Source organism: Aquarana catesbeiana, linkage group LG05, assembly GCF_042186555.1.
Source record: "Aquarana catesbeiana isolate 2022-GZ linkage group LG05, ASM4218655v1, whole genome shotgun sequence".
In the NCBI taxonomy this organism is placed as follows: Eukaryota; Metazoa; Chordata; class Amphibia; order Anura; family Ranidae; genus Aquarana; species Aquarana catesbeiana.
The window spans coordinates 17,015,108-17,159,286 of record NC_133328.1 but is presented as its reverse complement, the minus strand read 5'-3'; the positions used below and the strand labels follow the sequence as shown (position 1 = coordinate 17,159,286).

The window sequence follows — 144,179 nt, the reverse complement described above, 5'->3', positions numbered from 1 at the left end:
GAGTTTTCATTTCCCCAGAAAAGTTGGAGAAATTCAGGAGATTTCAGCAAAAAAAAAAAAAAAAATGGGGCAAACGTTAATTAATAGGGTTTGCATACCTTTTAATATAAATGTTTTTTATTAAAATTCTTCAAGTTCTTGTTCATATATAAGAGGTAAATAAAAATAATAATAAAGGAGAAATGAGGAAAAACACTCCTAGCCAATAGCCATATAAATCCTAATTGCCTCTGCTGATGGTGGGATGAGTTTACAGCCACCAGACCAACCATCTATCATTCCATTCACACACACCAGACACATTATATGGTAATGGTATTCACAATTTTGCAGGGCTGCGAGTTATTGACTTGTTTACTGACAAGTCTCCGGGACACGAGCAGGTGTGAGCGCAGACATGAAGCCTGTTACATCTGCAGACATCCTTATAGGACAACTTGGCAGAGATACTGCGTATACCTTCCTGCATAAATCATCGATAGCGGACAGCAGTGGCGGGACAAGGTCATCTAGAGCCCAGGGAAAACATACCAAGATATACCAAGAAAACATACCCCCCCCCCCAAGATGCACGAGCATTATGTGTCAGCAAAATTTCCCCCGCCCCTCTCCTAGTAGGGACAGGGCTGCCACCTAACCCTACCAACTTCTAAGACTTCTGTGTCTCTTGAGTCTTGACTATTGGGACATTTAGTTGCCAAAAAGAGAATTACAATGGGACACCTATATGTCCTACCCTACACGTCTATCCTACACCTCTGTGTCCTACCCTACACTTCTGACTTCTGTGTCTCCTGATTATGTGAACATCTAGTGGCCACAAAGAGCATTACAGTGGGACACCTCTGTGTCCTACCCTACATGTCTATCCTACACCTGTGTCTTAAATTCAAATGAACAAACTACACATACACTCTGGACGGTGGTCTCAGGAGGCCTGTAATGCACACAGTGCTCTGGATGGTTGGGAGGCTTGTAAATGCTGCACAGTGCTCCGGACAGTGGTCTGAGGAGGCCTGTAAATGCTGCACAGTGATCTGGATGGTGGTCTGAGAAGGCCTGTAATGCACACAGTGCACTGGATGGTGGTCTGAGGAGGCCTGTAATGCACACAGTGCTCCGGACAGTCGGTAAGCTTGTAAATGCTGCACAGTGCTCTATACAGTGGTCTGAGGAGGCCTGTAAATGTTGCACAGTGCTCTGGACAGTGGTCTGAGGAGGCCTGTAAATGTTGCACAGTGCTCTGAGGAGGCCTGTAAATGTTGCACAGTACTTTGGACGGTTTGAGGAGGTCTGTAATGCACAGTGCTTTGGATGGTGGTCTGAGGAGGCCTGTAATGCACAGTATTCAGGAGGGTCTGAAGAGGCCTGTAATGCACAGTGTTCAGGACGGTCTGAGAAGGCCTGTAATGCACAGTGCTCTGAATGGCGGTCTGAGGAGGCCTGTAATGCACACAGTGCTCTGGACAGTCGGTAGGCTTGTAAATGCTGCACAGTGCTCTGTTCAGTGGTCTGAGGAGGGCTGTAAATGTTTCACAGTGCTCTGGACAGTGGTCTGAGGAGGCCTGTAAATGTTGCACAGTGCTCTGGATGGTCTGAGGAGGCCTGTAATGCACACAGTGCTTTGGATGGTGGTCTGAGGAGGCCTGTAATGCACAGTGCTCAGGACAGTCTGAGGAGGCCTGTAATGCACACAGTTCTCTGGACGATGCTATGGCGTGCACAGGGCTAAGCACGCCACACCACTATCTACGCTACGGTTGCTACCTTTCTTGCTGGGAGGGGAAACACTCACAAACCAGAAATTCATGTGGGTAAACGTCCCTCCCTCACATTTTTGTTCCGTTTGCGTTCGTCGACAAAAATTGGAATTTATTTTCATCATAGTTTTTTTCAACTGACGAAAATTTGTAGTAATTTCCGTTTAGTTATCGCCACTGTAAACATGGCGCTGACGAAAATTATGACGAAAATATTTTCGTCAATGAAATTAACACTGCCCTACACTTCTACCCTACACCTCTGTGTCCTACCCTACATTTCTGACTCCTTACTATGGGGGCATCTAGTGCCCAAAAAGAGAATTACAATGGGACACCTCCGTGTCCTACTACACTTCCACCCTACATCTCTGTGTCCTACCCTACACTTCTGACTCCTGACTGGGGTGGCATCTAGTGACCAAAAAGAGAATTACAATGGGACACCTCTGTGTCCTACCCTACCCTTCTACCTTACACCTCTGTGTCCTACCCTACACTTCTGACTCCTGACTAGGGAGGCATTTAGTGACCAAAAAGAGAATTACAATGGGACACCTCTGATTCCTACCCTAAACTTCTACCCTACATCTCTGTGTCCTACCCTACACTTCTGACTCCTGACTAGGGTGGCACCTAGTGGCCAAAAAGGGAATTACAATCGGATACCTTTGTGTCCCACCCTGCACTTCCAGGCTACCTGGAAGTCCTACCTTATGCATCTGGTTCCTGACTATGAGGGCATCTAGTGGCAAAAGAGAATTACAGTGGGAAACCTCTGTGTCCCACCCTACACTTCCACCCTACACCTCTGTGTCCTACCCTACACTTCTACCCTACACCTCTGTGCCCCACCCTACACTTCTACCCTACACCACTGTGTCCTACCCTACACTTCCACCCTACACCTCTGTGTCCTACCCTACACTTCTACCCTACACCTCTGTGCCCTACCCTACACTTCTACCCTACACCTCTGTGCCCTACCCTACACCTCTGTGTCCTACCCTACACTTCTACCCTACACCTCTGTGTCCCACCCTACACTTCTACCCTACACCTCTGTGCCCTACCCTACACTTCTACCCTACACCTCTGTGTCCCACCCTACACTTCTACCCTACACCTCTGTGTCCTACCCTACACTTCTACCCTACACCTCTGTGTCCTACCCTACACCTCTGTGTCCTACCCTACACTTCTACCCTACACCTCTGTGTCCTACCCTACACTTCTACCCTACACCTCTGTGTCCCACCCTACACTTCTACCCTACACCTCTGTGTCCTACCCTACACTTCTACCCTACACCTCTGTGCCCTACCCTACATTTCTACCCTACACCTCTGTGTCCTACCCTACACTTCTACCCACCTCTGTGTCTCACCCTACACTTCTACCCTACACCTCTGTGTCCCACCCTACACTTCTACCCTACACCTCTGTGTCCTACCCTACACTTCTACCCTACACCTCTGTGCCCTACCCTACATTTCTACCCTACACCTCTGTGTCCTACCCTACACTTCTACCCTACACCTCTGTGCCCTACCCTACATTTCTACCCTACACCTCTGTGTCCTACCCTACACTTCTACCCACCTCTGTGTCTCACCCTACACTTCTACCCTACACCTCTGTGCCCTACCCTACACTTCTGACTCCTGACTATGAGGGCATCTATTGACCAAAGAGAGAATTACAGTGGGACACCTTTGTGTCTTACACTTCACTTCTATATTTTCACTATTGAGGGTTCATGTAACAATTACTTTAGCTTCTGCTGCATTTTACAACACATGCACGTTTTCACTTAATCCTGAAATCTAGCAAACCAGCATATGGTCCACTATTGAAATATGCATTGTATTCTAAGGCTTTAATCCCAACTCAGTCTGCGGGGACTGTTAAATATACATCAAGGGTCCCTATAGCTCCATTCTAACCATACATCGAATCTTTTTTTGAAAGGATGGTTGGTAATGAAGTTAGCTTGGGAAAGAAGACGTCTGTTGAGAGCCAGAAGACATCCAACCAATAACGGAAACCGTTAACTCTCAAGTTAATAGAGAACTGCGTGGATTTAATACCTGTATTTGGCAATTCTCAGAATTCTATGCAAATGAGTGAAAGGGTTGAAAATCCCATTCAGGAATAAAGATTCCTCATTAACCTGGAAATAGTGAATAATTGGTTGCAAGCTGAAGCAAATGAGCGTGAACGTTATCAGGAGAGGTCTCCAGCTGTCTGCCGAGGCAAAGTCATCTCTGTTTCATATAAGAAAAACGTTCTTAAAGGGGAACTCCAGAGTACTATAGCTGTAACTTGAAAGCACTTTTTTATTGTTGCTGTCTCATTTTGCACCCTTCTTGCTGTTCTATATTTTAGTTAAAGTAGTATTAAACCTTCAGCGTATTTTGGTTTAGCAGATAAAATAGCAGATAAAATAAACATTCCCCTGTATACTATTCGTAAAAGCCCAGCATTTGCCATTCACAACTTTCAATGCTGCTGGCACCTACTTTCCTAGTGCTGCAGCCCTGAAATTCTAGTCTTCACAGGAAAGGGTTAACAGTGGACAGTGCGGTCTCCAGTCAGTCTGTTAGCTTGAAGGAGGGAGGAGCAGGGGGGTGCCTTGTCATCCCTTCCAGTGATGGCGAACCTTGGCTCCCCAGATGTTTTGGAACTACATTTCCCATGATGCTCGCCTACACTGCAGAGTGCATGAGCATCACGGGAAATGTAGTTCCAAAACATCTGGGGAGCCAAGGTTCGTCATCACTGTCCTAGGCTATGAGGCTTTGACTATGACTCATTCAGGGCTTTTTTTCTCAGAAAATAGGTGCAGGTTATCCCCCCTTCCAAGTCACCCCCTGTCCCCGCCCCCTATCCACCTTTGAGAGCATTCCTTGGTTCCACCCCCTATTAACCTTCCAGTACCGCCCCTTTTAGAGAATACAAAACCAAGTATCATTTTTTGCTGCTAAGTAATTTGTATGGAATGTGTTAATTATAACAAGAAAAGCAGTAAAATAGATACCTCCAGCACTTACAGACCCCACAACCGACTATAGATCCCCCAGCAACAATAGAGTCCCCCACCAAAACATTAGATCCACTTCAGCAACAATAGACCCCCCCCTTCAGCAAAAATATATCTCCTAGCAGCAAACATCAATAGAACCTTCAGCAGCCAGAAACAATAGACCCATCACTCAACAGTGGATCCCCCCCAGCAACAATAGACCCCTCCCTCAACAGTAGATCCCCCCCAGCAACAATAGACCCCTCCCTCAATAGTAGAACCCCCCCCCCCAGCAACAATAGACCCCTCCCTCAACAGTAGATCCCCCCAGCAACAATATACCTCTCCCTCAATAGTAGATCCCCCCCCACCAACAATAGAGCCCTCCCTAAACAGTATATCCCCCAAGCAACAATAGATCCCCCACCAGCCCTCCCAATTGTAGACCCCTTCCAGCGACAATAGATCCCCAGCAGCTAGCATCAATAGATCCTCCAGCATATCCCAGCACCCCTTGCCATTACATACATGCAGTGCTAGAGGTGCCAGAATTGCGTTCCCCCTGCGTTCCTGCTAAACAAAAGCACCAGCCCGGGTCAGACGGGTATATCCTATGCAGACGCATGGGAGTAAGGTAGACTCTATGCAGGATTTTAAACTGAATTAGCCTATCCCTGGTGGACACCAATTGTGAAAAAGAGCATTTCCAACATCTCCTCCCAATCTTCCTTGCCTAACTCGGGGAAGTCAACGAGCCACTTAGTCCTGAGGTCCTCAGGTCCTAAAATATATATTTTTGAAAGCATTCTTACTTTACAGCATTTCTTCACACCTGCCTAAAACTTTTGCACAGTATTGCATGTCTTTGGTGGAGAACCCATTAATAGGGTAGTAGCACGCCCCCCCGTAACACGAGTCTCATCCTCATCAATAAATCACGAACCCTGATGAAGGATACACCCCCTGACCCCCGACGCTTATTGGATAGTCTTTTTTTGGAAGGGACCTGTTTTAATTAAACGTACTATTGGACTCGTACTTTGGGTTGGCGCTCCATTCTTGTCCCGGATGTCTATGGGCACCTTTAGATGTACTGATGGCTGTCATAAAGCTTTTGAGAATTTTGTTTTTTTTATATCAGGTAGCGAGTGAATTTCAATAGGAATTGATTTAAAAGGATCCGTCAGCTCTTTACTCTGCGAAATACCGTCTATCAAATCTTCGCTTTTGATCGTGAATGTCACTTTCACCCTTTCCCGTCTGACTTTTCTCTTTTTTTTTTTTTTTCTTTCTTGTGCCTTAAAATTCAATGAAATGATAATGCTGCTGTAAGCAAATCTGGTTCCCTGTCGGGCCGCCACGATGACATATTGTCAGTAATGATTATGAATTGGCAGCGACGGCGCTGGCGTTCCAAGATTCAGTGATAAAAAATAAAGCAGGAGCGGTCCATTTTTTAGGATGAATAATTCATCGGATTAAACAGCCTCAGCTACTTTACTTAAATGTTTCATTAATAAATCAAAGAGGAGCTTCGATCCGGCCTTCTGGCAGCCCTGAATAAACTTGTATTTCTTCAGTGCTCAGCGGTATTTATAGATATGATGAAGAGGGAGCGGGACAAAACGGAAAGATCCATGGCTGAATTTACTGCAGGAAATGCCGGAGATGGGAAGAGGGCGCAATCCCCGTGTGTATGAATGTCTGCTGTACCGGCTCCATATAAATCTACCAATGGTGACTTTCAACTGGAGACTTGTAAATCTGACAACTTTGTTTCAATATATTTTTGCAGGAATTGAAGAGACCCCGTCACCAGATCAGTTATTTTAACAGCGTCCATGCCATAATATTATAGTTGCATTTCATGTATTTTTGGCATGTGGTCTGTAAAAGCCTTCCTTGTGTAGACATCCAAAAGCCCTGAGACTGCTGCTGAGTGCCGCCATCTTGGATACGATATCAGCAGCCCCACAACTGTCTCTCAAGTGGCACTCTATGGCATTTTTTCTCAACCATTTTACTTCAGAGGAACCCTTAAAATAATTTTTCAGGTCTAAGGGAACCCCTGTTAAAAACAATTAATTGGGAGTCTATGGGAAAATGCCCTATACATTGGTGATATTTGTGTAGCACCCTCTAGTGTGCTACTAATGGTAGTACAGGCAAATTATAGTCTGGCTCTGGGCTAAACCTGAGCCATTGAATCTGGGTCAGGGTTCATTAGAGTTCAGGGCTGGATGACTCGTCCAGGCAGCTTTCTGGTACCTCCCCCTGGATGTGAAAGTTCAGAGAAACTTCTAGAGGTTAGTGGGTGGAGGCTAGGAAGGCTGTCCTGCATGTTTAAGGGAGCTTGGCCAATCCACAGGCTTTGTGCACTGGTCCAAATCATTTGGTGGAGGGGGATTATGGTGTGGGGGTTGTTTTTCAGAGGTTGGGCTTGGCCCCTTAGTTCCAGAGAAGGGAACTCTTAAGGTGTCAGCATACCAAGACATTTTGGACAATTTCATGCTCCCAACTGTGTGAGAACAGTTTGGGGATGGCCCCTTCCTGTTCCAACATGACTGCGCACCAGTGCACAAAGCAAGGACCATAAAGACATGGATGAGCGAGTTTGGGGTGGAGGAACTTGACTGGCCTGCACCTGATAGAAGACCTTTGGGATGAATTAAAGCAAAGACTGCGAGCCAGCCCTTCCCGTCCAACATCAGTGCCTGACCTCACAAATGCGCTTCTGGAAGAATGGTCAAACATTCTCATAGACACACTCCTAAACCTTGTGGACGGCCTTCCCAGAAGAGTTGAAGCTGTTATAGCTGCAAAGGGTGGGCCAACTCAATATTGAACCCTATGGCCTAAGACTGGGATGCCATTAAAGTTCATGTGCGTGGAAAGGCAGGCATCCCAAAACTTTTGATAATATAGTGTGATTTTTAAAGTAACCTTCCCTGTAACCCTAATACTAATCATTCCTGTAACCCCCACACTTACCCTTTATATAACCCCCCCCTAATCTCAACACTATCCCTCCCTGCAATCCCAATACTTTCCCTCCCTGTAAACCAGGGGTAGGCAACCTGCGGTCCTCCAGCTGTTGTGGAACTACATTTCCCATGAGGCATTGCAAGGCTGGCAGTTACAATTACTCCCAGAGGCACGATGGGACTTGTAGTTCTCCAACAGCTGGAGGTCCCCAGGTTACCTACCCCTGCTGTAAACCTAATATTAACCATTCTCGTACCCTCCACGTAGTCCTCCTTGAAACTAACCCTCCCTGTAATCCTTACACTTATCCACCTCGTAACTCTAACCCTTCCTGTCACCCTGACACAAACCTACCAACTAAAACTAACACTAATGCCGCATACACACGAGCGGACTTTTCGACTGGAGTGGTTCGACGACCTATCCGACGGACTTTCCCAACGAACGGACTTGCCTACACACGATCACACCAAAGTCTGACGGATTCGTACGTGATGACGTACGACCGGACTAAAATAAGGAAGTTGATAGCCAGTAGCCAAAAGCTGTTCTAGCGTGGGTTTTTGTCCGTCGGACTAGTATACAGACGAGCGGACTTTTCGACCGGACTCAAGTCCGTCAGAAAGATTTGAAACATGTTACAAATCTAAAGTCCATCAGATTTTCCACCGAAAAAGTCAGCTGCAGGTCTGATGAAGCCCACACACAATTGTCTGCCGGACTCGGTCCGTCGGACCAGTCCGGTCGAAAAGTCCGCTCGTGTGTACGCGGCATAACCCTCCTTCTAACCCCCGCACTAATCTTTCATATACCCTTCCTCTTGGACTCTGTCAATGCCATACTATACAGTGGAAAAAGGACTAATGAGTGTTTCATTTTCCTTTCCACGCTTTAAATACAAATAGAGAAGAATGAAAACTTAAGTTGCTGTTCTGAATGAGCCATTAGGAGAGATGAGCCGTAATTAGGTAGGACAAGGTCCAAGCACAGCAAGCGATGTTACATATTCATCAGCAGGTACTGCAGCTGCTTCCACCGGTGGAGGGACAACCAGACGCAGCGGCAGATGTCTGGGAGTGATCAGCTGTTTGGCACGTGGACATAAATTAGTGTGAATATTTAAACACCATCAGACTGCTGGTTGGAAGCTAAACAGTGGGGACCTTGGGTGGAGAGTGTCAACAAGTTTTGCTTTTGACTGCTGGTGATTGCTGGGTTGCATTTTTAGGTTCTTTTTGGGGCTTTTCCTTTTAGCTTTTTAACACCTTTTTCTGTCGCTTTTTAAAGCTTTTTTTTTTTTGTTCTTTGCTTCCTTCAGCCTTCTAATTAAGGGGAGTGGTTAATTGGTCACAGGTGCTTGAGGCCTATATAACCTTCTGTCAGTTGCGGCCAGTGCATTGTGGGCGCACGGGCAGCGCCGCCCCCCATCCCTGCTGCCCCCTCCCTATCCATGCGCCCGGCCCCTTTCAGGATGCCGGACGCATGGACTCCTATGGCGGGGGCAGGAGGGGGTGTATTTTTTTGAAGCACCTGATTATAGCTAGAGGCTCTAATAGGCTCAAAAAAAGGGTGGGCTAAGGGGGGCAGAGAGTTTGCAAGTGGGGTGTCCCACAATCTATCCGCGGGGTGGGGTGTGAGCGGGGTGTTTCGCGATCTATCCGCGGGGGAGGGAGGGGGGGTGGTAGCAGGGTGTCCCACAATCTATCCCCAAGGAGGGGGAGTGAGCGGGGTGTCCCGTGAGGGGCACTGTCAGCATTTGATGGGCACACTGGCAGCGTTTGGCGCAGTGGCAGCGTTTGGGCACACTGGCAGCGTTTGGGCACAGTGGCAGCGTTTGATGGGCACAACGGCAGCATTTGGTGGCACAGTGGCAGCGTTTGAGGGCACAGTGGCAGCATTTGATGATTTTATTTCCAAAAATTTTTGCACCCCCCCCCCCCCCCCCAAAAATTTGAGCACCAGCCGCCTTCTGTAGAACTCATTGTGAGCCTGCTCATCTTTGAGCTTGCGGGAACTTAGACAAAGTAGAACTGGACTAAGTGGTGAGATAAAAAACCAGAGTTGAAAACAAGAGGTTGTAACAGGGGTCAAGTACCTGTGTAGGGTGAGTGTGTACCTGTGTATTGTAAGTACATGAGTGTTGCGACGTGGGCTGTATTGAGTATTAGTGTCAGGTAGTATCTGTGTATTGTGAGTACCTGAGTGTTGTCTGAGTAGTGTGTGTGGATCGTTAGTACTTGTGTTTTGTGTGTGTACGTGGGTCTGGGAGTGTACGTTGGTCGGCGGGTGCACGTTGGCCGGCGGGTGCACGTTGGTCAGCGAATACCTGTGTATTGTCTTGTTAAGTATTAGTGTCAAGAAGCTAGTTGTTAGGTAATTTGGACAGGGTATAATCCCAATCCTCATTAAATTAGTAAGTACGATGCCCGGTGGCTGTGGAAATGCGACTCGGTGTACATCTTGCGGCATGTATGCGTTCCTTGATCATCCGATCAAGGGCGAATACTGCTGTGCAAAATGTAAGCGCATTTTTTCCCTGGAAATCCAGGTTCTGAATCTGGGGAAGCAACTGTCAGCACTGAGAAGTCCCTCCATACTAAAGGAGATTCAGGAACGTACACGGCAGGTGCCGGCAGGGGCCAGCACAGAGGCGGGTGGAGACAAAGAGGTGCAGGCGCTAGGAAAGAGTAGATGGGTGACAGTCAGGAAGGGTAGAGGGGGAAGTGCCGGGGGGGCCGATCCAGGACTGGAGCATCCCAATAAGTACGCTCCATTGAATGACATTGGTGAAACCAGTCAGGGACCAGCACTGCTGGAGATGAGGGACTCTCCTAGCTGCCAGGGGAAGAACTCCTCCAGTGAGAGTGGGGGGGGGGGCAGCGAAGGGAAAGGAAAGACAGATTCTGGTGGTAGGGGACTCAAATCTTAGAAGGACAAAGAGGGCAATCTGTAACAAAGACCTGAAGCGCCGAACAGTATGTTGTCTACTGGATTCGGCACATCACGGATCTTGTGGACAGATTACTGGGAGGGGCTGGGGAAGACCCGGCTGTCATGGTGCACGTTGGCACCAATGACAAAGTCAGAGGCAGATGGAGTGTCCTAAAGAACGATTTTAGGGACTTGGGAGCTAAATTGAGGAAAAGGACCTCCAAGGTAGTATTCTCAGGAAAACTACCGGTACATCGAGCAACACCAGAAAGGCAGAGGGAGATTAGGGAAGTAAACAAGTGGCTGAGAGCTGGTGTAGTAAGGAGGGGTTTGGGTTTCTGGAGGACTGGGCTGACTTCTCAGTCGATCACCAGTACTATAGAAGGGACGGACTGCACCTAAATGAGGAGGGTGCAGATCAGCTGAGGGTAAAGATGGCCAAAAAGTTAGAGGGTTTAAAGGGGTTTTTAAACTAGGCGACGGGGGGGAGGGCCCAGAGGTAGAGATAGTCAGCGCAGAACATATTCCAGAGGATAGTATTGGGGGCATTAGCGGTAGGTTGACTAAAGCACATAAACCCAAGGTAAGTATAGTAACAAGTCCTAGTTGCAGTCTCGGAACTCCCAATAAGAGGATAGTATGCGACCGATCTAAACGATGTGGCATGTTCACCAATGCCAGGAGCCTGGCGGACAAGATGGTTGAACTAGAGATACTGTTGTAAAAGGAAGATTTGGATTTTGTGGGAATTTCAGAGACCTGGTTCAACAGCTCTCATGATTGGCTGGCAAACATTCAAGGGTATACTCTTTATCGCAAGGATAGAGAGAGTAAAAAAGGGGGAGGGGTATGCCTATATATCAAGAATAATGTACAAGTGAATGTGAGAGATGACTTCACTAAGGGAGCTAGAGAGGAGGTGGAATCCTTATGGGTAGAGCTCCAAAGGGATGAAGCTAAGGGGAAAATAATACTTTGAGTATGCTATAGGCCCCCTAACCTGAGGGAGGAAGGGGAGACGGATCTCCTATCACAAGTTGGATTAGCAGCAAGGATGGGAAGTGTTATCATAATGGGGGATTTTAATTATCCAGACATAGACTGGGCGGAGAAAACGCATTTGTCAAAGGCTCGCCAGTTCCTAAATGTCTTGCAGGACAATTTCATGGTTCAGATGGTAGACGCACCAACTAGAAATAAAGCGTTACTGGATCTACTGATTATCAACAATACAGACCTGATCACGGATGTGGAAATACGGGGCAATTTAGGAAACAGCAATCACAGGTCAATTGGCTTCAGTATAAATCACACAAATAGGAAACATAAGGGGAATACAAAGACACTGAATTTCAAAAGAGCCAAATTCCCTAAACTACAAACCCTGTTAGAAGGCATAAATTGGGATTAAATCTTAGGAACAAAGAGCAAGGAGGACAGATGGGTTTGCTTTAAGAGCATATTAAATAAGGGCATTAGCCAATGCATCCCATTGGGTAATAAATTTAAAAGAGTGAACAAAAGTCCTGGATGGCTTAACTCCAATGTAAAAATGCACATAAAAGTAAAGGAGAAGGCCTTCAAAAAATACAAGGTTGAGGGATCATCATCAGCATTCAGACTTTATAAAGAATGCAACAAGAAATGTAAGGGTGCAATAAGGACGGCTAAGATAGAACATGAAAGACACATAGCGGAGGAGAGCAAATAAGATCTCAAAAAATTCTTTAAGTATGTAAACAGTAAAAAAGGGAGGACAGACCATATTGGCCCCATAAAGAATGAGGACATCTGGTTACAAAGGATGGGGGGATGGCGAAGGTATTGAATTTATTCTTCTCCTCAGTCTTCACGAGGGAATCGGGGGGCTTCAGTAACCAAAACTGCAATGTTTATCCTTATGACAGTTCTAAGTAATTTTCAAGCAAACAAAAGTAGATTTTTACATGTAGGAGAGAAGTGTCAGAACTGGCATGGATTAGAAAAGGCTAAATAGACTCTGCCTACCCAAGATGGCCACCAGAGTCACATAGGCTGTCAGCATCCAACCAGATTGTTGCCCCAGTGACCCAAGAAACCATAGAGCAGTGGTCTCCAAACGGTAGCCCGAGGGCCAGACGCGGCCCTTTGCTTGCCTTTATCTGGCCCTTGGGGCACTATTCCTCCCACTGACCCCATCAATAAGGCACAAATTCTCCCACTGACATCAACGATGGGGCATATTTCCTTTCATTGACACCAACGATGGGACACTATTCCTCCCACTGATACCGAAAATGGGGACTGTTCCTCCCACTGAGACCAATGATGGGGCAGAATTCCATCTATTGACACCAACAATGGGGCGCTATTCTTACTACTTGTTGTAATATGTTGGTAGATTTATGTGAGATTTTATATTTATATATATATATAGTGTACACATACAGTACAAGATTGACCAGGCCAGATTTCAGTTGATAATGATTGAGTTGTTCGAGCCAACTCAATTACACATATCAAAGGGGACTTGTTGATCAAAGGGGAAGTGGCCAAACAAAATTTACTCCACATATCAAAGGGGACAGATAGTGACTCTGGGCTATGTTCTGTTTACGGCTAGGGGTCATTGTCTGTCACTCTGAAAGACAGAAGCAGATCAAAGGCCTAATTTAAACGGCCAATCAAATTGCTCAGCCATTCAGTGTATAGGTAATATAACCTGGCGTTCAGTCTATTCACTGTGTGATTATGAAGGCACAGGTCTAGGAAACATGGGACTCTGAAGGCTAGTATATTTACTAGCGTTGTCATATTTACTCTGTTGGATTTTATCATCTGCAGCAAGACTTTGTCCTACGTTGGAAGTCAATAAAGTGCATCTCTCTGGAAGAATTGGGTTGCTGCGGAAGATTACTTAATTCATTATCTACCCACTATAATATATCACTACATGCCGGGCTTCTCCACTATCTTCTGCTCTTTTGGCGCTCTTTTGCTAGCGGTGGCCCACTCTTCTTCCGGGCCACCACTAGCAAAAGAGCGGCAGAAGATAGCGGAGGAGCCCGGCAGAAGAACCGGAGAGCGGGAGAAGAGGCCGAACACCGGGAGAAGAACAGAACATAGGGAGAAGAGGCCAGAGAAGAACTGGACATCGGGAGAAGAGGCCGGATAGAGCGGCGAAGTTGGAAGAAGACCCCTGAAGTCGGAAGAAGACCCCGGAGCTGACTAATAAATTACTTTAAAAACCTACGTAGTGTGTTTTTTTATTGACACTTATTTCCCTAGGTGAATGGGTAGGGGTATGATGTACCCCATACACATTCACATAGGGTGGGGGGCCGGGATCTGGGGGACCCCTTATTAAAGGGGGCTCCCGGATTCCGATAAGCCCCCCGCCCGCAGACCCCGACAACCAACGGCCAGGGTTGTCGGGAAGAGGCCCTTGTCCTCATCAACATGGGGACAAGGTGCTTTGGGGGGGGCTGCAGGGCGCCCCCCCTCCCCCAAAGCACCCACCCCCCATGTTGAGGGCATGTGGCGCTCGCTCGTCCCCACCCCTTTTTCTGACCGGCTGGGCTGCGTGCTCGGATAAGGGTCTGGTATTGATTTTGGGGGGACCCCCACGCCTTTTTTTCGGCGTAGGGGTTCCCCTTAAAATCCATACCAGACCTAAGGGCCCGGTATGCCCTTGGAGGGGAACCCATGCCGGTTTTTTATTTAAAATTTGGCGTGGAGTTCCCCCTCAAGATTCATACCAAACACAGTGCCTGGCATTGGCGGGGATCCAAGTTGGATCCCCGCACCAGGGTGAACCAGGCTTGCAAGGTGTCAATCTCACCGATAAAAGCGGCGAGATTGACACAATATCAGACAACAATACAGAAGTTGACCAAAAGGTGGTGGTAAAGAGCTGAAAAACCCAGTGATTTGGTGAAAGTTGGCTGAAAAAGTCCTGCTGTCTGTATGCAATACAAACTTATGGCCAACGCCCTTTGTACAAAAATCCACAGGAAAGTTTGTACAAAGTCCTATCGTGTGTATGGGGCTAAAGAGTAACAGCACTGAAAGCTGAAAATTGGCCCGGGCAAGAAGGGGATGAAAGTGCCTGGTAGGCAATTGGTTAAAGGGTAAGTTCACCTTTTTCCAAAAAAATGGAAAGGTGAACTAGCTCCAAATACTGATCATCCCTCTGGACCCCGCTGTACATAGTGATGCCCTATGCTGCTGGTGTAGCAGAAAAAGGAAAGAAAATTTAAAACGAAAGTCTACTAGTGTATACCCACTTCTCTTGGACTTCTCTTGTTTCATTGTTCCAAGTTTTCCAAGGACTACAGAGCACCTCCCAATGCTATGGAGAAGAGGAGAGGGGGGTGGTGTTCTGTAGTCCCATGCTAGGGTGACGACCAATATGGTGCAGTGGTGAAATGCAATGAAGGGTTTGACTGGGCAACACTGCCCTCTTGTGGATAGTACAAACATGAAAAAGACTTAAAAATTCTTCCAAGCGTATAACCCGTGTTAGCAGGGAAATTGAAGGTTGCTTCCTCTTTTGGAAGGCGTTTTTTCCCATATCATTCGATGCTATAAATACAGTAAATTGCTGTTTGCATAGTGCAGATAGTTACTATATATATACTATATATATGGCTGGTGGAGACACAGTTATTGACTCCTTTATTTATTTATCAATTAGAACAGATAAGATTGCAGTTTCTATGTCCCGGGGGGGGGGGGGGGTGTGTAAAAAGTCACACAGGACGTCCAACTCTGAGCTGCGTTTATCAGCCAGGGAGAAAATCCGGCCAATCGTTTTACCTGCTGAGTATATCAAAGTGATACTAACGGGGTCTAGGTATAAAAGTTTGCTGAACGAACGTGACACACATTCATACAGCTCCAATGAAAACTGAAAAATTGCCAAATTCTGTATTATAAAACCATCTCCTATGATCGTTAGCACTTTCTAGTGGCCAAAAGTGTCTCACGTTATCCCGTCACCCCTGGTGAAGTCCCGCCCCCTGGGACGAAACGCGTGCGGAAGGAACCACGCGACTAGCGTGACGTCACCTGCGTCTATCGTTGATCCTCGTGGATCCGTTTATCTTTTTGCCTTGTCACCTAGCACCAAGGTTGCCCACCTCCCACAGCATTTTTTTTTTTTACTGAAAAAACATGGGAAATTTACTGGCGGAGCACATTTTTTACTGACAACCTGAGAAATTACACAACTCCTATTGAAAACTAACACAGTGAATATTTGACCAGTAAAAAGATGATATGGAAACACTGACAATACCTAGAACTAGAAGTCATTTGCTTGATTTACACTTAAAAAGTCAACACAGCATGAAATTGTAAAAAAAAAAAAATCACGGATTTTTACAAATTGTCAGTAAATTTACTGGTGGTTGGCAACCCTGCCTAGCACTGGGATCAGTGCTATACTTGTAAGTGCAACTTTTTTTACTTAATAAATGAGTTTTTACAAACGGTGAGCACTATGTTCTGCCGTTTTCATTCCATGTACCTTGAACTGGAGCTTACATGCTGAGCGCAAGTGATCCATTCATTACCAGTGTATACTCCTCTTCAGTGCTCATTATATCCAGTGATCCAGCCGTTACTACCCTTGTGAGGGAAACGCTTGTGTGACCGATCTGATTTGTCAGGGGTCCATACATTGAGGTGAGCTGCTAGGATTACCACCGGTGGAGGTTGTCACATGATCACTATATGTCTCATCAATAGAAGCACTGATTGGACGCTCTTTGGTGCTTGTGCACTCTGTCATTTATCCTATTATGTACTTTATGGCCTGGGAGGCCTGTCTGATCTGTAATGCACAGTGCTGCTCTCTCACTCTCAGGTCTCTGGCAGTCGTCTCGCCACGGATCACTTGCTTGCTGGGAGTGGATTGCGGAAGCAGGTGGAGCTCCGTGAAAAAACGGAAGTTAGTACATGAGGGTAAACGTCCCTGCCTCACATTTTCGGCCCGTTTACGTTCAACGGATCTGATTTTGGTCATAGTTTTCGTCAGTGGAGGAAAATCTGCTGTACTTTTCGTTTCGTTTTCATCACTCTAAAAATGCCCGCTGACGAAATCTCTAAATAAAACGTTTTTCGTGGACGAAATGAACACTGGTACACAGTGGTGGAGATCTATTTATGGAACTGTTAAACAACATGCGCTATATTTGTCATTTACTATATGTGTCAATTTTGATGTATTTTGCTTGAGATCTTTATTTGCATTGGATCAGAGATGATTGCGCTGCACTTATATTTTGCAAAGAGCGTTTGCCGTCGCAATTTTGTCACGCAACAATTATGGCAAAAACGCTTGCCGTTTGGGGTGCCTTTAGAGTGGTTGTATACCCCTTTAGCACATTTTTACCTACAGGTAAGCTTATAATAGTAATTTTTTCATCTTTCCATCTATTAAATCTTCTGCCCTTGTTGTTGTTTTAACTTTGGATAGTAAAACATTCAGCTGCCCACAGTTTAAATGGATGCAGCCAGACTCAGTGGAGGGAGATTTCTGCAGCATATTTGGCGAGTACAGAAATCACAGTATATATAAAATAATATGCAAAGTGGTTGGAGAGAAGCTTCAGAACGGCAAAGATGTTTTTATTCCAAATTATGTGAGCAGACTGCAGTTCCTCTTAAGGCCCCTTTCACACTACCGCCATAGCACCCAACTGTCCCTGATTTGGAGGGACTGTCCCTGATTTGGAGCAATGTCCCTCTGTCCCTCTTTCCTCCTCATTTGTCCCTCATTTTGGTCTGATATATATAGATGTATATAAAATGCACTTTTTATCTTTCAAAAAGTGTTTCCAAGAGCTAAACTTTTCATCCAAATTCTATATATTGCTGCATTTGTAAATGTAAAAGCCAATATAAAGGAATAGTAAAAAAAAAAGCCCTTGTGGATTTAATCTTTTTTTTTGGTTAATTCTCCTTTAAGGGGGTGTGGCAGGGGGGCGTGTCCTATGCCTACATACATTTGCTAGTAGGTGTCCCTCATTCCCATCTCAAAATGTTGGGAGGTATGCTACCGCGACTTCAAAGTTGTGCGATTTTGCCGCAATTTTTACCGCGATTTCGACGTGATTTCAGGGAATGCCTGTGTAACTCGCATCAAAGTGGGACCAAAGTAGTACAGGGACCACTTTGTAGTCGGTGCGACTTGAAGTCGCACAGATATGAACGGTACTCATTGGAAATCATGGGACTTGCCATGCGACTTTGCAGTCCCAAGTCGCAGGACAAGTTGCACAAGTGTGAAAGGGGCTTTAAGCTGACCTGTCATAAATGATCAATAAATTAAATAAATTTTAAACGCACACAGAACTTGCTGAGTAATCAGCTGTAGAAATTCTATTATTACGCCTTTTCTATTTGGCTGTATAGCAGATATTTGCATGGAGAACAAAGCTCTGGATGCTGCTGCGTACCTGGGCCGTGCCAGATTATTACTCCACATGGCCATTTACAGAACGGTAACTTTGTAACATCCATATCCCGACACCGCCAGGAAAATGTTATTTTTATCCGGGTAATAAATTCCTGCGCGGTGACAGGTCCCCTTTAAGTACGCAGAGTGAGCCTCCATCACACCTCTGCAGAGGATCGTCCTCAATAACGCAATTTTCTAGCAGAAATTGGAAATGATCTGGCAGATATTCGCTCATTCCGATAAGTGCGGCGGCTCTATTTATTCCTCCAATTTGCATGTAAATTTGTTGCTGGGAAAAAGTATCCGCAAAAATAGCAAAAAAAAAAAAAAAAAAGAAGAAAATTGTTTGGGTGAGCGCTGAGATTTCACCCCATCTGTGTCATATTTACCGAGCGATAGATGAAAATGTATTCGCTCGCTTTCAGCGGAGGTGACAGCTAATCTAGTACCCCGGCGAGACGCGAAAGAGCCTCCGACTGGGCGATGCTGCCCTCTTGTGGCTGCTGCAACATAGACTTCAAGTGTATTTCCACTTTTGAAGCCAAGTTGGGATGACCTCTATTTTATATTTGTTACATGTTCTTCCCATTAAAGCCTCATGCACACTGGGCGTTTTTTCTGCTGCTCCTGGGGGGGGCGTCTGGTGTTTTTTTTTCCTTTTTTTTTTTCTGCCTCTAAACATGCCAGATGCCTCCTTACAACATTCCTGGCCATTAACCTTTTATGAAATGTCCACCCAGAAATAGGATCGCTGCACTTTACTGATGGAAGTTGAAAGATGTGACTTTGATCACATGGACATACATTCCAGGGTCACCTAACATGTCAATCACATATACGTTTGCCCACTGACAAAGAAATGATCAGTCTATAATTTTAATGGTCGGCTTATTTTAACAGTGAGAGACAGAATAACAACAGAAATATCCAGAAAATGCATTTCAAAAAAGTTATAAATTGATTTGAATTTTAATGAGTGAAATAAGTATTTGACGCCTTCGCAAAACATGACTTAGTACTTGGTGGCAAAACCCTTGTTGGCAATCACAGAGGTCAGACGTTTCTTGCAGTTGGCCACCAGGTTTGCTCACATCTTTGCAGATCCTCTCCAAATGATTAAGGTTTCGAGGACTGACGTTTGGTGACTTGAACCTTCAGCTCCCTCCACATATTTTCTATGGGATTAAGGTCTGGAGACTGGCTAGGTCGCTCCAGGACCTTAATGTGCTTCTTCTTGAGCCACTCCTTTCTTGCTTTGGCCGTGTTTCTTGGGTCATTGTCATGCTGGAATACCCAGCCACGACTCATTTTCAATGCCCTGGCTAAGGGAAGAAGGTTCTCACCCAAGATTTGGCCGGACATGGCCCCAAAGCATCCTCCCCATGTTGAGGGTATGTGGCCTGGTACGGTTCAGGAGGGGGGGGGGCGATCTCTCACCCCCCCCCCTTTTTTCTGCGGCCTGCCAGGTTGCGTGTTCAGATAAGTGTCTGGTATGGATTTGGGGGGGACCCCTACGCTTTTTTTTTTTTTTTTTTTTATTCTGTCTCGGAGTTCCCATTAAAATCCATACCAGACCTGAAGGGCCTGGTATGGATTTTGGGCGAGACCCCGACGCAATTTTTTTTTAAATTTTGGCACAGGGTTCCCCTTAATATCCATACCAGACCCAAATGGCGTGGTAATGGACTGGGGGGGGGTAGCCATGCTGTTTTTTCAATGATTTTTATCTATATTGCTGGGATCTGACAATACATTACATCCGCAAGCAGTTTTAAATGACATTTTTTCCTTTAGAAATGTCATTTTGCTGTTGTATTGTTCTAAACACCGGAACGATGCGCTATTTTACAGGCATACTAAGGACACCCCCCAGGCACAATATTTAAAGGAATATTTCATTTTTATTGTTTCACTTTAGCCCGGGTTCACACTATACCCGGCTGCGGATCGCACAGGAGCGCTGTGCGTCCCTGTTCCCCGTTTCAGGGACGAATCAGGGCCGATTCTATGCCTGAATTCGGCCCTGAAACGGAGCCAAAGACGCACAGCGTTTTTGTGCAGTGCGCTCCGCAGCCGCCCCGGAGATATGTGAACCGGCTCCATAGGGAGCCAGTCACATTCTCCTACTATGCGAATTAGATGTGGGGAAACGCACATCTAATTCGCATAGGTGTGAACCCGGGCTCAAGCATTATTAAAATCACTGCATGCGAAAACAATGGCCGTTTTTGTAAAAACGTTTTTTTTGCATTGATCCATGTCCCCTGGGGCAGGACCCGGGTCCACAAACAATTTTTATGACAATAACTTGCATATAAGCCTTTAAAATGAGGCTCTTTACTGAGATCGGTGTAGCTGTGTGTCAGACTGGCACACCACAACAGCGATCGCCACGATGCGCGCGAGAGCGGTCGTTCTGGAGGGCCGTCATACGACGTCCACCCAGAACAAGAGCCGCACCGCCCAGCCGTCATTTGACAGCAGGCAGGCGGGTAGTGGTTAACTACAGTAGCTACTCCTGACAAGGAATTTGGTGAGGAGCTTCCTGACTAAACCCCAGGGCGCTACATTGGCTTTTGAAATTTACAAAGGCAGCAATTTAGAAATCAGGTGAAAGGTTTTAGCACCGGAAAACACTTTTTGAAAGATAAAATGTGCATTTTATATACAACTATATGGATCAGACCAAAATGAGGGACAAATGAGGAGGAATGAGGGACAGAGGGACATTGCTCCAAATCAGGGACAGTCCCTCGAAATTAGGGACAGTTGGGAGTTATGCTACTGTACAGCGGCAGTCAGGATTGCGTATGCTGCAGTGCTCACGTGCTGACAAGGAACATGCTGACAGCAAGAGGGAGGATAGTGATGATCTCATGAGTGTGCTGCTGCTCCTTCATTCTCCCATCACTGGCTGCAGGTGGGGAGGTGAACAGACTTTATTGCTTAGCTGCAGTATTGTAAAGTCAGGTCACTAGGCTGGCAGGGCTGTGTAAATATCAGGACTGGATGGACAGAAATACAAATCCCGTGGCAGTTCCCACACATGTATTTAGCTGTTTGTCTTGGAGTTCAGTTTTAAACACAGGATGCACCCTACTGGCTTAGCTGCTCTACTTTTATCCTCCTAGTCCACAAGTGTCAAACACAAGGCCCGTGGGCCCAGTGGCGTCTCCAGCTTTCATATTTAGGGGGGGCACATGGGGGGACATGGACAAAAGTAGGGGGGCAACTATAAAATGCATATATGTGTGTATATATAGATAGATAGATAGATAGATAGATAGATAGATAGATAGATAGATAGATAGATATCTATATATATATCTATATCGATATCTATATATAGATATATAGATATATATATATATATAGATATATAGATATATATATAGATATATAAATATATACTGGGGCCCTTTACTACGACCCCACAACGGCCCTTTCACATGTTCTGCAGTGAGCTCCCTTCCTGCTGTATTGGGGCCCCCCAGGGTGGCAGAAAACAAGAGATATATGTCACCAGCATACCAAGAAAATATAAGGGTCCAAAGCAGTGGGAGAACTGTCAGGGTTGCAGAGGTTGTCTTTCCTCCGGGCCCTGGTGTTCTGCCACTGTGTGGTTCCCCAGCCTCCTCTTGCTGTCCTGCCCCTGCTATTGACTGCTCTGGTCTGGCATCTCTTGGAATTTACAGGCTGGTTCTCCTGTCCTAAGGATAGGAGAAATCAGTCTGTTTTTTCAGTAACTGAGAGTCCTGGTGGAGTCCTTCCTGCAACTCGCTCTTCTCCCTGCCAATGAGGATGCAGGGGAAGGAGCAGATTGGGCGGCCATGGTTGTGTGAGCGCTCGCATTATGCAGTGTCAGCAAGCAGAGGGAGGGGGGAGGAATCACCCGCAGGAGCTGACTGGGGACTCTCTACCTATTAGACATTGATTTTTTGTAAAAAAAAAATCAATGTGTGGGGGGGGGCACATGGTGGGGCACAGCATAATGTTGGGGGGGTCAGGGCCCCCTCTGGCCCCCCCTTAGGGACGCCATTGCGTGGGCCAAATCCCGCCTTGTTATGTGTCCCCTGGCCGCCCCCTACAGCTCCCGCCCACTCTTCCTGCCATCACTTGTAAACATAGAAAATCTGTGTTTAGAGTGACAGCTATGGTCTCGGCGAGTCCCGATCCCTGCAGACACTGACGGCGTCGCTCACAGTGGGGCACAGAGAGGGGCGGGGCCAGACCTGACACAAGGATCTCCCTGTTACTGGAGCTGAATGCCGAATACACAGGTAATAGAGCTCAATGCGCAGGGAGACAACTGCCTAGTAGATATGCGAAGGAAACTTAGGGAAGGGGGATTGGGGGAATGTGGACTGTGGAAATATGGGGACAAATCTTTGCAGAGGTGGGGGGATGGGGGGAAAGTGGTGGGTGCAGAATTCATGCAATGCATGAATCTATCTATTGGTGCTAGAGGGGTTGGCAGGAGAGTGGGGGCGGCGCCCATGCGCCCTTTAGACCCCTTTCACACTGGAGTGTTTTGCAGGCGCTATAGCGTTAAAAATACCGCCCTAAAACAGCTGCTCCATTCACTTCAGTGTGAAAGCCCGAGGGCTTTCACACTGGAGCGGTGCGCTGGCAGGGCGTCAGAAAAAGTCCTGCCAGCAGCTTCTTTGGAGAAGTGAAGGAGCGGTGAACTCACCGATCCTCCACTGCTGCTCTCCACTGAAATCAATGGGGCAGCGCTGTGATACCGCCAGGAAAACGCCGCTCCGGAGGTGTTTTGCGGGCGAATTTAACTCTTTTTGGCTGCTAGCAGGGCAGTTTTTAGCGGGGCGAATAGCGCCGCTAAAACGACAGTAAAGCGGCGCTAAAAATAGAGCCGCTTTACCGCTGACGCCGGTGGCGGCACAGTGTGAAAGGGGTCTTATGGACGCAGCGCCATAAACAACACTGTGTACAATGCACCGATTATCATCCCGAATAAGAAGGGAAGGAGCGGTAAAGAAGGTGGGAGAGGGAACATAGACAAAAACAATAAACAGCACTATATATGCAGTTAAAAAATTGTATTGCATAAAGAATCCGGGGGTCTATAGCTTGTAGGTCTCATCCCCATAGGCATTATGTTAAATTATAAACCTGGGGGCAATAAATGATTGTGCCTATACTGTATTAGAAGCATAATGTATCCAAGTGGCCCATATACTATAGAACTTGTCATAGCTGTCCTTGCACTTTGTCACCCACTCCTCCGCCGCCATAATAGTATTGACCAGACGGACCCAGTCAGATCGTTCAGGAAGGTGAGTCGACTTCCAGTTGTATGGGAATCAGGCGCCGGGCAGAGTTTAAAAGGTGTGGCAGAACCGATTTATGGTAGGTGCTAAGAGGAGTGGATGGCACGTGAAGTAGAAACTCCAAGGGGGAGCCATGCATTTCAATATCTTACAAAAGAGACTGTGGGACTTTAAATGAGGTCCATGACCATCGGGTCAAGGTATCTCCATCCCTGCTTCAAATGAGAAACTGAATAAAGGGTTGGGTGGTTCTGTAAGTATGGGTGGTTGTTTGACTACTTCCCCTCAACTTAACTCATGTGTTTATCTGTACACTTAGTCTGACCCAATACTTATTATCTTCTAGGCTTTGGCCACAATTGCTCCTGATGAGTGGTTACTAACCACGAAACGCGTCGAGCTACGCATGCTATATCCATGCATCCTTTACTCACAGTTACATCTAGATACGGGCAACAATTTGCCTATCCAAGGCCAGACCAGATACCTACGTTTTATTTTTTATTTTGATATTTCATGTCTTTTAAGTCACTTACAATTAACCATCATGGTATATTGTGGTATATATGGTATATATATATATGTATTGATTTTATATGTTTAGATGAAATGCATCATAAGACTCATAGTGTTGTGTGTCTTGTTTATATTTATTTACATGGAATAAATTGGATACGAATAATGATTTATTTTATTGTACATGCTTCATTTAAAGTCCCAACCCTTTATTCAGTTCAGTCCTGCATTTCAATATCTAAGATAACTTTTATCTGGGTTCTGACATCTTGCCAGAAGGGACTAAGCTTCGGGCACTCCCACCATATATGAAGTTAGGGTACCTCGAAGCCCACAGCCCCTCCAACAGTCATCAGAAGCTGTCGGATACATTTTGGCCAAAACTGGCCGGAACTCTGTACCATCGGGTCAATAGCTTAAAGCTATTTTCTTGCATCTTTGTGCCCACAGAACTCTTGTGGGTAAGATGATATAAATGATCCAATTGAGTTTCTGTAAATGTATGCCGCTCTCTCCCATTCTCGCACATGCACTGGCTTACTCCAGGATTCCGCAGACTGCAACATCTCATAGAGCACAGAAATAGAGTGGGGGGCAGGGTCTGTAGACATGCACAGCTTTTCGATCCGGGTCAGGGAGGAAGGGGGCCGGATGGTATGAGGCAAACTTTGTACAAAGTGATGTCATTGTCTGTAGCACCACTCATCCATCGGGAATCGGCCGAATCGAGAACGGAGCCAGTCCAACGAGACTAGGCCTTGCTCATGTATAAACCTTCCACACCCTGTCTCTTCATCCCTTGCCCACATGCGGAGGTAGGAGAGGTGTTCCCCCCCGGAATGAACCAGGGGAAGCCCCCCAGGGGTGCAAGTGGGGACACAGGCGGAGACAGCAGTCCCTGCGCATTTAACCACTTCCATACCGGACCAATACTGGCACTCCTCTCCTACATGTAAAAATCATCTTTTTTTTGCTAGAAAATTACCCAGAACCCCCAAACATTATGAAGTAACACAGTAAAGTTAGCCCAATTTTTTTGTATAATGTGAAAGAAGATGTTACGCTGAGTAAATAGATACCCAACATGTCACGCTTTAAAATTGCACACATTCATGGAATGACGCCAAACTTTGGTAATTAACCACTTCCCGCCCGGCCGTCAATCTGCTATAGTTGGTTCAGTTATCCTGACTGGGCGTCATATGACGTCAAGCAGGATAACAGCTGCCGCGCTTGGAGCTGCACCGATCTTGGTAAAGAGACTCTGGCGGAGGCTCTTTACCACGTGATCAGCCGTATCCAATCACGGCTGATCACGATGTCAATAGGAAAAGCCGTTGATCAGCTTTTCCTCACTCGCGTCTGACAGATGCGAGTAGAGGAGAGCTGATCGGCGGCTCTCCTGACAGGGGGGGTCTGCACTGATTGTTTATCAGTGCAGCCCCCCCTCGGATGCCCACACTAGACCACCAGGGAAACCGCCAGGACCACCAGGGAAGGGGGCAACATGTGGATGGCCAGGTATGTACCCCATGGCCATCCACATGTGCAAATTATGCTCAATCTGTGCCAGTCAGTGCTCACAAATGGGCACTGACTGGCACCATTATATAACAGTGATGCCCATCAATGCCACCCATCAGTGTCATCAGTGCCACCAATCAGTCTCATCAGTGCCACCCATCAGTGTCCATCGGTGCCACCTGTCAGTGCCCAACAGTGTCTATCCGTGCCACCTATCAGTGCCACCCATAAGTACCCATCAGTGCCACCCATAAGTACCCATCAATGCCACCTACAAGTGCCCATCAGTGCCGCCTATGAGTGCCCATGAGTGCCACCTATGAGTGCCCATCAGTGCTGCATACCAGTGCCACCTATCAGTGCCCATCAGTGCCGCCTATCAGTGCCCATCATCAATGCCTGTCAGTGCCACCTCATCAGTGCCACCTCATTGGTGCCACCTCATCGGTGCCCATCAGTGTCGCCTTATCAGTGCCCGTCAGTGCAGCCATATCAGTGCCCATCATTGAAGAAGAAAACGTACTTTTTTACAAAAAAATTTAACAGAAACAAAGAAAAACTTGTTTTTTTTCAAAATTTTCGGTCTTTTTTTATTTGTTGCGCAAAAAATAAAAACCGCAGAGGTGATCAAATACCACCAAAAGAAATCTCTATTTGTGGGAACAAAATAATAAAATATTTGTTGGGTACTGTGTTGTATAACCGCGAAATTGTCATTCAAATTGCGACAGCGCTGAAAGCTGAAAATTGGCCTATTGGCCTGGGCAGGAAGGTGTCTAAGTGACTGGTATTGAAGTGGTTAAAAATCTCCATAGGTGAAGCTTTAAAATTTTTTACAGGTTACATGTTTAGAGTTACAGAGCAGGTCTAGTGCTAGAATTGTTGCTCGCGCTCTAACGCACGCGGCGACACCTCACATGTGTGGTGTGAACTGCGTTTACATATGTGGGTGGGACTACCGTGTGCATTCACTTCTGAGCGGGAGCTACCGGGGACAGGAGCGTTTTAAATTTTTTATTTTTTTTTATTTTACTTTTTTTTTTACTTTCTTTTACATTTTTTTAATCACGTTTATTCCTATTACAAGGAATGTAAACATCCCTTGTAATAGGAATAGATCGTGACAGGCCCTCTTTATGGAGAGATGCGGGGTCAATAAGACCCCCACATCTCTCCTCCAGGCTGGAATGCATAAAATCTGAAAAAAAATTCCACGATCTCAAGCTTACCAGCCGCGATTGCGGCTTTGTCTACATCTGCGGCCCGAATGTGGGATGTCCCCTCCTGCCGCCTATAAGAACGATCAAGGGGTGGAACTGCCGCTATGATCATCCTTCTGGAATCGCCGGCTGAAAACAAGGATATCTGAATGATGCCTGTAGCTGCAGGCATCATTTAGATATCCCCACTGAAAGTCAAGGACGTCATATAATGTCCTTGGGCTGGAAGTGGTTAATGTGTCCCATAACCTTAACACGTGGAGACAAGGGACACAAGGTCTGAAAGGCCTTGGCACTCCCGGGGGAGCCATGGAGCATGGGACAATTTACAGCCAGCTAAAAGTTTCTCAAGGGGAACCCAGTATTTAGTGGTGGTGTGATGTTGCCAGCCTGATAATGCAGAGCAAATCGCCTCATAGCACTTCCGTATGGAAGGAACCCCCAGCTCCTCTAGCCTCCTAGGACGTTGTAGAGTGCGGAGGGCTAAACGGGGTCTTCGACCCTGCCATATAAATTTCAAGAACAGACTGTTGAAAGCTGAGAAAAAAGACCTGGGTAGTGATATAGGCACCATCTGAAGAAAGAAGAGGACTCTTGGCAGTACATTCATCTTCAGGATACTAACTCGGCCCATCCATGAGAAGGTGTTACGATCCCAGCGCAGTAGGTCAGCTTTAATCGTAGAGGGCAAAGGGGCATAGTTACAGGTATATAGCTGTGTGAATATGGCTGGAAGGTAAGTGCCCAAATATTTTAAGGAGGAACTACACCATGTGAAAGAAAAGGAAGCTTGCAGTTGGGAGTGCATCACAGGGAGAATAGCAAGGGGGAGAACCTCCAACTTGCTATAGTTGATTTTAAAATTGGAGAGGGAGTGGAATCTCCGTAATTCCGCCATGATATTGGGAAGGAAAATCAATGGGTCCACCACATAAAATAGTACGTCGTTGGCGTTGTGTTTGGCGGAATTGTAACGGAAGTCCTTTGTGGTGGGGTGGAGCACTCTCCAGCAGTCAACTAGATGATGGGCATGTAGGGATTTACGAAAATGTTTAAGAAATGCAAAAGAAGTGTGGAACGGCCAGAGGAAGTATCCATCTGCGGGTCAGGACAGACATTGAAGTCCCCGCCATGCCAATGACTGGCTAGAGGACACTATACATGTTTCCCCACTCACCTTGGAGAGCCTCTCTCAACGACCAATGCGAGAGGGCCACCTGAGACGCAGACCCTGTTTTGTACCTTGACTCACCACAGTTGGTCATTTTTAAAACAGCTTGCTTCAAACCAGGCACAAGCACTTTATGACACACATATAATTAAGCACCCCCTTATCATTATACATCCCCCACAAGCTCAAGTTTGGTTTATCAAAGCACTTGAGGGGAGCAGCTTATTTACATATATTTTTTTACTAAGCACATTGGTATCTAGCGCGGAGTCCTTTCTCTTTATTTGACACAATTTTCACTTACTTGCTGAAGTTGCTCCTTAGTCTGAAGAAAATGACGGCAAATAACAACATGATCGTAAAAAAAAAAAAAATATTTTAATTATAAAATTCCCTCAACTTTATCTGACAGCATGCAATGCCACCAAACACAAAAAAACCTTTCATAAAAAGCTTTCAGACATCTGCGTTGTTTCTTTGAGTATAAAAAGGAAATAACATGCCAGGCTGAAAATTAAATGTGAAAACTGAGCGCAGACATTACGATCCTGCTTTGTTCCCATGGAAAACTATTAAGTGCAGAGTAAACAAAATTATAAGAAGGAAAACATTGAGAATCTAAGTCAACATGTAAACAAGATCTAATGTGATGTTTTTTGGCTTCATTTCAAAAAAAGTTATCACAAACTTTATATGGTCAAAAGTTGGTGGACACCTGACCATCACACCTATATAAGCTAAATGGACATCCCATTCTGAAACAATAGATATTAATATGGGGGCCCCCTCATCTCCACCACTCTTTTGGGAGAGATTTCCACAAGGTTTTGTAGTGACCATGAAGGTTCTCCTGGTTCTTCAGGTCATGGTATATATATATATATATATATATATATATATATATATATATATATATATATATATATATATATATATATATATAGTAGTTGGTCACAGTCAACCAGACTTGTTTGGTAAGGCTGAAGATGTTTTAAAGATTCTACAAGCCATTTCTTCAAATGTAAACAAGCTCCAATTGTCCGGATGCAATTATTTTGGTGACATGAAATTGTGGCTTTATTTCAAATACATTTTACACAAACTCCATATAGCCAAAAGTTGGTGGACTCCTGACCATCACACCTATATAAGTTTATTGGACATCCTATTTTTAAATGATAGACATTAATATGCTCTAATTGCCCAGATGTATTTTTACATTTTTACACCTATAGTATATAAGCTTATTGGACATCCCGTTCTAAAACAGTGGGCATTAATATAGGGTCCCCATCATTCCCACCACTGTTTGGGGAAGGATTATCACAAGATTTTTGGAGTGTCTATGAAGGTTCTCACATATCCAAGTCATGGTATATCTAGTAGTAGTTGGTTACATTCAACTGGACTGGTTTGGTAGTGTTGATGATGCATTAAAGCTTCTCCAAGCCATTTCTTCAATTCCAATGACTTTCAGAAAGATACCCCAACATTTATATCCAAAGAGGTAGAACAGACACCTTCATCCAATCAACATGGAATGCATAGATGTTGGTTGTTCAAGAACAGGATGAGAGGTGTAAAGGTGAAAAGTGAAATGTACATTTTGGACAGAAAGGACAACTTGCGCAAAATAGGCCATCTACGTCAAACTAAAACCATCCATGAACAGAGGGGGGGGGGGCCTCAACACCATCTGTCCCCCACCTTTAATGCTGGTTGAACATCTCTACACCGGTGATTAGTTCACACCTTCACTCATGTAAATCAAAGGATTAACATCTATGCAGAGTTCCTGACAACTGGTTCACAAGAGGCCTGAAAGAGGCCATCTATGCCATACTGGAACAATCATCCCCGAATGGGGATGGGGCCTTCAACACGATCTGTCTTTCACATATAATATCATTTTAACATCCCGACCCCAGCAATGTGACAGTTCACACCTTCAGCCATGTAAGTCAAAGAATTGGCACCTACGCAGACTTCCTGACACATTATGTAACTAGAACAGGGCAGTTCCACAACTTTCACATCTCCCATCCTATTCATGGACAATCAACATCTACACATTCCATGGTGACTGGATGAAAGTATCTGGGCTATCTGTGTGGTTATAAATGTTGGGGTATCTTCCTGACCCTGAAGAAGTGGTTTGGAGGAGCTGTGAAAAAGTCCAGTTGACTATGACCAACTACTACCCTGTTTCCCCGAAAATAAGACCTAGCGTGAGTGTCAGTGATGGCTGCAATATAAGCCCTACCCCCTAAATTATCCCTAGTTAAAGTCCTTGTAGGTCTTATTTTCATGGTAGGGCTTATTTTCGGGGAAACAGGGTAGGGCTTATTTGGGGGGTAGGGCTTGTATTGCAGCCATCACTGACACTCACGCTAGGTCTTATTTTCGGGGAAACAGGGTAATAGGTAAGATTTTGGAGTCTGTGTCTGTGGAAATTCGTACCCATTCAGCCTCAAGAACATTTGTGAGCTCAGGTACTGATGCTGGATGAGAACACCTTTCTCACAGTTCAATAAGATTGAGATCGGGTCTCTGTGCACACCACTCAAGTTCCTGTACACCAGGGGTCTCCAAACTTTCTAAACAAAGGGCCGGTTTTCTGTCCTTCAGACTTTAGGGGGGCCAGAGTAGCCAGTGAAAGTAGAAAATCCTCCGGCGTCACTGGGACTAAAACAATTACATAGTGCCTGTAGTCAGTAGAAGGGGGACTAGTGCCCCATCATTGGTATTAGTGGGAGGAATAGTGCCTAACTGTTTATATCAGTGGGAGTAATTATGCCCCATTGCTGGTGTCAGTGGGAGGAATAGTATTCCATCATTGGTGTCAGTGGAAGTAAAAATGCACTTTTGTTGGGGTCAGTAAGAGGAATGGTTCCCCACTGATGGTGTCAGTAGGAGGAATAGTGTTGCATCAATGGTATCAATGGGATAAATAGTACCCCATCATTGGTGTCAGCGGTAGGAATATTGTCCCATCATTGGTGTAAGATGGAGCAATAGTCCCCCATCATTGGTATCAGTGGGAGGAATAGTGCCCACTTATTGGTGTCCGTGGGAGGAATAGTGTCCCAAGGGCCAGATATAGGCAACCAAAAGGCCTCATTCAGCCCACGGACTGCAGTTTGGAGACCACTGGTCTACACTAAATGATGTCTTGATGTCATACACATTGTAGACCACCATCTAGCGAGGTGCATTGGTCAGTTGTCCACAACCTTTTGGCCATATCGTATACCTCTGCCATAAGCGTAATGGTCTAGGTGCACAGTTGGCACAGCAGACTCTCCCAAAATGGTGGCGGGAGCCCATGACTTCAGACATTTACAACTTGTAGATGCCATAGGTGCGAGTGTGATTTATCTATATTTCCTACAGCAGTACATTTCAAATCAATTTTCAAACATACAGAGCAGGAACAGATACGTTTGTCTTCCTTGGAGCCCATGCTGCCCCTCAGAGCCCTTGGGCACAGGGGGCATAAAGATCAATTTGCTTGTTTCCTAAACGAGGAGTAAAGTCGTGTTTTCTGGAATTTGGAACTGGATCAGCTTCATTTTGTTGAAGATTATTTTCCCACACAGATCTTTCGCGGGTTGACACGTCAGCACCAAACTGCTGATATATTGATACTTTGTTTTGCCAGGAAGTTGCCGCTGGGAATTTAATATTGGCGCCAGGACCGCGCTCTGATTCTGGTTGCAATACTCTGCAGGCTTGAATATAAAAAATTTAATAAATGCACTTTTTTATTATTTAATTGTTGGCGCATTTATTACATTTTTTAGGTGGACTATACTTTGAAGGCCTCGCATCCATGGGCCTCCGGCTAATACTTACACCATTGAGTTAGTTTATTGTTACGTCAATCCACAGGAAGGTTTTCTTTTCTCTTGTATTCTTACTTATGTATAAAAATGAAAATCTGTACATCAATGGCTCCTCCTAAACTCCGCCATCGCTGTGCCTGTCCAGAGGTTTCCGCTGAACAATTTGCTGTGCCAAAAGGAACGCCACGAAAGCGTGGAAGAGAATTTGCCAGACGTTGCGCAGTCCATATAAATATGCGTTACACAGGCAGATTACCAGAACAAGTCCCAAGGCTTTCTCTGTCCGTGCCGGAGAGCAGAAGAGGTACAGGTAACACTGCAAAAGAGAAAAAGATTGAAATTAGGTTTTACACTTGACGTGAGGGCGGCCATTTTTATTAGCCAAACAAACAGGGAAATTCTGGGAGTTGGGTATATCTTGTAGGCATGAGGAACAAACGTATATGTAGATTTATGCTAAGAATATCGGATGCTGATTAAAGAAAACTGATGGTTCCATTTTAGGTAAAGAACAGAGGACTTCATTGATTGCTTGGACTTTACAGCTCTCCAGGACCAGGCAAGGAAATCTTCATCCTCAGGACAGCAACGAGGGGATCTTTTTTTTACTCCCATCACCAAAGCCAAGCCTGGAGGAGTGTTTATTTCCACTGATGCCGGGACATTTTCTACTCTAACTGACCACAATCCAGACCCCCTAAAATCTGAAGGACAGTAAACTGACCCTTTCTGTAGACAGTCTGGAGACCCCTGCGCTAGACCAACTAATCCCAACCAGGTTTGCCCCAGAAGATACTAGGGGGGTTCCATGAGATGTGGCCAGACCATTGGTCTCTCTATCTGGCACTTGGAGCACTATTCTCCCTAATGACTAAAAGTACTATTCCTCCCACTGACCCCAACGATGAGGCACTATTCCTCCCACTGACACCAATGATGGGGCACTATTCCTGGTAATGAGCCCAACAATGGGGCACTATTCTTCCCACTGACACCAACAATGAGGCACTATTCCTACCACCAATACCAATGATGGGGCACTATTCCCCCCACTGACACCAATGATGGGGCACTATTTCTCCCATTGATACCAATGATGGGGCACTATTCTTCCCACCGACACCAATAATGAGGCGCTATTCCTACCACCAGTACCAACGATGGGGCACTATTGCCCCCACACTGAAATCAATGATGGGGCACTATTTCTCCCACTGATACCAATATTGGGGCACTATTCTTCCCATGGATACCAACAATGGGACCCCTATTCCTCCCATTGATACCAATGATGGGATACTATTCTTTCCACTAATGCCAATAATGAGGCACTATTTCTTCCTTTGATACCAATGATGGGGCACTATTTCTCCTAATGACACCAAGGATGGGGCACTATTCTTTCTACTAATGCCAATGATGGGGCACTATTCCTCCCATGGATAGCAATGATGGGGCACAATTCTTCCCACTGACACCGATGAAGGGGCACTTTTCCTTCCACTGATGCCAATGATGGGGCACTATTCCTCCCATTGATACCAATGATGGGACGCTATTGCTCCAATTGATACCAATGATGGGGCACTATTCTTCCCATTTATACAAGATGGGCAGACAAGGTGCCGTTCTGCCAGGTATATGGGAACTGGCAGAAACCCAGTAACATTTCCATGCATGCGCACAAATGAAGCAGATACCCATAGCTCCCAACTGTCCCTGATTTGGAGCAATGTCCCCTTGTCCCTCATTTTGGTCTGACCTATATAAATGTATATAAAATGGACTTTTTATCTTTCAATAAGTGTTTTCTAGAGCTAAACCTTTCATCTGATTTCTAAATGGCTGCATTTGTAAATTCCAAAAGCCAGTATAAAGGAATAGTAGTGTTAAAAAAGCACTTGTGGGTTTAACCAATCTTGTTTTTTTTTTGTACAATTCTCCTTTAAGGGGGCGTGGCAAGGGGTGTGTCCTATGCCTGCATACTTTTGCTGGTAGGTGTCCCTCATTCCCATCTCAAAAAGTTGGGAGGTATGAGATACCACGTGTGTGCATATGTGCAGGATTCCCCAACTCTACCAGCTTCCAAATACCTGGAAGACAACTGAGGCACATATGTGCACACACTGGATATTTAAAGATGGATGCACAGGTATTTTCCAACCTTTATGAAATCTGCAGATTTAATTAAAAATATTTCCCGGTGATCCTGTCTCCTGAGCTGTCACCCTATCACATACGCCCCCTGGTGGAGACTACAGGCAGCTTGACACACATTGCACAGGCATGGTCCAATGTCATCATCAGACAGCCGGTCCAGAGCAATGATGTGTAGTGACAGGAAGTGGCTGAAAGAGGCTGGAGGAGACCAGCAACACTGAAATTGGAAGACGGTATTTTAAGATAGAAATGGCAACTGTGAACAGAGCAAACTAAATGTCTCCCGGTTGAGGTTTACAAGCTAATTAAAGAAGTTTGACTCTCAGATGGCGTGGAGGGGTGGGGAGGGGGTGGGGGATACGTCACCATCTGATATTCTCCGGCACAGATTAATGAAATCTTGTTATACCAAAACTGCAAGTCAGCAATAACGGCATCCTCACAGAGCGCTAAACCAACACTAATCCTCTCTGACATACATCAGATTTATGGCAATTAGCCGGTGGGGCTGTCAGATCTTTACATTAAAGGCATGTGTAGTCCGTGAGAAGATTCCAGAATAATAGAATGATTTGCTGCGGCTTGCTATTTTATTAGGAAGAGTTGTAAGAAGACAAGAACTTTGAACATAGTATTGAATTAGACTTTTATAGCAATGAATGATTTATAGCTCTAACATATTCTGTAGTGCTGTACAGTACACCAGAGGAGCTTGCACTCCAATGTTCCCCTCCCCACAGTCACACACTATTATTATTATATATTTATAGTATAGAGCTCTGACATACACCACAGAGTTGTACAGAGAACAGTGAGCCAGTGACATTATTCTTTATACCACGGGAGCTTACACTCTTATGTCCCATCACAGTCACACACTATTATTATACATTCATATAGTGCTGACATATACCGCAGTGCTGTACAGAGAACACTGAGCCAGTCACATCAGTCTCTGCATCAGAGGAGCTTACACTCGAATGTCCTTAATGGCCTTGAGGGATTGCCCAGGCCCTGTTATGAGGGAGGGTCTGCGTTTGATTATTCTGGATAGAATCCCTTTAAAGCAGGGGTCTCAAACTGGCGGCCCCAAAGCTGTTGCAAAACTACAAGTCCCCATGAGGCATTGCAAGGCTGACAGTTACAAGCATGACTCCCACAGGCGGAGGCATGATGGGATTTGTAGTTTCGCAACAGATGGAGGGCCACCAGTTTGAGACCCCTGCTTTAAAGTTTCAGGATTTGGCCTGGCGCTCGTTCCATGGCAGACTCTATGTGAAGGCCAACCTGAAGCACCTGAAGCATCACTCTGCGGAGAACCGTGGTTGTCCAACAGTGGGGTGGAGGAAACGATGGACCATTTCTTGCTTCAGTGCCCCTTCAAAATAGAAGTCTATAAGTGGGTGGGTGGGGCTCTGGGTATCCTTTTCCTTTCCTGCTTCAGTTATGCAGAGTGGTCATACAGAGCCTTTCAAACTCACTGGGATTTTGATTTTGAGATACTTTTTCTAGTTAGCTTAGTAGTCTGTTACTTTATGTGGAGTGCACGATCTCAGGTTTCCACTCGGAAAAAAGTCCTTCCTGTCGAGATGGTGGTGCACAACATTCTGAGTGAGGTTGGGAAGACTCGGGGTCTTGAGAAGGACAGGTGGCGGCCGGGGGCCTGGACAAAGGAGTGGAGGAATGTCAGGTCCCCGTAGCTGCTGTCTGTCAGTCTCTGGGTGTGCAGCTTCTCCTTCTGTCCTTTCACGCCCCCTAGATTTTTATAGGATGAGATTTTTGGAAAAAAGGCTGCATGCATGGGTTAAATGTGTAATCGTTCCTTAGCCTGAGGGGGTGTTTAGGTGGAGGTTAGGGCTTTGCTGTGGTGTATAATAATAATAATAATAATAATAATACCATATGTCTTGGTTTGTATATTTAGTTTTGTTTATGTTTTTTTCTTGCAAAAAAAGCTATTTTGTTTTCTCTGCTGAAGTAAGCTATTTTTGTTTGTTTGTTTATATATAATTTCATTTATTCTGTATATATATGTAAATATGTTTTATTATGTTATATGTTTGTAACATTTTTAATAAACAAAAATTTACACTCTAATGTCCCCTCCACAGGTCACACTCTATTATTATTATTATTATACATTTATATAGTTCTGACATATACTGTAGTGCTGTACAGAGAACACTGAGCCGGTCACATCAGTCTCTGTACCAGAGGAGCTTACACTTTAATGTTCTTAATGGCCTTGAGGGATTGCCCAGGCCCTGTTATGAGGGAGGGTCTGCGTTTGATTAATCTGGATAGAATCTCTTTAAAGTTTCGGGATTTGGCCTGGAGCTCGTTCCGTGGCAGACTCTATGTGAAGGGCAACCTGAAGCATCGCACTGCGGAGAACCGTGGAGTGTGGTAGGGTGGAGGAAACAATGGACCATTTCTTGCTTCAGCGCCCCTTTAATATAGAAGTCTATAAGCGGGTGGGTGGGGCTCTGGGTATCCCTTTCCTTTCCCGCTTGAGTTATGCAGAGTGGTCATACGGAGCCTTTCAAACTCACAGGGATTTTGATTTCGAGACACTTTTTCTAGTTAGCTTAGTAGTCCGGTACTTTACGTGGAATGCACGGTGTCATGTTTCCACTTGGGAAAAAGTCCTTCTTGTCAAGGTGGTGGTGCACAACATTCTGGGTGAGGTTGGGAAGAATCGGGGTCTTGAGAAGGACAGGTGATGGCCGGGGGCCTGGACAAAGGCGTGGAGGAATGTCAGGTGTCTGTCAGTCTCTGGGTGTGCGGCTTCTCTTTCTGTCCTGTCACGCCCCCTAGATTTTGTTATGATCAGATTTTTTTGGAGAAAAAGGCTACAATTTATGGGTTAAATGTGTAATTGTTTCTTAGTCCGAGGGTTGAAGTTGGGTTGGTTTTGCATAATTTAGTAGCTTACGGATAATAAAACTGTGTTCCTTTGTATGTATTTCTATTTATGCTATTTTTTTTTGGGGGGGGGGGGGGAGAGACATCTTCTTTTCTGTTATTTGCTGATGTAAACTTGTTTGTTTATTTATATAGATATTCATTTTTAGTTATTTTTTGTATATATGTAGATATGTTTTTATTATGTTTGTAAGATTTTTTTTAAACAAAAATATACACTCTAACGTCCCCCCACAGTCACACACTGTTATTATACATTTATATAGCTCTAACATATACCGCAGTGCTGTACATAGAACACTGAGCCAATCACATTAATCCCTGCACCAGAAAAGCTTACACTCTATTGTCCCCCCACAGTCACACACTGTTATTATACATTTATATAGCTCTGACATATATCACAGTGCTGTACAGAGAACACTAAGCCAATCGCATTAATCTCTGCACCAGAAGAGCTTACACTCTAATGTCCCTCCACAGTCACACACTATTATTATTATACATTCATATACCGCAGTGCTGTACAGAAATTACCGAGCCAGTCACATCAGTCTTTGTACCAGGGGAGCTTGCACTCTAATGTCTACACCACAGTCACATACTATTATTATTATACATTCCAATAGTGCTGACATATTCTGGAGTGCTGTACAGAGATCTCTGAGCTGGTCAAGTATTTTCTCAAGAAGCTTACACTCTAATGTCCTCATTACACTACTTATATTCTCTTCACAGGAAGCATCCTACAAGTGTGGGGATGTAACTGGAAAAAAATAAATCTCAGCCACAAAATGCTCCACACCTGAACTTACCTGCGATATGCTTGCAGAGAAGGCTGTCAGAAAAGCCACAACTCTTCCTGTATTTTCATATCCGTCCTAAAAAAAAAATCAATAAAAAAAAGGTTTGAAACGGGATCTTGCGATGTTCTCTCCACCCAAAACCAGTACTTCAGTGTTTAGTGGATGCTGAAGAGTTTAGCCACCCAACAGTCTTTTCCATCTCTCGAGGACTCTGGATGAACTCTCTGATTTCTTGGGTCTGTACACCGGCTGTGCTCGTTATGAGGGGTTCCCACCATCCCTGTGCTGAGTGCCCAGGTCTGTACACCTGCTGTGCCCATTATGAGGGGTTCCCACCATCCCTGTGCTAAGTTCCCAGGTCTGTACACCTGCTGTGCCCATAATGAGTGGTTCCCACCATCCCTGTGCTAAGTTCCCAGGTCTGTACACCTGCTGTGCCCATAATGAGGGGTTCCCACCATCCCTGTACTGAGTTCCTGGGTCTGTACACCTGTAATGCCCATTATGAGGGGTTCCCACCATCCCTGTGCTGAGTTCCCGGGTCTGTACACCTGCTGTGCCCATTATGAGGGGTTCTCACCATCCCTGTGCTGAGTTCCTGGGTCTGTACACCTGCTGTGCCCATTATGAGGGGTTCCCACCATCCCTGTGCTGAGTTCCCAGGTCTGTAGATCTGCCGTGGCCATTATGAGGGGTTCCCGCCATCCCTGTTCTGAGTTCCCAGGTCTGTACACCTACTGTACCCATTATGAGGAGTTCCCATAATCTGTGTGTTGAGTTGTGTTGAGGTTCTGGGTCTGTACACTTGTTGTGCCCATTATGAGGGGTTTCTGCCCACACACTGTGCGTAGGGACGGGGCTCTTGGGAGATGTAGTTCTGGGGGCTATGCTTACATCAATGGGGACTGAACTCTCAGCAGCTGCTCCTGCCATAATCTCAAAAGCCTGGTGATAATGTTGCAGAAAGTGATAAAAGCTGTTTCTCGAACAGAGTAAAAACAAATAAATAATACTGGGACATGATCTAGAGGGGATAGAGAAAGGTTTAGAAGTTAATTTGGGTCAAGTGTGGACATACATTTTGAGGTTGCTTTATAAAGAATTTGCATAGTCATTCACCCAGCAAAAGTGCATAGTCATTCTGTGGGAAAGAAAGAAAGAAAGAAAGAAAGAAAGAAAGAAAGAAAACATTCCTTGTGCTATATGAATGTTTTTCATTGACATAAAGTGTAAAATACTTTATAGAGCCACTAGATGGTGCTAAGTTCATAGATAATTCATATTCAGCCACTAGGCGCTATGTATGATACTTAGCACCATCTAGTGGCCAAATAAGGTATTTATTTTTTAAAATCAATGAAAAACATTCACACAGCAACAGGAGATAGCCCAAAACATTCTTTTTTTTTGCCCCACTTGCACAGAATGAATGTACATGCACTTTCACCATGTGAATGGTTTTGTGAATCCTTTAGAAATACACCAAATTAGGGTAATACTCATGAATAAAAGTAGCACATAAGTGCCAAACATTCCGCATTAATTGACACTCTACTATCTCCCTGTCTGTGTCTATGTGTATGGTACTTGTGATGCCTCCTAGATATTTCTTGATTTCCCCCCCCCCCTCCCATAGGAGCTGGGATATACCGAACACAAGTGTGACAAGTTATCCATTCAGCTGTAAGGTGCGCGTCTGTTCGATCACTTTCCTGCGGAAGGGGGTGGATTAGCCGAGACACGCTTTTATTCAAATCTGAATTTATTGTGATGGTGGAAATTGCTTTGATGTTTCCTGTCACTGTGTGGAAAGCTCCCTAATTGTACTTTGTTCTTCGCTGGATGAAACCGATCGCCTGAGAGCACGAAATTTGCAACACTCGAAGCACAGGCGAGGAATGGAGGCTATCCCTGCCAGAACAAAGACTTTGTTCTCTGAGAACCGTCTCCTCCAGATCAAGTTGTATAAGATATCTGGGTGAGAGACGAGCCTTGGGGTGGCCACACCATGCCACACAAAGATTAAAGAGCAACTCCAGACAAGGAAAACAATGGATCGGTACCATTATCAGGAAACCCAAAAACAATACAGCAATCTAAATCCGTGTTTGTCTCTGGTAGCTAGATCCAGCAATCTTCTCATAGGGCTTCTAGAACCCATTTATGGACATTTTTACAGAATTTTGTAGAAGTTTTGTATGAATTATATGAGCCTACAGGGGCCCATTCCATCTTCTGTTTTCTGGCTCATTATGTGTTTCACCTGCTTGTTTTCCTGTATTTCCTCTACATCTTTACTGCTGCTGCGAGTCTCCTATAATTCTGTGTTCTTTCTCCACTCCTCTCACCCGTCTCCCCTGTTTGTGCCCCCACCATGCTCCACCCCTCTTGCCTGTCTCCTCTGTTTGGGCCCCACCCTGCTTTGCCCACTCTCATCTGTCTCCCTGTCTGTGGCCCCACTCTGCTCCACCCCTCTCGCCTTTCTCTTCTGTCTGTGGCCCCACCTTGCTCCACCCCTCTCACCCGTCTTCCCTTTTTGTGCCTGCACCCTGCTCCACCCTCTCACCTGTCTTCCCTGTCTGTGGCCCCACCTTGCTCCACCCCTCTCACCTGTCTCCCCTGTTTGTGCCTGCACCCTGCTCCGCCCCTCTCACCTGTCTCCCCTGTCTGTGCCACCACCCTGCTCCACCCACTCTCATCTGTCTCCCCTGTTTGTGCCCCCATCCTGCTCCGCCACTCTTACCTGTATTTGCTGTCTGTGCTCCCACCCTGCTCTGCCCCTCTCACCTGTCTCCCCTGTTTGTGCCTGTACCCTGCTCCACTCATCTCACCTGTATTCTCTGTCGGTTCCCCCGCCCTGCTCCACCCTCTCTACTGTCTCCCCTGTCTGTGCCACCACCTTGCTCCACCCACTCTCATCTGTCTCCAATGTCTGTGCCCCCACCCTGCTCCGCCCCTCTAACCTGTCTTCCCTGTTTGTGTCTGCACCCTGCTCCACACCTCTCAACTATGTTCCCTGCCTGTGGCCCCACCCTGCTCGGCCCCTCTCACCCGTCTCCCCTGTCTGTGGCCCCACCCTGCTCCGCCCCCTCACTTGTCTTCCCTGTCTGTGGCCCCACCTTGCTGCACCCCTCTCACCAGTCTCTCCTTTTTGTGCCTGCACCCTGCTCCGCCAGTCTCACCTGTCTTCCCTGTCTGTGGCCCCACCCCTTTCACCTGACTTCTCTGTTTGTGCCTGCACCCTGCTCTGCCCCTCTGACCTGTCTTCCCTGTTTGTACCTGCACCCTGCTCCACCCTCTCACCTGTCTTCCCTGTCTGTGGCCCCACCCTGCTCCGCCCCTCTCACCTGTCTCCCCTGTCTGTGGCCCCACCCTGCCCCCCCCTCAACTGTCCCCTTGTTTGTGCCCCCACCCTGCTCCATCCTCTCACCTGTCTTCCCTGTCTGTGCCCCCACCCTGCTCCATCCTCTCACCTGTCTTCCCTGTCTGTGCCCCCACCCTGCTCCGCCCCCATATTTGTATATTTAATCTACGCATTTAGCAGTTTGCCCAGAGTTCAGCTGTAAAGTGTTTGCAGTGACTGTTAGCACCTGTCACCCTGACCCACCCCACACTGGTAACCGCCATATTTTCATCTCCTACATAAACTGTGTCCCTACCTTGCTCCACCCCTCTCACCTGTCTTCCCTGTCTGTGGCCCCACCCTGCTCCACCCCTCTCACCTGTCTTCCCTGTCTGTGGCCCCACCTTGCTCCGCCCCTCTCACATCTCCCCTGTTTGTGCCTGCACCCTGCTTCACCCTCTCACCTGTCTTTCCTGTCTGTGGCCCCACCCTGCTCAGCCCCTCTCACCTGTCTTCCCTGTCTGTGGCCCCACCCTGCTCCGTCCCTCACCTATCTCCCCTGTTTGTGCCCCCACCCTGCTACACCCCCATATTTGTATATTTAATCCATTTATTTAGCAGTTTGCCCAGAGTTCAGCTGTAAAGTGTTTGCAGTGGGTGTTAGTACCTGTCACCCTGACCCACCTCGCGCTGGTAACCATCATATTTTTATCTCATTAATCGTACATAAACTGTGGCCCCATCCTGCTCCTCCCCCTTTACTTGTCTTCCCTGTCTGTGGCCCTACCTTGCTTCACCCCTCTCACCTGTCTCCCCTGTTTGTGCCTGCACCCTTCTGCGCCCCTCTAACCTGTCTCCCCTGTCTGTGCCACTTAGGTTTGCCACATCATCCCTTTAATCCAGGACACATATTAATTACACAGGTTCTGTGGCTGATTAAGGTAATTAAACTCACTTGGTGCCTTATCTGCATTAAATCAGCCTCAGAACCTGTGTAATTCATGTGTGTCCTGGATTAAAGAGATAATATGACAACCCTAGTGACACTACCCTGCTCCGCCCCTTTCACCTGTCTTCCCTGTCTGTAGCCCCACCCTGCCCCGCCCCTTTCACCTGTCTTCTCTGTCTGTGGCCCCACCCTGCTCCGCCCTCCCTGTCTGTGGACCCACCCTGCTCCACCCCTCTCACCTGTCTTCCCTGTCTGTGGCCCCACCCTGCTCCGCCCCTCTCACCTGTCTCCCCTGTCTGTGGCCCCACCCTGCCCCCCCCTCAACTGTCCCCTTGTTTGTGCCCCCACCCTGCTCCATCCTCTCACCTGTCTTCCCTGTCTGTGCCCCCACCCTGCTCCGCCCCCATATTTGTATATTTAATCTACGCATTTAGCAGTTTGCCCAGAGTTCAGCTGTAAAGTGTTTGCAGTGACTGTTAGCACCTGTCACCCTGACCCACCCCACACTGGTAACCGCCATATTTTCATCTCCTACATAAACTGTGTCCCTACCTTGCTCCACCCCTCTCACCTGTCTTCCCTGTCTGTGGCCCCACCCTGCTCCACCCCTCTCACCTGTCTTCCCTGTCTGTGGCCCCACCCTGCTCCACCCCTCTCACCTGTCTCCCATGTTTGCGCCTACAGCCTGCTCCACCCTGTCTTCCCTGTCTGTGGCCCCACCCTGCTCCGCCCCTCTCACCTGTCTTCCGTGTCTGTGGCCCCACCTTGCTCCACCCCTCTCACGTCTCCCCTGTTTGTGCCTGCACCCTGCGCCACCCTCTCACCTGTCTTCCCTATCTGTGGCCCCACCCTGCTCAGCCCCTCTCACCTGTCTTCCCTGTCTGTGGCCCTACCTTGCTCCACCCCTCTCACATCTCCCCTGTTTGTGCCTGCACCCTGCTCCACCCTCTCACCTGTCTTCCCTGTCTGTGGCCCCACCCTGCTCAGCCCCTCTCATCTGTCTTCCCTGTCTGTGGCCCCACCCTGCTCAGTCCCTCTCATCTGTCTTCCCTGTCTGTGGCCCCACCCTGCTCAGCCCCTCTCACCTGTCTTCCCTGTCTGTGGCCCCACCCTGTTCCGTCCCTCACCTATCTCCCCTGTTTGTGCCTGCACCCTGCTCCACCCTTTCACCTGTCTTCCCTATCTGTGGCCCCACCCTGCTCAGCCCCTCTCACCTGTCTTCCCTGTCTGTGGCCCCACCTTGCTCCACCCCTCTCACATCTCCCCTGTTTGTGCCTGCACCCTGCTTCACCCTCTCACCTGTCTTTCCTGTCTGTGGCCCCACCCTGCTCAGCCCCTCTCACCTGTCTTCCCTGTCTGTGGCCCCACCCTGCTCCGTCCCTCACCTATCTCCCCTGTTTGTGCCCCCACCCTGCTACACCCCCATATTTGTATATTTAATCCATTTATTTAGCAGTTTGCCCAGAGTTCAGCTGTAAAGTGTTTGCAGTGGGTGTTAGTACCTGTCACCCTGACCCACCTCGCGCTGGTAACCATCATATTTTTATCTCATTAATCGTACATAAACTGTGGCCCCATCCTGCTCCTCCCCCTTTACTTGTCTTCCCTGTCTGTGGCCCTACCTTGCTTCACCCCTCTCACCTGTCTCCCCTGTTTGTGCCTGCACCCTTCTGCGCCCCTCTAACCTGTCTCTCCTGTCTGTGCCACTTAGGTTTGCCACATCATCCCTTTAATCCAGGACACATATTAATTACACAGGTTCTGTGGCTGATTAAGGTAATTAAACTCACTTGGTGCCTTATCTGCATTAAATCAGCCTCAGAACCTGTGTAATTCATGTGTGTCCTGGATTAAAGAGATAATATGACAACCCTAGTGACACTACCCTGCTCTGCCCCTTTCACCTGTCTTCCCTGTCTGTAGCCCCACCCTGCCCCGCCCCTTTCACCTGTCTTCTCTGTCTGTGGCCCCACCCTGCTCCGCCCTCCCTGTCTGTGGACCCACCCTGCTCCACCCCTCTCACCTGTCTTCCCTGTCTGTGGCCCCACCCTGCTCCGCCCCTCTCACCTGTCTCCCATGTTTGCGCCTGCAGCCTGCTCCGCCCCTTTCACCTGTCTTCCCTGACTGTGGCCCCACTCTGCCCCGCCCCTCTCACCTGTATTCCCTGTCTGTGGCCCCACCCTTCTCCGCCCCCTCACCTGTCTTCCCCGTCTGTGCCTCCACCCTGCTCCGATGTATTTACCAGTTTGCCCGGAGTTCAGCTGTAAAGTGTTTGCAGTGGGAGTTAGCGCCTGTCACCCTGACCCACCGTCATATTTTCATCTCGTACATAAACTGTTTACTACTTAGACTAATCCACAGACTCCTTGGGGTGACTCACTATAGGAGAGCCAACGTATCGCAAAGCACTTTCCACACATTAGCCGTAATAGGACTCATCTTCTCGCTGAGCCCTTGTTGTGCTTGTTCATTTCTCAGGAACAGAAATCTGGGGTCATTATTGGGTCTCAAGTACCTCTGCAGCTCGGCTGAAGTGTACACACTTGTGTTCCTCCGCAGAGGAGACCAGATATCAGCAGAGACCGTCAGCAATGAAATGTGTGCTAATTCCACAATTCAGCGGACATGATCAACTGGACTATAATAGTGAAGGACTATAAGAGTGGATTACCGCCAAAACTGGGAGTCGTACATCGCGTATAACGCACTTATCCTGAATTGATGAAGTTGTTGTGTATAATGATAGCAATGCATGCTCATGTTTAACCACTTTCCCTGCGGAAGACTTACCCCCCTTCATGACCAGGCCATTGTTTGTGATACATCACTGCGCAACTTTAACAATGGCGCGATCATGCAACGCTGTACATAAATTAAATGTATGTCCTTTTTTTGGCAGAAATAGACCTTTCTTTTGGTGGTATTTGATCACCCCTGCGTTTTTTATTTTTTGTGCGCTATAAACGAAAAAAGACTAACAATTTTGAAAAGGAAATATATACACTCATATACACAAAAGTGAGTACACCCCTCACATTTTTGTAAATATTTTCTACTATCTTTTCATGTGACAACACTGAAGAAATGACACTTTGCTACAATGTGTACAGCTTGTATAACAGTGTAAATTTGCTGTCCCCTCAAAATAACTCAACACACAGCCATTAATGTCTAAACCGCTGGCAACAAAAGTGAGTACACCCCTAAGTGAAAATGTCCAAATTGGGCCCAATTAGCCATTTTCCCTCCCCGGTGTCATGTGACTCGTTAGTCTTACAAGGTCTCAGGTGTGAATGGGGAGCAGGTGTGTTAAATTTGGTGTTATCGCTCTCACTCTCTCATACTGGTCACTGGAAGTTCAATATGGCACCTCATGGCAAAGAACTCTCTGAGGATCAGAAAAAAAGGATTGTTGCTCTACATGAAGATGGCCTAGGCCATGAGTGCTCAACCTGTGACTCTACAGCTGTTGCGGAACTACAAGTCCCATCATGCTTCTGCCTTTGGGAGCCATGCTTATAACTATCAGCAATTTGCAATGTCTCATGGGACTTGTAGTCCTGCAACAGCTGGAGGGCCAGAGATTTGAACACCTGTGGCCTAGGCTATAAGAAGATTGCCAAGACCCTGAAACTGAGCTGCAGCACGGTGGCCAAGACCATACAGCGGTTTAAAAGGACAGGTTCCACTCAGAACAGGCCTCGCCATGGTCGACCGAAGAAGTTGAGTGCACGTGCTCAGCGTCATATCCAGAGGTTGTCTTTGGGAAATAGACATATTAGTGCTGCCAGCATTAGTGCTGCAGAGGTTGAAGGGGTGGGGGGTCAGCCTGTCAGTGCTCAGACCATACGCCGCACATTGCATCAAATTGGTCTGCATGGCTGTCGTCCCAGAAGGAAGCCTCTTCTAAAGAAGATGCACAAGAAAGTCTGCAAACAGTTTGCTGAAGACAAGCAGACTAAGGACATGGATTACTGGAACCATGTCCTGTGGTCCGATGAGACCAAGATAACCGTATTTGGTTCAGATGGTGACAAGCGTGTGTGGCGGCAACCAGGTGAGGAGTACAAAGACAAGTGTGTCTTGCCTACAGTCAAGCATGGTGGTGGGAGTGTCATGGTCTGGGGCTGCATGAGTACTGCTGGCACTGGGGAGCTACAGATCATTGAGGGAGCCATAAATGCCAACATGTACTATGACATACTGAAGCAGAGCATGATCCCCTCCCTTCAGAGACTGGGCCACAGGGCAGTATTCCAACATAACGACCCCAAACACACCTCCAAGATGACCACTGCCTTGCTAAAGAAGCTGAGGGTAAAGGTGATGGACTGGCTAAGCATATCTCCAGACCTAAACCCTATTGATCATCTGTGGGACATCCTCAAACGGAAGGTGGAGGAGCGCAAGGTCTCTAATATCCACCAGCTCTGTGATGTCGTCATGGAGGAGTGGAAGAGGACTACAGTGGTAACCTGTGAAGCTCTGGTGAACTCCATGCCCAAGAGGGTTAAGGCAGTGCTGGAAAATAATGGTGGCCACACAAAATATTGACACTTTGGGCCCAATTTGGACATTTTCACTTAGGGGTGTACTGACTTTTGTTGCCAGTGGTTTAGACATTAATGGCTGTGTGTTGATTTATTTTGAGGGGACAGCAAATTTACACTGTTATACAAGCTGTACACTCACTACTTTACATTGTAGCAAAGTGTCATTTCTTCAGTGTTGTCACATGAACAGATAGAATAAAATATTAACAAAAATGTGAGGGGTGTACTCACTTTTGTGAGATACTGTATATACACCATAGTTTGTAGACGCTATAACTTTTGCGCAAACCAATATACGCTTTTTGGGATTTTTTTTTTTACCAAAAATATGTAGCAGAATACATATTGGCCTAAACTTATGAAATTTGATTTTTTTTTTTATAACAGAAAGTAAAAAATATAGTTTGTTTTTTAAAATATTCATTCTTATTTTCCGTTTATAGTGCAAAAAATAAAAAATCCCAGTGTTAATCAAATTCCACCAAAACAAAAGCTCTATTTATGGGAAAACAATGATATCAATTTTATTTGGGTACAGTATTATACGACCGTGCAATTGTCAGTTAAAGTAACGCAGTGCTGAAAAAGCAAAAAATTGGCCTGGTCATGAGGGGGGGGGGGGGGGGGTAAATATTCCAGAGGGCAAGTGGTTAAGAAAAATACTGCAAAATTAAAAAACAAATCCAGTTTTCATTTTTTTTTTTCTTTTTTAAGTAGGCGGTATCTCCTCTAAGATGTTTCCTGGTAAGGTCCCTTTCATACTTGTGCGACTTGTCCTGCAACTTGCGATGGCAAAGTCACATGACAAGTCTTACCCCATGAGTATCGTTCATTTCTGTACGACTTCAAGTCGCAGCGACTTCAAAGTAGTCCTTGCACTATTTTGGTCCGACTTTGATGCGACTTGAGGTCCAATAGACCTCAAGATTGCACAGGCATTGCTTCAAGTCGCATCGAAGTTGCGTCAAAGTCTTGCGACTTTCAGGTCGTATAAGTGTAAAAGGGGTAAAGGTAGAGGTAAGGTAAAAAAAAATAGTGGTTGTGCCATGTTTTTCCTGAAGACTCCCCCTACTGCCCCCTTAAGCTGGGATGAGGTTATATACATGCCACAGTAAAAAATTACCACCCCGTCGTGTTTTTCACCCATTCAAGCGAATGGGACCGTGCCGCAACCAACCACCTATTATATAAAGTAGAGAACTAAATCCACTAATAAGCCACTAATAATAAACTACTTCTAATCTATAATTGAAAACAAATTCCTAATGCTGTGGGACAGCTGAGGAGTAACTTATTGGAATGCTTTCTCTTCACCTTCCAGCTGCTGCACAATGACAGTTGGTGATGGAGCTTTTGTATGAACAAAACAGTACATGGCTACATCAGTACGGTCCTGACTTAGGCAGGTTTTTTTTCCCCTTTAGCACAGAAGAGATCTTACCTGGAAGGAATGCTCAGCCAGATGAACTCCGCGGATCAGACTTAGTGCAGCGCACATGATGCTCAACATCATCGACAGGATACCCAGAGGGCTCACCGGGGACATTCGGCAGTTCAGGCCTGTGGATAGTATGGAACAAGTGTCATGGATGACATAGAAGAGTGACGGCAGAAAAAAGTGATTTTTTTTTTTTTTTTTACAAGACATGGTCAGAGACTGCAGACATGATACAGGAGATGGTCAGAGACTGCAGACATGATACAAGGGATGGTCAGAGACTGCAGACATGATACAGGAGATGGTCAGAGACTGCAGACATGATACAAGAGATGGTCAGAGACTGCAGATATGATACAAGAGATGGTCAGTGACTAAAGACATGATACAAGAGATGGTCAGAGACGGCAGACATGATACAGGAGATGGTCAAAGACTGCAGACATGGTACAGGAGATGGTCAGAGACTGCAGACATGATACAAGAGATGGTCAGAGACTGCAGACATGATACAGGAGATGGTCAGAGACTGCAGACATGATACAGGAGATGGTCAGAGACTGCAGACATGATACAGGAGAAGAAGTGACACCTCCACCAGTCTCTGTGGATGATGAACCAGAATTCGAAGTGGAAGCCATCCTGGACTGCCACAAGAGAGGTAGGCAAAACCAATTTCTTATTAAGTGGAAAGGGTATTCAGTAGAAGAAAACTCATGGGAGCCAGCAAGTAACTTACATGCCCCTAGACTTTTGCAGGAGTTCCGCAACAGACACCCTGAGAGGTGGGCCCATTTGGGCACCCGGAGGCTGCCCCTTGGAGGGGGGCACTGTCAGGGAAATGGCCACAGAACTGGCAATCTTGCCAACACCCAACATGGCCGCATCAGGCGCACTCCCGTGCGTATTGGCGTATGCAGATGAGCGACAATGCTAACGGGCGTACGCAGATGCACAATGGCGCCTCCTGGCCTATATAAACCTGCTGCTGAGACCTGTGCATTGCTGGATTATCATCAGCTCCTCTGTGTTCCTGTGCTTCTGTGTATCCCGATCTTTGACCTTCCGTTACTGACCCAGCTTGCTTAACCTATTATCCTGATCTCCTGGTTTGACCTCTGGCTTGTACTACTGACCCTAGACATAATACAGAAGATGGTCAGAGACTGCAGACATAATACAGAAGATGGTCAGAGACTGCAGACATGATACAGGAGATGGTCAGAGACTGGGGACATGGTACAGGAGATGGTCAGAGACTGCAGACATGATACAGGAGATGGTCAGAGACTGCAGACATGATACAGGAGATGGTCAGAGACTGCATATATGATACAGGAGATGGTCAGAGACTGCATATATGATACAGGAGATGGTCAGAGACTGCATATATGATACAGGAGATGGTCAGAGACTGCATATATGATAGAGGAGATGGTCAGAGGCTGCAGACATGATAAAGGAGATGGTCAGAGACTGCAGACATGATACAGGAGATGGTCAGAGACTACAGACATGATACAGGAGATGGTCAGAGACTGCAGACATGATACAGAAGATGGTCAGATACTGCAGACATGATACACAGACAGTCAGAAGAAACATTTTAATGAAAAATAAAGGGGCCATTAAGTAGTGGATGTCTATGGAATATTTTTAGAGGATAAGGATATCTTTTCATGTCACTTTAAGGCTTTGTCTGCTCCTTAGTCACATAATCACTTTTAAGACATTGAGCAGAGCTGTGGGAGGGGCCCAACAGGCTCCACCCTCTACAGGCTGCCTGTAGAAAACAACAGGAGGGGGCGGAGACAAGACCAGTCCCCCTGCAAAGGAAAGAGAGCAGCAGTGAGCGGTCTTTATTACAGGAAATCTCACACTGGATTACTGCACAGATCTGGAAGAAATACACAAAGCTCACCGAGACTCAATGAAGAATACACATGATGAATGGATTTAGACAATATTTGCTTATTCCAGAATTCGGCTTTAAATTAGGATAGATCCTCACTTTCTGTACTGGAGACAATTGTCACCAGGACCAACAGAGAGGATGAATTTCCTACCGGGGACACAGACAGCAACCTCTTACAGGGGTTCTAACTCCATTTACATATATTAAAAAAAAGTTTTGGCTTTACATACATTTTCCTAAATAGAATTGGACCCCCCACCTTACCTGTGCGCACTTGTGACGTTACATGTCCGTTGGCGAAGCCATTGACCTCCCCTATATCTTCTAACTTTAAATATACAGGTGGGGGGCTGGGATCCAGGCGGAGTGGGGGAGAGCTGCCGGCAGAGTTATAATTGTGCTTCACCCGTTGTATAACACTATCTGCAGGAGACACAAGGCGGGCATTGTATAGAATAGAATAGAATAGAACACACCTTACACTACACATGTGCAGAACAAAAACATTTCTTTCATTTCAATTCGTTATTTACATAAATTCATTTAGTTTAATTTGTTTTCGGAATTAGTTTCATTTATTCTAAATCTAATCAATTCGAGTTTTTCCAATCAAATCCATTCTAAATCAAATTCATTCTATTCAAAATTCAAATTTTGGAAAAATATTATATTCTTTCTATTCCATTCTATTGTTTCTTTCTATTATTTTCTATTCTATTTACATTTGAATTGATTCAATTCAAAGTTCAAATTTCAGAAAATGGCTATATTTTGTTATATTCTTTCTATTCTATTCTATTGTTTTTTTTTTCTATTTTATTCTATTCTATTCTATTCTTTTCTATTCTAGTCTTTTCTTTTCTATTAGAATTAGAGTTTATTCTATTCCAAATTCGAATTTTGGAAGATGGTTATACAGTATTCTTTCTATTCTATTTTTTTTTCTTTTCTTTTCTATTCTATTTGAATTCGAATGTATTCTATTCAAATTTTGGGAAATGGTTATATTCTTTCTATTTAATTTTATTCATTTTTTAAATCTATTCTGTTCTAATCTTTTCTATTTTCTATTCAAATTTATTCTATTTCAAATTCAAATTTCAGAAGATGATTATTTTCTATTTTATTCTATTCAATTCTTTTTTTATTCTATTCTGCTCTATTCTATTCCTTTTATTTTTTATTCTATTCAATTCTATTTTTTTTTCTATTTTATTTTTTCTATTCTATTATTTTACTTTCTATTCTATTCTATCCTTTTCTATTCAAATTAGAAATTATTATATTCCAAATTTGAATTTTAGAAGATGGTTATACAGTATTCTTTTTATTTTATTGTTTTTTTTCTATTCTATTATTTTCTATTCAACTTTCAGAAGATGGTTATTTTCTTTCTATTTTATTCTATTCTATTCTTTTTTATTCTATCCTGTTCTATTCTAGTCCCTTATTTTCTATTCGAATCTGTTCTTTAATTTTCTATTCTATTTTATTCCTTTATTTTCCATTCTTTTATTTTCTATTCTATCCCTTTATTTTCTATTCTATTTTTTCTATTCTTTTATTTTCTATTCTGTTCTCTTTTAGGCCCCTTTCACACGACAAGTCGTACCCCGTGATTTCAAAGTAGTCCCTTTACTACTTTGGTCTGACTTTGATGCGAGTTGAGGTCCATAGACCTTAAGATTACACGGGCATTCCCTGAAGTCGTGGCAAAATCGCTGCAAAATCTCGCAACTTTCAGGTCATGGCAGTGTGAAAGGAGGCTTATTCTATTATTTTCTATTTTTTTTTTCTATTCTATTATTTTCTGTTGTATTCTTTTATTTTCAAATCTATTTTATTCTCTTCAGAAATTCGGATTGGATTTCGAAAACATTTTAAATTCGATTTCGAAAGCGTTTCATCCAAAAATTTGTTTCCTTATTTTAGATTCATTTAAATTCGTTACTGTTGTGATTCGGAAAAAATCGAATACATCTGAATTTCCAAATGATGAAAAATTTTTCCGAATTTTGACTCGGAACGAAACGAACCGTGAATATCTACCTCACAGTAGATGTAAGCCCAACCACAGAAGTCCCATAGATGCTTTAACACATTCATGTCATTTCAAAAGTCATTTTGAGTCTTTTCAATAAAATAACCCCTGGTGATCCTGCCACATTCGGTTACTTCCTGTTAAAGGAGCAGGGGTGGTGACGAGAACTTTATGGAAGGAGACAATCCACCCACATCCCTATATTCATATACAATCGAAAGATTTCCTCTTAGGTGGGATTTTAAAGGGTGGAAGTCTCAAATAATGTATCAAGAGTATAAAAAAATATTTGTTTTATTATATCAAAAAATTAGTTAAAAATATGACACATATTGTATAAAAAGACAACAACGGTAACACAATGGATGCCGCAGTATACAATTGATAATGATACAGATATACAAAACAAATCAACAGAACTGCACTTAACCCACAGAACGCTGATATAGCAAACAGGAGCTAATTAACAGTGCAGGTCCGACGCGTTTCGAGGTTTTTGTATTGATTACGACCTCTTCATCAGGGGCTGGAGGTGAGATTTATATCTATCGTAGAAAGACAGTATCACATGGCATCCGATTGAGGAAGGGGAAGGGAAGAGGCTGCTCGCCACCGGGGTCCAGACCCAAGCACCAGGGCCGCCACCAACGAGACCAGGACCGTCAGCAGAGCGTGACCGGACACAAAGGGCGTCACGTCCGTCAGCTGAATAGTAAATGATCTAATAGACTATTGGGCGTATGAATACTGAAAGTATCTCTATCCAGACCTCAAAAATAGTTATCCCTCAACAGACACCATATCGGGTATATGTAGGATAAATGCAAGGTGTTACGGACTATTGATGCAAAGTAGATGGTTAATCCCTGTGCTGGCTCAGGGGGAGATGTTGTCTATGACGGCTGTTAGCTGGCAGAGACCACAGTATAGGAGGATAAGTTAGTAGAACGCCTATGTTCTGTGGCTTGGAAAATCCTTCCTGTTAAAGGATGACAATGCTCTGTCTCTGTCTCCAAATCGTAGTCCTGCTTTGTCACAATGAAGAATACAAGTCGCAGCTTCAACACCATGCACGTTTTTTTCTGCATTTTCTGAAAGCGCACCAAAAGTCCTGCATGCTGCATCTTTGGCGCACTTTCAGAAAACAAGGAAAATATATATATATTTTGGGAGGGGGGGGGTCACACCATGTTTTACTTCACCAGGTGACACCAACCCTAGTGATGCCACTGGCAGTAGCACACAGTTACATGTATTTGTGTCTGGCGCTGGCTACCCGATGACAATCCTCTGGTCGGTTGGCGCCGTTTTTTGCAGAAGAGAAGGAGGGGCCTGGCCGCCGAGCAGAGGGAGGAGGATTCTTCTAGGTTCCGGGCCACAGTGCATGGAGGCGCTACACGTGACGTCACTTCCCGCCTGGGGGGGGGGTGCCAGATATAGGATCCGCCCCTGGGTGCCAAATGCTCTAGGTACGCCCCTGCTAATGAACATCTGAGTGATTCGGAGAACGGTGAGGAATCAGCCCAGAACTTCACAGGAGAATCTTGTCAATGATCTCAAGGTAGCTGGGACCATAGTCACCAAGAAAACAATTGGTAACACACTACGCCGTGAAGGACTGAAATCTTGCAGTGCTGGCAAGGTCCCCCTGCTCAGGAAAGCACATGTACAGGCCTGTCTGAAGTTTGCTAATGAACATCTGAATGATTCAGAGGAGAACTGGGGGAAAGTGTTGTGGTCAGATGAGACCAAAATCAAGATCTTTGGCATCAACTCAACTCACCGTGTTTGGAGGAGGAGGAATGCTGCCTATGACCCCAAGAACACCATCCCCACCGTCAAACATGAAGGTGGAAACATTATGCTTTGGGGGTGTTTTTCTGCTAAGGGGACAAGACAACTTCACCACATCAAAAGGGATGATAAACGGGGCCACGTTCCATCAAATCTTGGGTGAGAACCTCCTTCCCTCAGCCAGGGCATTGAAAATGGGTCGTGGATGGGTATTCCAGCATGACAATGACCCAAAACACAGGCAACAAAGGAGTGGCTCAAGAAGAAGCACATTAAGGTCCTGAAGTGACCTAGCCAGTCTCCAGGCCTTAATCCCATAGAAAATATGTGGAGGGAGCTGAAGGTTCGAGTTACCAAACGTCAGCCTCAAAACCTTAACCGGTTCTTACGGGGGGAGGAGGGGCAGAATGGCTCCCCTGCACAAAACACAGTACAGGTACGGGGTTCCTTTAAGAGCCACTAGAGGGCACACATGAGCGCCGGCACGGGGATTTGTGTGTGGAAACACACAGAGGAGACGAGACATGTCATTTGTTCCGAGTAAGCAGGAACAGCGATATGTCTCCTCTCCTACTCAGTCCTTTCCCCATACAGTTAGAACACACTCAGGGAACACACATTTAACCCCTTATGATCGCCCCCTAGTGTTTAACACCTTCCCTGCCAGTGTCATTTACACAGTAACCAGTGCATTTTTATAGCACTAATCGGTGTAAAAATATCAATGGTCCCAAAAATATGTCAAAAGTGTCCGATCTGTCCATCGCAATACCGCTAAAAATCGCAGATCACTGCCATTACTAGTAAAAAAAAAAAAATGCCATAAATCTTTGCCATAGTTTGTAGATGCTATAACTTTTGCACAAACCAATCAACTTAAAGTGGAGTTCCACCCAAAAGTGGAACTTCCACTCATCAGATTCCTCCCCCCCTCCGGTGTCACAGTTGGCACCTTTCAGGGGGGAGGGGGGTACAGATACCTGTATATTACAGGTATCTGTACCCACTTCCGGCATAGATAGCCGGAGAATCTGCGGTTATTTATGCCACTTCCTGCTCCCTCCCCGCTGCCTGCTGGGAAACACACGGGTCCCAGAGACAGCAGGGACCATCCGTGTTGCGCTGCGCGACTCGCGCATGCGCAGTAGGGAACCGGGAAGTGAAGCCGCACGGCTTCACTTCCTGATTCCCTTACCGAAGATGGAGGCAGCAGCACCCGAGGACGGAGAGACGGTTCGGCCTCGGGTGCCAACATCGCGGGCGCCCTGGACAGGTAAGTGTCCATGTTTTAAAAGTCAGCAGCTGCAGTATTTGTAGCTGCTGACTTTTAAAAAAAAAAATTTTCGGCAGCGCTCCGCTTTAAGCTTATGATTATGTAGAAGAATATATATTGGCCTAAACTGATGAAGAAATTTGTTTTTTAAAAAAACATTTTTTTGGGGAATATTTATTATAGCAAAAAGTAAACAATATATTTTTTTTTTTTCAAAATTGTCACTCTTTTTTTGTGTATAGCGCAAAAAATAAAAACCGCAGAGGTGATGAAATACCACCAAAAGAAAGCTCTATTTGTGGGAAAAAAAGGACGAAAATTTTGTTTGGGTACAGCGTCGCACGAGCGCGCAATTGTCAGTTAAAGTGACACAGTGCCAAATTGTAAAAAGTGCTCTGGTCAGGAAGGGGGTAAAACCTTCCGGGGCTGAAGCGGTTAATGACTTGGAGAGGATCTACAAAGAGAAGTGGGACAAAGATGATGTGAGATGTGTGCAAACCTGGTGGCCAACTACAGGAAACGTCTGACCTCTGTGATTGCCAACAAGGGTTTCCCCACCAAGTACTAAGTCATGTCTTACGAAGGGGTCAAATATTTATTTCACCACTTGATTACCGGGCACTTAAACCCCCTTCCTGCCCAGGCGCCAATTTTCAGCTTTCAGCGCTGTCACTCTTTGAATGACAATTGCGCGGTCATGCTAGACTGTACCCAAATGAAATTTCTATCATTTTTTTCACACAGATAGAGCTTTCTTTTGGTGGTATTTAATTGCTGCTGTTTTTTTTATTTTTTGCTAAACAAAAAAGACCGGAAATTTTGAAAAAACCCTAAACTGTTTCATAGTTTGTTATAACATTTTGAAAACAGGTAATTTTTCTCCTTCATTGATATACGCTGATGAGGCGGCACTGATGGCCATTGATAGTCTGCACTGATGGGCACTGATAGGCAGCATTGATGGGCACTGATAGGCACTGATAAGGCGGCACTAATGGGCACTGATAAGTGGCACTGATAAGCACTGATGAGACGGCACTGATAGGTGGCACCGAGAAGTGGCACTGATGGTTGGCAATGATGGGCACCGATGGTTGGCACTGATGGGCACTGATGGTTGGCACTGATAGGCGGCACTGATGGGCACTAGTAGACACTAGTAGGTGACACTGATAGGCAGCATTGATGGGCACTGATAGGCACTGATAAGGCGGCACTAATGGGCACTGATAAGTGGCACTGATAAGACGGCACTGATAGGTGGCACCGAGAAGTGGCACTGATGGTTGGCAATGATGGGCACTGATGGTTGGTAATGATGGGCACTGATGGTTGGACTGATAGGCGGCACTGATGGGCACTAGTAGACACTAGTAGGTGACACTGATAGGCAGCACTTATCTGTGAATTAGATCTGTGGCACTGATAATGAGACACTGATGGGCATTGATTGGCAGCACTGGTCGGCATTGTTGGGTGGCACTGGGGGCACTGGTGGGTGGCACTGGTGGGTACTGATAGGTGGCACAGTGGGCACTGGCAGCTGACACTGGTGGGCACAGAAAATGCAGCCCTGGCTTTCTGTGTGAGGGACCGATGTCCCTCTGACAGAAGCCGGTGATCAGATTTTTTTTTTCCTTCACGCTGAGAGCGTGAGGGGGAAAAAAAATAACCGATTACCGAGCTTCTGTTAACATCACGTGATCAGCAGTCATTGGCTGACAGCTGATCACGTGGTAAGGGGCCGGGATCGACCCCTTACTCCAATCTGTGATCAGCTGAGTCTCATGGACCCGGTGCTCACAGAGCGCGCCACGCACGACCCGCAGGGTTGCGCAGACATCGCTTGCTCGGGAGGACGTCTATGGGCGCCCTCCCGGCAATTAGGGCCCGCGCTGTAGCCGTCTTTCAACTAGTAGTTAAAATGCGAATCAATTTATAACTTTTTTGAAATGCGTTTTTTCTGGATATTTTTGTTGCTATTCTGTCTCTCGCTGTTAAAGTAAACCGACCATTAAAATGATAGAATGATCGTTTCTTTGTCAGTAGGGCAAACGTACAAAATCAGCCGGGGATCAAATACTTTTTTCCCCCTCACTGTATGTAATGAAAACAGAAACTTTTTTGTGTATACATTTCATTGATGAGGAGGGAGGGTAGGAACCAAGGAAGGCAAAACATGAGCGGAATAAACTTCAGAGTCATATCCTATAGGAATTCCTCACCGAACTCCAGGAAGGCGTAGGGTCGGGAGGCCAGGGTGATGGCTGTGCTGTTGTAAGAGGCGGAGAACTCCCAGACCAGTTCTTCCAGGAAGCTGAATGCTGCAGCGGAGGGGTAAGTGCTGGAGCAAACCACCAAGGAGGAGATGTCACCTGATGAGAGAAAACTGCGCAGACATAGGAGGGTTACAAAATATTGCGCTGAAATTATACATGTCCACCCCAGACCTAATACTAATAGGACAACTCTTTATTAGACATGTGCACTGCCGAAAAAATTGTTTGTTTTCGTTTCATTCGTGTTTTTTTTGTTTTGTTTTTTCGTTTTTCGGGTCATTCGTTATGATCGAAATTCGTTATTTCGAATAAATTCGTAACTTTGGGAAAATTAGAATTTGTTATGTTCCATTCGTTTAGATGTGGTATTCGTAAATTAGAAAATTCGTAGATTCAAAAGTTAGAAAATTGGTAAATTCGAAAATTCAAAAATCCGAAATAACAACTAACTAATAATAACAAACTCGTTATGATCTAAATTCGTTATTTCTAATAAATTCGTAACTTCAGAACAATTTGAATTCGTTAGGTTCTATAAGTTTAGATGTGGTATTCGTAAATTAGAAAATTCGTAAACCAGAAAATTTGAAAACTCGTAAATTAGAAAATTTGTTAATTAGAAAATTAGAAAATCAGAAAATCCAAAAATCCGAAATAATAACTAACTAATAATAATAAACTCGTTATGATCGAAATTCGTTATTTTGAATAAATTCGTAACTTTGGAAAAATTAAAATTCGTTATGTTCCATTCGTTTAGATGCGATAGTTGTCAATTTGAAAATTTGAAAATTAGAATTTTTGTAAATTTTAAAATTTGGAAATTCTAAAGTTTGAAATTCTGAAGTCTGAAATAATAAACAATAACTAACTATTAAATTATAGGTATTGGAATTTCCTTTCAAATTTTGCTGTTTATGAACGATATGAATTTATCTGAAGTTACGAATTATCTGAAATAACGAATTCCGCATCTAAATGAATAGAACGTAACAAAGTAATAATAATAATAATAATAAAAGTTTTTATTATTATTATTAATTATTAATAACTTGTTAGGTTCCATTAGTTTAGTTGCGGCATTCGTTATTTCGAATAATTTGTAACTTTGGATAAATTCATATTCGTTACGTTCACTAACAGCCAAATTTGAAAGGAAGTTCCAATACCTATAATTTAATAGTAAGTAATACTTATTATTATTAGTTAGTTAGTAGTTCGGATTTTCGGATTTACGAATTTACACATTTTCGAATTTACGAAAGCCGGTAGGAAGGAGAGGGGGAGAAACCGGATTTGAGCTGCTGGAGGGAGAAACACAGTGCATCGTCCTGTAATTGTCCTCACGTCCCGCCGTACCAATCACCCTGCTGTCCAGGCTCCCCCCTGTGTGGCCGGGCCCCCCTACATGAGGACCGGTGGTACCCCCCTATCTGTGGCCCTGAGCACAGATTGCACTCGATTAGCTTCTTCCCTGGCCATACTGGCTGGGGAAAGTGACACCAGGTCATGAACAGGAAGGGGAGATGAGTGAACTGACGTTCGCTGATCTCCCTCGCCTCTCTACAGGGTGGCATCTGCCATGCTGGTCCCAGGTCTGCCGATGGGGGCACAGAGCCTGGGGAAACATGACAGGGCTACAGGGATGCGTGGAAGTTCAATACTTTTAACTTTGAAGTAGAACTAAACCCATCAAATTATTGAATATGCTACCCCAATATTTAATATTCCTGATATGTGACTGCTGTACCATGTACTTATGTTAAAAAATCTCATGTTCTCTTTGTATTTCTTCCTGTATGTGGAATCCCTGGTCTTCCTGCCAGTCCCTCTGCTTTCCTATTTCAAACTGACAATGCTAGGTATGGGAGCACATGCACCCCAGTGTGGTCAGTCTTCTGGCTGTGCTCGGAGCACAACCTGCCCACCTGTCCTCCAATTGCCAAGACTTGTGCCATGCCCCTCCCCCTGCACAGCCATTCACTGGGAAGACTGGTGTACTGCTATTTCTCCAACCCTAGCTCTATAAGTCCCTTATGCAGAGATTATGTGCTCATTAACAAAAAAAGGGAGGGGTAGTATTGTCAAAAGTATTGGGACTTTCATGCCCTGAATGTAACTCTCTTGATTACAGTACATGTGAGCCCTCAAAATCAAAATGCAAGGCAAAACATTTGTGCATACTATATATATATATATATATATATATATATATATATATATATATATATATATATATATGCACATACACACACAGTATATATATATATTACACTATATAATTAATTTTATTTAATGGCATCCCAGTCTTAGTCCGTAGGGTTCAATATTGAGTTGGCCCACTTTTTGCAGCTATAACAGCTTCAGCTCTTCTGGGAAGGCTGTCTACAAGGTTTAGGAGTGTGTCTATGGGAATGTTTGACCATTCTTCCAGAAGAGCATTTGTGAGGTCAGGCACTAAAGTTGGATGAGACAGCCTGGCTCGCAGTCTCCGCTTTAATTCAACCCAAAGGTGTTCTATCGGGTTAAGGTCAGGACTCTGTGCAGGCCAGTCAAGTTCCTCCACCCCAAACTCGCTCCTCCATGTCTTTATGGACCTTGCTTTGTGCACTGGTGCGCAGTCATGTTGGAACAGGAAGGGGCCATCCCCAAACTGTTCTCACAAAGTTGGGAGCATGAAATTGTCCAAAATATCTTGGTATGCTGACGCCTTAAGAGTTCCCTTCACTGGAACTAAGGGGCCAAACCCAACCCCTGAAAAACAACCCAACACCATAATCCCCCTTCTACCAAATGATTTGGACCAGTGCACAAAGCAAGGTCCATAAAGACATGGATGAGCGAGTTTGAGGTGGAGGAACTTGACTGGCCTGCATAGAGTCCTGACCTCAACCCGATAGAACACCTTTGGGATGAATTAGAGTGGAGACTGCGAGCCAGGCCTTCTCGTCCAACATCAGTGCCTGACCTCAAAAATGCGCTTCTGGAAGAATGGTCAAACATTCCCATAGACACACTCCTAAACCTTGTGGACGGCCTTCCCAGAAGAGTTGAAGCTGTTATAGCTGCAAAGGGCGGAGCCAACTCAATATTGAAACCCATGGACTAAGACTGGGATATCATTAAAGTTCATGTGTGTGTAAAGGCAGGAGTCACAATACTTTTGGTAATATAATGTATATTTATATATACATTATATATATATGTGTGTGTATATATTTATATATATATATATATATATATATATATATATATATATATATATATATATATATATATATATATATATCTATATCTATATCTATATCTATATCTATATATATCTATATCTATATCTATATATATATTATAGATATATATACTGTGTATATATAGTATACACAAATGTTTTACCTGGCATTTCTATTTTAAACTGAATGAGTTGTTATACAAGGTGAGGGTTCACATGTACTTTAACCAAGAGAGTTACATTCAAGGCATGAAATGAATGATAACAGTGACAGTTGCTTGTGCTTTCAACCAAACTGTCAAGCCATCAAACGACTTTTGTCATAAGTGATCACATTTGCAGATTCCTTGGCTGTAAAGAATAGGAGGGTTTAGTTCCATATGCTATACAACAGATTAACACTTGTGTATTAATGCACCACAACGGACCATGCACCTGTTTTTGAGCCATAACTCAAACACTGATTTGCCGTGTCCACACAAGACCACATGTGTGTGAACCGGCCCTCGTATGACAAGCTGTACTTACTGTATATGAAAGTTGCAGACGTTGGCGGTGCCTCTGGGTGGGCGCTGGGACAGGGTGACGGAAAGTCTCTTTACCCATCTCTTGCACTCCAGAATCTGCATGTTCGGGTGGAAATCGGTGGAGGCGGAGAGAGGGAGGCCATCTTGTAGCCTCACAAGGCAGGCGTAGAGAATCATGGGTATTCACCTTCGTCCCGATCATGAAGTCAGCATCTGAAAACAAGCAGGAGGCTTTTTATAGGAACTCCGATGGGGTCGTATTATGGCACAGGATATAAATATGATTATAATTGTCTGGGGCTCTGTGCCAACACCCAGATACATGTATGGGTCAAGGCCTTAATGTAGACCAGTGTTTTCTCAACCTTATGGAGATCAGGGCCCGATAAATTCTTCCAAAGCCTACCATGCCCCAACAGTAAAATATAAGTTTATACTCACACAATAAAAGTATGAGAATGCAAATGTACTGAAAAGCTGGAAGGCTCTGGAGGAGGCTGGATGTTACTCTGGGAAGTGGGAGGGAGGTTGGAGGTTCCAGACGGGATTAGGAGACCCTGCAGCCATGTTGGTAGCCCTGTAGGGGATTGGGTTTCTGGGGGAAACTGTGAGGGGTGGGATCACCCTAGGGGGCTGGGGGCTTTGCAGGGGCACTGTGGGAGACTGGAGGGTGCTTCAGGGGCTGGGGGGGGGGGGCTGTGGGAGGTCAGGGGGCAAAGTGGGAAACTGTTGGAAATAAGGCCACTATTGGGGTCTGGAGACGCTGCAGTAGGCTGAGAGGCACTGCAGAGGGCTGGGTGGCACTGTGGAAGGTTGGAAAATACTGTAGAGGTTGGAAGGCACTGTGGGGGCTGAGGGGCACTGCGGTCCCCTATGGATGTTTGGGGGGCACTATGGGAGGTTAAGGGATCTGCAGCTGGCTCTGCAGCAGACATTGTGGCCCTGTAGGGGATGAGTTTTCTGGAAAGGGCTGGGGGAAACTTTGGGGATGGGTCTCTGGAGCAGGCTGTGAGTCTCTCCAGGAGGCTAGGGACTTTGCAGGGGTATTACGGAAGACTGGAGGGTGCCTTAGGGGATGGGGGGGCACTGTAGGAGGTCAGTGGGCAATGTTGGACACTGCTGGAGATAGGGCCACTATTGGGGTCTGGGGACTCCAGACTAGTAGGTTGGAAGGCACTGCAGGGGGCTGGGTGGCACTGTGAGATGTTGGAGACCACTGTGGGAGGTTGGGGAGCACTGTGAGGGCTGAGGGGCACTGCGGTCCACTGTGGAAGGTTAGGGAGCACTATGAGAGGTTAGGGGAACTGCAGCTGGCTAAAGAACTAGTAGGAAGGAGGCTGCAGCTCACCACAGCCTGATGGTTGAGAACCAGAGATCTAGTCCCATCCTTTCTCGGATGATATCTCTTGGCATTGGCAATATACAGTACATTAATATAAGCTATTCAACAATATGGATGAGGGGGGTTCTGGAGTGGGTTAGGGGACTCTGCAGCAGACTTAGCGGCCTTGTAGGGGATGAGTAAGGGATGAGTTTCCTGGTAAGGGCTGGGGAAACTTTGTCAGATGGGGTCTTTGGAGGGGGCTGGGGTCTCTCCAGGAGGATGGGGGCTTTGCAGGGGCACTAAAGAAGACTGAATGGTGCTACAGGGGCTGGAAGGGGGCACTGTGGGGTTATGAAGTGGGGTTATGAAGTCTATGCAGTAGGTTGGGAGGCACTCCAGGGGGTTGGGTGCTACTGTGGAAGGTTGAAGACCACTGTGGAAGTTTGGGGGGCACTGTGGGGGGCTTAGAGGCACTTCAGTCCACTATGGAAGGTTGGGGGCACTATGGGAGTTTAGGGGATCTTCAACTGGCTAGAGGCGTGGCAGGAGGAAAGCCATAACCTGGCAGCAGGCCACCGCCCAGTGGTTGAGATGTGGCATTCGTTATTTTGGATAATTCGTAACTTTGGATAAAGAGTCCCGTCCTTTCTTTGATGATCTCTCTTGGCAATGAACATCAATATACATACTGTATATACACAAATATGGTGGTGGGGGAAAGAGGGCTCTGGAGGGTTAGGGGACTCGATCCTTGGTGGCCAGTAGTGGATGCGTTTTCTAGAGGGGGCTGGGTAAACTTTGAGAGATGGCGTTTCTGAAGGGGACTGGAGGGTCTCCTCAGAAGGTTGGGGTCTTTGCAGGTGAACTTTGGGAGTCTGGAGGGTACTGCAGGGCCTGGGGGGGGGGGGGGGGGGGGCACTATCATAAGTCAAGTGGCTATGTGAGAGACTGTTGGATATTGGGAGCCCTATGGGGGGCTTGAAGCTCTGCAGTAGGCTGGGGGGCTGGGTGGCAATGTGGGAGGTTGGAGACTGGAGAGCACTATGGAAGGTTGGAGGGCACTATGGCAGTTGGGAGGCACTGTAGGAGGTTAGGGAATCTGCAGATGGCTAGAGGCCAAGTAGAAGGGAGGCTGCGGCTTGTCACAGCTTGATGGTTAGGAACCCCTGATCTAAAGGGGAGCCCCGTCCTTTCTCATCTGATGACGTCTCTTGGGTTAGAAATGTACATCAAAATACAAGATACAACGCTATGAGCTAAGCATTGATTACCAGATCTCACTCATATTGTAAGAAAAAGCCTCTCGAAATTCCAGGGCTTTCAGGGTATGGGAGGAGAGGGTCATCCCTTCCCCCCTCTACCATGCAGAATTCAGTGCTTGAATGACCTCTCGCCGGACTGTAGTGCTACCAGATGGGGGCGTGTTTAAGCTAATGCAAATACAGACTCTCAGAAAGTCAGTGTTTGCATAGCGCCTACTATACTGCAGTTCAAATTATTTGTGATGGCAATACAGGTACACTTTAGAAATATTTTAATTTGAAATTCACTTCACCATAAAAACTTAATAAAAATCATTGAAACTGAAATTCACTTCACCTGAGGCACCCAGGCCAGAGAAGGGTCCTGAGTCTTGCCGAAAAAGGTTGTAGGTTGACGGGATCCTCACGTGACTTCAGCTCCTTTTGCACAGTTTGGGCAAGACACAGAAGAGGGGAAGGGACATTCAGATTTCTTCTATAACTAAAAAGTAAAAAAAAAATATATATATGTTACAGCCATGGCCACTGGATACCCGTAAAATGATTCTGATTGGTCAGTCCCGTTTTAAAGTGATATTAAACCCAAAACCAAAAAATTCATATGTTGCAGCTTACTAATCATTAGATGTGGTGGCTGCATTCGTTTTCTTTTTTTAAGTTTTTTTCCCCTCTGTTTTCACCTGGTGATTTGGCCAGTAACGCACCTCCTGTATTAGAGCCCCACCCACCCTGCATGGGGGAGCGCAGGGGGCACCGTTGGACAGCAGCATTGTTAGTCTGAGGAAGGGGAGAGGACTGTTAGATGAACTAGCAGATTTAAATACACTAACAAATTGAAGCCAAACTCCAGCTCACTGTTTATAAGCAGTAACAAGTAGGCATGTGCACTGACGAAAAATGTGTTCCTTTTCGTTTCTTTTTTTTTTTTTCGTTTTTCGGATCATTCGTTGTGATCGAAATTCGTAATTTCAAAAATCCCTAAATTTGAAAATTTGTAAATTCTGAAATTCAAAAATGCGAAAATCTGAAAATTCTGAAATTCGAAGATCCCAAAACTAGAAAATTCGAAAAGAAAAAAAGAAAATCCGAAAATTCTAAAGAACGAAAATCCAAAAATTCTAAATAATACCTAACTAACTACTAATAATATTAACTACCTATTAAATTATAGGTATTGTAATTTCCTTTAAAATTTGGCTGTTAGTGAACGCAATAAATACGAATTCATCCAAAGTTACGAATTATCTGAAATAACGGATGCCGCATCTAAACAAAAGGAACGTAATGAATTAATAATAATAATAATAATAATAATAATAAAACGTTTTTTTATTATTATTATTTATTATTATTGTTATTTATTATTATTAGTTTGTTATGTTCCATTTGTTTAGATGCGGCATCCGTTATTTTGGATAATTCGTAACTTTGGATGAATTCGTATTTATTGCGTTCACTAACAGCCAAATTTGAAAGGAAATTTCAATACCTATAATTTACTAGTTAGTAGTAGTTAAGTTATGATTAGTTAGTTATTATTTTAGATTTTCAAATGTTTGGGATTTCAAATTTTTCGTTCTTACTTTCGGATTTTCGTTCTTTTGAATTTTCGTTCTTATTTTCGTATTTACTAATTTTCGGATTATCGAATTTTTGAATTTCCGAAATTTTGAATGTTCGAATTTCCGAGTGGCGCAGGGTTTCTTGGGTGGGTGGTGGGGTTGTGTGGCAGTAGGTAAGGTCACTTGCTGGTTGCTGCCTGGCTTACCAGTGCCCATCAATGCTGACCACGAAACTCACCTGCCTGACACACTGACCTACCTGACATACATACACTGACCTACCTACCTGACATACATACACTGACCTACCTACCTGACATACATACACTGACCTACTTGACATACATACACTGACCTACCTGACATACATACACTGACCTACCTACCTGACATACATACACTGACCTACCTGACATACATACTCTGACCTATCTGACATACACTGACCTACCTGACATACATACACTGACCTACCTGACATACATACACTGACCTACCTGACATACATACACTGACCTACCTACCTGACATACATACACTGACCTACCTGACATACATACACTGACCTACCTACCTGACATACATACACTGACCTACCTGACATATATACACTGACCTACCTACCTGACATACATACACTGACCTACCTGACATACATACACTGACCTATCTGACATACACTGACCTACCTGACATACATACACTGACCTACCTGACATACATACACTGACCTACCTGACATACATACACTGACCTACCTACCTGACATACATACACTGACCTACCTGACATACATACACTGACCTAGCTGACATACACTGACCTACCTGACATACATACACTGACCTACCTGACATACATACACTGACCTACCTACCTGACATACATAAACTGACCTACCTGACATACATACACTGACCTACCTACCTGACATACACTCACTGATGGTAGTGACATACAGTACATACACTGACCTACCTGACCAGGAGACAGACTTCATGTGTCCTGCAGCAGTGCAGCACAGCTCAGCTAAGCCATGGTGTGTGTTGTGCCCATCATCACAGCAGGTAGCCAGAGGTGGGGGGGAGAGCCACCCGCCCGAGCACCGAGCGGGGATTTCACAGTGACGCGGCGGCCGCATTGTAATTCCCGCCTTCTGCAGCGCCTATGATGGACGTCACATGTCCTGCGGTCCCGGCACTGGACCAGTGGGACGTCCATCATAGGCGCTGCAGGCTCCAGAAGGCGGGACCTGCTATGTCACTCGGCCGCACTCGGCGGCGCTCAGGATCAGATCGGTCCCCGCTCGGGGCTAACAATAAAATGGTGCATGCCTGAGACCCGGGGCTTTTCGGGGACCCATTCAGGGCTCCAGTCCCCCCCAGCCCCTCCCCCCCGACACCACTGGTCTGTGGGCAATGTGATGGATGGTGATTGTGTTCAGTGTCACTTCATTGGACCTATATTATGGTAGAGGCCTGGAGCTGCGGCTCCGATAGCCCCTATGTTAATCCAGCCCTGCACCACTCAAGTCACAATTTTTCTGCCCCTGCTCATGTAATTGCGATTTTTGAAATAATATTTTAAAGCGACGCAGTGCCGAAACGCAAAAAGGGCTCTGGTCTTTGGGCAGCCCGCAGGGACTGGTATGGACTAGGGGGAACCCACGCTGTGTTTTTCAATGATTATTTATGTATATTGCTGGGATCTGGCAATACATTACAGCCGTGAGCAATTTCAAATGACATTTTTTACTTTAGAAATGTATTTTTGCTGCGGTACTGTTCTAAACATGGGGAAAATGCGCTACTTTACGGGCAGACTAAGGACACCCCCCAGGTACGATATTTAAAGGAATATTTCATTTTTATTGTTTCACTTTAAGCATTCTTAAAATCACTGCTCCCGAAAAAATGGTCATTTTAACCACTTAAGGACCGTGTCACGCCGATATACGTCAGCAGAATGGCACGGCTGGGCATATCAATGTATGGGTACGTCGCCTTTAAGACAAGGCATTGTGGGCACGCCGCCGCAAGCTCCGTGAGTGTGACCGCGGGTCCCGCGGACTCGATGTCCGCCGGGAGTCCCGCAATCGTCTCACGGAGAGGAAGAACGGGGAAATGCTAATGTAAACAAGCATTTCCCCAAGCATTTCTCCATTCTACCTAGTGACAGGATACTGATCACGGCTCCCTGTAATCGGAAGCAGTGATCAGTGTCGTGTCACATGTAGCCCATCCCCCCCACAGTTAGAACACATCCCTAGGACACACTTAACCCCTTCATCGCCCCCTAGTGGTTAACCCCTTCACTGCTAGTGTAATTTTTACAGTATAGCAATGTATAGCACTGATCGCTGTATAAATGACAATGGTCCCAAAATGGCGTCAAAAGTGTCCGCCATAATGTCGTAGTCACGATAAAAAACGCTGATCGCTGCCATTACTAGTTAAAAAAAATAAATAATTAATAAAAAAGCCATAAAACTATCCCCTATTTTGTAGACGCTATAACTTTTGCGTAAACCAATCAAGAGACGCTTATTGCGATTTTCTTTTTAGCAAAAATATGTAGAAGAATACATATCGGCCTAAACTGAGGAAAAAAATTTTTTTTTTTATATATTTTTTGTGGATATTTATTATAGCAAAAAGTAAAAATTATTGCTTTTTTTTCAAAATTGTCTCTTTTTGTTTATAGCGCAAAAAATAAAAACCGCAGAGGTGATCAAATACAACCAAAAGAAAGCTCTATTTGTGGGGAAAAAAGGACGTCAATTTTGTTTGGGAGTCACGTCGCACGACCGCGCAATTGTTTAAGCGACGCAGTGCCAAATCGCAAAAAGTGCTCTGGTCTTTGGGCAGCCAAATGGTCTGGGGCTGAAGTGGTTAAAAACTATTTTTGCATTGATACATGTCTCCTGGGGCAGGACCCGGGTCGGGGGGTATTTGGCTCATCCCTATCTGTCAATGTAAACAGACAGATCCCTGCTCTGACAGAGAAGTAGAGAGAGATCTGCTGTTGGTAGTGATCACGAACAACGATCTCTCTATACTCCCAATCAGTCCCCTCCCCCCACAGTTAGAAACACCTCCCTATCGAACACTTGACCCCTTGATCGCCCTCTAGTGTTAACTCCTTCCCTGCCAGTGACATTTATACAGTAATCAGTGCCTATTTTTAGCTCTAATCGCTGTATAAATTTCACTGGTCCCAAAAAGTGTCAAAAGTGTCCGATTTGTCCGCTGCAATGTCGCTGTCCCGCTAAAAATCGCTGATCCTAGTAAAAAAAAAATATTAATAATAAAAATGCCATAAATATATCCCCAATTTTGTAGACGCTATTACTTTTGCGCAAATCAATCAATATACGCTTATTGTGATTTTTTTTTTTTTTTTTTTTACCAAAAATATATAGAATACATATCTGCCTAAACTGAGGAAGAAATTTGTTTATTTTTTATTTTTTGGGGGATATTTATTATAGCAAAAAGTAAAAAATATTGAGTTTTTTTCAAAATTGCCACTTTTTATGTTTATAGCGCAAAAAATGAAAGACCGCAGAGGTGATCAAATACCACCAAAAGAAAGCTCTATTTGTGGGAAAAAAACCACATCAATTTTGTTTCGGAACAGCGACGCATGACCATGCAATTGTCAGGTAAAACGACACAGTGCCATATCGCAAAAAATGGCCTGATCATGAAGGGGGTAAATCCTTTCCGTGGGTGAAGTGGTGTTAAGGAAGGAGAGTGAGGAAAGGGACTATTAAATATGTTCACTATCCTGAATGAACACACCACACTGAATGAACACAGTGAGTGATTAGTACCAATCACTCACTGTGGAGGTGCATATATTGCCTCTGTGCTGCTATTCACTTGAATGGGCCTTGTGCGACGGGGGTATAAGTCCTGCCATGGCTGAAAAGCATAGCATCGCAGGAGCTACATTTTAGCAAAAATATCATTCGATATTTTCGGAGGAGGGGGGGCCCTGTCAGGTAGCCTGTACGGGGCCCCGTGATTTCTATCAGCAGCCCTGCCTGTAGGTATAAGTTTTAATACAGACTTTGCTACCACTTTTAATGGCACCCAAAGCGCAGTGCGATTTTGCTGCGACTGTCGTGTGACAGAGCTGTGCAGAAATCGCTGCAAAACACGCCGGTTAAAAATCACACCAAGTACTATAATGGAGCCGGAAGCTTCTTTTGGTGACAAATGCGCATAGGGCAACCCATTCAAGTGAACGGGCTGTCCTATGTGCGACACGTGTAAATTGCGCTTTTAAAAATTGCAGGCATTTTACCGATATGCGAGGTCTGAACAGGGACTGAGGGATTTTTTGTTATTATGATGAACAATCAGTGCTAATTATTCATTCAAAACAGTGAAAGATCACCCCATTTAGAGAGGAGGGTGGGGGCTCTGTGCTGGCTGTACCTCCCCCCCTTACAGGAACACCCACAATTTGGGCTTCAGAATGGGATGGAGCTACAGCCAGCATAAATCTTAGGGGTTTTATTTAATAGAACAAGTATTGCACTTACATCAAAGAAGATTAAAATCTATTTTAATAGTTAGATGACTATGTTAGTCTGGATAGGAATGTTAGGCCCTGCGAGGCCGATGATTTCAGGTGACTGTCATGTAGACATAACCCAGATGTTTGTACACTTAACTGAAAACATGTTCAATAAGAAGAAATTAAAAAAAAAAAAAAAAAAAAAGATAATTAAAATCGCATAAATTCAACAAGCTAGCTGGCTCACAATGCAGCCCGTGACATCAGCACATTGCTCCTGCCTACGCGTTTTGTCACAGATGCCGTTGTCCTGGGGCACTTACCCTCCCAACCCCCCCGGGTTATTAAATCTTTTTTTTTTTCTGCAGACATTCTTGCGTTCTTCTTTCTCAAGGGTTCTGCAAGAGTCTTTCTTTTTCAAATTTTATCTAAGCATCTCTATGAGCAAAATTGAGAGTTTCACATACGGCAATATCAATGTTACCTAAATGACTCTGCTCATCACTAATAGCCACACTGAGAAATAAAATCATTTTTTTTTAACAGGTGTTTGCATAAAGGAGAACTTTGTTCTTGTGTCTCAATTTGGAGTTCAGCCCTGTCAACAAACCACTTCTGTTTGTATTCATCTGACCAGGCAGAAATTTGCGGGAGAGAGTCCTGACCCATTCACAGCACCGCACACCCGCTATGTCTAGAGGGAGGGTATGATATATACTGGATGCATAAGGGACATTATAACAGCCAGACATGTTGTTGATAAATATTAAAGACAATATATAGCGGGTTTGTATACTATTCTTATTATTAAGGTCAGGACAAAAAAAAATATATAATTTATAATCTTTAAGTCAGGTAAATTTTAAATATTGCTTAGTAACTTTTTTTTTAATTTTTTTAGCCAGCAGGTGGAGCTCTCAGCTACTTTTCGCAAAGTTTACGGGTTCTCCCAGCACCTTTGTTTCAAAAAAGTCTATTTTCTTAATAACTGTATTCTCTATTTAAAAATGTTTCAAAACAGCAAAGGAGAGGATCACAGTGAATATCCAGTGGAAAAGAATGCAGTGGTACAATATACCCCAAAAGGAAGTAGTATATGGTCCATAGTACAATTATAAACTAACGAAAAGCTGTAATGGACATTGTCCCAGTGGCACCTTATACCATTTTGCCAGACCAATAAATCTTGGAACACCACACCCATCCAATCGTAGCTGTGCCTGACATATGTTCCTGCTCTTCTGCTAGCGTGTCACCAGCCAGCTGCTCTTGCGTATCGTGAGACACGTCCTTATTCTCCAGCCGAAGTCTTATCAGGCACTCATGCCACTCTGTGCTCTGGGGTTCCCCGTTACTGTACCAGAGCTCCTAAACAACAGCTGTAAGAGAAGCCTTCCTCTACACTTCGGGCTCCATCACCAGGTACATTACAGTTACACAGTTACACCTTAGGGCAGCATTTCTCAACCAGAGTTCCATGGAACCCTTGGTTTCCTTCAAAGGTTACCTGGGGTTCCTTGAGCTGTGGCTGATTGACTTGCATGGTGCATGGTGGCTGCATAGTTTTTGGGCCACCACCACGTAAGTGTCGTGCTCTGAGGTGCTTTAGGCCAATTTGTGTTTCTGTGTACTACTAAATGTTACAATGTATTTTGTTGCAACTGTTGTCTTAGGTTGATGCTGGGTTGGTGGATCTGAGAAGGAAGGGTTAACTTGACTGTTCAGGTTTTCCTGCTCTTGTTTAGAGGATTACAGCACCCTGCAGGTCATACCATATACATAGGCGCTAATTGTTGCCCAGAGAGAGGTCCTGGATATACTGTCAAGATGTAGCTGTTATGCCTCGTACACATGAGCGGACTTTCCAGCAGACTTGGTCCGACGGTCTTTCCGTCGGACTTTCCGGCGGACTACCTGAACGGACGGACTTGCCTACACACGACCGGACTTTCTGGCAGGCTAAGTCCGCCCGTCTTTCCGACGGACTTTCGCCGGAGTTACGGCGGACTTTCAGAATGAACGGACTTGCCCACACACGGACAAGTCCGTTCATTTTGAACGTGACTCGGGTACGACGGGACTAGAAAAGGAAGTTAATCTCGCCGCTTTTATCGGCGGGATTGACACCTTGCAGGCCCTTAGGTCTGGTATGGGTTTTAAGGGGAAACCCCTACGCCGAAAAAATGGCGTGGGGTCCCCCCTAAAATCCATACCAGACCCCAATCAGAGCATGCAGCCCGGCCGGTCAGGAAAGGGGGTGGGGACGAGCGAGCGCCCCCCCCCCTCCTGAACCGTACCAGGCCGCATGCCCTCAACATGGGGGGGTGGGTGCTTTAGGGGAGGGGGTGCGCCCTGCGGGGCCCCCCCACCCCAAAGCACCTTGTCCCCATGTTGATGAGGACAAGGGCCTCTTCCCGACAACCCTGGCCGTTGGTTGTCGGGGTCTGCGGGCAGGGGGCTTATCAGAATCCAGGAGCCCCCTTTAATAAGAGGGCCCCCAGATCCCGGCCCCCCACCCTATGTGAATGAGTATGGGGTACATGGTACCCCTACCCATTTACCTAGGAAAAAAGTGTCAATAATAAAAACACACTACACGGGTTTTTAAAATAATTTATTAGACAGCTCCGGGGGGGGTCTTCCTTCGGCTTCAGAGGTCTTCTTCCGGCTTTGGGGGTCTTCTTCCGGCTTCGGGGGTCCCTCCGGTTCCTCTTCTCCCGGCGTCCGATTGGTTCTTCTCCGCTCTCTCTGGCCTCTTCTCCCGGTGTTCCAGTTCTTCTGCCAGCTCCTCCGCTGTCTTCATGCTGCTCTTTTGCCAGCGGAGGCCCGGACTTCTGGGCTTCTTGTCTTCTTGGCTTCTTCCCTCTTCTCTTCTCCAGATGTTGACACGACGGTCTCTCTGGCTGGACTGTTCTCTGAGCGCGCCGCTGTGACTTATATAGGCGGAGAACCCGCCCCCTTATGCCGTCACAGTCCCTGGGCATGCTGGGACTGTGACGTTTTAGGGGGCGTGGTCAACAGGTGGGGCGCTCCCCTCCCCCTCCCTCAAAGCACCCACCCCCCATGTTGAGGGCATGCGGCCTGGTACGGTTCAGGGGGGGGGCGCTCGCTCGTCCCCACCCCCTTTCCTGACCGGCCGGGCTGCGTGCTCGGATCGGGGTCTGGTATGGATTTTAGGGGGGACCCCACGCCGTTTTTTCGACGAAGGGGGTTCCCCTTAAAACCCATACCAGACCTAAGGGCCTGGTATGCCCCGCGCTCGCCGCAATAGGAAAATTTGTTTTTCCTATTGCAGCGAGCGCGAGATGCAATACCCTGCCCTTGCGTCGCATCTGGTCCGTCGGACCAGCATACAGACGAGCGGACTTTCCGTCAGGAACTGAGTCCGACAGAAAGATTTAAAACATTTTGGAGAAAAAAAGTCCGCCGAAGCCTACACACAATCGGATTGTCCAGCGGACTCTGGTCCGCTGGACCAAGTATGCCGGAAAGTCCACTCGTGTGTACGCTGCATTACTCTGCCGGTTTGTCCACCTTGTGGGAACCCAGTCGGGGAAAAGATCTACATGAACTTATGCTGGACTCTTTTTGTCAGGGCTCACGTAGGCGTGCACACACATCCACAGATTCTGGCGCCCTGCAGCCTATTTAAACTGAGAGTCTGCCTGGCCTCACTGCTGCATTATCTTCAGCTCTGGTTCCTGTGTTCCTGGTTCTAGAACGTCTGCTCATCCTGTTCCTGACCCAGCTACGTCTGACACCTTTCTTGGATCACCCCTGCGTGTTATGTCTGCTGCTCTCTTATGTTACCTGACCTTGGCTAGGATTTCTGACTACGTCGCCGCTTCCTGATTTGGTGCCCCACCGCCAGCACATTACCGACTTCTGCCTGTTTCTGACTGAACCTGATCCTTACCCTGCACCTGTCTGCCTGGTTGCCGCTGAACAAAGCTTGTGACCAGACTCCAAACCACCACTGGAAGGACTGGAACGACTCCTGTTTTTCCAAGCTATAGCTCACTACTACAGCTTCCTGGCACCTGCACCCATCCACTGCCCTAGCAGTCCCTGTCTCCACTACCGGGGGTGCTTAGATGGGAATTGTGCAAGAGGCCACCCTGGTCATTTCGGGCTCCATGGTCAGGTATGTGACACTATTGTCTTGTGGACATACTGCTGCGTGGACTCTTGCTTTGCTATGGATTGCTTTTATGGACCTTGCTGCCACCTTCAGGTAGGGGTACTCAAGGGGCACTTAGAGAGCTGTGTACAGAAATGTATGCTGAAGATGTCTTGGAGAATCGTGCTGTATTACATTCAACTACTTTAGTAAACTCTCATGTCCAGTTTAACTGCCTAGTCTGAAATCCTTAAAGGAGTGCATACATGGTGTACCAAAGAACAGGGCTTTACTTGGGGGGAAAATGTTAGAGGAGATACAGTACCGAGTGTGACAAGCAGAATGCTGTCCAGATTCAGCACCATAAGCTAACATATAACCAGCTTTGGTTCTACTTGAAGCAAAATCTCCACTAGACCTTGTAATGTTTTACTGTTAAAGCTGAATTCCAGGTATGTCTAAGTTTGCATAGTCCATATATAAAACAGAGGACAGAGGGATTGGGTTCCTCTATGGGACAGTTGGGCATACCTCCCAACTTTTTGAGATGGGAATGAGGGACACCTCTCAGCAAAAGTATGCAGGCATAGGACACACCCCTTGCCACACCCCCTTAAGGAAGAATTGTACAAAAAAACAAGATTGGTTAAATCCACAAGTGCTTTTTTGTTACCACTACTATTATTCCTTTATATTGGCTTTTGGGATTTACAAATGCAGCAATTTAGAAATCAGATGAAAGATTTAGGGCTGGAAAACACTTTTTGATAGATAAAAAGTGCATTTTATATTCAACTCTATAGATCAGAACCAAAATGAGGGACAAATGAGGGGGAATGGGGGACAGAGGGACATTGCTCCAAATCAGGGACAGTCCCTCAAAATCAGGGACAGTTGGGAGCTATGGTTGGGAACTAAGCACTAAAATAAATATACTGACAGAGCACGGCACCAATATTTTATCCAGCATTGTGTATCTCCACCGCCATACCATCTGCTCCCCTACGAGGTCACAGTAATCCATTACTCACCGGGTGCTCGGGCCGCACGTTATCCACAGACTCTGGCAGGTGGCTGGATTCAGCCTGGTGCACTTTCCATGGAATGATCTCAATCCCGATATATAATCCTCTTTTCCTCCGTCACACAATCTCCTGCGGACACAGAGGATTTCACATTAGAGATCAGGGGTTCACTCATTGACTGTCAGCATCATTGTATCAAAAGCAGAGGAAGGAACAGATTTATTGGCACACATTGATACTTTATGTCGGAGTTTATTGCAACATCCAGCAGTTTCTGCAGTAAAGCCTCATTCACAGGAGCATACTGATCTGTACACCCGTCACAGTTACACACTGACACTTAGGCCCCTTTCACACTGGAGCGGTTTTCAGGCGGTATTTCGCTAAAAATACTGCCTGAAAACCGCCCCTAAACAGCCTCCGCTGTTTGTTCAGTGTGAAAGCCCGAGGGCTTTCACACTGAAGCGGTGCGCAGGCAGGGCGGTGAAAAAAGTCCTGCAAACCGCTTTTTTGGAGCGGTGAAGGAGCGGTGTATTCACCGCTCCTTCACCGCTCCTGCCCATTGAAATCTGTACAAGCGGATTTAACCCTTTTTCGGCCGCCAGCGGGGGTTAAAACCGAACCGCTAGCGGCCGAATACCGCTGCAAGAACGACGGTACAGCAGCGCTAAAAATAGCGCTGTTGTACCGCCGACGCCCCCACCGCCCCAGTGTGAAAGGGGCCTTAGGGGTCCCAGAACAATCACATACTGTCACTTGGGGTCCCAGAACAATGACACACTGACACTTGGGGGTCCCAGAACAATCACACACTAACACTTTGGGGTCCCAGAACAATGACACACTGACACTTGGAGGTCCCAGAACAATGACACACTGACACTTGGGGGTCCCAGAACAATGACACACTGACACTTGGGGGTCCCAGAACAATGACACACTGTCACTTGGGGGTCCCAGAACAATCACACACTGACACTTGGGGTCCGAGAACAATCACACACTGACACTTGGGGGTCCCAGAACAATGACACACTGACACTAAGGGGCCCCAGAACAATAACACTCTGACACTTAGGGGTCCAGAACAATGACACACTGACACTAAGGGGCTGCGGAACAATCACACTCGGGATCGAAGATCAATGGCTCCACTCATGATCACAAATCAATGTATTCAGGTAATGTGATTTGGAGTGTCATTTATGACTGTGAGCTGCAGCAGCACCTTCTGCTGAGAGATGCAGTTTACAGATCAGTTCCCCGTACTTAGAGTCAGTCCCTGATATTTAATAGGACAGGCAGGGCTCACTTTTAGATAGAGCAGCATTGTGTGTAATGGCTAGTATCTGGCCCCATGGACCTCACAGAAGCAAGGGGATGTTTCAGGCACTTTTCACTAGTCCCCAACATTTATGAGACACTCAGGTTGATTTACTAAAACTGGAGAGTACAAAATCTGGTGCAGCTCTGGATTGTAGCCAATCAGCTTCCAACTTCTGTTAAAGGCTGGGTTCACACTATCTTCGCATGCGGCTCACAGCAGGGGTCCGGTGCGTCCCCGTTCATCATTTCAGGTCTGATCTCAGCCTGGATTTTTGGCTGAATTCGGACCTAAAACATACCAAAAAGATGCACGGGGCCCCTGTGTAGATTCGCACCGGAGCCACAGCGGAGATATGTGAACTGACTCCATAGAGAGCCAGTCAAAATCTCCTGCTATTACGAATTGGATGCAATAGCAGGAGAGGGTGTGAACCCAGCCTTAAAAAAAAACCTGGAAGCTGATTGGTTTCTATGCAGAGCTGCACCAGATTTTGCACCCTCCAGATTTAGTAAATCAACCCCAGTAAACTTCCCACCAAATCCGGCAACAAATAATTAGAAAGCTGCATTCTTCTTCTTCCGGAATGTCATGTTTGGCTCGTCGTTTTCCTGCACTCCAGACAAGCCGAGTGACAGACTGGCACAACCCATACCAACCTCTATATTCCCAGACAGACGGACGGGCCCTTCCCCGTCTGAGTCATACAAACACTGCAGACGTGTCGTCTTCTATATAATGTCACTGTGAGAAAACCCGGAATGATAAGTACAAAGGAGAGAACCTCTACCACAAATACATTCACAGCTTTCATATTCGTATAGAAATGTCCCGCTATAGACTTTTATAGGGTTTTTGTTTTGCTTTTTTGCTTTTTTTTTTTTTTTTTAGTTTACACATAGCTCCCAACTATCCCTGATTTCGAGGGACTGTCCCTGATTTGGAGCAATGTCCCTCTGTCCCTCTTTCCTCCTCATTTGTCCCTCATTTTGGTCTGATCTATATAGTTGTATATAAAATGCACATTTTATCTTTCAAAAAGTGTTTTCCAGCGCTAAACCCTTCATCCAAATTCTAAATTGCTGCATTTGTATGTTTTAAAAGCCAATATAAAGGAATAGTAGTGGTAAAAAAAATCCCTTGTGTATTTAATTAACCTTTTTTTTTTTTTGGTTAATTCTCCTTTAAGGGGGTGTGGCAGGGGGCGTGTCCTACATACATTTGCTAATAGGTGTCCCTCATTCCCATCTCAAAATGTTGGGAGGTATGATTACACCACTCTTTCATCTGAACACACACATGTATAAGTGTCCAAATGGAAACATTAAAGTGGTTGTAAAGCCATTTACACCAATTTTACCTACAGATAAGCTTATAATAAGGCTTACCTGTAGGTACTGGAAATATCACCTGCACGGTTTAGTAGATATTTACCATATACGCTTGCACCGACATCATCGGCGCATGTGCACTGAAGAAAGGGCACGATCATGCCGTTTCTAAAGAGCCCGCGCCGTGTCCGGCGGCTCCCGCTTGCGTGCGCGGGAGTGATGTCACACGACTCCGGCCAGTCACAGAGCCGGAGTCCACGGCCCCGGAAGAAAGAGGGGTGAAGATGGATGTGGCCACCAGCTGGGACATCACAGGCTTTGTTTGCAGGTAAGTGCAACATAATGGGTTAGTATGCAATGCATGCTAGCCCATTATGCTTTTACTTTACAGGGGAAAAAAGAGGAAGTAAAACCCATCAGGGTTTATTTCCTCTTTAACTGCTTGCCGCCCGCCCTCAGAACGGACGCTCTTGTGCGCCCACAGGGGCGCGCTGAGCGGCGAACGCAGCCACGACATGTTCCTAGGACACGGTGCGACCCCGATCTCTGGAAAGAGCCGCATCCGCGGCTCTTTAACCATGTGATCAGCTGTGTCCAATCACAGCCGGTCACATGTAAACAAGGAAGCGCCGGTAATCGGCGCTCCTCGCCTCACACTGACAGAGTGTGTGGTGAGGAGAGCCGATCAGTGGCATCTCCATGCAGGGGGACATGTAGGAATGTAAGGGCAATGATCATCAGTGCCCTGATTACAGTATTGCAAAATAGTGTCACAAATCATTGCCCACCAATGCCAGCTATCAGTGCCCACCAGTGGCAGCAATCAGTGCCCACCACTGCCCACAAGTGCCAGCAAAAAGTGCCCATTATGATGCCAGTCAGTGCTGGCAATCAGTGCTGCCCATCAATGCCCAACTCTGCTGTCAATCAATGCCCATCAGTAATGGCCATCAGTGTCGCCCATCAGTGCCACCCATCAATGCCCATCAGTACCGCCTATCCGTGCCCACCAGTGCCGCCTATTAGTGCCCATTAGTGCCACCTAACATTGCCCATCAGTGCCACATATCAGTGCTCATCAGTGCCACCTATCAGTGCCCATAAGTGCGGCATATTAGTGCCTCCTCATCAGTGCTACCTAATCAGTGCCCATAAGTGCCACCTCATCAGTGCCCACCAGTTCAGCCTATCAGTGCCCATCAGTGCCGCCTCATCAGCGCACATCAGTGAAGGTGAAAATTACTTAGTTACAAAATTTACTGACAGAATAAAAGTAAAAAACAGTATTTTTTCAAAATTTTTGGTCTTTTTTTTTTTTTGTAAAAAATAAAAAACCCAGCAGTGTCACATTTGTGTGAAGAAAATTATAAAAAATTTGTTTGGGTACAGTGTAGCACGACTGCGCAATTGTCATTTAAAGTGCGACAGTGCTGAAAGCTGAAAAATGGCCTGGGCAAGAAGGGGGTGTAAGTGCCCAGTAGGCAAGTGGTTAAAGGTGAACTCTGGGATAAGTAAATATGGTCTAAATTTGTGCATTATATCATGTGTATTCTTCTTGAATCTTGGTGAGCTTTGTGTATTTCTTCTAGATCTGTGCAATAATCCAGTGTGAGACTTCCTGTAATAAAGACCGCTCACTGCTGCTCTCTCTCCTTGTGCAGGGTGGCTGGTCTTGTCTCCGCCCCCTCCTGTAATTTTCTACAGGCAGCCTGTAGAGGGAGGAACCTGCTGGGCCCCTCCCACATCTCTGCTCTCTCTCCTTGTGCAGGGGGACTGGTCTTGTCTTCACCCCCTCCTGTAGTTTTCTGCTGGTAGCCAGTGCCGGTGTTCTATCAATTTGTGTGCCCGTGCAAGCGCAGAACGGAAGGGCACTCCAACTGATTTCCCGATCAGCTGGCGTGATGTCACCATAGCGCATGCGCACATCGTAGGAGCCTTTTTTTCGACGGGAGTTACCATTTGACGGGTGCAATTGAATGCTATGCAAAGAGCGGAGGGAGACGGTAGTTGTCATATTGTGCCTCGCTGTTGCTGGGTGGGTTGTGGCTGTGCTACAACCCGCCCTTAGACACAGGCAAAACCCGCCGTTCAACACACCAAACCCGCCCTGCGACAAAACCGGACCTTGAGCACACTGTAAACCCGCCCCGCAACAGCGAGGCACAATATGACAACTACGGTCTCCCTCCGCTCTTTGCAAAGCATTCATCGGTGCCCGTCAAATGGTATCTCTCGTCGAAAAAACGCTCCTACGATGTGCGCTATGGTGACGTCACACCAGCTGTTCAGGAAATCAGCTGGAGTGCCCTTCCGCTCTGCGCATGCGCGAGCACTTTTCGACGAAGGGCACAGATCGACAGAACACCGGGACAAGGTCATCTAGAGCCCAGGGTGAACATGCCAAACTGCCCCCCCCCCACCCCCCAAGATTTATGAGCATTATGTGTCAGTAAAAATTCCCCCCAAAAATAAAACACTAAATACAAATCTACATGCTTACCCCATAAGCATAAATCCCCCCTCCTCCCATGACAAATCTGCCCCCCTGCTGAAATCTCTGCCCCCCTGCTGAAATCTCTGCCCCCCTGCTGAAATCCCCCTCCCAGCACAAGTCTTTGCCCCTCATCCCCCAACCTCGATACAAATGCCCCCCCCCCCACCCTAAAAAAAAATCACCCTCCTAGCACAAATCTTCTACCCCTCAAATTTCCTCTCTGAGTACACATCCTCTTGGGCTGAACTCGGACCTAAAACAGACCAAAAGACGCACGGGACCCGCTGCGGAGATATGTGAATATCCATAGGGAGCCGGTCAAAATCTCCTGCTATTGCAAATTGAATTCACCACCCCCAGCTCTTCCACCCAAATTCCCCTCCTAGAACAATTCTTACCCCTGCCACCCACCAAATTCCCCCTCCCAAAACAAATCTTCTCCCATGATACCAAAGTGCCCAGGGCAGCCACCCCCCACCCCCCCCCTGCCCAGCCCTTGTCCCAGCCCTGCAACCAGCCAATCATCAAGGCTCTAATCATGTGCTCTCAAAAAAAAAAATCCCCATTGAAATTCATGCTTCCGGCGCCCTGCATGTAGATTGGGGGCTGGGCGAATGGATTAGGGGGGCGTCGTCCCTGTGCCCCGTACGAATGGGCTACCACCGGTGTGAACCGAACCTATTGAGACTAGATTGTACACAAAGAAAACTTTTGCTGTCTGTTTCTGGAGGGGGGGGGGGGATTACTTTCCATCATATTATTAGTTGTCTAAAAGATATATTATATCAGTATTGTAATATATTGCAGCTTACCAATCATTAGATGTGGTGGCTGCATTTGTTTTCTTTTAGGCTTTTTTTCTCTCTATTTTCACCTGGTAATCCGGCCAGTATTACCCCTCTTGTATTAGAGCGCCCCTCACCCCACTCAGGATGAAGGAGCACACGAGGGACAGCAGCATTGTCAGTCTTGGGGGGAGTGTTGAATGCATTATCAGATTTAGATACACTAACAAATTGAAGCCAAACTCCAGCTCGCACTTTATAATTAGTTAAAACAATTTTTTTTTTCCTTTTGGGAGGAAGGTTTTGCATAAATAAAAGCTGATCATTGTAAGCACCCCTGTCAGTAATAAATGATTTGTCTCATTCGTGTAAACTGATACATTCTGCTGGAGAGCTTGTTCTTTTACAAAAAAAACAACGGGCATGCTGGCTGGCTCACCAGATGAAAATAGAAGAAGGAAGGCCTGATTAAGAAAACGAATGCAGCTGTCACATCTAAGAATTGGTAAGCTGCAATATAATAAATGTTTGCTTTTGTGTTTAATACTGCTTTAACAATAATAATAATAATAATAATAATTTAAAAAAATGTAATCTTAAATGTTTTAATTTTTAATTTAATTTTTAATCTTTTACATTTACTGGGATCTTTCACCTTTCAGTTTAGCAGCAGCCCTATTATATTATTACATATTCCTTATTTCCATAGCGTGGCTTCTTTCTTTCTTTTAAGAACAATAGATTATTATTAAAAAAATATATATTCTTACTTATAAATTAGTAATACAGGAATAACTAATAACAATATTAATTATAATAATAATCACCAATAATATTGGTTCTAATAAATATAAATAAATATTATAATAAATATCACCATAATAACAATAATAAAATAATAATAGCTGTTTATAAAGTTGCCATGGACAACTCCTCCGCCCGTATTTACCATATCTCTATAGTATGGTGGAAATAATCTCACTAAAATCAGTTGTAAACGGACTTCACCCACTTTACAAAGACTTCCACCCACTATATTTGCAGATAACACCGTCTATTTTTAGTAGAACTAAGACATTTTTACTAAACAGGAATATTTTTTCAACATTTTTTTTTTTCATAAATATTTTTATTCTTTTTTTCTCAAGAAAGGAAATTATAACAAAACTTACATATATTGTAGGTAGTGTATACAGATATATAAAGATACAATGCCTTCTCTGATCAGCATATGATACATTCAGTGTGTGGAAGGTGTAGAGTTATGGGCACTGATACATACAGTAAAGATCCATTGTATTTTTTGATTAGCATATGGTACATTGTTGCACTGTATGAAAGATATAGAGTTATAGGCACTGATACATAAAGATACATTGCATTCTTAGATCAGTATCTGGTACATTGTTGCAGTGTATGGAAGGTGTATAGTTATAGGCAGTATGTACTGATACATAAAGAACCATTGCATTCTCTGATCAGCAGCATATGGTACATTGTTGCGGTGTATGGAAGGTGTATAGTTATTGGCACTGATACACAAAGATACATTGCATTCTCTGATCAGATCTGGTACATTGTTGCAGTGTATGGAAGGTGTGGAGTTATAGGCAGTATATGCTGCTATATAAAGATCAATTGCATTCTCTGATCAGCAGCATCTGGTACATTGTTGCAGTGTGCGGCAGGTGTGGAGTTTTAAGCAGTATATACTGATACACAAAGATCCATTGTATTCTGTGATCAGCATATGGTACATTGTTGCACTGCATGATAGATTTAGAGTTATAGGCATTGTCACTGATGCATAAGATACATTGCATTCTCTGATCAGATCCAGTACATTGTTACAGTGCATGGAAAGTGCAATGTTATAGCCAGTATATACTGATACATAAAGATCAGTATATACTGCCTATAACTCCACACCTTCCATACACTGCAACAATGTACCAAACCTGATCAAAGCATGCAATGGATGTCCTTGTATCAATATATACTGTCCATGACTCTGCACCTTCCACACACTGCAATGATGTACCATGTGCTGTCGCTCATAGAATACAATCTCTCTCTGATCAGCATATGGTAAATTGTTGCAATGTGTGGCGTTATAGGCAGTATATACTGATATATAAGGATACATTGCATTCTCTGATCAGATCTGGTACATTGTTGCAGTGTATGGAAAGTGTGGAGTTATAGACAATATATACTGATACATAAAGATACATTGTATTCTCTGATCAGCATATGGTACATTGTTGCAGCGTGTGGAGTTATAGGCAGTATATACTGATACATAAAGATACATTGTATTCTCTGATCAGCATATGGTACATTGTTGCAATGTGTGGAGTTAAAGGCAGTATATATTGAGACATAAAGATACCTTGCATTCTCTGATCAGATCTGGTGCATTGTTGCAATGTGTGGCGTTATAGACAGTATATACTAATATATAAGGATACATTGTATCCTCTGATCAGATCTGGTGCATTGTTGCAATGTGTGGCGTTATAGACAGTATATACTAATATATAAGGATACATTGTATCCTCTGATCAGATCTGGTACATTGTTGCAGTGTATGGAAGGTGTGGAGTTATAGGCAGTATATACTGATGCATAAAGATACCTTGCATTCTCTGATCAGCATATGGTACATTGTTGCAATGTGTGGCGTTATAGGCAGTGTATACTAGTATATAAGGATACATTGCTTTCTCTGATCAGATCTGGTACATTGTTGCAGTGTATGGAAGGTGTAGAGTTCCATGCAATGTATACTAACACACAGAAACATTCATCGATGAGCATTAGATACATTGTATCGTTGTGTGACGTCACGGTGCCCCCTCCTCCCCCCCTACCTGTCAGTGCAGCACACACAGGACGCAGCAGCTTTGCACACATTTGCAGGCCAGGCCACTGCCACTCACTGAGCCTGCGCACATCCATCGCCGCTCTTAAAGTGGCAATGCTGCGTCTCCAGTTCTTAAAGGGGCGATAAACTGCTGTGTTCTGATACAGTTTTTTCCTTGTCAAAAGAAGTTTATTGAGTATACAATATTATAAAGATACATAAAGTAAGTTTACAAGGATCTATAAAGTAAGCTCATTGTTTTACAGTGGGGTTTATATAGGTAAATATCATGAAATTTCAAATATTAAACATTGGGTTCACGTAAACCTAAATTAAAGATATATATCATTTCCTTAGTTACTTTTGTAGGTATTTCTGATACAGTTTTTTAAATGCAAATTGTTAGACGGGATCATTTTGTTTTATTGGCAGGCTGGCCGGGAAGTGTGGGAAACCTTTTGTTAGTTTGTGGTGTGCGATGGTCTTACTTCAGAAGCTATTTATAGATCGGGGCAGTTGTCATTTTTGTATAGTGTGTTCTATCACAGTGAAAGAGTAAAGCTGGATCATATACACTATACAATTTTCTTTAGAGCCCTTGCACACTGGGGCGGGGGGCGGCGTCGGCGGTAAAACGCCGCTATTATTAGCGGCGTTTTACCGTCGGTATGCGGCCGCTAGCGGGGCGGCTTTACCCCCGCTAGCGGCCGAGAAAGGGTTAAATACCACCGCAAAGCGCCTCTGCAGAGGCGCTTTGCCGGCGGTATAGCCGCGCCGTCCCATTGATTTCAATGGGCAGGAGCGGTAAAGGAGCGGTATACACACCGCTCCTTCACCGCTCCGAAGATGCTGCTGGCAGGACTTTTTTTACCGTCCTGCCAGCGCATCGCTCCAGTGTGCAAGCCCTTGGGGCTTGCACACTGGAATACAAGCAGCGGCGCTTTCGGGGTGGTTTGCAGGCGCTATTATTAGCGCAATAGCGCCTGCAAACTGCCCCAGTGTGCAAGGGCTCTTAGATTTTTTCCTTTTGGATTCACCAAAACCATATAATTAGGGATGGGCAAAACAAACCCCCCCCCCGCATCAGAAGAACGCGAACGGGCAAAAAGTTCTGGCGAACATGCCAACCCATGGGACACGAACGTGAAAAATCAAAAGTGCTAATTTTAAAGGCTTATATGAAAGTTATTGCCATAAAAAGTGTTTGGGGACCCGGGTCCTGCCCCAGGGGACATGGATCAATGGGAAAAAAAATGTTTCTAAAACAATCGTTTTTTCGGGAGCAGTGATTTTAATAATGCCTAAAGTGAAACAATAAAATGAAATATTCCTTTAAATATCATGCCTGGGGGGTCCCCTTAGTCTGTGTCAGGGCTGGGCTCAGCTGTCGGCTAATTGCCAGCTCCTATCTCTCCACAGTTACCATAGGCGTGCGCACAGGGTGTGCCGGCTGTGCCCAGGCACACCCTAATCCCCCCATGCGCATTAGTGTTATCGCTCTGTGTAGCAACAGGAACATGGGAAAGATCTCCCTCTTACCGGTTCTGCCATAAGAGAAGTGTTTATCCTTTTCTCTTTCACTGTGCCAGCAGGGAGATCAATGTGCCGGGGTCATATATATGTAGATACATACACATGGATGTATGTTTGAGCTTAAGGGTGCACACCCTAATGCATTAGGGCTGCGCACACCTATGACAGTTACTCAGCTGTTGAGTGTAAATAAAAAAAGTATCACGGACAGTACTCAATTGCACTAATACAGCTACAATCACCTCAGCTGTTGATGATATCCTGCTCCTCAGTCCTGCCTACTGAAGCCGTCCAGTCCAGGGGATCTCTGCCTTCGCCTTGGTCAACATCACAGAGACTATCTCCTGCATTCCTGTTAAAGACTTGCTTTGCTGACATCCCTTCTGGCTCCAGATCCTGCTTGCTGTTTCTCTACATTGATCCCTGACTTCTGGCTTGGCTGACTATATGTTCCGGTTATTGAACTCTGGCTATGCTTTGACTACGTTTGTTCTTTTTACTTTTATTATTAAACAAATGAGATTTAACTGTACTTCTGTCTTGGTCTGATTTCATGGTTCCTGACAGTCTGCCTGTAAAGTGGCGCATCTGTGTGATTTTTAGAACAGTGCAGCAGCAATTATGACATTTCTAAAGGAAAAAATTTCATTCAAAATTGATCGCGGCTGTAATGTATTGCCAGATCCCGGCAATATAAATAAGAATCAAGGAAGAAAATGCCAGAGTTAAAAAAAAAATTGCCATGCCCCCCCCCCCCCCAAATCCATACCAGACCCTCTTTAGAGCATGCTGCCTGGAGGTCAGGATAGGGGGGGGGAGCGAGGCCCCCCTTTCCTGAACCATATCAGGCCACATGCCCTCAACATGGGTAGGGTGCTTTGGGGTCCCCCCAATGCACCTTGTCCCCATGTTGATGGGGACAAGAGCCTTTTCCTGACATCCCTGGCCATTGGTTGTTGGGGTCTGCGGGGGGGCTTATCGGAATCTGGAGGCCCCCTTTAACAAGGGGGCCCCCAGATCCCGGCTTTCACGTACCAGGAACAAGCGTTCCCGCTTGCGATTTCGGTTTCACGTGTTGCACATTCACTTCATGGGCTGCCCTATGTACATTTTTTGCCCCAAAAAGAGGAAAGAGACTGCTGTATTACCAATCACTGATCAGCAACAGGAAAAGAGAGATGAATTAAAGTAAGATTAGAGAAATGACAAGAACACTGAGATGCTTTGTGTCGTTAGCAATGCTGTTAGGGCTCATGCACATGTGCTTTGGTCTCGAAAGAGCGATTTGCATTTGGATTGCTCTTCAGAGAGCATTTGACAGGTGGCAAGGAGAAACAGCAGACTAATAAACAAATTTCCCATCACTCTGCTCTCCCCTCCTATCAGCATGTTTTTGTAAGCACATGAACTCCGCAGCATACCCGATTAGTTCCTTGTGCTGCTTCCCCCTCTCTCAGTCTGAGCTCTGCTGTGAAAGATTTGAAAAATGTGCCTACCAGGTAACATTCCAGTGCTTGCACCGCTCGCGTTTGTAAAGTATATTTACCCTAGGTTCACACCTACGTGTTTTTTGGTGCGTTTTGCAGAAACGCACTACATTCCATTTAGCATGATTTCCTCTATGGATCTAGTTCACCTCTGTGCATTTTGAGCCGATGCGTTTTTTTGGAAAGGGTCAGGGACTGCTTTGCATGTAATAGACTTCAATGGACCCATACCAAAGATTGCATTATGAGTGTAATAGACTTCGATGGACCAGCACCGAAAAAGCGAGCGTTGCGCGTTTTTGATGCGTTTTATTTTTAAATTTTGGCTAATAGGAAAGTATGACAGTTCTGCTCATGGGGTGCAACTTTGCACTCTCTGGCAATCAAAGTCGCATTAAAGTAGTGTAGGAACCTTAATGTATCCAAAGTCGCATGTCAGGCTTAGGGTTAAGGGGTTGCATTACGGATAGAGCTAGGGTTAGGTTTAAGGGTTAGGGATAGATTTAGGGTTAGGGATAGATTCAGGGTTAGAGTTAAGGGTTGGGTTTAAGGGTTAGGGATAGATTTAGGGTCAGGGATAGATTCAGGGTTAGAGTTAAGGGTTGGGTTTAAGGGTTAGGGATAGATTTAGGGTTAGGGTTAAGGGTTAGGTGTAAGGGTTAGGGATAGAGCTAGGGATAGATTTAAGGTTGGGGTTAAGGGTTAGGTTTAAGGGTTAGGGATAGATTTAGGGTTAGGGATAGATTCAGGGTTGGGTTTAAGGGTTAGGGATAGATTTAGGGTTAGGGTTAAGGGTTAGGTGTAAGGGTTAGGGACAGATTTAGGGTTAGGGATAGATTCAGGGTTGGGTTTAAGGGTTAGGGATAGATTTAGGGTTAGGGTTAAGGGTTAGGGATAGATTTAGGGTTAGGGATAGATTCAGGGTTGGGTTTAAGGGTTAGGGATAGATTTAGGGTTAGGGATAGATTCAGGGTTGGGTTTAAGGGTTAGGGATAGATTTAGGGTTAGGGTTAAGGGTTAGGTGTAAGGGTTAGGAATAGAGCTAGGGATAGATTTAAGGTTGGGGTTAAGGGTTAGGTGTAAGGGTTAGGGATAGATTTAGGGTTAGGGATAGATTCAGGATTAGGTTTAAGGGTTAGGGATAGAGCTAGGGATAGATTTAAGGTTAGAGTTAAAGGTTAGGGATAGGGTTAGGGTTAAGGGTTAGGGATAGAGTTAGGGATAGATTTAAAGCGGAGGTCCACCCTAAAATAAAAAGTTACATTACCATTCTCCAAAAAATCTATCAAAAAAATTTGAAAAAAAAAATTTTTTTTTTAACTTATCAGAAATGCATGTTGCTAGGCAGTCTTCCTAATCTGCCTCTTCCTAGTCCGCGGAGATGTTCGGTTACTTCCTCCTCTTCGGTGAGCTGCCCCTTTGTCTTCTGTGACCTGTGTGTGTCCCAGAAATCGATAGGGCCATTCACAAAGCGCTGCACGACTCGCTCATGCGCAGTAGGAAATGGGCGGTGAAGCCGCAAGGCTCCACTGCCTGTTTCCCTTAGTTAGGATGTCGGCGCTGGCATCCGATCCAATGGACGGGATTGGCCTGGGGGGGGGGGGGGGGCGACATCGCGGGCTCGCTGGACAGGTAAGTGTCCTTATTAAAAGTCAGCAAGCTACAGTGTTTGTAGTTGCTGACTTTAAAAAAAAAAAACGGCTGGAACACGGCTTTAAGGTTGGGGTTAAGTGTTAGGGATAGGGTTACGGTTAGAGTTAGGGATAGGGTTAGGTTTAAGGGCTAGATTCAGGGTTAGGGTTAAGGGATAGGGTTAGGGATAGATTTAAGGTTAGGGTTAGAGGTTAGAGATAGGGTTAGGGTTAAGGGTTAGGGATAGATTTAGGGTTAGGGATAGATTTAAAGTTGGGGTTAGGGGTTAGGGATAGGGTTAGGGTTAGAGTTAGGGATAGGGTTAGGTTTAAGGGTTAGGGATAGGGTTAGGGTTAGCGTTAGGGATAGGGTTAGGTTTAAGGGTTAGATTCAGGGTTAGGGTTAAGGGATAGGGTTAGGGATAGATTTAAGGTTAGGGTTAAAGGTTAGGGATAGGGTTAAGGATAGAGTTAGGGATAAATTTAGGGTTAGTGATAGATTTAAGGTTGGGGTTAAGGGTTAGGGTTAGGGTTAGAGTTAGGGATAGGGTTAGGTTTAAGGGTTAGGGATAGGGTTAGAGTTAGGGTTAGAGTTAGGGATAGGGCTAGGTTTAAGGGTTAGATTCAGGGTTAGAGTTAAGGGTTAGGGATAGATTTAGGGATAGTTTTAAGGTTAGGGTTAAAGGTTAGGGTTAAAGGTTAGGGATAAATTCAGGGTTAGGAATAGGGTTAGCTTTAAGGGTTAGGGATAGGGTTAGAGTTAGGGATAGGGTTAGGTTTAAGGGTTAGGGATAGGGTTAGAGTTAGGGATAGGGTTAGGTTTAAGGGTTAGGGATAGGGTTAGAGTTAGGCATAGGGTTAGATTTAAGGGTTAGATTCAGGGTTAGGGTTAAGGGTTAGGGACAGATTTAGGGTTAGGGTTAAAGGTTAGGGATAGATTCAGGGTTAGGTTTAAGGGTTAGGGATAGGGTTAGGGTTAGAGTTAGGGATAGGGTTAGGTTTAAGGGTTAGATTCAGGGTTAGGGTTAAGGGTTAGGGATAGATTCAGGGTCAGGGTTAGGGTTAAAGGTTAGGGATAGATTCAGGGTTAGGTTTAAGGGTTAGGGATAGGGTTAGGGTTAGAGTTAGGGATAGGGTTAGGTTTAAGGGTTAGATTCAGGGTTAGGGTTAAGGGTTAGGGATAGATTCAGGGTTAGAGTTAGGGATATATTTAGGATTAGTGTTAAAGCTTAGGGGTAATTCACACAGGAATCACAGCACATTCCTGGGCGAATTACATCGGTGCCTGTGCTGAACACTCATGTGATTGGATTCTGAAAATCGCACTGCGTTTTGCATACAGATTTTAGGGTTTTGTTAACATACACTACTCAATCAGTTTGCATGAACAGGTTGCAATTTTGATATGTTGTGGAATCCGTAGCGAAGTTGCTGTGAATTTGCACCTCATCTAGTGTGAACGATTACCGCTTACCCTGATCCTAACTCTAACCCTAGCTCTTAACCCCTAACATGGACTTGCACTTCGGACACATAAAGGTCCCTGATGCTACTTGAGTGCCAGAGAGTGTAAAGTCGCATTAAAGCCACCTCAGAGTCGCACTACATGAACAGAACAGTCATACTTTCCTTTTACTAAAAAAACAAAACAAAACGCAAAACGCATCAAAAACGCACATCAACTGCAACCTGCTTAGATGTGAACCTAGTCTTAATAATGTATTAATGAATTCAGAGTCCTGTCTTTTCTCTCTGTCTGGAGTTCAGCTTTTATCCTCCCCGGCACGTGTAGGATTGGGTGACACAGGCCATCTCGCTGCGGTTGTCTTTGAGACCTCAGAACATCAAATAACATCCAGCAGACGACACAGGAGATGCTGAAGAACAGACATCAAGGTTAATGGCCCCCACAGCGCCTTCCCACCGGCCGGGCGACTTACTTGTACAGACGCAGGCGGCTTTCTGCACCGCAGAACCATCCAGTCTGCAGACTCCGGTGACACCAAACACAGAAGACAGACAGGCCGCAGACATGCAGGGATTGCACTCTGAGGATGAACGAACCTGCAGCCTTATCTGGGAGGAATGGAGTTTAGAGTCCACACCTAACTCAGCACAATGCTGGTGACAACACACTCCATACTATGACATGAGCCCGGACTTTGTTATGCGATGTCACATAGAAAACGCACAAAGGTTGTTTTTTTTTATTTTATACTCACCCTGCCGTTCCCTGATAGTGCCACAAGTTACCTGACCCCATGAAATGAATGTTAAGGCCTCATACACACACAAAAAATGCTTGTGCCCCCATCACAGTGCCCCTATGGATTAGCTGCCCCATCACAGTGCCCCTATATATTAGTTGCCCCGTCACAGTGCCCCTATAGATTAGTTGCCCCATCACAGTGCCCCCATAGATTAATTGCCCCATCACAGTGCACCTATAGATTAAATGCCCCCATCACAGTGCCCCCATAGATTAATTGCCCTCATAAATGAGTTGCCCCCATCACAGTGGCCCAATAAATTTGTTGCCCTCATGACAGTGTCCCCATAGATTAAGTGCTCCATCATGGTGCCCCCATAGATTAGTTGCCCCATCACAGTGTCTCCCATAGATTAATTGCCCACATCACAGTGCCCCCATAGATTAGCTGCCCCATCACATCTTCCCATAGATTAGTTACCCCATCATAGTGTCCCCATAGATACAGCGCCGCTATAGATTAGTTGCCCCATCACAGTGCCCCCAAAGATTAGTTGCCCCCATCACAGTGCCCCTATAAATTAGTTGCCCCCATCACAGTGTCCCCATAGATTAGTTGCCCCATCACAGTACCCCTATAGATTAGTTGCCCCATCACAGTTTCCCCATAGATTAATTACCCCATCATAGTGTCCCCATAGATACAGTGCCACTATAGATTAGTTGCCCCCATCACAGTGCCCCCAAAGATTCGTTTCCCCCATCATAGTCTCCCCATAGATTAGTTGCCCCCATCACAGTGTCCCCATATATTAGTTGCCCCATCACAGTGCTCCCATAGATTAGTTGCCCCATCACCGTGCCCCCATAGATTAGTTACCCCATCACAGTGCCCCTATAGATTACTTGCCCCATCACAGTGTCCCTATAGATTAGTGACCCCCATCACAGTGTCCCTATAGATTAGTTGCCCCCATCACAGTGTCCACAAGAAAAAAAAAGTCTTGACACTTCTAAACGCATGTAACAACGTTAGGTGCATCAAGCGTTTGGGCATTAATTGATTTCATTGGCCAGAATAATCATAAAGCACGTTTAGACACATATACACGTGTCAAGCGTTTTTTCCTCCAAAACACCAATCCTCCTGCAGTGCTGGTTGCGCCCAAGGTGTGTGGGCATGTTCAGGATTAAAGCAGGCAACATATCGCCTCCTCAACGCCCTCTGAAAAGAGATCCAGTGCAGTATAACCACACGTGTGGATGAGCCCCAATACCTGCATCACATTCCAACATCTTTCCACCCAGTCTGCCTGTGTCTAGAATAATGTTACAATGCAATATTAATCTCTCCATGGGAGTTAACCCCTTCGATACCGGGTGCTTTTACCCCCTTCCTGCCCAGGCCAATTTTCAGCTTTCAGTGCTGCTTCATTTTGAATGACAATTGCTCGGTCATGCTACACTGTACCCATATGACATTTTTATCATTTTTTTGAAACGGATAGGGCTTTCTTTTGGTGACATTTAACCGCTTAACCGCCGTCATTATACTGCGGCAGGTCGGCGCGATCCCGCGAACCGTCGTAGCTATACGTTGGCTCGTGGGATCAGGATAGCAGGCGCGCGAGCGTCCGAGCGTCCACTGCACAGCGGGGATGCCGATGCTCGTGGCCGACGGTCGCGATGACCGCCGACCACGAGCAATCACGAGCACGAGAGGCAGAACAGGGACGAGTGTGTGTAAACACACAAATCCCTGTTCTGTTCTGAGAGGATTGACACATCGTGTGTTCCTATTAGCTAGGAACCACGATCCGTCACTTCCTGTAGTCAGTCCCCTCCCCCTACAGTTAGAAACACCGCCCAGGGAACACAGTTAACCCCTTCACCGCCCCCTAGTGTTAACCCCTTCCCTGCCAGTGACATTTATACAGTAATCACTGGCTATTTATAGCTCTGATCGCTGTATAAATGTCACTGGTAGCAGAAAAGTGTCAAAAGTGTCCGATGTGCCCGCCGCAATGTCACAGTTCCAATAAAAATCGCAGATCGCCACCATTACTAGTAAAAAAAAAAAAAAAAATAATAATAAAAATGCCATAAAGCTATCCCCTATTTTGTAGACGCTATAACTTTTGCGCAAACCAATCAATATACGCTTATTGCGATTTTTATTACCAAAAATATGTAGAAGAATACATATCGGCCTAAACTGAGGAAAAAATTAGCTTTTTTTTTTTTTTTTTTTTTTAAATGGGGATATTTATTATAGCAAAAAGTAGAAAATATTGTGTTTTTTTTTTTTCAAAATTGTCGCTCTTTTTTTTGTTTATAGCGCAAAAAATAAAAAATCTTCCAGGGACTGAAGTGGTTAATCACCACTGGGGGTTTTTATTTTTTGCTAATCAAATGAAAAAAGACCGAAAATTTCGAAAAAAACAAACATTTATTTTTAGTTTTTGTTATAAATTTTTGCAAATAAGTAATATTTCTCCTTCACTGATGTGCGCTGATGAGGCTGCACTGAGGGGCATTAATGAGGCTGCACTGATATGCGGCACTGATAAGGCTGCACTGATGGGCACTGAGGCAGCGGCACTGATAGGTGTCACTGATGAGGCTGCACTGATATGCGGCACTGAAAAGGCTGCACTGATGGGCACTGAGGCAGCGGCACTGATAGGTGTCACTGATGAGGCTGCACTGATGGGCACTGATGAGGTGGCACTGATATGCGACACTAATGAGCACTGATAGGCAGCACTGATGAGGCTGAACTGATGGGCACTGATAGGTGTCACTGATGAGGCTGCACTGATGGGCACTGATGAGGCTGCACTGATAAGCTGGCACTGATATGCGGCACTAATGGGTACTGGTGGGTGGCACTGATGCGAAGGCACTCATAGTCTGCACCGATGGGCACTGATAGGTGTCACTGATGAGGCTGCACTGATAGGGACTGATGAGGTGGCACTGATATGCGGCACTAATGGGCACTGATGGGTGGCACTGATGAGGCTGAACTGATGGGCACTGATGCAGCGCCACTGATAGGCTGCACCGATGGGCACTGATAGGTGTCACTGATGAGGTTGCACTGATGGGCACTGATGAGGATGCAGAAGGTTTGAGGCAACTTGTGGACTCTTCATGGTACAGCAAAGACTCACATACGTATTTATATAAAAGTATACATTTATTTAAGACAAAAAATTATCATTAAAATGGTCCTATAGAGGGAAATATACAATACACAGTATCAGATCTCTGAAGAGGAACTAGACACTTGGGCGCATGTCCACCCAGACAGGAGGACCATAGATCTTGTCCTATGTCAGTTCAACCTCGACATGTTTCGCGGTGTGACCGCTTCTTCAGGAGAATATTAGGACCAGTTTTTTTCATCTGTAACTACTTTGTGATGAGTCCTGGTCAGTCTTATGAATTACCCTGTATAATTCAATCTCTACAGGGTGTGTCATTATATCATACATTCATTATCTCGTTGTTGCCCTTTTTAAATTGGAATCTCAGCCATATGTTTTTCTTTGTGATTTTTCTTTCCCTCCTATCTGAATTTATTTACTATCTGAGATATATATATACTTTTCCAGGCCTTGTCCATAGTTTAAAATCTGATGAGCCCATCTCTGAGGAGTCTATCCAATACTCCAACGCCTCCCATATGTCTGTTTAAACATCTAACAGGTGTGTATCTCTTATGACTTATAGAGGTGTGTGTATGCTTAGACACACATTGATCTCAATCCGATTGTGCTCTATCTATACTCTATATGAGTGTGACTCAAGCGAGCACACTTAGCATCTGGACATTCAGTATATCATTCCTTTTTATCTAATTATACATATATATATATTCTTTATCCTTGACAGTCTATGTCTAATTTGCATATTATGACCTGGCTTCCACACTCGCCCGAGATATTGCTCCTTTGGGGCCTGCAGACGCCTTGTTGGTTTGAATTGGTCCAGTCTTGGTAAGCTCCTATTGTCCCACATACATGGGAACGCTTATGTCTTGGGGATTATGTGTTATATATGATCTGAATTGATAGCTGGATTTTGAACCGGCCAATTTCTATGGCAGAACCGATCGTGGCCCCGCACATGTTCTAATCCATGCTATAAATACATGTTGTGTGTTCCCTAATTTGATCATCTGTTATCTGTTTTTTGTAGAGATGTTCACACACATTATCCTCTGAAGTATACTCCTGAAGAAGCGGTCACACCGCGAAACATGTTGAGGTTGAACTGACATAGGACAAGATCTATGGTCCTCCTGTCTGGGTGGACATGCGCCCAAGTGTCTAGTTCCTCTTCAGAGATCTGATACTGTGTATTGTATATTTCCCTCTATAGGACCATTTTAATGATGATTTTTTTGGTCTTAAATAAATGTATACTTTTATATAAATACGTATGTGTGTCTTTGCTGTACCATGAAGAGTCCACAAGTTGCCTCAAACCTTCTGCCGCAATTTTCAAATAGGAATAGAAGTTTGGGAACCTGGTCCCCAAACAGGGTTCACCAGGGGCAAGAAAACAGGGGGACTATCTCAGGTACAATGTGAGAAAATACAGAATAAACTATAAAGACAATCGTAAAACATTACGAAAAATTTATTTGTACAAAATACATAAAAATAGATTAAAACAAAGGTGACTTGGTCATCAATGTTACTTTATAAATGTTACTTCAACTAGTTTCGTGGAATGACACGCTTCATCAGGAAGTACATCTGAAAATAGACACTGGGGGAGACCTATCAAATCAATGGGCTGGAGTCTGGGTGGGGTGAAGTACAGAAAAAAATGGGTGGAATAAGGAAATCATTTTTTCCTGTACTTCACCCCACCCAGACTCCAGCCCATTCATTTAATAGGTCTGCCCCAGTCGCCCACTGGGAGCGCCCTATGCCCCGGTAGCACCGTGACTTGGGTAAGCAAACAGCCATATATCTACATTACCTTCCCCCCCCCCTTTATCTAATTGTATATTTTCAACGAATGTTGTTTGTATTTTTGACGATATCGTCATTGTCAGGGAAGTCATCCGCAGAATACAGCTAATGCTTGCAAGCATACGCCTGTGCGCAGGCGCCAGCAAGGGATTCTCAGAACAACTACGGGCGCATCGGCGAATACGCGATCGCGCATGCGCGATCGCGCGTTCGCGAGTGCGCACGTTCGCGATCGCGCGTCCGCGCGTGCGCGCGTCCGCGCACGCCTGTCATCAGAACTGGCGCCAGACGGCCTATTTAAACACGGACTTAGTACTGGCTGGTTGCTGCTTGGTCTACAGCGTGTACCTGAATTCTTGCTACCTGTGTTGACTTCCGATTATCGAACCTGCCTGCGACCTGACCTCTCTCCTGCCTGCTGTTTGTACCTGATCTGCCTACCTGCTGCCGAACCTGCCTGTGACCTGACCTCTCTCCTGCCTGCTGTTTGTACCTGATCTGCCTACCTGCTGCCGAACCTGCCTGTGACCTGACCTCTCTCCTGCCTGCTGTTTGTACCTGATCTGCCTACCTGCTGCCGAACCTGCCTGTGACCTGACCTCTCTCCTGCCTGCTGTTTGTACCTGATCTGCCTACCTGTTGCCGAATCTGCCTGTGACCTGACCACGTTCCTGCCAGCCAAGTCATCTGATCTGTCTCTCTGCTGCCGAGACCTGCCAGTGATCCAGCGACTCTCCTGTCTGCTTTCAGTCAAGTCCAGCGTCCACCTGTGTGTTCCGGCAACTTCCTGCTCAGACTTCGGGACTTCCATAGGCACTCTTACCTCACCGTGCTCCAGCGCCAGCTGTTCCACTATCAGCGGCCCTTGAGCCGGAGTTGTACGGGAGGCCTTCCTCTACACGTCAGGCTCGCCATCAGGTACGTGACAGTACCAAGCAGCCATGACTGAGCCTGCAGGAGGAATCTCTCCCCTACATGAAGTCTGCCAATGTCTCACAGGCCTTACTCAAGCGGTCAAGTCCCTGCAGGAGAAATATGTGCGTCTGGTGGAGCACGTGCAAGTCCAGCTCTCTTCAGCCTTTCCCGCTGCAATGATGACATCCCCAGAACCACGAGTACCTAATCCTGACAGATTTTCTGGAGATCGGACCCAGTTCAGAGCATTCCGCAATGCCTGTCAGCTTTACTTTTCACTTCAGCCACGGACTTTTTCTGCAGAGACTACAAAGGTGGGGTTCATCATATCCCTACTTCAAGGTGAACCCCAAGCCTGGGCTCATCGTCTGTTGGAAAAGAAGGACTCCCAACTAAATACTATGCCCTCTTTTTTCCAAGCAATGTCCAAGATATACGAGGACCCTCTACTAACCACTACTGCCGAGTCCTCTCTCCATGCACTCCGACAAGGCCGCAGAGCGGTCGAGGACTATATAAGAGACTTCAGGTGCTGGAGTGCAGATACCCACTGGAATAACGCTGCTCTGCGACATCAGTTTCGCCTGGGGTTATCGGAGGACTTAAAGGACGAGTTAGCTCGTGTGGGTGCTCCAAGTACCCTGGAGGACTTAATCACATTATCTATCCAGATCGACCGTCGTCTGCGAGAGCGCAGACGGGAGAAGTCAGCAGTTCCTGTTCGGCCAACATCTGTCAGGCCGGCCTCTCCCGCATTAGGAACCGTAACACCCACACGGCTAGGCTTGATTCGCCCGTCGCTGTCCCCTGAGGAACGGACACGACGTCTTCAAGGCAACTTCTGCCTCTACTGCGGCAGAGCGGGTCACTATGTACGGACTTGTCCTGCTAAGGGACGCGGATCCTTCCCGGCTTCTCCAGCAAGTCAGGCGGTTCCTCCAGCAACTTCTGCTCAATTGGCACTTCCTGTTACCTTTCAGCTCCCAGGGAGAAGTGTGTCAGCTACTGCAATTGTGGACTCGGGGGCGTGCAGTTGCTTTATTGATCTGGCATTTGCTGTCAAACAAGGTATCCCTCTTCAATCCAAAGAGCAGGGACTTACCGTATTTCTGGCTGACGGCTCCCGTATAAAGTCCGGATTGGTGAACCAGGAGACCCCCCCACTGTTAACTACGACCTCTACTGGTCATAAGGAACTTTTGCGGCTAGATGCCATTTCTTCACCTCTGTACCCCGTCATTCTTGGTCTACCATGGCTACAGGCCCATAATCCGGCGGTGGACTGGAAATCAGGCAGTATCAAGTATCAATCATCTTACTGCCAGAAGCACTGCCTGTCCAATCCCACTGCTGCACCCACCACCCTGTTGTGTATGGACGTTGATGCTGAGCTCTGCCAAAAGGTGCCTGAGGCCTATCACGAGTTCCTTGATGTCTTCAGCAAGCGGGGAGCAGACACATTACCTCCACACAGGGCGTACGACTGCCCCATTGAGCTCCTTTCTGGGGCTGCTATTCCATTTGGTCGGATTTTCCCACTGTCTGAGAAAGAATTAGCAGCTCTAAAGGAATATATTGATGAGAGCCTCCAGAAAGGCTTCATTCGCCCTTCTACCTCACCTGCCGGGGCGGGAATATTCTTCGTGGAGAAGAAGGACCATTCACTACGGCCATGTGTAGATTACCGGGACCTGAACAAGATTACGGTGAAAAACCGTTATCCTCTTCCCTTGGTTCCTGAGCTTTTCCAAAGACTTCGTTCTGCTACTATTTTTACTAAACTTGATCTGAGGGGAGCCTACAACCTCATCCGCATACGCCAGGGGGATGAGTGGAAAACCGCCTTCCGTACTCGTTTTGGCCACTACGAGTATCTCGTCATGCCCTTCGGCTTGTGTAACGCCCCGGCCACCTTCCAACACTTCATCAATGACGTCTTCAAAGACTACCTGGACATTTTCGTTATTGTTTATTTAGATGATATCCTGGTGTTCTCTACCTCCCTTGCTGACCATCGGGAGCATGTCAAGAATGTTCTCTGCCGTCTCCGCTTACATGGACTCTATGCCAAACCCGAGAAATGTGAGTTCGAGCGGCAGAGTATCCAGTTCTTGGGCTTGATCATTTCTACCGGAGGAATTGAAATGGACCCTCAAAAAGTGTCTGCAATCCTGACCTGGCCTGCGCCCACTGATAAGAAGGGGATCCAGCGGTTCATTGGGTTTGCTAACTTTTACCGCAGATTTATCAAGAACTTTTCAGCTATCATCTCACCAATTACCCAACTTACCAAACAGGGTGCTCGTTTCCGCTGGTCTCCCGAGGCCCAGGCTGCCTTTGAAACTCTTAAAGGACTGTTTACAACTGCCCCTGTACTAAGCCACCCAGATCCGGCACTACCTTACATTCTGGAGGTAGATGCTTCCGAAAATGCAGTCGGGGGAGTTCTGTCTCAGCGCCAAGGTCCCAAGGATCTAGTCCACCCTGTAGCTTTCTTTTCCAGAAAACTTGCCCCAGCAGAAAGAAACTACGACGTGGGAGACCGGGAGCTTCTTGCCATAAAGGCCGCCCTGGAAGAGTGGAGGTATTTGTTAGAAGGAGCCGCTCATCCAATTTTGATTTATACAGACCACAAGAACCTTGAATATTTAAGGACTGCCAAAAGACTAAGACCTCGACAGGCCCGATGGGCACTTTTTTTTTCAAGGTTCTTGTTCCACATCACCTATAGACCCGGATCAAAGAACGTCAAGCCTGATGCGCTATCACGTATGTTCGAGGATCCAAAGGTCTTACCAGTACCTGACACCATCCTACCAGCAGGAAATTTTCTGTTACTACAGTCCGATCTCATGTCCCAGTTGAAGCAGGCGTCCGCAGTCTCCCCTGATCCTGTCGGGGAGACGCTACAGGCAAGAGATGGACTTCTTTGGAAAGGGAACAAGGTCTTCGTCCCAGAAGCAGTCCGTTTATCAGTTCTAGGACTCTGCCATGATCACCCTCTAGCAGGTCACTTTGGCATTCGCAAAACAATAAACTTAATGCAACGCACATTTTGGTGGCCTAATTTGGAGAAGGACTGCAAAGAATATATAGACACCTGCATTACTTGCATCCGGAGTAAGAACATCCGAAATAAGGCGTGGGGTTTGCTCAGACCTTTACCCGTGCCTGACAGGCCGTGGACCATGATCTCCATGGATTTTATAGTTGAGCTACCTCCCTCTGAAGACTGTACAGCCATTTTCGTCATAGTAGACCGGCTAACTAAGATGGCTCATTTCCTACCCCTGAAGGGTACACCCTCTGCTGCTGAGACTGCTCGAGTATTTATTAAGGAAATCGTTAGACTCCATGGGGTACCCATCGACATTGTCTCTGACCGCGGAACCCAATTTACTTCAAGGTTTTGGAGGGCACTGTGTGAAGCTTTAAGAATTAAACTTTCCATGTCATCCGCATATCATCCGCAGTCTAACGGTCAGACTGAACGGACCAATCAGACGCTGGAACAGTACATCCGCTGTTTCACTTCGTTTGTGCAGGATGATTGGGTGTCTCTCTTACCCTTGGCCGAGTTTGCATATAACAACTCCTGTCATGCAGCCACCAAGCAATCCCCATTCTTCTCTAATTATGGCTTCCATCCCACCTTTTTGCCTGACCTTGTCCCTGAATCTTCAGTACCGGCTGTCCAAAGCACTGTAGACTTCTTCAATCGCAATAACAAGCTGTTGAAGGAAACCGTAACCAAGGCTCAACAGGATAATAAAAGAGCTTTCGATAGGAAGAGGAGAGGGGAACTCATTCTGCAACCAGGAGACCGGGTTTGGTTGGCAACAACAAATCTGAGACTGGCCTGCCCGTCAAAGAAGTTGGCCCCTAAATTCCTTGGGCCATTTCCTGTGAGGAGAAGGATTAATGATGTTTCTTACGAGCTATCCCTACCAGAATCCTTCAGCATACATCCGGTATTTCATGTATCTTTGTTAAAACCCGCATTGCCTGACCCCTTTCCTAATCGAGAGTCTAGACCACCCGAACCGGTGATGGTCAGTGGAGATGAGGAGTTCGAGGTGGAAGCGATTATGGACTGTAGAAGGAGAAGGGGTCAATTACAATATCTGATCAAGTGGAGAGGTTATGGACCGGAGGAGAACTCCTGGGAACCAGAGCGGAATGTACATGCTATGGACTTAATACGTGCCTTCTTCCGCAGTCATCCCCTGAAGAGGAACCAACTGGGCATCCGGAGGCTGCCCGTAAGGGGGGGGCAATGTCAGGGAAGTCATCCGCAGAATACAGCTAATGCTTGCAAGCATACGCCTGTGCGCAGGCGCCAGCAAGGGATTCTCAGAACAACTACGGGCGCATCGGCGAATACGCGATCGCGCATGCGCGATCGCGCGTTCGCGAGTGCGCGCGTTCGCGATCGCGCGTCCGCGTGCGCGCGCGTCCGCGCACGCCTGTCATCAGAACTGGCGCCAGACGGCCTATTTAAACACGGACTTAGTACTGGCTGGTTGCTGCTTGGTCTACAGCGTGTACCTGAATTCTTGCTACCTGTGTTGACTTCCGATTATCGAACCTGCCTGCGACCTGACCTCTCTCCTGCCTGCTGTTTGTACCTGATCTGCCTACCTGCTGCCGAACCTGCCTGTGACCTGACCTCTCTCCTGCCTGCTGTTTGTACCTGATCTGCCTACCTGCTGCCGAACCTGCCTGTGACCTGACCTCTCTCCTGCCTGCTGTTTGTACCTGATCTGCCTACCTGCTGCCGAACCTGCCTGTGACCTGACCTCTCTCCTGCCTGCTGTTTGTACCTGATCTGCCTACCTGTTGCCGAATCTGCCTGTGACCTGACCACGTTCCTGCCAGCCAAGTCATCTGATCTGTCTCTCTGCTGCCGAGACCTGCCAGTGATCCAGCGACTCTCCTGTCTGCTTTCAGTCAAGTCCAGCGTCCACCTGTGTGTTCCGGCAACTTCCTGCTCAGACTTCGGGACTTCCATAGGCACTCTTACCTCACCGTGCTCCAGCGCCAGCTGTTCCACTATCAGCGGCCCTTGAGCCGGAGTTGTACGGGAGGCCTTCCTCTACACGTCAGGCTCGCCATCAGGTACGTGACAGTCATTGACCCTGTGTCTATTTTCAGATGTACTTCCTGATGAAGCGGGTCATCCCGCGAAACTAGTTGAAGTAACATTTATGAAGTAATATTGATGACCAAGTCACCTTTGTTTTAATCTATTGTCATGTATTTTGTACAAATACATTTTTCGTAATTTTTTTCACACCGGAGCGCTGCGCTGGCAGGACGTCAGGAAAAGTCCTGCCAGCAGCTTCTTTGGAACGGTGAAGGAGCGGTGTGTTTACCGCTCCTCCACCGCTGCTCCCCATTGAAATCAATGGGGCAGCGATGGGATACCGTCGGCAAAACGCCGCTATTGCGGCTCATTGCTGGCGGTTTTAACCCTTTCTCGGCCGCTAGCGGGGGTAAAAGCGCCCCGCTAGCGGCCGAAATGCGCCGCTAATCTGACGGTAAAACGCCGCTAAAAATAGCGGTGTTTTACAGCCGACGCTATGGGCGGCTCGGTGTGAAAGGGCTCTTATAGTTCATTCTGTATTTTCTCACATTGTACCGAGATAGTCCCCTTGCCCCTGGTGAACCCTGGCTGGGGACCAGGGTTCCCAAACTTCTATTCCTTCAAATTTTGGATGATGGTACAAATTATTGTTTATTTTATATCTTTCATCTTTAGAGGCCACCTATCTCTTTTCAATTTTCAAATAGATTGGATGACGGTACGTTATGTTTATGTTTTCAGTTTAGTAGCGATATTATTACTGATGAGGATGCACTGATATGCGGCACTAATCGACACTGACAAGTGGCACTGATGAGGCTGCACTGATGGGCACTAGTAGGTGGTACTGATGGGCACTGATAGGCCGCACTGACAGGTGGCATTGATGAGGCTGCACTGATGAGGCTGCACTGATGAGGTGGCACTGATATACGGCACTAATGGGCACTGATAAACAGCACTGATATGTTGCACTGATGGGGCTGTACTGATGATCGGTACCCTGATTATTTGTGTAAATGTCCCCTGTGACACTTGCCGATTACCGGCTCTCCTCTCCTCACACTGTGATAGCCCATAAGGAAAGGAATGCTGATAACCGGCAAGTTTGTTTACATGTGACCAGCTGTGTGTAAACACAGATCAGATTACAGAGTGCACCGGATGCGCGTCCCAGGGGCCCCGCAGGGGACATGGTGCTGGGAGGACCTTTATGGACGCCCTCCCAGAATGAGAGAGGCATGCTGTAGGCATCTTTCGACTATAGCGCGGGTCTGAAGTGGTTAATTTATGGCAGCACCCCGCACTTCTAAATCAACATGGCTTTCTCATACAGTCTTAGCATTAAAGGGAAAGTATATCACGTTTTCAGTGAACAAATTAATTTAAATATATTTCTCAATATCCACAAAGGATATAAATCCACTTTTGTGCGCATCAAATGCCTTTGGAGAAAAACAGACATCATCACTGTGCTGTACACAGCCTGTGCAGAGAGCGGAGCTGTGGGAGGGGCCCAGCAGGCTCCGCCCACTACAGGTTGCCCGCAGAAAACTAGAGGAGGGGGCGGAGACAAGACCAGTCACCCGGTACAAGGAGAGAGAGCAAAGCTGTGGGAGGGGCCCAGCAGGCTCCCCCCACTACAGGCTGCCTGCAGAAAATGACAGGAGGGGGCGGAGACAAGACCAGTCCCCCTGCACAAGTAGAGAGAGCAGCAGTGAGCGGTCTTTATTACAGGAAGTCTCACACTGGATTACTGCACAGATCTGGAAGAAATACTAAAAGAACACCAAGATTCAAGAAGAATACACATGATATATGGATTTAGACAATATTGGCTTATTTCAGTTATATCTTTTTATTTATTTTATTTTTTCAGTTGTAACATTTCAGTTTAGATTTACATACACTACAACCCATCATTAGAATTTCAATTTTGCAGTTATGTTCCCTATGGGACAAAGTACATGTAGTTCTTTGTCCCACGTTTCTAAGTGCTTTCTAACCCTAGGTATGAGATCCAACCTGCCCCCCCCTTTCCCCCCCACCTCCGCCAATCCAACAACAGCTAGGAAGGAGACGGCTGATTCATAGCTGCAGCTTGTCTCAGCTGTGAACACTTTTCCCTCCCTCTGCATTCCTCTTGCTGTTTCTTGTCCCTGGAAAGTGCTCACAGCCCGAGACCCGCTGCAGAAATGAATCATTTCGTCTCCTTCCTAGCTGTTGTCAGATCGCAAGGTCCAAAAAGACATGGATGAGATGAGAGCGAGTTTGGGGTGGAGGAACTTGTCCAAAATGTCTTGGTCTGCTGACGCCTTAAGAGTTCCTTTCACTGAAACTAAGGGGCCAACCCCAACCCCTGAAAAACAACCCCACACCATAATCCCCCTCCACCAAATGATTTGGACCAGTGCACAAAGCAAGGTCAATAAAGACATGGATGAGCAAGTTTGGGGTGGAGGAACTTGACTGGCCTGCACAGAGTCCTGACCTCAACCCGATAGAACACCTTTGGGATGAAGAGCGGAGACTGTGAGCCAGGCGTTCTCGTCCAACATCAGTGCCTGACCTCACAAATGCTCTTCTGGAAGCATGGTCAAACATTCCCATAGACACACTCCTAAACCTTGTGGACGGCCTTCCCAGAAGAGTTGAAGCTGTTATAGCTGCAAAGGGCGGGGCCAACTCAATATTGAACCCTCCGGACTAAGACTGGGATGTCATTAAAGTTCACGTGCGTGTAAAGGCAGGCGTCCCAATACTTTTGGTAATATAATGTATCAGAATACTGTAATTTTCTAAAAGTTTACATAAAAAATGTGTTGTGCTGTTGTACATACAGAAAAAAAACAAAAACTATTGAAAATCAAATAATTGGCCCTATTATGAGTACAGTGCCTTGAAAAAATATTCATACCCCTTGAAATTTTCCACATTTTGTCATGTTACAACCAAAAACGTAAATGTATTTTATTGGGATTTTATGTGATAGACCAACACAAAGTGGCTCATAATTGTGAAGTGGAAGGAAAATTATACATTTTTTACAAATAAATATGTGAAAAGTGTGGCGTACATTTGTATTCAGCCCCCTTTTCTCTGATACCCCTAACTAAAATCTAGTGGAACCAATTGCCTTCAAAGTCACCTAATTAGTAAATGGAGTCCACCTGTGTGTAATTTAATCTCAGTATAAATACAGCTGTTCCGTGAAGCCCTCAGAGGTTTGTTAGAGAACCTTAGTGAACAAACAGAATCATGAAGGCCAAGGAACACACCAGACAGGTCAGGGATAAAGTTGTGGAGAAGTTTAAAGCAGGGTTAGGTTATAAAAAAATCTCCCAAGCTTTGAACATCTCACAGAGCTCTGTTCAATCCATCATCCGAAAATGGAAAGAGTATGGCACAACTGCAAACCTACCAAGACATGGCCGTCCACCTAAACTGACAGGCCGGGCAAGGAGAACATTCATCAGAGAAGCAGCCAAGAGGTCCATGGTAACTCTGGAGGAGCTGCAGAGATCCACAGCTCAGGTGGGAGAATCTGTCCACAGGACAACTATTAGTCGTGTTCTCCACAAATCTGCCCTTTATGGAAGAGTGACAAGAAGAAAGACATTGGTGAAAGAAAGTCATAAGAAGTCCCCTTTGCAGTTTGCGAAAATAAGCAAGGGACACAGCAAACATGTGGAAGAAGGTACTCTGGTCAGATGAGACCAAAATTCAACTTTTTGGCCTAAAATCAAAACTCTATGTGTGGCGGAAAACTAACACTGCACATCACCCTGAACACACCATCCCCACCGTGAAACATAAAAGACCGGCATCCACCCAATTGTCACATCCACCCCAGGCAGCAGGTCACACATAGAGAAGAACGGGGAGACCTCATAGTGTCGTATTTACGATCATCATTTTATTACATTCATATACTCAAAAGATAGAAAACATCTAGACAATGACGTCACTGCTTGGCTCCGCCCTTACGCAAATCGTCCCATAGAACATCGTCCAACGGTTGGCTGGGGTGGATGTGACAATTCGGTGGAGGCCGGTACTTTTATTCCAGTGTGACGGATTCTAAGGCTTCTTCTTCCTAGAGACATTTAAAGCAACATTAGGCCTCCTTCCTTATGTGGTCTCTGGTAAGGATGTCCATGTGGTGTGGTGGTTGGAGCACATTAGTTGGAAATCTCACTTTGGGGACTGTTTGTGGATTTTTTTTACGCAGCGCTTTTACATATATTGTACATTCACATCAGCCCCTAACCCTCAAGGAGCTCTGGTAAGGATGTCCATGTGATGGTGGTTGGAGACTGGTGGGGGCTTCTCAGTTCATAGTTGGAATTATCGCTTTGGGACTGTTTTGTGGACGTAATGTCTTTTATTTGAAAACATTTTTTTTTTTTTTTTGTATGTACAACAGCATAACACATTTTTTTAGTGTAAACTTTTATATTTTATTTTATTAAATTTACATAATATTTTTATTAAATTATAGCACATACTGTACATACTTACACTGATCCAAGGTGAACAAATGGAATTATATAGAAACTGCCATACCTGGAATTTTTTTTTAACCGTCTTTATGGTCTGGTGAGCTCCAAAACGTCGATCCTGTAATAAAACAAATATAATGTTCCGAGAAAAAGAACAATTAATTTCGTTGTACACGCCTGACAAGATCCAGGATGTAGCCAGCGAAATATAGACACCTGACCTGCCCACATCCGTGTCTGGTGTATAATGTCACAGCATGCCCAGCGTGGCCCCAATGGTGGACCCCTGCCAAAACAATCCTCCTTTAATGAAATCCTTTGTTTCAGAGAACTCAGCAGCTGGCAATAGGTCAAAGAGACTCCGATCCAACGATTTAATGCAAAAACGACTCGCCTTCGGCGAGAAACCTGCAACCGTCAGCCGACCATAATAAATGAATAATAATGAATTATTATTAATATGAATAAATTAATATCATTAATAAATATTAATTAATAAAAATAAAAAGTATAAATATTAAAAATATAAATAAAATATAAAAAAATATATATACTAATAAAATATTAAGTATGTATTAATACTCAATTCATTATTAAAAAATATTAATTAATACTAATTAATCATTATAAATAATATAAAATAAAAATATCTAAAAAAAAAAGAAATATAGCTATTTATTAATATTTAATTATGAATAAATATGATTAATAATACTTTTAATTAATACTAATTAATAATTGTAAATAATATAAAATAAAAATATCTAAAAAAAAGAAATATAATTATTTATTAATCTAATAAATATAATTATTTGTTAATAATTAATTATGAATAAATATTATTAATAACACTCTTAATTAAAACTAATGAATAATTATTCATTATATAAATAAGATAAATATTATAAAATAAAAATATTAAAAAATAAACATAAATATTCATTATTATTTAATTACGTTATTATTAATAAATATTATTAATAATCTTAAATTAATACTACAAAGTGGTGTTACCAGTTCTAGGGACAGCTACTACATCCACATCCTGAAATCTACATATATAAATATACAAGGGAGAACAAGGAAGCTGGACTTTGAATGAAGTACGCGGAGGGTCAAATGTTGTGTGGAGTTATTATTACCATATCTATAATATGTGTAAAGGAGTAGGACATTTGTCTCATAATAATTCATATTCATATTCGATAAAAAAATGTATATACTATATATACATACTTAAATACCTGCATCAAGTAAAATATTGAATGACAAACTTTATTTCATACATTAATACATAATTCATAAATAATCCAAAAAAAGGATAGCACATGATACATATAGAAAAGCCAAAATTTGATAGCACATGACTGGAATATAATCAAATACATAATGCATGAACAGAATCCACAATGACGTGGTAGGATACAGTATACAATTTAAACATGACATCTGTTGTCTCAATGCGTTTCGTGACTGTGTAAACTAATTAATAATTATTAATAATTATAAATAATATAAAATAAAAATACAAAAAATAATTAGGAATTATTAATTTATATTTAATTAAATAACTATTAATAAATAATAATAATCTTAATACTAATTAATAATTATAAATCATATCATATATATATATATATATATATATATATATATATATATATATAAAATATATATATATATATATATATATATATACACACACACATACATATATATATATATATATATATATATATATATATATATATATATATATATATATACACATACATACATATATATATATATATATATATATATATATATATATATATATATATATCATATAAAATAGTAATAACACATATATAAATAAATGTAAAAGAAATAACAAAAATCATCATAAATAAAATAAATGAATAATATGTAGTAATCCATAAATAATAATTAACCCCTACCCTTAAAAAATATATAAATAAGTTATTATTATTATTATTATTAATAATAGTAAAAGAAAATAATACATAAACACCCAACCAAAAAAAATTACTATAATAATAATAATAATGTATGTATTTATTTATTTAGTGTTAGGGTTAGAGTGTTTAGCTATTAATTTTTTTTTTTTTAAGGATTAGAGCTTTAGGTTAGGGGTTAATTATGTATTTATTTATTATTACTTAGTGCTCATTTATTGAATGTATTTATTATGAATTATTTATGAACATTTGTATTTATCTTTGTATATATTTTACATTTATTGATTATTATTATTATTAGTAGTAGTAATAGTAGTAGTAGTATTAACACAATACCAACAAAATAAATAATATTTAACCATTACCCCTAACCCCAACCTTAACCCCTTACCCTAACGGAAAAAAAAAAAAAAAGAATAATAAAAGCCAATGGAAAAGCTAAAAACAAAATGGAAATGCCTAGCAACAAATGATGCAATTATTGGCTAATAAAAAAAAATGCCAAAAGTTCAAAAACAATGTATAAAAACGCACCAAAATCGTGCATAAAATCGCCAGAAAAACGCTCAAAGACGCTGCGCTCAGGTGAGAATGCGGCCTAAATGTGCTAAAAGAAGCTCATATACCACATTTTGGACATCAGCCAAGTGCGTTTTGCGTTGAGTTTTTTTTTCCGCCTTTTTCACGCATTTTGTCGCACGGAAAACCTGTAGCAAATGCGTGGCTGCCAGCCGCGTTTGGGGTGCCATTAAAAAGTAACGGCACCGCAAAACGTGTAGGGAATTTTTGGCAGGTTTGCAGAAAAACGTGCTGCATTTCTGCTACGCCCGTCCGTGAACAGGGACTAAGGATTCAAGAAAACTTCCATGGAGCCCCTTCCAGCCTTCACTGAGAGGAATCTGCTGTTCTGACTACGGGACAGGAAGTGACGGGAAATCTCCCCAATGGGGACACAAATGGCAAAAAAAAAAAAAAAAAAAGTTTTGCCTTTAGTTCTACTTAGAAATTACTAAATGACTACAAATCCCAGCATGTGGGGGGGGGGGGGGTGTACTCTGCATCCTGCCCCCCTCCACCGAGAACTATAACTCCCAGCATGCACTGCCAGCCTATAGTAACCATAAGCTCTCCAGATATTCCCCAATCTCTATCCAGCCAACCCCCCCACAGGGAACTACAAGTCCCAGCACAGCCCCAGGAGAGCAACTGCTGACTGCCAGAGTTATTATTACATCGGGCCAGACAGGCAGTGCGCGGGGCAGCCCCGGTGACGTCACGGCGACTTCCCGGCATGCAGCGCGGCTGAGGACCCCGGACAGAGACTGCGGGAGGAGGAAACGGAGACGGCGGAGAGAGGTAATCACCGAGAGACCCACCGGAGGGTCCACCGAACTCCTCCCACTGTACATCTCCCCCTACAATCCCCATAGGTAGTCCTATACACACCCCACCCATATATTACCCCATAGCCCCCCCCCCCCCATATCACCCTATACACTCCCATAGAAGGTCCTATACACACCTCTATGGACTCCATATATGGTCATGTGTACACCCCCATATATGGTCCTGTATACACCCCCCATATATCACCCTATACACTACACTCCATGTATACACCTCTATGCACACACCTATAGACTCCATATATGGTCATGTATACATTGTGTACACCTCCATATATGGTCCTGTATACACCCCTATAGACTCCATATATGGGGATGATTACACTCCATATAATACTATAGATGCCATATGTATGAATGTATTCATCGTTTCCACCTTTTATATATACTCTCCATATACTGTCTGGTATACACTCCTATATGACCCCAAACATATATATATATATATACACACATATACAGTCCAATATAACCCCTTATATTACCTTTACGCTCCCTATATGAGTAGGGTATGTATTTTTGTATGTATAATATACAGCATACATATCCTACAATATGGACCTATAAACACCCCTCAAATCGCCCCCATAGACTAGAGGTCGAACGATATGGGTTTTTCTCTGGCCGATGCCGATATTTAGAAATCGCGGTGGCCGATGGCCGATATGTGATGCCGATTTTTTTGGGCCGATATATTTGGCCGATTTTTTTTTTTTTCCTTTCTTTTTTCCCTTCATCTCATAAAATCTAACAGTTAGACCCCTTTCACACTGGGGCGTTTTCTAGGCGCTTTTGGGCTAAAAATAGCGCCTGTAAAGTGCCTGTAAAACGGCTCCCCTGCAGTCTCAGTGTGATATCCCGAGTGCTTTCACACTGAGGCGATGCGCTGGCAGGATGTTAAAAAAAAGTCCTGCAAGCGGCATCTTTGGAGCGGTGTATACCGCTCCTCCACCACTCCTGCCCATTGAAATGAATGCGCACCGCAGCCGAAGCGCCTGCAAAGCGTTTTGGCAGTGGCGCTTCAGGGGCGCATTTAACCCCTTCCTCGGCCGCTAGCTGGGTTATAAGCGCCCCGCTAGCAGCCGAATAGCGCCTCTAAAATGATGGTAAAGCGCCGCTAAAACTAGCAGCGTTTTACCATCAACGCATGCCCGCTCCAGTGTGAAAGCAACCTTAAGTAATACAGACATTTTTTTTCATTTAAACATTAAACAAAACAAACCTTCAATCAGTTCACTTGTATGTATAATTTAGAAGAAAAAAAAAAAAAAAACTATCAAATAATAAATACACAAAAACAGGTAATCAAAACTTTTGGACGAAAAAAAAATGGGCTAACTTTACTGCTTAGGTTTTTTTTTTTTAATTCATTACTGTATTTTTTTTTTTTTTTAAATTGCGTTTGAAAGACCGCTGCGCAAATACCGTGTGACATAAAATATTGCAACAATCACCATTTTATTCTCTAGGGTCTCTGCTAAAAAAATATATATAATGTTTGGGGGTTCTAAGTGATTTTCTAGCAGAAAATACAGGATTTTGACTTGTAAGCAATAAGTGTCAGAAAAGATTTAGTCTTTAAATGGTTAAACTGAAAACTTCTACACAAGGAGTTTAGTCTATTGATAAAAAGAACCTGAAAGAGATACAATGTATCTTCTTATCAGACTTGGCAGGCTGCCCAGAGGAGGAGAGAATCCTCTCCACACATAACTTCAGGAAACTTGCATTAACTTCTATTACAGAAGTCATTTGCAAGTCATGGCTGAAGTTATAATCGGCCTTTTTTATCAGCACAATTGGCCGATGCCGATTAAGTAAAAAACGCCAAATATCGGCCGATATATCGGTCGACCTCTACCATAGACTCTCTATATATAAGGTCCGGTATACACCACATATCGCCCTATACACTCCATGTTTTCCAACATACTCCATATTTAGTCCTCTATACACCCCTTAGCAACCTATACACTCCATATATGGTCATGTATTCAAAGTGTATTACCCTATACACCCTCTATACCAGGGATATGCAATAAGCGGACCTCCAGCTGTCGCAGAACTACAAGTCCCAGGAGGCATCGCAAGACTCTGACAGCCACAAGCATGACACCCAGAGGCATGATGGGACTTGTAGTGTTGCAATAGCTGGAGTTCCGCTTATTGCAGATCCCTGCTCTATATGATCCTAAATACACTCCATAGCACACCCCCCCCCCGGTACACTCTCTCTATGGTCATATTTACACCCCATGTCTGCTTATAAACTCCATACACGCGCCTCTATAAACCCCATCCATATTACTGTATACATTTCATATATAGTCATATATACACACCCCAAAAAAAGCCATGGGCATGTATACATTGTTTACACCCCATATCTTCCTTTACACTCCATATAAGGTCCTATATACTCCAGATAACCCTACTACATATATGTTCCTGTATACACCCCATATCAACCAATATACAACCCATTTTACTGTATATGTTCCATGTATGGTCTTGTATAAACTCCATATTGCCCAATACACTCCGTGTAAGGACCTGTTTACACCCCAAATGTCCCTATTAAGGATGAGCTCCGGCGTCCGAGCCCGCCAGGAAGTCAAGTCTGCGCAGCGCTAATCACAATCAGTGAGACATTTCCCGATGTGCGGCTGCAGAGATCGGGAAATGTCTCCCTACTTGTGATTAGCGCTGTGCCGTGCCGACTTTCTGGCGGGCTCGGCACGTTCAGCATGCGAACATATATATAGTGAATATTGCTTGCTGGGGTCAGGGGTGTGTGGCATGCAGGGTTCAGGGGTGCGCTGGATTCAGAGGTGCATTGCGTGCAGGGTTCAGTGGTGCACTGGTTTCAGGGGTGCGCTTGCGAGCAGGGTTCAGGGGTGAGCTGGTTTCAGGGGTGCATTGCGTGCAGGGTTCAGAGGTGAGCTGGTTTCAGGGGTGCATTGCGTGCAGGGTTCAGGGGTGAGCTGGTTTCAGGGGTGCATTGCGTGCAGGGTTCAGTGGTGCGCTGGTTTCAGGGGTGCGCTTGCGAGCAGGGTTCAGGGGTGAGCTGGTTTCAGGGGTGCATTGCGTGCAGGGTTCAGGGGTGCGCTGGTTTCAGGGGTGCATTGCGTGCAGGGTTCAGGGGTGCGCTGGGTTTAGGGGTGTGTTGCTTTCAGAGGTGTACTGCGTGCAGGATTCAGGGGTGCGCTGTGCTCAGGGTTCAGGGGTGTATTGCTTTCAGGGGTGCATTGCGTGCAGGGTTCAAGAGTGCGGTGCAGGATTCAGGGTTGCGCTGCACGCAGGTTTCAGGGGTGCATTGTGTGCAGGGTTCAGGGGTGTGTTGCTTTCAGGGGTGAGCTTGCGCGCAGGTTTCAGGGGTGTGTTGCGTGCAGGTTTCAGGGGTGTGTTGCGTGCAGGTTTCAGGGGTGTGTTGCGTGCAGGTTTCAGGAGTGCGTTGCGTGCAGTTTTCAGGGGTGCGCTGTGCACAGGGTTCAGAGGTGTGTTGCGTGCAGTTTTCAGGGGTGCGTTGCGCGCAGTTTTCAGGGGTGCGTTGAGTGCAGGTTTTAGGGGTGCGCTGTGCACAGGGTTCAGAGGTGCGCTGCGTACAGAGAGCAGAGTTCCAGGGTGTGAGAGATGTCAGCAGACATGTCCACTGTCACCCGCCGGCATCCAATCTGGTCTGTTAAAAACAGACAAATGGTGATCTGTTCCCCATCCTTCCAGCGTATCGGACGGATACGGACAGGAAGTCCATTTCCATCCGACTGCCCCGTAGAGAACAGCGGGCGGCTGTGTCCGTTCTGCATAGTGAACACAGACCTGTCATCCGTCTGCTCAGCGGGGATCAGTGGAGAGATCCACTTGGACAGATTCCGCTCAGTCTGAAGAGGTCCTCAGGCAGACAAGAGTTAAGCCTCGTACACACGATCGGATTTTCGGCAGGGAATTGTGTGATGACAGACTGTTTGCCAAAAATCCGACCGTTAGTACGCTCCATCAGACAATTGTTGGCCAACTTTCCACCAACAAATGTTGGATGGCAGGCTAGTAAATTTTTGGCACCAAAGTACAAACACGCATGCTCGGAATCAGTCCTCACCAAACACGACATTAGCAGAAGGTGCCCAAAGGGTGGCGTTCGTGTTTGTTGGCCGACAATTGTGTGCCGTTTTGTATGCGAGACAAGTTCCCGACACACCGCCCTTCGGTTGGCGAACAATCCGATCGTGTGTGCGAGGCTTAAGTCTCAAAGTTGTGGTATAAAATCTTGTTGGAAGTTGCAGAAGTCAGCAGCCGGTGTGTCCCACCTGAGCGAACCTTCCGCTGAAATAATCTCTTTTGGGTGGACTGGCCCTTTAAAGGATTTGCATGAAGTCCTCCGTTATTTGCTCTGATGCATTGCTGATTTCCCTACATTGTCCCTGCAGATCCTCGGTATGGTGAGCGGGAGGGACACAAGGCTCTCAGTGTGTTCTTTTATTTACAAATGAGGAAGTTGATGTGTCGGTGTACCTGGAGGAGGAGGAGGGGATTGGGGGAGGCAGAACCGGCTGTACTGGATGTATGAGTGTGTCAGGTGTCTTCTGTGAATCCTCATTTCTCCCCGACCTTCCGAACCGCCAGCATCCTTCCACATCGTGACATCTGCTTCTTTTCTGTCTTCTTCTCATTGATTTCAGAGTTATAGATCAGCTAAGATGGGAGAGAAAGCCCGACCCCAGTGCTACTTCGACGTGGAGATCAATCGGGATCCTGGTAAGTAGCCGTCTGTCCTTCTCTCTTTTTTTTTTTTTTTTTTTACTTAGCTGGTTCTTTGGTAGCAAGTTTTACCGATTTATGAACTATCCCTGGTTGGGAGTATGGGATGGTTTGGACTACTATTGAATACTATTTTTATATTTTACTATTTATACCATTTTTATACTTCTAAAAAATAGTTTGCATTTACCATCTTTATTTTGATTTCCTTTTTTTTTTGTTTTTGTTTTTATTGAAATTTTCATTCTAGAAATTTACTTAACGCGGAGTTCCACCCAAAAATGGAACTTCCGCTTTAAGGGAAGGTGAGCCCCTGACATGCAACATTTGGCATGTCATTTTTTTTGGGGGTGGGGTGGGGGGGTGGAGACCCTCTTTTTAGAGGGTTCCAGCTCCCAGTTCCCCCTGGCGCACCCGCGGCGCCGTAAGGGAGATCACCTCCACACCCCACACCCCCTCTCGGCAATCATCTGGGACACGTCACGTTTTTCCAGCTTTAAGAAAAAGAAAAAAAAAAACACAATTGGCAACATGGAAATGTACAATAAAGCACAATTTAAAACAAAATCGCAAAAGTATTCAAAAACGGCCGATCTTGGTGTTTCGAATGCTTTCAAGTGTAAAGGAAGGATTTGTGGTCTTGCAGACTCCAGGATCTCTCCCATAAAGAGTGCCTGTCACATGCCTATCGCTGTCACAAGGATGTTTACATTCCTTGTGACAGCAAAAAAGGTGATTCCCCCCCCCCCCGACAAAAACAAAAAAATCAAAGCAACAGTGTAAAAATAAAAAAAATGTAATTTAAAAAAAATTACATAAGAAAAAAACAACAAAATTAGCAACATGGAAATGTAAGTTAAATCTGCCCATGTAAATTTAAGATGGGTTACTGTGAAAAATATTAAAAATAATTTACAGGTGCACAATGGTGGTTGAGCAATAATAACCATAAGTATAAAAATAGAAAGAAAGGGGGAAAAAAAAGGGGGGGGGGACTTGGGCCTGTCAACAGAGCGTCTAATAAAATATATAAAAAAATATCAAAGGATTCCCCTTGGGTGGGATTTTTAGGGCGTTACCATAAATGATACAATGTAAGTAAAAAATAATTTTATTCCAAAGATCAAAAAGGTGACAAAATATATAAAGAAAAATGGGTTTTATGGTCACACAGGAGAGTTTTAGGATAATAAGGAAATCCAGGTTTTTCCATGAAAGATATCCAGGGGAGCCATACATCTTGAAAATCAGAGTATCGGTCATACAGCCGTGCCGATAATTTTTCCATAAGCTTGTTTAATTCCGTTACCCAATCTGTTATTGAAGGAAAGTGTTGAGATCTCCAATGTCTACCACCTTTTGTTAATGTAACAAAACAAAAATCGGGCATCTTTTTTTCATATTCAGAACTGTGCTGACCCCTTCTATCGAACGATCGATCGACTTTAGCACAGGTAAAACTACAGACTGTTTTTAACATGTAACCACTTCAATACCTGGCACTTTTACCCCCTTTCTGCCCAGTCCAGTTTTCAGCTTTCAGCACTGTTGCACTTTGACAATTGCGCGGTCGTGCAGCACTGTACCCAAACAAAAGTTTTAGCATTTTTTTTTTTTTTACACACAAATAGAGCTTTCTTTTGGTGGTATTTAATCACCTCTGGGTTTTTTTTATTTTTTGCTAAATAAACAAATACATTTGTGTAAAAATTAATTTTTCTTAGTTCTTTTAATTAAATTTTGCAAATAATCTTTCTTCATAAATTTAGGCTAAATTGTATTTATCACTTTTGAAAATAACCAAAATCAGTGTATATTATTTAGTATGTAGGAAAGTTATAGAGTCCACAAACCATGGGATATATATCTGAAAATCGTTCAATCCTGATGTACTGACGACCGATCTCATTTCTTGAGGCCAGGAAAGTACAAATACCCCCCCCCCAAATGACCCCTTTTTGGAAAGTAGACCGTCTGAGGTATTTAGTAAGAGGCATGGTGCGTTTTTTTAAGTGTGCTGTCCTCTTTTGGAACCCCTCATCATTATAGAGGTGAGGACCTCTGTAGGAACTTTTATCATAGAGGTGAGGACCCATGCTGCCCTGTATAGGAACCTCTCATCATTGCAGAGGTGAAGACCTGCGCTGTCCTCTACAGGAACCACTCATCATTATAGAGGTGAGGACCTGTGCTATCCTCTATTGGAACCTCCGATCACCGTAGAGGTGAAGACCTGTGCTGTCCTCTACAGGAACCCCTCATCATTATAGAGGTGAGGACCTGTGCTGTCCTCTACAGGAACCCCTCATCATTATGGAGGTGAGGACCTGTGCTATCCTCTATTGGAACCTCCGATCACCGTAGAGGTGAAGACCTGTGCTGTCCTCTATTGGAACCCCTGATTGTTATAGAGGTGAGAACCTGTGCTGTCCTCTATAGGAACCCCTCATCATTATAGAGGTGAGAACCTGTGCTGTCCTCTATAGGAACCCCTCATCATTATAGAGGTGAGGACCTGTGCTGTCCTCTGTAGGAACTTTTATCATAGAGTTGAGGACCAATGCTGTCCTGTATAGGAACCTCTGATCATTGTAGAGGTGAAGACCTGCGCTGTCCTCTACAGGAACCCCTCATTATAGAGGTGAGGACCTGTGCTACGCTCTATAGGAATCCCTGATCATTATAGAGGTGAGGACCTTCGTTGTCCTCTGTAGGAACCCTAATCATAGAGGTGAGGACCTATGTTATCCTCTGTAGGAATCTCCGATCACTGTAGAGGTGCTGTTCTCTATTGGAACTGATTGTTATAGAGGTGAGGACCTGTGCTGTCCTCTGTATGAACCCTAACCATAGAGGTGAGGACCCGTGCTATCCTTTATAGGAACAAAATATAGGTGTCTTGCGAGCCACAGATGGACTAATGCCTCTAAGGAGTAAACTATTTAAGCTGCAAGCACTGAACCACGTTTCATTGCGTGTAGATAGATAAAAAATATATAATAAATGTGCCCGCGCTAGTATAGTGTCACATATAAAATATATAAAAAATATTTTCACATATAAAACACATGTAATGTGATAAATAAAACCATACAGGTAAAATATAATGCAAAAAACTATAAATGATAAACCACCAAGTGCATATAAAGGTGCAATCGTGGTAGTAACTAATAAAAGTGCAACGTGCTAAAAATATAAATATCAAAACACTTTCCAGTGACAAATGAGTGTATATCCCAATTAATAAATACAAATCACAAAAAACGTGAATAAATAGTGTCCATAAAATGAATAAACATCATGCTTCTTCTGATGGGTGTATAAATCACAACACGTGAAAACTGCTCTCCCGTGACACCCCACATGTGCTTGCTCTCACCTTCAGTCCTGTGACACAGTAATTAAACGGTGTCAAAATAAGCATTGGGGCCACTCCTAGGCTCACTCAGGATACAATGATGCAAAGACACTCCTCCCAGGTGAAACTGCTAGGCTCACTCAGGTTACAATGGTGCAAAAACACTCCTCTCAGGTAAAACCAAGATCCAAAATCATAGAAAAAACAAACAGAGGGACTCCATAGTGCAATATAGCCAGGACATTTATTAAAGAATAAGCCCTCCAAGAGGGTACTCACATTGGATGGGTGCTAGAGTGCACCAGACTGTACAGGTAAAATAATAAGCAGCTGATTGTATGGCGTGCGGTATGGCATGTGCAATCCTCCTCCTCTGTTAACAGCTCCGTCCTACCCCTCCCCTTTTTTTTGACGCGTATTCGGCACAGGGGTTTCGTGCCTTTGTTATCCCCCAGAGGAAGGCACGAAACCCCTGTGCCGAATACGCGTCAAAAAAAAAAAAGGGGAGGGGTAGGACGGAGCTGTCAGCAGAGGAGGAGGATTGCACATGCCATACCGCACGCCATACGATCAGCTGCTTATGATGTTTATTCATTTTATGGACACTATTTATTCACGTTTTTTTGTGATTTGTATTTATTAATTGGGATATACACTCATTTGTCACTGGAAAGTGTTTTGATATTTATATTTTTAGCACGTTGCACTTTTATTAGTTACTACCACGATTGCACCTTTATATGCACTCGGTGGTTTATCATTTATAGTTATTTGCATTATATTTTACCTGTATGGTTTTATTTATCACATTACATGTGTTTTATATGTGAAAATATTTTTTATATATTTTATATGTGACACTATACTAGCGCGGGCACATTTATTATATATTTTTTATCCTTTATAGGAACCCCTCATCATTGTAGAGGTGAAGACCTGCGCTGTCCTCTATAGGAACCCCTCATCATTATAGAGCTGAGGATCCCTGCTATGCTCTATAGAAACCCCCGATCATTATAGAGGTGAGGACCTCTGCTGTCCTCTATAGAAACCATAATCATCGAGACGAGGACCCGTGCTGTCCTGTATAGGAACCTCAGATCACTGTAGAGGTGAAAACCAGCACTGTCCTTTATAGGAACCCCTCATCATTGTAGAGGTGAGGACCTGTGCTGTCCTCTATAGCAGGGGTCTCCAAACTATGGCCCTCCAGGTGTTCAGAAACTACAATTCCCATCATGTCTGTAAATGTCAGACTTTTACAATGCTTAATGGGACGTGTAGTTTCGCAACAGCTGGAGGGCCGCTATTTGAAGATCCCTGCTCTATAGGAACCCCTTATCATGATAGAGGTGAGGACCTGCGCTGTCCTCTATTGGAACCCCTCATGATTGTAGAGGTGAGGACCTGCGCTGTCCTCTATAGAAACCCCTGATTGTAATAGAGGTGAGGACCTGCTTCTATAAGAATCACCAATGATCATAGAGGTGAGGACCTCTGCTGTCCTGTATAGGAACCTCAGCCGGGAGCAGACGATAGTTCGGCAGGAGGGATTCCCATGTCAGCACTGTCTGTGTTGATGGGGGATTCTTCTGAATTTTTTTTCTGCAACCATGTTTGCCGGAAATAAATTTACACCGTCTATGGCCTGCCTTAGGGGCCCACTATTAGTAGATCTGTGTCCTGCTAAAAGGGGAATTATATTCTTTTATGTACATGTGTAAGACATCAGCTCATTATAAATAATCTTATCTAAAACCTATTTTCTGCCCTTGGTGGAAGAAGCCACATTAGATGATGGCATTTGTATGTTGCTTTCTGTTAAAGGGCTGTGCAAAGTGGAGCAGCTCCATAGTATTGGTTTTGGATTGGGATGTCCGACAATCTTATATAGGTGTCCAAGATCCTTTTGTCCATATGGTGTATCTTATTGTATAGTTCCCAGAGCTCTCTGCAGTCTTTATAGATATAAAGTGCTTCAAGTAGCCAGGGACCATGTGATCTACACTATGCCTAGGCTTAAAGTTCTAAATACAGAAGGTTTTTTTTTTATTTTTTTATCTTCATGCATTCTATGTGTGCAGCAGCCCCCCTAACACTTACCTGAGCCCATCTTGATCCAGCTATTATTGCACGAGGGTCTCGGCTCTCCCGACTCATTGTTCGTTCCCAACAGAGGCAGAATGGTGGTAAACAAGGCAGATCGCCGTTCTGTTAGTAGGGAAGACAGAGATCCTGTGTTTCTGCTAAATAGGAACACGGATTTCTGTCTTCCTACAGTTAAAGCACCTCCTCTCCCCCCCCACCAGTTAGCACTCCCTAGGAACACATTTAACCCTTTGATCTCTCCTGATGTTAACCTCTTCCCTGACAGTTTTATTAGTACAGTGACAGTGCATATTTTTTTTTAGCACTGATCACTGTATTGGTTTCACTGGTCCCCAAAAGTGGCAGTTGGTATCCGATTTGTCCACCGCAATGTCGCAGTCCCGCTATAAGTCGCTGATCGCCGCCATTAGTGGTAAAAAAAAAATAGATAAAAATTCCATAAAAATATCTCATAGTTTGTAGATGCTATAACTTTTGTGCAAACCAATCTATATACGCTTATTGCGATTTTATTATTTTTTTAAATTTTTTTTTTATTTTTTTTTTTTTTTGCTAAAAACATGTAGCAGAAAACATGTTGGCCTTAATTGATGCAGAAATGTGATATTTTTTTATTTTTTTTTATTGGATACGTTTTTTGGCAGAAATTAAAAAATATTGTTTTGTTTTTCAAAAACGCTGATCTTGGTGTTTTGAATGCTTTCATGTACAAAGGAGGAATTTGGGGGTCTTATAGACTCCAGATCTCTCCATTAGGCCCCTTTCACACTTCTGCAACCTGAAAGTCGCGCAATTTTTCCATGATTTTTTTTTTTGGCCGCGATTTAAGGCGCGACTTGAAGCAATGCCTATATAATGTTGAGGTCTGGGGACCTCCGGTCGCTTCAAAGTCGGGCCAAAGTAGATATGAACGATTGAAAATCATGGAGTACTAACTTGCCATGTGACATCGAAGGACAAGTCGCACAAGTGTGAAAGGGGCCTAAAGAGTACCTGTCACCGGGATGTTTACATTCCTTGTGACAGCAATAAAAGTGATCCCAAAAAAAAAAAAAAAAAAAATCAAAGCAACATTGTCAAAATAAAAAACTAAAATAAATTAATAGTTAAAAAAAAAAAAAATTAAAGTGCCCCTGTCCTTCCGTGCTCGCACACAAAGGCAGACGCCCGCAAGAGCTCACACGAAACTAAACTTCTTTTTTTTTTTTTTTTTTTTTTTTTTTTTTTAAGAAGCTCTGTCAATTTTTATTGCTGTCTCTGCCTCCATTAAAGAGACACTAAAGGTTTGAGTTTAAAAAAAAAAAAAAAAAAAAAAAAAAAAAATAACAAACATGTTATACTTACCTCCACTGTGCAGCTCGTTTTGCACAGAGTGGCCCCGAACCTCCTCTTCTGGGGTCCCCCGGCTGCTCTCTCGGCTCCTCCCCACATCAGATAACCCCCTAGGAGCAGCTCTCCCAGGGGGTTACCTTGCGGGTGCACTCCTGAGTCCATAGACGCCGAATGCAGGACTTGGCCTCGACGCTCGCGTCATTGGATTTGATTGACAGCAGCGGGAGCCAATGGCTGCGCTGCTATGAATCTATCCAATCAACAGCCGAGAACCCCGGGCAGAGAAACGACGCGTCCCCGTGGGACAAGTTCGAGGGGTCAGCTTTGTTAAACGGGGGGGGGACTGACAGGTGTTTTTTCACCTTAATGCATAGGAGGCATTAAGGTGAAAAAACACGAACCTTTGCAACCCCTTTAAGGAGATTCACCCTCTTTATTAGTCCTGCTTACCATTATCATTGAAAGTAAAAGAAAATCCCAAAATTTTGGGTTGTCCCCAGAAAACTAATAGAGGGGAAATCTTTCAATGGAGAGATTATTTCTGGCAACCTGGGGGGGTCCCCAGTGAATTCCCTTAATTTGCAGGCATTTTCCCTCACTTCCTGTTCGGCTATGGGACAGGAAGTGAATGGAAATCTCTGCAATGGGACAGAGATGGCGGAAAAAAAAAAAAAAAAAATCTGCAAGGGGTTGTAACCGACCCCATCCCCCCCATCCCCGGTCTATCCAAAATAAAAAAAAAAAAAAGTAAGTTTTGCCTCTAGTTCTACATTAAGTTCTGGTTCCTCTCTTTACCATGATGTGACATTCTGGTCATTACATTCTGTGTTCTCCGGAGAGGTGAATACAAGTTGAACTGATACAGAAATGTGTCTTATTACTTATTACTTATTCTTTGCAGCAGGGGGGAACTCCCCGTACCAGAGGTCTTTGTAGGGTCTCTGCCCGGCATTATATGACTGTTAGCGCCCTCTTCTGGAATGTGCTTCTCTGTGTGATCTTCATAGCCTGGGGGCAAAGCTGATCCGCCACCAGAAATGCTGAAAATAGAAATGTGGAGACATTCTGACACGTGGCGTCCTCCTCATCTCCTCCTCCTGCAGCTGCCGTATGTGGTTATTGAGCTGCTGGAGAATGTGTGTCTCTCATTAACATACTGGAGAGAGGATGGAATACCAGACAGGAGCTCCCATTAGAACAAGAGGGCCCTTGTTATAGGATCTGATCGCCATGCAGGATATGCTGAGAAGGTTGTAGCTTCCTGTCCGGAGAGGAATGATGGAGGGCAGCAAAAATTATTTTTTAACATATTCCATTTCAAAAACATTTTCATATTTTGTACATGTTGAGCTTTCAGTAAAATAATCTCCGGTGTTCCTGCCATGAAGGTCCTTGTTCAGGCACTTCCTGTTTATAGGGTGACAACGAGCTCTCTATGTGCCAGTTTTCCCCATCGTACGGGCCTCTGAGCGAGACTACAAATCCCTCAAACCACCAAGTTTAAAAAGTTGAAATTTACATTAAGACCCCATTCTTTTTTTTTTTTTTTTTTTTTTTTTATTATTTTAATCAGATTTTTTAAAAATTTAAATTGGCTTTTTTTTTTTTTTTTAATATAAATCGCATTTTTTAAAAATGTATTTATTTTGATTTAAATCAGATTTTTTTTTAATTTAAATCAGCTTTTTTTAAAATCGCGTTTTCTAAATGTATTTATTTATTTTGATTTAAATCTGATTTTTTTTTTTTAAATTTAAATCTGATTTTTTTTTTTAAATTTAAATCTGATTTTTTTATTTTTACTTCGACTTTTTTTTAATTTAAATTGCATTTTATTTATTTTATTTATTTGATTTAAATCACATTTTTTTATTTAAATTGTTTTGTTTTGTTTTTTTTATCAAATTTATTTTAATAAAATGCTTTTGGAGTAAAAATCTTTCTAAATATAATTTTTTATTTATTATGCATTATTGATTTAGTTTATTCAGCATGAAATGGAGCTTAGTTATGTAGCATGAGGCTGTATATTCTGCAATATTTACATTTTTGGTAAACTCATTCAATGAATCCAAGCTGAGAGAACATGCACTGCATTGATGCATTCACACAATTTCACAGTAACCATGAGATAAAACAAAGCTCAGGAATATTCCTTTATACCATTGTTTTGCAAATCTATGTACACTACAAACTGTATGATTGAATCAGTTCTGATATCGCTGTTTTACTCACCTGATCGCTTATTATCCTAAATAGGAAACCTTCACTTTGTTTGCAAATATTAAAGGTTCTAACAACCAACAAGAATAAGTCCTTACATTTTAAAGAGCACCTGTCATTTTAGATCCATCATGGCAGCGCCTGTTAGCGGCGTCCACTCACCTGCTGCCACCACGTCCCTCACCTTATTGTGTCACCGCCGCATCACCAGCCGTCCCATTAAAGTGAATGGAACTGTTGGTGAGCCGACAGCGGGTCAGAGGAGGAGCCGACAGCGGGTCAGAGGAGGAGCCGACAGCGGGTCAGAGGAGGAGCCGGTAGGTGCCGACAGGGGGTCAGAGGAGGAGCCGACGGGAGGTCAGAGGAGGAGCCGACGGGAGGTCAGAGGAGGAGCCGACGGGAGGTCAGAGGAGGAGCCGACGGGGGGTCAGAGGAGGAGCCGACGGGAGGTCAGAGGAGGAGCCGACAGCGGGTCAAAGGAGGAGTCGGTAGGTGCCGACAGGGGGTCAGAGGAGGAGCCGACGGGGGGTCAGAGGAGGAGCCGACGGGAGGTCAGAGGAGGAGCCGACGGGGGGGTCAGAGGAGGAGCCGACGGGGGGGTCAGAGGAGGAGCCGATGGGGGGGTCAGAGGAGGAGCCGACGGGAGGTCAGAGGAGGAGCCGACGGGAGGTCAGAGGAGGAGCCGACGGGAGGTCAGAGGAGGAGCCGACGGGGGGGTCAGAGGAGGAGCCGACGGGGGGGTCAGAGGAGGAGCCGACGGGGGGGTCAGAGGAGGAGCCGATGGGGGGGTCAGAGGAGGAGCCGACGGGGGGTCAGAGGAGGAGCCGACGGGGGGGTCAGAGGAGGAGCCGACGGGGGGGTCAGAGGAGGAGCCGACGGGGGGGTCAGAGGAGGAGCCGACGGGGGGGTCAGAGGAGGAGCCGACGGGGGGGTCAGAGGAGGAGCCGACGGGGGGTCAGAGGAGGAGCCAACAGTTGGTCAGAGGAGGAGCCGCTGCAGGACAGAGATGAAAGTTGCTCTTTAAAGATTATGATTTAAAGCGAGTTGATTTAAATCAAGACTTTTTACTAGTGATTTAAATCGACTTGATTTAAATCAAATCCACTCTGGTTCAAATTGCACCAAAGACGTTCGTTGCTTTGTACCATGCAATCCAGTGCAGGCAAAGGCACAGCGTTTGGCGTGTCGTTAAGATTGCACTAACACCCGCTGCAGATCTCAAATAAGAAGATTACTTTGACACTAGAGCAACTTTTACTCCTTGCATACTGTTCACTTTCACCTCCTTCCTGCCCAGGCCAATTTTCAGCGCTGTTGCACTTTTCATGACAATTGCGCGGTCATGCTACACTGTACCCAGATGACATTTTTAGCATTTTTTTTTTTCACACAAATAGAGCTTTCTTTTGGTGCTATTTTATTTTTTTGCTAAATAAACAATAAAAGCCAACATTATTGAAAAATGTTTTTCTTAGGCCCCTTTCACAATTCCGCTGCTTGAAATTCACGCAATTTTTGCGGGTGCGATTTTGACGCGATTTCAGGGACTGCCCGTGTAAACTTGAGGTCCTCAACTCGCATAGTCCATTTGCTCCCTTGCTCTTGGCGAACCTTGGTTGGGGACCAGGTTCCCAAACCTCTATTGCATTCATTCTTGGATGATGGTACAAATTGTTGTTCTTGGTTTTTACGGTTACTATTTTTAGAGGCCATCCATTTTTTTTTTTTCCCCAACCATCAGTCGGACCAAAGTAGTGCAGGGACTACTTTGAAGTCGGTGCGACTTTAAGTCGCACAGATATGAATGGTTATCATCGGAAATCATAGGGGTACAACTTGTTGTGCGACTTTGCACTCCCAAGTCGCACACGTGTGAAAGGGACCTTAGTTTCTGTTATAACCTTTTGTAAATTAGTCTTTTTTTTTTTTTTCCTCCTTCGCTGATGGGGCGGCACTGATCATCAGTGCAGATCTCTGCTGTGAGGACATGCCGCTGATCCGCTCTCCTGTCCTCTCGCTCGCTGCCAGCGCGAGGGAGGAAATGCCGATAAGTGCCGGTTCACACTGCTGCGCTGCGAATTTGTTCTGTTTTTTTGTCCTGTGTGAGGTGCGATTTTACCGTGAATTTACCACGATTTTAACGTGATTTTACCGCGAATTTCAGGAGTTGGTCATAGCTGCGATTGATGTTCTAGCCAATGGAATCATAATGGAAAAAGAAAAAAGGTGTTAACTTCCTGTGTATTTCCTGGTTTTTGTGGAGAGTAGTGTGGTGGAATTCGCACATATCTGAACCAACAATGCGATTCCAGAACGATTTACATTGATGTCTATGGAGGCTAAATTCGCAACGCAACGCAGTAAACTCGCACAAGACCCTTTTTTTAATCGCATCGCATTCGTAGGGGAATCGCAACGCATGTATGTGAACGACGGTCATTGAAAACAATGACTTTATGGATGACATGCGAATTTAGAATGTTTTTGACGCATCAAATTCGTCATGAACTCGCATCAGTGTGAACCGGCACTAACTGTTTACATGTGTTTAGCTGTGATTGGACACAGCTGATTACATGGGTAAAAGAACCTCATCCATCGGCTCTTTACTGGGATGGGTAATGTGTAGAGAGATGGGGGTTGGCGCTCTGCATGCCCCCAGAGTGGGAGTACGTCCTCCCCAGAAGGAGAGTAGTGCCGCCCCGCTCGTCATTTGACAAAACAGCGGGGAGGCCGAGAGGTAGGTTGTTTTTTTTTTTGTTTTTTTTTTACTAGTCTGAAAATGCACATTTTAGGCCCAAAGATTACTTAAAACCCCTTTAAAAAGATTATCTATTTTCCTGAAATCGGAGACTCTGGACAATAAAATGGTCGTAGGTGGAAATATATACTTTGTCACACAATATTAGTGCAGCTAAAATTTTATTTTCAGTAAAGAACGCTCTCAAATTAATTTTGGTGCATATATACAATACCCAATTTTTTGATTAAAATATAAAAGAATGGGTTATGTCAAGTAAATAGATACCCAACACGTCAATCCACAAAACCCCAAGTTGTCTATACGGTACTCTTTAAAAGCCTTTACAGCACCTCGATTTTAAGGCCTCATACACACTGGACGTTAAAATAACGTTATAAAAACGCCAGTAGCGTTGCAGTGAGTTTTTCAACTTTTTTTTCAACGTTTTTGCAATAGTGTTTTTTAGCATTTTTTTTTTTTTTTTGAAGAAAAAAATTATTTTTTTTTTTAATTTTTTTTTAATGGATCAAAAACGTTAAACACTGGTGAGCGATGTTTTTTGAGTGTTTATCGACATTTATCAGCGTTAGAGCATTTTTACAGCTGAAACATGTCTCTCAGAACCCACTAGTTTTGGGGTTTTTTTTTACTGCTCAAAAACGCCACTGCCCAAAACTGCTGATAACAGCCTATGTGTGCATGGACACACAGGATAACATGATGGAGAGTTTAATGACTGTAGAAAAAGACCTCTACAGCCAAAAACAGCTGCTGTAAAAACGTCAAAAAACATCCAGTGTGCATGAGGCCTTAAAGAGAAGTTTGTTTTTTTTTTTGTTTTTTTTTACTCCATTATACTTACCTAGGTGGATGCAGCATCGGTCCCACAGATCCCCGAGCGAAGAGCTGCTGACTGTCAATCATCATCTCTCCTCTCTGCTCCTCCTCGCTCACTGGAGCGCTGAGCTGTGGAGGGGAGTGGCCGTTTTAGGCTGTCAGCGCCTCATTGAGACGAGCGTCAGTTCATACTTTGTCGGGATGACGCGGTGCCTGGACTGATATCCGTGACTTCAGCAGAGAGCGGAATTCAGACCGCGCTCTGCTAAAAAAAAATGAATTGCACTCCTGGGATCAATAGGAGAAGCCCAGCCAAACGAGCTCAGGCTGGACTTCTCCTTTTTAAGGTTAAAGGGGTTGTAAAGGTTTGTGTTTTTTCACCTTCATGCATTCTATGCATGAAGGTGAAAAAACACCTGGCAGTCGCCAGCCCCCCCATTTTACTTACCAGAACCCCTTCAGTCGGCAGGGACGTGCTGTCTCTCTCTCCACGGCCTCCCGGCTCTTGATTGGATAGATTGAAAGCAGAGCAGCCATTGGCTCCCGCTGCTGTCAATCAAATCCAATGACTCTGGGGCGGGGCCGAGTCCTGCATTCGGCCTCTATGGACGCCAAATGCTGGCCTCGGGAGGTAATTCCCCCCCCCCCCCCCCCTGGGAGAGTGCTTCTCCTAGAGGGTTATCTGATGCAGGGAGGAGCCGCCAGGGGACCCCAGAAGAGGAGGATTAGGGCCACTCTGTGCAAAACGAGCTGCACAGTGGAGGTAAGTATGACATGTTTGTTATTTAAAAAAAAAAAAAAATGACTCTTACAATCACATTAACCATGCATGATGGCACTTCGGCGTGCACCACAATACTTACAACCCCTTTCATGCCGGCGGTACCCGTATATGTGTACCAGAATGTAAACGCGCTCCCGACACAGTTACTGCCAGCAAACGGGAGCTTTCCGGTCATGTGACCACAGTGAAAGCCAATCACGGCGGTCACGTGATCAGAGACCCCGGCATTAGAAACCTCTTATAGGGCTGGGAAGGGGGAGGCGTTAAGGGGTTAATATGTCTGGCATCATCATTTTCATACGCAAGCGCACCTGACACATTTTTGCCTACGTTTGAGCATGTATGTGAGAGAAAGGAGGCTTATGACTTTTTTTTAAGTTTAATTTTATTAAGCTTTAATTTTTAAAACTTCTCTTTTTAAAAAAAAAAAAAACAGAGACGTTTTAAAAATTAAAGCTTAATAAAATTAAACTAAAAAATAAAACACTTTACATAAACAGGTTCTCCTTAGGGAGGCATCGGGGATCTATTAGACCCCCTAACCTCACCTCCGCACTCTATTTGAAGCTAAATGAGCACAAATCGTGCTTGATTAGCTTCTCCAGCCACAGAAGTGATCAGAGCTCATTTCTTATTGGCTAGTCTAACTAGGGGAATTTTGGCACATAGAACTGATTTCGCTGCTGGCACTCGCCATGGATGCCTTGGGCACTCTGGAGGGTTGGGGACAGTATGTTACTACATATATGGAAGGGAGTCTCGCATGAATCACTTTCACAAGTAAGCTGATAGTTAGCTCGGTCTCGTGCGATGCTGACTTGTCAGTGCAGTCATATAAGCGTCTACATTCTCACGCGGTGCTGGCTTTACCGAACAATAGCCTGGCAATCACATCCCCACCCAGCAGTACCTCCCATTGACCCGGTCACTGGAAATCTGATTCCTGTCTTGGTGACCAGGAATTGTCCAGCCTGTATTAAAGAATATGTAAACCCAACATTTCATATTCCTGATATGTGCCTGCTGTACCATGTACTTGTATGAAAAAGTATGCTGTTCTCTTTGTATTACTTCCTTTATGTGAAATCCCTGGTGTTCCTGCCAGTCCCTCTGCTTTCTTAGTAAAAACTGACCACACTAGGCATAGGAGCACAGAGTGGTTAGTTCTCTAGCTGCCCTGGGAACTCAACCTGCTCTCCTCCAACGATCATACTTGTCCTGACACGCCCCTCCCCCCGCACAGTCATTCACTGGGAAGATCCAGCAATGTTGTAGGAATGTCTCGATTGCCCCGGAATCCCCCCCCCATATTGGCTGAGACGGCAGCGTGGTGTCATTGGCTCCCGCTGCTGTCAATCAAAGTCAGTCAGCCAATGAGAATAGAAATGGGGCGGGCCGTGGCTCCGTGTCTGAGTGGACTGTGTCTCAGCTTGGGTGCCCCCATAGAAAGCTGCTTGCTATAGGGGCACTCAACAGGAGGGAGGGGCCAGGAGCACCGAAGAGGGACCAGAGAAGAAGAGGATCCGGGTGCTCTGTGTGAATCCACTGAAACAGAGCAGGTAAGTATAACATGTTGTTTTTACCTTAAAAAAAAAAAAAATGACTTTACAATCACTAGCTTTGTGCATTTTTCTGATGAGAACATTCAGTCATTTCTGTTACTATACTTTTTTTACTATACTTTTGCATTTCTTTTTTTTTTTTCCCTCTGCAGTTGGCCGTATTGTGTTTCAGCTCTTCTCCGACGTCTGTCCTAAAACTTGCATGAACTTCCTGTGCCTGTGTACAGGTAGGTGAAGGTGGCATCTTACTATAAAGCCGCCCCCCCTAGCAATCTGTGGAAAGTGTTCTTCTCTTTCTTTTTTTTTTCCAGATGATAGAGTTAGAAATCAACATCCGTATGTATATAAAACGTAACCATAACCCTAGACTGAGCACACACCTTCATAACATCTGCTGGGAAAAAAGTTTGCCTGTTGCCAATGATGGTTGCTTTGCCTATTCTTGTGCCCGCAGGTGAAAAGAAAATTGGAAAAGTGACAGGGAAAAAATTATGGTATAAGGGCTCCACCTTCCATCGAGTGGTGAAACACTTTATGATCCAGGGTGGCGACTTCAGCGAAGGTGAGGAGAAGCGATAGAGAAGTATAATCTTTGTTCCAGAGCCCGTTTTCACTGGTGTTTTCAGCAGCAACTGGGGCCGACTGATTATATATGTCTTCAATGTGACTTCTATTCATGTATTTACAGTTTCTTAACAAGCAGTAAAGAAGCTTTAGAAGAAACTTATCCCTGGCCTCAGTAGCTGCAGGTATTATAGAGCAATTCATTCTCAAAATTCACAGCAGAAGCACTGAAGTCATTTAAGTCACTCTCTCAGGAGCTCAGCTCACTCTGCTTCCAGCAGACTCTGTGCTTGGCCCACCATGATCCTAACAGTGATTCAGCAGCTCAGATCTCCTCTTCCAGCAATAAATCCTCAGCTCCCCCTGCTCCCAGTAGTCACTCCGTACCTCAGCTCCCCTACACCCCCTCCCAGCAGTGACTCAAAAACTCATCTCCCTTCTACCAGTAGTGACACAGCAGCTCAGCTCACCTATCCCAGCAATGGCTCAACAGCTCAGTTTCCCCTGCTCCTCCCTCACAGCAGTGGCCTGGCAGCTCAGCTCATCCTTTTTCACCCTTCTTACAACATCTCAGCAGCTCAGCTCACCCTGCTTCCCCCTCCCAGTTGTAACTCAGCAGCTCCCTCCTCCCAGTTGTAACTCAGCAGCTCCCTCCTCCCAGTTGTAACTCGGCAGCTCCCTCCTCCCAATAGTAACTCAGCAACTCCCCCCTCCCAGTAGTAACTCAGCAGCTCCCTCCTCCCAGTAGTAACTCAGCAGCTCCCTCCTCCCAGTAGTAACTCAGCAGCTTCCTCCTCCCAGTCGTAACGCCTCAGGTCCCCCCTCCCAGTAGTAACTCAGCAGCTCTGCTCCCCCCTCCCAGTAGTAACTCAGCAGCTCTGCTCCCCTCTCCCAGTAGTAACTCAGCAGCTCTGCTCCCCCCCTCCCAGTAGTAACTCAGCAGCTCTGCTCCCCCCCTCCCAGTAGTAATCCAGCAGCTCTGCTCCCCCCCCTCCCAGTAGTAACTCAGCAGCTCTGCTCCCCCCTCCCAGTAGTAACTCAGCAGCTCTGCTCCCCCCTCCTAGTAGTAACTCAGCAGCTCTGCTCCCCCCTCCCAGTAGTAACTCAGAAGCTCTGCTCCCCCCTCCTAATAGTAACTCAGCAGCTCTGCTCCCCCTCCCAGTAGTAACTCAGCAGCTCTGCTCCCCCCTCCCAGTAATAACTCAGCAGCTCTGCTCCCCCCTCTCAGTAGTAACTCAGCAGCTCTGCTTCCCCCTCTCAGTAGTAACTCAGCAGCTCTGCTGCTCCTCCCATTAGTAACTCAGCAGCTCTGCTCCCCCCTCCCAGTAGTAACTCGGCAGCTCTGCTCCCCCCCTCCCAGTAGCAACTCGGCAGCTCTGCTCCCCCCCTCCCAGTAGCAACTCGGCAGCTCTGCTCCCCCCCTCCCAGTAGCAACTCGGCAGCTCTGCTCCCCCCCTCCCAGTAGCAACGCGGCAGCTCTGCTCCCCCCCTCCCAGTAGCAACTCGGCAGCTCTGCTCCCCCCCTCCCAGTAGCAACTCGGCAGCTCTGCTCCCCCCCTCCCAGTAGCAACTCGGCAGCTCTGCTCCCCCCCCTCCCAGTAGCAACTCGGCAGCTCTGCTCCCCCCCTCCCAGTAGCAACTCGGCAGCTCTGCTCCCCCCCTCCCAGTAGCAACTCGGCAGCTCTGCTCCCCCCCTCCCAGTAGCAACTCGGCAGCTCTGCTCCCCCCCTCCCAGTAGCAACTCGGCAGCTCTGCTCCCCCCCTCCCAGTAGCAACTCGGCAGCTCTGCTCCCCCCTCCAAGTAGCAACTCGGCAGCTCTGCTCCCCCCCTCCCAGTAGCAACTCGGCAGCTCTGCTCCCCCCCTCCCAGTAGCAACTCGGCAGCTCTGCTCCCCCCCTCCCAGTAGCAACTCGGCAGCTCTGCTCCCCCCCCTCCCAGTAGCAACTCGGCAGCTCTGCTCCCCCCCCTCCCAGTAGCAACTCGGCAGCTCTGCTCCCCCCCCTCCCAGTAGCAACTCGGCAGCTCTGCTCCCCCCCCTCCCAGTAGCAACTCGGCAGCTCTGCTCCCCCCCCTCCCAGTAGCAACTCGGCAGCTCTGCTCCCCCCCTCCCAGTAGCAACTCGGCAGCTCTTCTCCCCCCCTCCCAGTAGCAACTCGGCAGCTCTGCTCCCCCCCCTCCCAGTAGCAACTCGGCAGCTCTGCTCCCCCCCTCCCAGTAGCAACTCGGCAGCTCTGCTCCCCCCCTCCCAGTAGCAACTCGGCAGCTCTGCTCCCCCCCCTCCCAGTAGCAACTCGGCAGCTCTGCTCCCCCCCTCCCAGTAGCAACTCGGCAGCTCTGCTCCCCCCCTCCCAGTAGCAACTCGGCAGCTCTGCTCCCCCCCTCCCAGTAGCAACTCGGCAGCTCTGCTCCCCCCCTCCCAGTAGCAACTCGGCAGCTCTGCTCCCCCCCTCCCAGTAGCAACTCGGCAGCTCTGCTCCCCCCCTCCCAGTAGCAACTCGGCAGCTCTGCTCCCCCCCTCCCAGTAGCAACTCGGCAGCTCTGCTCCCCCCTCCCAGTAGCAACTCGGCAGCTCTGCTCCCCCCCTCCCAGTAGCAACTCGGCAGCTCTGCTCCCCCCCCTCCCAGTAGCAACTCGGCAGCTCTGCTCCCCCCCTCCCAGTAGCAACTCGGCAGCTCTGCTCCCCCCCTCCCAGTAGCAACTCGGCAGCTCTGCTCCCCCCCTCCCAGTAGCAACTCGGCAGCTCTTCTCCCCCCCTCCCAGTAGCAACTCGGCAGCTCTGCTCCCCCCCCTCCCAGTAGCAACTCGGCAGCTCTGCTCCCCCCCCTCCCAGTAGCAACTCGGCAGCTCTGCTCCCCCCCTCCCAGTAGCAACTCGGCAGCTCTGCTCCCCCCCTCCCAGTAGCAACTCGGCAGCTCTGCTCCCCCCTCCCAATAGTGGCAGATTAGCTGAGCTCACCCTGCTTCCCTCTTCCTAGCAGTCATGAAGCAGGTCAGTTCTCCATACTTCCCCCATCTGCAGTAATTCAGCATCTCTGCTTTCCCTGCTTCCCCCTTCCAGAAGTGAGTCAACTGCTCAGCTCAACCTCCTCCTCCTCCTCCTCCTAGCGGTGGCTTAGCAGCTCACCCCTCCCAAAAGTGACAGAGGTGCTTGATGGAGTGTTTCTTTAATATTGCTTAGTGCAAAGTCTAAATACATTCTTCACAGTGGAGTTCTCTCTGGGGAAGCAGATGATAAATCTGAACCCACAATTCCACAATCTTATTATATTATATTCCACACTTTATTTTTTGAACCTTTCTCTGCCGGTTTCCTGAATTGAATGAAGATTCTTGGCCATCGGCAGAATAGCTGCTGCTGTTCCTTGACACTCGCAGCCACCTATGACCACCGAAGCTGACCTCTTAGTCTGACTGTGGACACTAGAGGTCTGTCAGGCCTGCAAGTATAGGCAAACTACAGCAAGATTTGGTTGTTGTTAAGACTGTGACAGAAACCTGAAGAAGATCCGACTACTTCCAAATGTAACAGTCACCTGTATGTTAAAGAGAAAGGAATAGAAATCTGATTTTACTTTTCAAACAAAATGTATTGCATATTATCTGTGAGTCACGCCGTATACCCATAAGACTATAGTAACACAATCCGCAACAGAGTCGTGAAAAAGGGATCACCACTCCCTGAGATCTTCCGCCCCGATGGTTTAGATTGCTTTACTTTTTCTATGGTATCCACTTCAGTTTGCGGTAAATGACCATACAATTTTAGTTCTGTAGCAAGTCACAGTTACTACGATCAGTGGTTACACTCAAGGAAGGAACCCGGCATGGTTCTGGGGTTGGCTGTTGGAACTTATTGGTGGCAGGTATAGTTTGATAAAATAAGAAAAAATTGCTGCACTCAACACATCTAAAATAAAACACCTGAAGTGTTCTAGTGGTACAATAAAAGGGAAAAATACTCAAAAATAAACATAAAAAAAGAAAGTTCAGTGTGAGTCTTTTGGGGTTGATTTACTAAAGGAAAATAGACTGTGCATTGTGCAAGTGCAGTTGCTCCAGAGCTTAGTAAATGAGGAGGAGCCCTGCTAACTTCCATCATCCAATCATGCGCAGGCAAAAATGCAATTTTTTTTTCCTTGCACGTGATTGGGTGTTCTTTTCAAACTGAACCTTTTACCTCATTTAGAAAGTTCTAGAGTAACTGCACTTGCAGAGGGCAACTGCAACTTTGCAAAGTGCAAATTCCAGATGCATATTCCAGATCACATCCAACATCTAGTGCTATAAGGCCTTAGTCATAACATGGGTTATGACTAAGGCCTTATAGGCTGAAACGCGTCAACGTTTCAACGTTTTACCCAGTGCAGCCTTCACCAATAGCAGAAAAACACACTCACCAGATAAAATGCCTGTCTATTATAAAGAGCAACAAATTAGGCATATTACAGGATCCAAGTCATCAGAGGTCTGTAGTCCTCCTTAGCTCACACTATTCACCTCTATTCCATCCAAGGAACCCTCTTTAAAATATGTTGAGAAATCTGGATTGTGACCCCGTCAGACTTTCCTTCTCATGATGCAAACAGCCTCAGCGTATCCCATCCAAACCAATTACTCACCAGTGACAAAAAAGATAAAAATCCTGTGGTACAGTATTTATTGGTGAACCAACATACAGTAATGTAGAAAAAATGATCCGCACTCCGGTTGTTGCTCTTAAAATGTCTTCATTTTATTGAATAGCCACAGTGAACAAACGCGGATTAATTCAGTTGACGCGTTTCAGCCTATAAAGGCCTTAGTCATAACGTGTTATGACTAAGGCCTTATAGGCTGAAACGCGTCAACTGAGCCAGCGACTGTGGATCGAGCACCTGGGAGCTCTGCTATCTATGTGGTGTATGGGTAGTAGCACTGACTTTTCTGTTTATAGCATACAGTAATACCTTGGTTTGCGAGTAACGCACTGTTACTTGGTTTACAAGACGAGTAACATTTGCTTTTTTTTAAATTTGAACTTGATAGGTGAGCGCTGTCTTGCAAAACGAGCAGTAGAAGGCTCACAGTTTTAATGTAAAAAAAAAAAAAAAAAAAAAATTGCACTCACAATGTTAAGGAGTCTGGTGCTCATCCATGTAAAGCCGCTGTTGTAAACAGTAAGGCTTCTTTCGCACTGAAAGCCCCGGCCATAAGTGGTAAAGCGCCGCTCGTTTTAACGGCGCTTTACTGCTGTTTAAGGGGTGCTATTAACCCCAAAAAAGGGGTTAAAAACTCTCGTGTTGCGCTTCCAAAACGCTTTTCAGGTGCTTTGGAAACACTGCCCATTTATTGCAATGAGCAGGGGCATTTTAGGAGCACTGTATACAGCACTCTCAAACTGCCCCAAAGATGCTGCTTGCAGGACTTTTCCGAACGCCCTGCAAGCGCACTGCCCAGGCGGGAAAGCACCCATTGTAATGAATGGGAGGCAGTTTTCAGGCGCTTAAACTGCTTAAACAGCGGTAAAGCGCCGCTAAAACGTGCAGCGCTTTCAGTGTGAAAGCAACATTACTGTATACAACAGCGAGCCAGAAGTGCTGCCGGGGGACTCCAGAAAAGGAAGATCGGGGCCGCTCTGTGCAAAAGCCTTGCACAGAGAAGGTAAGTATAGGCATGTTTTGTTATGTATTTATTAAAAAAAAACAAAAAACAAAAAAAAAACGAGCCTTTACAATCACTTTACGCTTACCAGAAAGATATGACCTTCTAGTTAATGAAGTCCTATAGGTCATGGAACAATCCTTACTGGTAGGTGTCACCTCCAGTTATCAGGACAAGCAGCCAGCAGGATGGAAGTATTGAGCATAGAGATTTATTAATCCTCTGCTCATCGACCGTCATCCGAATATTATACCCGTGATAAAAAGAGCCAAGCGCTACTCGTAGTGTGAAATCCAAATAATGCTTTATTTAAAAATATGTAAATGGAAGTTTTGACCGGCTCTCATGCTGTGTATCTTTTATGTGAATTTTGTCCTGCCCCTCCTTTAATTTCGTATTTATTTAATGTATTTTCCTATTTAATTTCTGTTTTGTTTTTGGTTTTTGCTTGGATTTTTGTATTTGCCCTAACTCACCAGGGCGTATTTTTAGTTTTTTTCTTTTTTTTGTTATATTCTATGTTAAAATGTTCAATAAACTTAGATTGAACATAAAAATGTGTTATTGCACTCAGATAAATCCAAAAATGACAGTGCTGTACAAAGAAACCTCCGTCCAGAACAGCATGGGTGCACTTTCGGGAACGTGGTGACGCCACCATGTTCAGCTCCCCCTATGCGTTTCGTCGGATGACTTTATTGGGGGCACCAGTGTTAACTGCGACAATACGCAAATGTGAGGCCTCTTGGCAGGTGGGCCTTAATGCCGAGAGGCCGCGCATTTGCGTACCAGAATGTAAACGCAGCTGTGCAGAGAGCACTCACCCTGTGCGTTCCCAGAACCTGCGATCGGGTGCTTTCGGAATCATGTGACCACTGTGACAGCCAATCACAGCGGTCACATGATCATAAACCTCATCTGTGCAGAGAGCAAGCACCCTGCGCATTCCCAGAACTTGCGATCGGGTGCTTTCGCCCTGCCCAGACATCTAATACCCCTTAAAGGGCCAGGAGGTGCTGACACCAAGGGGTTAAAGTGGTTCTAAAGGCAAAAAGTTTTTTCATCTTAATGCATTGTATGCATTTAGATAAAAAAAACCTTCTGTGTGCAGCAGCCCCCCTAATATTTACCTGTGCCCCATCTGAATCCAGCGGTGTTGCTCTCGGCTGTCCAGGACTCTCCCTCCTGATTGGCTGAGACACACAGCAGGCACCATTGGCTCCTGCTACTGTCAATCAAAGTCAGTGAGCCACTGGTGAAATAGAGGGGGGCGGGGCCGAGCTGCAGCTCCGTGTCTGAATGTGGCTCAGCTCGGGTGTCCCCATAGCAAGCTGCTTGCTGTGGGGATGCAGGAGGGAGGAGCCAGGAGCGTCGGCGAGGGGCCCAAGAAGAGGAGGATCAGGTCTGCTCTGTGCAAAACCATTACACAGAGCAAGTAAGTATAACATGTTTGTTATTTTTAAACAAAAAAAAAAATCAAGAATTTAGTATCACTTTAAGTATCTCAGAGCGTGCTCGCTGCTTTTCATCGTGTTGCATTTTTTTTCCACAAGTGCGGGTTCACATCTGATTCTATATTAGCAGAGACTCCCTGCTGTCAGAATGCAGTGTTCCGGTGGGAATGCATTCCTCTATCCACCTTTGGCTGTGTGGATTGAGGAATCCGAAAAAAAAAAAAAAAAAAATCTCTCTATGGCCAGCCTAAGGCGCCATTCACATATGCTGCGACAGTGGCTCACAGCAGGGGGTCCAGTGCGTCCCCCATTCACCGATTCAGGTGCGAATCGGGTCAGAATTTTTTTTGCCTGAATTGGCACCTGAATCGGACCGGACGACGTACAGGACCCTTCTTCAATACGGACCGCAGCCGCCCCGGAGCTGTGTGAATCGTCTCCATTGAGAGCCGGTCACGCTCTCCTGTCATGCGAATTTGATGCGAGGAAACCCTTATCCAATTCTCATATATGTGAACCTGGCCTAAGACTACTTTTACATCGGGTGGCCTTGGGGCTTGTAAAAATTAGTCTATTCCCTCCCTCAAAACCTTCCCTCCAACCACCCACCTACAAGCGGACATGGTGCCGTTCAGGTGAGTATCGCCGTACGGCAATTTTTACTTGCCTGCCTCATTTGTAAAAATATATTATTATTATTATTATTATTGTAAAATATAGTATGTATGCCTTTTTATATTCAGCTACTAAAATTCTGCTATTGCACATTAGGTAACGGGAAAGGCGGAGAGTCGATCTATGGCGGTTTCTTTAAAGGTAAGCCCCCCCTCCGTTGTGTTCTCGTCTCTTATTCCCCTTTTTTTATGCGCACAGAAAAGCCTAGAAGTGTGTAAACCGGCCAGCGTTTAGACGAGTTTCTTGCATGACTCTAATGTTGCATGAAAGCCAAGTGCATGTACTCGGGCCTATAAGTTTTTATTTTCTTTTATTTAGTTTTTTTTTTTGTCATGTCCTAGCTGCCTAGTTTTTTTTTAGAGAAGGGACCTCTAACTGTTCTGGTTTATCAGTGTCAATTTTCAGCATGGAGGCTAGGCAACTTTTTCATGAAAACTCCTCTATCTTCCTGCCTAAAACTGTCAACGTATTCTTTTGTTTATAGAGATTGTGGTCTTTTGCAATATGAGAAGGTAAGAAACATAAGCTCAGTAACACAATTCACAATTTTTTTTTTTTTTTTTATCCCCCCCCCTCTTCCCCCTGCACCCTCCCCAGTTAAAAGGATTCTGTCCTTCATCATGTTGGATTTGTCTGTAAAAAAAAAAAAAAAAAAAGGTTTACAGTTTTGGAAGGAAAAATAACAATTCTGATGACTTTATCGGCCATTTTCTCCATCTTCTCTCTGTACTTTTTTTTGTCAACAATGTTTTTGGTTTGTTACTCAAAAAAAGAAAAAAAAAATTAGTCAGCGTGGATAGGAAATTTGTTGCCATTGCAGCTGCAGACAGTGAGGGTGATGGAATTACTGCTATTCTGAGTTGCTCGACTACCCCCCCCCTTTGTAATGGTGGCCACAGATGGGTGGATTTCTGTACAATACGGCAGAAGGTTTATTCTATCAAAGTTTGCAAACGTCCAATAGATTTTGGATATTTTATGGAACACTTTTGCAAACTTTCTTCTTTTTAATCCTGATAACTTCTGTTGTATCGACTACCCCCCTCCTTTGTAATGGTGGCCACAGACGGGTGGATTTCTGTACAATACGGCAGAAGGTTTATTCTATCAAAGTTTGCAAACGTCCAATAGATTTTGGATATTTTATGGAACACTTTTGCAAACTTTCTTCTTTTTAATCCTGATAACTTCTGTTGTATCGACTACCCCCCTCCTTTGTAATGGTGGCCACAGACGGGTGGATTTCTGTACAATACGGCAGAAGGTTTATTCTATCAAAGTTTGCAAACGTCCAATAGATTTTGGATATTTTATGGAACACTTTTGCAAACTTTCTTCTTTTTAATCCTGATAACTTCTGTTGTATTGACTACCCCCCCACTTTGTAATGGTGGCCAGAGACGGGTGGATTTCTGTACGATACGGCAGAAGGTTTATTCTATCAAAGTTTGCAAACTTCCAATAGATTTTGGAACACTTTTGCAAACTTTCTTCTTTTTAATCCTGATAACTTCTGTTATATTGGCAGAAAAGCCCCCCCCCCCCTGCTTCTGTGGCCAAAGAAACCCAAGCTGTCCTCCCCGACCAAGAGAGAAACCAATTAATATGAGTCTGTAGCTTTGCATGCTGTAAGGTAACTGACCCCGGGGGGGGGAGGGTAACTAGGTCTGCGTGTGATAGCGAGGGGGTAGTCCGTCTTCTGTGCTTCTACACTGCTGTGGCCATATTGGCAAGGTCTATACCCACTGAAGGCTTTCTTTTTTGTTTTCTCTAAACAGTGTACTCAAATAGGTAAGTGTACACAGCTGGATGCTCCTTGGACTTTCTTTCCATTCTAGTTTGCCATATAATGTATAATTTCTCGAACAATTTTATATTCCTGGGAAAACTGTCACACACAACTCTGCACCAAAAAATGTATTCCACTTTGTGTTCCTGAGTTTAAGGACTGCGCTAACCTCAACCTTTTCCAAAACTAGGCCTTGGAGTTCCCAACTTTGGATGATTTTGTTCTGTTGGCTTGTACTTGCCCTCTGGCAACGTTGGCTTTTTTTGTTTTTTTTTAAGGCTGGGTTCACGTATAGTGTGACGACTGGTTCTCAATGGAGCCGGTTCACACATGTCAGGGGCGGGCCGCAGTCTGGATTGCAGAAGGGTCCTGTGCATCTTTTGGGTTCAGGTGCGAATTCGGGCAAAAATTCGGACCAGAACCGGTGAACAGGGACGCACCGGACCCCATATTGGGAATCGTGGGCGGAGAGAAGTGGTGAACCCAGCCTTAAAGTGAAAGTGCGCTGATCATTTTTGATCCTTTGCCCTAACCTAACAAAATACACCTCTCCTCTCCACGGATGCATATTTATCCTGATCTGAATGCTGCTGAGTTTTTATTTTTTTTTTTGTGTTTTTTTTAATTTATTTTTTTACCTTCAGGTCTCACTGTCCTGGCTGCATTTGCGCATTACAGTCCCATAAAATTCAATAAGGCTGGTGTTCTGTCAGATTAGCGAACGCGAAAGCGCCACGGGGTTGTGTCCACCAACGGCCCACGATCACGACGAGGAGATGCAGAACAGGGAACTGCGTATGTAAATAAGGCATTTCCCTGTTCTGCCTAGTAACATGGCAGAGATCTTCTGTTACCTGTCATCAGGAACATGAATCTCTGTCATGTCAGTGGTAGCCCCTCCCCCCTACAGTCAGAACATACCCAGGGAACACACTTAACCCCTTGATCGCCCCCTAGTATTTAACCCTTTAGCGAACCCAATAGATCAGCCTATGTAAATCAGAACTGCCTATGTAAATAAGGCATTTCCCTGTTCTGCCTAGTAACATGGCAGAGATCTTCTGTTCCCTGTCATCGGGAACATCGATCTCTGTCATGTCAGTGGTAGCCCCTCCCCCCCCTACAGTTAGAACACACCCAGGGAACACACTTAACCCCTTGATCGCCCCCTAGTGTTTAACCCTTTTTCTGTCGGTGACATTATACAGTAATCAGTGGCTATTTTTAGCACTAATCGCTGTATAAATGTCAGTGGTCCCAAAATAGTGTCCGATCTGTCCACCGCAATGTTGCAGTCCTGATCAAAAATTACTAATAAAAAAAAAAAAAATGAATAATAAAAATGCCATAAATCTATCTCCTATTTTGTAGATGCTATAACTTTTGTGCAAACCAATCAATATACACTTATTGCGATTTTTTTTTTTTTTTTTATTCTTACCAAAAATATGTAGAAGAATACATATTAGCCTAACCTGAGGGAGACATTTTGGGGTTTTTTTATATATTTTTGGGGGAGATTTATTATAGCAGAAAGTAACAAAAACAAATATTATTCATTTATTTATTTTCAAAATTGACGCTCTTTTTTTTGTTTATAGCGCAAAAAATAACTGCAGAGGTGATCAAATACCACCAAAAGAAAGCTCTATTTGTGGTGAAAAAAAGACGCAAATTTAATTTGGGTACAGTGACGCACGACCGCTGCAATTGTCAGATTAAGCGATGCAGTGCCAAATTGTAAAAAAAAAGTGCTCTGGTCAGGAAGGGGGTAAAGTTTTCCAGGGCTGAAGTGGTTAATTTTGAAAGCCTTAAAGGCTTAGCGGTGCGGGGTGCACCAACTTGGCCTCCGCCACCTTCCTACTGCTGGCGTCCAGCTTCTTTCAAAATGTAACATTAAAACAGCATCACAGATATCAATATACTATATTTAATTTATATACACTCACTTTATTGCTTAAATTACTCGGAAATTCAAGCCGTAGCTGGGTGTACTAAGATGTCTGCTGCCACTTTCTGACTGCAGGTGTTCTGTCAGATTAGCAAACCAGGTGGCAGTGGAACGCATGCGCAGCTGACGGAACGTCACTTTCGTTCGCTGATCTGATGGGTTTGCTAGTCTGATGGAACACCGACCAAAGACAGTTCGAATCTGGGCCGCTTCAACAGGAACCCGCCGAGATTTGAACCATGTGTGGGCAGGCTGAATGTACCAAGTTTATTGATCGATCGACTTTGATACAACCAGCTTGCTGGATTTTGCATGTGATTATCGCCAGCGGCTGGTATGACTGCTAGAATTAACTGTCTTCTACCGGCGGGGACGGCTTCCCCTGCCCCCCCTGCCGGGAGAGTACAAGGGCATGGCGGTAGGGATTCCCCTGACAACCCGTGGTTGCAAGAAATGAATTCACTCTGTGTATGGCCGGGTTAAGGCTGCATCCTGAAGAAGAGAGACGATCCCCATAAATGTTCTTTGGAACTGTAATGTGCAGGCGCAGCCAGGACAGTAAAGACTTGCGGAGTTGGATGTAAACAAACACGGGGGGGGGGGCACATGGCTGTTAGTCAAGGTGTGCAGGCATCTATGGATGGGGAAAGTGGGTTATGTTGGGTCACGAGAAGGGTCAAAAAGAATAGGCGCACTTTGTCTTTAAAGTGAACTTATCCCTTTTAAGAGTCAGTCCAGGCGAAAACAGATTTTGCTATTTTTGCTAGATTCTGCTTATTTTAAAATGGTTAATTAAAGGATAAGTTCACCTTTTGGGAACATGTTGCATATTCCACCCAATTTTAGGGTGGAACATACATGTAACATGCTCCCAATGCAGCAGCCGCTGACCGATTTTTTTTAAAATAGGATTCCATCTCAAGAGCGGCTCTGTGTTTATATCCCAGAGTGAGAGAGAAGTCCTCCTATGATAACATAGTCAATGTTGGAAGAGAGCCTTGTACAAGCCATACATGTAAATCCTATGAGAGTGTCTGTGTTGGATCCAGAACACGGCATAGAGGAGATCCGTTGCTGATTTTTGGCATAAGCGTTCATGGCAGTTGTGCTGCTTAAAGTATATCTTAAACCAAAACTGTGTTTTTTCTTTCTTTTTTTTTTTCTCCTGCATTTTGATAAAGTAGGGGGCGCTTAAAACCCTTATCAGATTTTCTTTTGTCATTGCTGTGATTTTCCTTCCCTTCCTGTCCTGTAGACCCAATAGGAATTTGAGAGGAGATCTCTCCAAAGTGAGGGAAATCCCCTCCAAGGGCCTGTTTGCTCTTAAAGTGTTCACCTTTTCTGTATGAAATGAAAAAGTGAACTAAAACCCTACGCCCCCTCTCCCTCTCCCCCTGGCCCCACCCTCTCCCCCTCCGGCCCCCCCTGCACTTACCTCTGTGGGAGATGCAGTTTGATCCGTGCAGTGGTCCTGGGATTTGAAAGCCACGCCGTTCTTCTTTCCCTAGAACCCGCTTCCCATGGGGGCACTCGGGCGTGCTCACTCCTGAGCTCCACTGTCAATGGCTCTGCTCTTGTGCAGGTCGCTGGATCAGATCGGGCTCAGGTAAGAATAAGGGGGGACGGCTGGGGGGATCCTGCAGAAGAGAAGGTTTTTTACCTTCATACATAGAATGCATTAAGGTTAAAAAAAAAAACACACTGAGGGTTTAGAACCACTTTAAGGGCACTTTCATACTGAGGCGGTAGGGGCCTTGGCGGTAAAGCGGCACTAAAAATAGTGGCGCTTTACCGTCATTATAGCGGCGCTCTTCGGGTCACTAGCGGGGTGCTTTTAACCCCCGCTAGCGGCCGATGAAGGGGTTAATAGCGCCCGTGTAGCGACACTACCGAAGCGCTTCAGTGGCGCTGCCCATTGATTTCAATGGGCAGGGGCGCTTTAAGAGCGGTGTATGCTATTTTTAGTGCTAAAACGCCTGTAAAGCGCCTCAGTGTGAAAGTAGATTAACTCCTAATAGCTGCCTGCCACATTGGCTTATCGCTATTATTCATATCTGACAGGTTTATGTCTCTGTCTGTGAGAGAGGAGAGAAGCAGAGGAGAGAAGCACAGAGAGCAGCTATGCCTGCCCCTCCCCTCTGCTGCCCATTTACAGAAGCCTTTGTGTTTTGTGAATGAGTTCACACAATACAAAGGCTTCTGTGAATGGGCAGGAGGAGGGGAGGAGCGTGAATAGCTGCCCTCTGTGCTTCTCTCCTCTCTCACAGACCGAGACATAAACATGTAGCTGCGTCGGGGCTCTGGAAGCTATACTGCTGGAACAAACTAAATCTGCCAGATATAAATAATAGAGAAAAGCCCAGGAGGTAGCAGGTCCTGCCATTCAGGGTTAAGCTGTCTATTGTTTTGTGTTAACGCACGCCAGTTATGAAACGCGATGAGGTAGCCCATTCATTAATGGGCTTGCATTGCACCACAATGGGGGGAAACAAAATGCATGACCCTTTAGCAACATCGTGCACCACAACACATGGCATATGCGTCTTGATGTGCTGCAGTGCATTGGGCTCTGCTATACAGTGTGTTGGGGTGCCATTCACAATGGATGGCACTGCATGCAGAGGTTAGCTGCATTGCCACAACACACAAGTGTGAATGGGCCCTTGCATAGTTGTCACCGGAACAGGTGTCCCCATTGGGAGATTCTGTTTTGTTGACCACTCAAAATTTGGAATTTTCCCATCAGTTTTGGTCTAGTGGTCACCAGGACAAATAGAGAGATGGTGCATATCTCTAGACAGCAATGAAGGTCACCAGGACAAATAGAGGGTGCATATCCCTAGACAGCAATGAAGGTCACCAGGACAAATAGAGAGAGGGTGCATATCCCTAGACAGCAATGAAAACCTGACAGGGGTTCTAACCCTTCCGCACTCCACCGCAAACTAAAAAAACGCATTGGTTCTAGATATACTTTAATATCGCTAGTAGATGGGTGTCCAAGCTATTATAAACCTCGTGTTTTGTACTTGTTTCTTGATGCAGGCCCAGAATGACCTCCAATGAATAACGTGTACCCCTGCGCTCTTCCCCCTAACCCAGAAATACGAGGGCT

General features: G+C 45.2%; 2 protein-coding genes across 5 annotated transcripts in view; one reads left to right on the top strand and one right to left on the bottom strand.

Moving 5' to 3' along the window:
* Window positions 1-28,768: 28,768 nt before the first annotated feature.
* Window positions 28,769-90,312, bottom strand: SEC22C (SEC22 homolog C, vesicle trafficking protein). 2 transcript variants are annotated; one of them, XM_073629488.1, is made up of 9 exons: window positions 90,156-90,312; window positions 74,771-74,893; window positions 63,868-64,011; window positions 60,946-61,157; window positions 57,135-57,298; window positions 50,066-50,224; window positions 47,890-48,008; window positions 37,613-37,678; window positions 28,769-32,028 (listed from the first exon to the last, which is right to left on the bottom strand). In XM_073629488.1, exons 4-9 carry the CDS (start codon window positions 61,119-61,121, stop codon window positions 31,828-31,830), a joined length of 885 nt encoding a protein of 294 aa, XP_073485589.1. In that variant the 5' UTR covers window positions 61,122-61,157; window positions 63,868-64,011; window positions 74,771-74,893; window positions 90,156-90,312; the 3' UTR covers window positions 28,769-31,827. The 2 variants fall into 2 exon arrangements, with proteins under 2 accessions (XP_073485589.1, XP_073485588.1); XM_073629487.1 differs by lacking the exon at window positions 90,156-90,312 and adding an exon at window positions 83,572-83,674.
* An 18,819-nt stretch (window positions 90,313-109,131) lies between these two features.
* NKTR (natural killer cell triggering receptor) overlaps window positions 109,132-144,179 on the top strand; it is a 92,314-nt gene continuing 57,266 nt past the window's right edge. For 2 of the 3 annotated variants that reach the window (XM_073629485.1, XM_073629484.1), the window contains exons 1-5: window positions 109,132-109,235; window positions 113,965-114,040; window positions 129,144-129,218; window positions 129,446-129,553; window positions 137,421-137,465. In XM_073629485.1, the coding sequence (XP_073485586.1) occupies window positions 113,983-114,040; window positions 129,144-129,218; window positions 129,446-129,553; window positions 137,421-137,465 (286 nt within the window). In that variant the 5' untranslated portion in view covers window positions 109,132-109,235; window positions 113,965-113,982. Of the gene's footprint in view, window positions 109,236-113,964; window positions 114,041-129,143; window positions 129,219-129,445; window positions 129,554-137,420; window positions 137,466-137,808; window positions 137,837-144,179 lie in introns of those variants that run through there. The other variant, XM_073629486.1, reaches the window with a different exon arrangement.

Bases quoted from the DNA above. Each gene is read 5' to 3' on its own strand.
- SEC22C (XM_073629488.1), bottom strand. From the start codon at position 61,121: ATGATTCTCTACGCCTGCCTTGTGAGGCTACAAGATGGCCTCCCTCTC. The intron at 50,225-57,134 runs GTGAGGAATTCC...TGTCTCCTGCAG, and splicing joins CTACGCCTTCCTGGAGTTCG to ATAGTGTTATACAACGGGTG. The intron at 32,029-37,612 runs GTAAGTTCAGGT...TCTCTTTTGCAG, and splicing joins TCTCTGCAAGCATATCGCAG to TGTTACCTGTACCTCTTCTG.